The sequence below is a fragment of the Mchenga conophoros genome, linkage group LG15 (assembly GCF_057382185.1).
Source record: "Mchenga conophoros isolate Kocher_MC1m ecotype Shallow Benthic linkage group LG15, M_conophoros_male_GT1.1, whole genome shotgun sequence".
NCBI lineage: Eukaryota > Metazoa > Chordata > Actinopteri > Cichliformes > Cichlidae > Mchenga > Mchenga conophoros.
The window spans coordinates 35,323,773-35,458,132 of record NC_140540.1 but is presented as its reverse complement, the minus strand read 5'-3'; the positions used below and the strand labels follow the sequence as shown (position 1 = coordinate 35,458,132).

The 134,360-nt window shown below is 40.8% G+C and overlaps 9 protein-coding genes and 2 long non-coding RNA genes across 16 annotated transcripts; 8 read left to right on the top strand and 3 right to left on the bottom strand.

Annotated features, from left to right (window-relative positions):
• The first annotated feature begins 16,914 nt into the window (after nt 1-16,914).
• LOC146558780 (uncharacterized) lies at nt 16,915-35,355 on the top strand. Its single transcript, XM_085247186.1, has 10 exons — nt 16,915-16,954; nt 17,075-17,224; nt 21,581-21,720; nt 24,657-24,755; nt 25,048-25,179; nt 32,026-32,112; nt 32,205-32,246; nt 32,349-32,411; nt 33,119-33,197; nt 33,311-35,355. The coding sequence occupies exons 2-10, from the start codon at nt 17,155-17,157 to the stop codon at nt 33,715-33,717; spliced, it is 1,119 nt and encodes a 372-aa protein (XP_085103312.1). The 5' UTR covers nt 16,915-16,954; nt 17,075-17,154; the 3' UTR covers nt 33,718-35,355.
• Nucleotides 35,356-36,033: 678 nt separating this feature from the next.
• LOC146558779 (FYN-binding protein 1) lies at nt 36,034-52,760 on the top strand. Its single transcript, XM_085247185.1, has 16 exons — nt 36,034-36,171; nt 41,777-42,428; nt 43,235-43,349; nt 43,817-43,872; nt 44,022-44,059; nt 44,363-44,397; nt 44,888-44,987; nt 45,104-45,266; nt 46,966-47,113; nt 47,237-47,253; nt 47,608-47,668; nt 47,877-47,919; nt 48,057-48,219; nt 49,898-49,931; nt 51,792-51,829; nt 51,941-52,760. The coding sequence occupies exons 1-16, from the start codon at nt 36,169-36,171 to the stop codon at nt 51,964-51,966; spliced, it is 1,692 nt and encodes a 563-aa protein (XP_085103311.1). The 5' UTR covers nt 36,034-36,168; the 3' UTR covers nt 51,967-52,760.
• A 2,091-nt stretch (nt 52,761-54,851) lies between these two features.
• LOC146558778 (uncharacterized) lies at nt 54,852-59,414 on the top strand. Of its 2 annotated transcripts, XR_014888572.1 has the most exons (3): nt 54,852-54,985; nt 56,416-57,425; nt 58,101-59,414. It is a non-coding gene; the product is annotated as an uncharacterized LOC146558778 (long non-coding RNA). The 2 variants fall into 2 exon arrangements; XR_014888571.1 differs by having other exon boundaries at nt 56,416-59,414.
• A 134-nt stretch (nt 59,415-59,548) lies between these two features.
• LOC146558777 (uncharacterized) lies at nt 59,549-64,098 on the bottom strand. 3 transcript variants are annotated; one of them, XM_085247017.1, is made up of 3 exons: nt 63,965-64,087; nt 63,652-63,732; nt 59,549-62,534 (listed from the first exon to the last, which is right to left on the bottom strand). In XM_085247017.1, the coding sequence occupies exon 3, from the start codon at nt 62,508-62,510 to the stop codon at nt 60,759-60,761; it is 1,752 nt and encodes a 583-aa protein (XP_085103143.1). In that variant the 5' UTR covers nt 62,511-62,534; nt 63,652-63,732; nt 63,965-64,087; the 3' UTR covers nt 59,549-60,758. The 3 variants fall into 3 exon arrangements, with proteins under 3 accessions (XP_085103143.1, XP_085103142.1, XP_085103144.1); XM_085247016.1 differs by lacking the exon at nt 63,652-63,732 and having other exon boundaries at nt 63,965-64,098; XM_085247018.1 differs by lacking the exons at nt 63,652-63,732; nt 63,965-64,087 and adding an exon at nt 63,770-63,862.
• A 3,543-nt stretch (nt 64,099-67,641) lies between these two features.
• pex11g (peroxisomal biogenesis factor 11 gamma) lies at nt 67,642-72,410 on the top strand. Its single transcript, XM_085247487.1, has 6 exons — nt 67,642-67,847; nt 69,288-69,542; nt 69,893-70,090; nt 70,173-70,351; nt 70,907-70,969; nt 71,083-72,410. The coding sequence occupies exons 1-6, from the start codon at nt 67,662-67,664 to the stop codon at nt 71,309-71,311; spliced, it is 1,110 nt and encodes a 369-aa protein (XP_085103613.1). The 5' UTR covers nt 67,642-67,661; the 3' UTR covers nt 71,312-72,410.
• Nucleotides 72,411-73,180: 770 nt separating this feature from the next.
• LOC146558775 (amyloid-beta A4 precursor protein-binding family A member 3) lies at nt 73,181-83,291 on the top strand. The gene is made up of 11 exons (XM_085247433.1): nt 73,181-73,453; nt 75,380-76,385; nt 76,731-76,761; nt 76,854-76,999; nt 77,231-77,317; nt 78,907-79,083; nt 80,157-80,336; nt 81,206-81,418; nt 82,078-82,197; nt 82,407-82,547; nt 82,633-83,291. The coding sequence occupies exons 2-11, from the start codon at nt 75,393-75,395 to the stop codon at nt 82,702-82,704; spliced, it is 2,160 nt and encodes a 719-aa protein (XP_085103559.1). The 5' UTR covers nt 73,181-73,453; nt 75,380-75,392; the 3' UTR covers nt 82,705-83,291.
• Nucleotides 83,292-85,015: 1,724 nt separating this feature from the next.
• On the top strand, nt 85,016-116,992 carry abca7 (ATP-binding cassette, sub-family A (ABC1), member 7). 3 transcript variants are annotated; one of them, XM_085247788.1, is made up of 49 exons: nt 85,016-85,096; nt 86,850-86,941; nt 87,188-87,281; nt 88,504-88,645; nt 89,114-89,238; nt 90,435-90,553; nt 90,995-91,192; nt 91,281-91,373; nt 91,535-91,772; nt 91,960-92,099; nt 93,639-93,755; nt 93,855-94,052; nt 94,186-94,391; nt 94,627-94,803; nt 95,904-96,126; nt 96,321-96,542; nt 96,712-96,916; nt 97,182-97,295; nt 97,697-97,868; nt 98,101-98,232; nt 98,974-99,113; nt 99,222-99,359; nt 99,891-100,129; nt 100,294-100,351; nt 100,892-101,094; nt 103,470-103,596; nt 103,701-103,724; nt 103,933-104,081; nt 104,243-104,367; nt 104,476-104,577; nt 104,945-105,137; nt 105,351-105,445; nt 108,842-108,874; nt 109,006-109,102; nt 109,354-109,428; nt 109,556-109,725; nt 109,922-110,099; nt 110,796-111,056; nt 111,282-111,405; nt 111,481-111,610; nt 111,786-111,912; nt 112,088-112,150; nt 112,736-112,842; nt 112,937-113,078; nt 113,258-113,392; nt 113,516-113,619; nt 113,714-113,806; nt 114,145-114,394; nt 114,659-116,992. In XM_085247788.1, the coding sequence occupies exons 2-49, from the start codon at nt 86,876-86,878 to the stop codon at nt 115,115-115,117; spliced, it is 7,122 nt and encodes a 2,373-aa protein (XP_085103914.1). In that variant the 5' UTR covers nt 85,016-85,096; nt 86,850-86,875; the 3' UTR covers nt 115,118-116,992. The 3 variants fall into 3 exon arrangements, with proteins under 3 accessions (XP_085103914.1, XP_085103913.1, XP_085103915.1); XM_085247787.1 differs by lacking the exon at nt 85,016-85,096 and adding an exon at nt 85,726-85,783; XM_085247789.1 differs by lacking the exon at nt 85,016-85,096 and adding an exon at nt 85,860-85,900.
• LOC146558774 (uncharacterized) lies at nt 112,438-116,020 on the bottom strand. Its single transcript, XR_014888687.1, has 3 exons — nt 115,645-116,020; nt 113,884-113,998; nt 112,438-113,795 (listed from the first exon to the last, which is right to left on the bottom strand). It is a non-coding gene; the product is annotated as an uncharacterized LOC146558774 (long non-coding RNA).
• A 9-nt stretch (nt 116,993-117,001) lies between the features above and the next one.
• On the bottom strand, nt 117,002-120,670 carry LOC146558772 (uncharacterized). Its single transcript, XM_085247790.1, has 3 exons — nt 119,465-120,670; nt 118,881-119,077; nt 117,002-117,857 (listed from the first exon to the last, which is right to left on the bottom strand). Exons 1-3 carry the CDS (start codon nt 120,086-120,088, stop codon nt 117,713-117,715), a joined length of 966 nt encoding a protein of 321 aa, XP_085103916.1. The 5' UTR covers nt 120,089-120,670; the 3' UTR covers nt 117,002-117,712.
• Nucleotides 120,671-120,874: 204 nt separating this feature from the next.
• On the top strand, nt 120,875-130,407 carry r3hdm4 (R3H domain containing 4). Its single transcript, XM_085247093.1, has 8 exons — nt 120,875-121,092; nt 122,225-122,382; nt 122,681-122,802; nt 123,086-123,203; nt 123,270-123,355; nt 124,994-125,079; nt 125,577-125,632; nt 128,611-130,407. The coding sequence occupies exons 1-8, from the start codon at nt 121,052-121,054 to the stop codon at nt 128,712-128,714; spliced, it is 771 nt and encodes a 256-aa protein (XP_085103219.1). The 5' UTR covers nt 120,875-121,051; the 3' UTR covers nt 128,715-130,407.
• A 443-nt stretch (nt 130,408-130,850) lies between these two features.
• On the top strand, nt 130,851-131,756 carry LOC146558770 (homeodomain-interacting protein kinase 1-like). The gene has a single exon (XM_085245914.1). It carries the CDS (start codon nt 130,851-130,853, stop codon nt 131,754-131,756), a length of 906 nt encoding a protein of 301 aa, XP_085102040.1.
• Nucleotides 131,757-134,360: the final 2,604 nt, after the last annotated feature.

Genomic DNA, 134,360 nt, shown 5'->3' with positions numbered 1-134,360 from the left:
TGCATTTATTGTAAATGCACTTAAAATGTATTATCTCTGTCTGTGGTCTCAGCTGTGGTCTGGCGCTATAAAAGTGTCTGTGACTTCACCGTGTAAGGAAACAGCACAAAAAAATCCAGCCTTGTGCAAAAGTCTTGAGCCACCACACATTTGTTCATATTTTGCTTCCAACTTTCTTGTATTTAAGAAAAAATAAGACTTTCTGAAGGGTCTTCAAGCTTTTTCTTTGGACATTGGCTGCTTTTTCACTCATTTTCAGTCCAGTCGGTAAGCATGACCATTTCAGAGGAATCACTGTGTTTTTTTAAGCCACTTAATACTGACCTATGAATCATTCCAGCATAAAAAGTCACCTACACTACACACAACACTGGCATGAGGCAGTGTTGTGTCTACAATAACAGACAACTTAACAAAGAACTAGTTGAAATTATATCTTTAGGCACTTTGTTATTAGTAGTCCGTCACGTATGCCTGTTTCTTTTGTCGAATCTACAAAAACAAAGATAAGTGTGACAGGAATGAAAATGGTACTTTTATTTCTACAGTGTTGTTCAGGAATATTTCAGCAAGCTTTGGAGTGTGTCCATAAAAGAATGCCCAAAAGCTAGAACAGATGAACAGTATCTTAAAGTTATCTTCTGTTCACCGAAGCTTCATCAGATTTGACTTCATCAGGTATGCCAGATTAAAAACACACCCCAAACGCAATAAAACAGAACAAAAGGCAGCCAACATCCAAAGAACAGCTTTGAAAGTAAAGAACTATTCCTGAAGACTACATCACAAGAAACTGCGAGAAAGCTTGTCTGAGAGAGTTCAGGCTGTGCTGAAGAATAGAGGTGGTGCTGTAATTTCATGTGTGTTTGCACATTTCATTAAATCGCTGCATTGATTCTTGCTAGCAAAATATAAAGAAATGAGGGTTGGTTCAAGACTTGCACTGTACATAAAAGTCATTATGAAGACATTTTCATGAGATTTTTAGCAGTTTATCAAACACTGAACTTGTGTGGTGGTCATTTGTTGCCATGTTGGTGACATCTGCACATCTACAGCAATACAGGTGTTGATGCACCGAGGACAAACTTAAAGAATCCCAGTCACCTTCTAAGATTACCTATGACCGATGACCTACGCAGACACACAGGACAGGTGTTTTCTTTTTTAATAAATACTCCCTTGAATATGCAAAATAATCAGATTTTAGTATGAACATGTCTCCAAAGTCTGTATTAAAGTCTTGAAATTTTATTCAGTCCACTCAACGGACTAAAGAATAATCCAGAATTAGGCGTCTTTGAGTTCTTTGGATCTTCCTGTTACCGGAATCTGTGTGTTGGATTCAAAACTAGCTTCTAACTAACTTTTTTTTTTTTACATAAGAAAGGTTTTATCCCAAGGTTTTCTTTATTTAAAATTTTTTTTGTTTTTTTTTCTTTTTTTCTCACTTTAGGAGCAGACAGGAAGTGTGCATCTAGCTTCAAATTGTTGTTGTCTTATATCTGTTTAGTCTGACCCTTTCTAAATCTGGACCCTCCTCACTCCTACTCCTTTGTGGAGTTTAACAGGCATGAGAACACAGCACTCACCCCACTGTGCCACAGTTATAAATATGTAGATTTAAGGCAAAAGTTACAGCTGATTATTTGAGATGCCAGCGAGTCTAAACACGACACACGGGACATTGTGGCTGGTAAACTCACTAACAGCAACAAATGAATTCCAAGTGATAGTTTCATCAAGCCCCACAAAGTATTTGGTGTAAAAGGCGTTTGGGGATTTTATAGGGGAGGGAAACTGAGGAGAATTGGACTCTGCTGTTTCCTGGAAGTGAGTCAAGATTATCTCCTGGGTCCCCGAAAGCACAAAGGAATTCAGAGTTAAGGTCAAGCCTTGCATAAGCATGAGCATAACATAAGCATTAGATTAAGTTAGCCACGGTAACAAAAATAAAAAAAATAAAATAAATATCAGGGAATCAAGGAAAACAAAATCACAGCCCCCACGGACATATTACGTTAGCTGAAGTATTGTGTTCTAAATAAACGATGGAAGAATAACAGGAAAGCAAAGGCATTCATACTCCTAATATGAGCTCATGCAGTGGTGATGTTTAAGCGACCGCCGAGGTATGGCTGTCAGTCTCTACAGGATGTAGGATAAAAAGGAGAGCATTTATTAATATAATATAAAATTCTGTGACTGTAACTGGGGGAAAGCTGCCCATAACGTGGACAGAGTGGTTATCCAGATAGTTACAGTTAGTTTTTTCATTTTCATCTTCGTACACTGCTGCAGTGCATTTTCAGTGAATTAGAAAAAAATAATACAGATGTGACTGAAGTGCAGACTTTCAGCTTTAATTAGAGGGTTTAATAAAAGCATTGCAATACCTTTTTAGGAACATTACATCCAGTTTTTATACACGCTTTCCTGTTTTCAGAGGCTCAGTAAGTAAATTCGACTCTTGACCGGCTACATGAAACATGTTCCTTTGTTATTGCCTGACAAGTTAAGGAGTAAAAAGGAGGGTCTGGCATTGTGTTGAACCTGAATTTGATAGCATTTTACTGAAATTGCCCAAAATAAGGTCCACAGAGATTTTGAAGGATGGTGATAATATTAGGCTGGAAAAACAAAATAAACGTATCAGAGAAACAGAAAACACTTTAGGAGAGCCTCAGCAATCTGAGATGAGTGCACAATGGTGGAACATCCCCGAGCAGATTCGTCCGATCAGACAGCGCTTCACACCGTAAACTGATATTGACCCCAAGAGTACTGATAAGAGTTTCTCAGGGCAAAGAAATAGTCAGTCACCTGATCTGAATCCAATGGAGCAGATTTTCAGTTATTAAATACAAAGCTGGAGGCAGAGAGACCCACAAACAAGCGGCAACTGAAACCAGCTCCAGTGGAGGACTCGCAGAGCTTGTCAAGGGAGGAAACACAACATGTCCAGGGGTGATGTCATGTGCAGAGTCACTGACTGCAAAGGATTTTCATCAAAGTATTAAGAACAGTCATTATATTTTAAATGATCTTAGCTTATTACGTTTCATCCTCTGAAAACGTCAGACTTTGTATAAGAATGGCTGTAGCTGCTAAACTGTTAGTTAAACACCCTCTGGTGCAGAAAATACATTTTCCAAAAACGTATTAACCTAACCTTCTAGTCTGAGAGCTGAAATCAGAGCTGAAAGCTGAGCTGAAATCAGATCTCGCAATAGGATAACAATCCCAACAATACAAGTGCACCAGAGCGGAGAGGGGGGGAAACAAATCAAGATGTTGTAATAACCTATTCAAATGAAATGCTGTGCATAAATGAACGTCCCCAATTCTCATGAACTGGAGCGGCTTTATAAAGTCGGTGAAAATTCCTCCACATAGATGTAAGAGACTGCTCAAGTCATACAGAAAACAGTTACTTCAGGTTATTTCCTAGCTTTATAGTGTACACACTTTGTATTACTGCAGTTTGCACTGTTCTCTTACACAATGTCAGTTTTACCTTTACAGTTTGCTTGAAACTAACTTCACTTTTACTTTTTAGCTAAATCCCACAAAACCTGAAACTGCAGTTTTTTCTGTTTTTGTTTCTTTTTAATCAATTAATCAATTATACTATTATATTATTACTTGTTTGCTTGTTAGTGTGAAGTTTCAAAGAAAAAAAAGAAAACCTTTAAGAAATTATGAAAGAAAAAAATCTTCAGAAGAAGAATAGGGGGGTCGTGTTTCTGGGATATATAGTCTTTTGTTTCATTCTCTGTCAGGATGATTCCAGACTTCTTCAACAATGGGGAAGTTTGAGGTCTGGGGAGGCCAATCCACTGCACTGGAAGTGTGTTTGAGATCTTTGTCATGTTGAAAAATGAAGCTGTTGCCAATCACTTGTTTTCCAGATGGTATTGCATCGCGGATCAAAATCTGAAGGTACTTTTTCAGCATTTATAATTCCATAAATTTTGACAAGCTCTGAAACAGCAGTGCCTGAAATACAGCTCCAAACCTCCACCATGTTTTACAGATGGATGTAAACACTCGCTGTTGTACCTCTCTTGACGTCCTTACCTTGTAAGGACACCGTTGCACCTCTCTTGGCGACAGTGAACAGTGGATGGATCAACTGAGGGTCCAGATGAAGGTCTTAACTCCTGTGTCAGGTCTTTGCTGAATTTCTCCCTATTATTAAGAAACATTTAGTCCATCATTTCTTCTTCATACATGATGTGCTATTGTGACAAGGTGCTAGTAACAAAGTGCTTAAAAATATAACTTAAAATGGGCTCTTTGAATAGTAGTGTAGAAGTGTTACGTGGCTTGAATGGTCAGGTACAAGAACTGGACTGAAATGATTAAATAAGCAGAAACAGATCTTCAGAAATCCCGGAGAATGTACTTAATTATTAATTATTAATTAATTATTAATTAATTTAATTATTTATTTCCAAAGACCAATTTTTGAAAAATACTACAAAGTCTGACTCGTTGAAAGCAAAATACACAGAAATGAGGGCAAACTCAGAACTTTTGCACAATACTATAACATTGCAACCAAACGTGTACTTTATCCTGATATGTGCACACCAAATCTATTCAGCTTATCCCCTTAACGCTCATGATTGCTGCAGTGACAGGGGCTGGGTATGTGACCCAGCTTTTTGAGTTTATTTTAGATTTGTGATTTCTTATATTATATTGAAAATATGTTAAGTTCTTGTGTTGTTATTAGTAGTTAGGATTTAGTTGAGTTTTGTTTTAGTTTTCTTTCACCTGTGTCTCCTGGTTTATGAGTCTTTTCCCTGTCCTCTATGTAGTTTGTCTTGTCCTCAGTGTTTTTTCTTTTAGTTATGCCCGTGCCTTCCCTTATCTGTTCTCATGTGTCCCTCCTTGTGTTTCGTGTCTCCCCAGTCTGTCATGTGTTCCATCATTAGCCGTTTCCGGGTCCAAACTAGGCTTCGGGTCCCAAATTCAAACGAACACTGCAGCATCAATGAGAGTTACAAACTGTCTAAATTCCTTCCATCCATCCATCTTCTTCCGCTTATCTGGGGCCGGGTAGCTTCACACTCGGCTTCACACTCAGCTGCGAACCGTTCCAGTGCGAGCTTCATCATCTGATGAAACCAACAGAACCACTTCATCCTCAAAAAGCAGAGATGACATTCTGAGACCACCCAAGTGAAAGCCTTCTGCCACTTGGCCATGCCTAGAATAAATTCTTTCATTTTTAATAAAATGATCAGCGTTGCTGCTCTACCAGGTGTAACAATTAAGTCTAACATCCAGGCATACACGAAAAAGAGTTTATGAAGTTTAATTAGCAGGGAGTTAGCTCGCTAGTTTTTATTTAAATATAATATACCATGTTCTGACTGAGAGATTTCTAAAAAAAAATAAAATAAAAATTAACTACAGCTTTGCTATCACTTCTGACATAAATGAAGACATAAAACTAAACAGCAGTGACATTTGTCGGGTTACTGCAGTTGGGCTAGCTGGTATATAATGATGGCTACCTACACAGCTATGGTTACCATAATATAACCAAAGTGAAGCTAGAGGGTGAACGACAACTTTTTCCACTTGAAAAAAGTTAACGTGAGGGTTCCCGATGGTTAGGAGGTTAGGAACAAATGCAATTGCGTGGCAGGATGCTGTAAATGTACAATCAATCAATTAATCAATATGAGGTTAGTCATTAATATACTGCTGCATGGGCTGGGCTGTAGTTACAGCATAAGGTTTTAAAAACTAAGCTTTAAAACTTGCTGCAGATGAATAGTGGTAACAAAAACCAGGAGAGCTTGAGAGTGATCACTGACTTTTTTAGGGGCTTGTTCAGATGTGTATTTAAGTCCTGTGTCTCCTTGTGTTCCTTGTCGGGTCGTCTGTTTGTTTTCATGTCAAGTCCGAGTTTTTGATTCCCACTGTTCAAGTTTGAATTATTTCATTTTACGTTGTTGCACGTTCCTGTTCAGTTTCATGTTCTTGTCTCTTTTCATTGTCTTCATAGATAGTCATGGTTTTTCCCAGTGTAGATTTCAGTTTAGTTTCACCGCACCTTGTTTTTCTGGGTTTTTTGTATCAGACTCGCTTTTTGTTAAAAACACCAGTTCATTTCTCCTGTGTGTCCTTTTTGGGTCCGTTTCACAAACACACCGGCGTAACCTTGCCGTGACATGGAGTCTATCAAAGCAAGCCATTAAGTATACATACTTAATGACATATACATATAATTCTTTATTTATTCATTAAATAAAGACTTATGACACCAAACTGACCGCAAACATTACTCCTCTATTCATCAATTCCAATGAAAAACCACCTTGACCCACATGCGAAGCAATTTCAACTGAAAAAAAAAACAACTTTTGCAAAACCACATGTTGTTTCTGTAGCTTTACTCCATCTCGCTTACATTTATATAACAAAGAAAACTCCCTTTTAATCTCTCTGCAGCTCATATTTCTGTCAGCCTCTCTGTGACACATCATCCAGTTATAACCACTATGATGTATTTAATGAACATGATTAATTTCTTCCTTAATCTTTGCATGCTCCGATGAGAGCGACACCACATGAAGACATTCATGATGAACAATGTAGTTAGGAAACATCCACCATAGAGCAGCAGATGAGGATGAGAACATCCGCTGAATCCATAAATGTGGTTCTATTTAATTCTTGTTGGGCTGTTTGAAAGATATTTTTTGAGATGATAGCTTAATCAAAAAAGCAAATCCCTGTTGTCTTTCAATCTCCAGAAAACCCCAGCCAGTTTTCCAGCACATTTCTACTGATGTGATCAACTTTAAAGAATACCACAGAGGTTTTACTGTGTCACTTCCCAGCAATGAGCCAAACAAATGTTTTTTGTGTTTTATTTTTATATAAAGGTCAAGACACAATTCAGAGTATATAAGTCATACCGTGCTCAGTTGGGCATTGTAGCTATGTAATGCGTAACTGTGGCTTGTAATTTAGGCACCAACACACTTTTGTCAATGGAGGGCAGCTCCTACGTCTGTTGAAAAATTTAGACGTCTTCTTTTAATATATGAGATTAAAAACTGTGATCCAGTAGCGAACAAACATGAAGTGATGCAGTCTGCAAGACATAATTACTTAGAGAAACTTTTGTGCTGTCAGACTACTAAGTGTGTTGTTAAGCAGAGCACTGCTTGGTAAAGTCAACATGGCAACACTTTGGCTTTCAGCAGTTATGAATTTGTCTTGTTCTCCACATCGGCTTAGTGCGTTTGGTCAAGAAATAGACTGTAGATAAAAAGTGGCAGTAGCCACTGTATTAGTACCCATGGTATAGACTTGATTCTGAAGTTCATCCTCATGTCAATTTACTGGAACCAAAACAGCAAAACCAGAACTTAACTTCCCAAAAATGGAGTAAAAACCTCTGAGGTGTTACACTGTTATGTTGTGTATGTTTTATAGTGCACTGTCAAAAGTGTAAAGAACCTACAATAATACAGAGAAAACTCCCTATGAGCAAACACTTGGCGACAGTGGGAAGGAAAACCTCCTTTTTAACAGGAAACCTCCAGCAGAACCAGGCTCAGAGGAGGGTTAGCCATTTCCCTCAAACTATCATCATTTCTCGTATGCACAGTGTCACCGATGTTTAACGTGCTGTTGTATTTTTGGAGGACTACAATCACGACTGTATAATGTAAATTCTGCACAGCGTGCAGGTATCGGCATCCTGTGTTAGTAAACTGGTTCCCTGAAGCAGCCACTCCCCTGAAAACTTTATGCCTAAATATAATTTTGCATAAGTGCCTACAGAGACTAAAATTTCACCACACCAAACAGGTGTTAAACAGATGTTTTGATAAATCTCAGTCATATGGCATCATTTTGATTTTGTTATTTTATCAAAGACTCCATTATTAAAATACAGACCCAACTCATTGGATTTTTGCAAATCGGTTGGGAGAAAAAATGCTGGAACTGCTGTTTTTCCGTTCCCTGACAGAGTAACACTGTGCTGTGTCTGGAATTCATTATTCTGACTTTTGTGATAACAAGATTAAGTGTTGGGGAAATAACACTGACTTTAATAGGGCTGCGGTGGTGTGAATAGCAACACTCCTGCAGTATTATGACGTATTTCTGTGCATGCCTTAAGTAAACCAGGTAAGAATGGAGTAATAGAAGGTTTAAGGGAACTTAACCTATATTCATCAGTCCAGCCGCTGACCTTTAATCTGGGAGAGACCATGGCTGTGAGCCAGCAGGAGGTGTAAATCTTTTTGAATTGCACGCACTACCAATTTGGTCACACCTTCTCATTTAATGGATTGTCTTAATTTTTCTGCTGTCTATATTGTAGATACAAACTGAAGACATCAAATATATGAAGCAAGAGGTATGGAATTATGTAGCAAAGAAAAAAATGATGAATAAATCTAAATATGTTTTATATTTTAGATTCCTCAAAGTAGCCACCCTTTGCTTTGGTGACAGCGCTGCAAACCCCTGGCTTTCTCTCAGTGAGCTTCATAATGTAGTCAATTGAAAGTAGTTTTCCCTTCACAGGTGTGCCTCGTCAGGGTTCATTTGGGGAATTTCTTGCCTTCTCAATGGGGTTGGGACCATGAGTTGTGCTGTACAGAAGTCAGGTTGGCACACACCTGACAGCCCAATTAGACTGTTAGAATTCATGTTATAGCAAGAATCAACCAGCTAAGTAAAGAGAAATGACAGTCCATCATTACTTTAAGTACTGACGGTCCATCAGTCAAAAAAAGAAAAAGAAAAAAAAGAACTGAAGGTCAGTCAGTCTGGATAATTGCTTTCAATGTATTCCCAAGTTCAGGCACAAAAACCATCAACCACTGAGCTGGCTCACATGAGGACCACCCCAGGAAAAGAACACCAAGAGTCCCCTCTGCTGCTGAGGATAAATTCATCCGAGTCACCAGCCTCAGAAATTGCACCTCAGATTAGAGCCCAGACAAATGCCACACAGAGTTCCGGAGAAGATTTGTTTGGGCCAAGAAACACAAGGAATGGACATTACACCAGTGGAAATCTGTGCTTTGGTCTGATGAGTCCAAATTTGAGATCTTTGGTTCCACCCAATGTGTCTTTGTGCGATGCAGAAAAGGTGAACGGATGGTCTCTCAGTGCATGGTTCCCACCGTGAAGCATGGAAAAGGAGGTGTGATGGTGTGGGGGGCTTTACTGTTGACACTGTTGGGGATTTCTTCAGAATTGAAGGCACACGGAATCAGCATGGCTACCACAGCATCCTCCAGTAATATGTAATCCCATTCTGTTTGCGTTTAGTTGGAACATCATTTATTTTTCAACAGGACAATGACCCCAAACACACCACCAGGCTGTGTAAGGGCTCGTTGACCAAGAAGGAGACTGATGGACTGCTGTACCATGGCCTGGCCTCCACAGTCACCTGACCTAAACCCAATGGAGATGGTTTGAGATGAGATGGACCACAGAGTGAAGGCAAAAGGTCCAACAAGTGCTCAGGAACTCTGGGAACTCCTTCAAGACTGTTGGAAAACCATTTCAGGTGACAACCTCATGAAGCTCAGAGAGAGAATGCTAAGAGTGTGCAAAGCAGTAATCAAAGCAAAGGATGGCTATTTTGAAGAACCTAAAACATTAAACATGTTCACTTTTTGTTTACTACATAATTCCAAATGTGTTTATTAATGGTTTTGATGCATTCAGTGAGAATCTACAATGTAAATAGTTATGAAAATAAATAAATATACATGATTTACAAATTTCATAAACCCATATTTTGGTCACGATAGAAAACAGAAAACATATCAAATGTTTAAAATGAGAATATGCACCTTCTCATAAAAAAAATCAGCTAATTTTGAGATTGATGGCAGCAAAACACCTCAAAAAAGCTGCAATGGAGGCAACAAAAGGCTGCAAATCTCGTTTAGTTCAGTGATTAACACTAAAAAGAAACAGCTGGAGGAACATTTTTGTAACTTTTTAGGTTAATTGTCAACAGGGCAGTAACATGACTGGGTATAAAAGAGCATCTTTGAGAGGTAGTTTCTCTGAAATAAAGATTGGCAGAGGTTCAACGATCTGCAAAAACTGCAAATTGTGGAGCAATTTCAGAATAATGTTCCTTTTTTTTTTTTTGGCCTGTCCCATTTGGTTCTTTAGCCATCAGAATTGTTGTCTGAAGACCAACAAGGATACCCAATGGATTTATTTTGCCAAATGGATCATCGTGGCATTGCCGTATTGGTCCATTTGATCGATCTTTGTTTTTATTATTTATTATATTTTATTTTCAGATGTTACAGACGGGACAGACATGAGTGAGGGATAGGAAAGGGAGAGAGAAAGAGGAAGGAAAAGAAAAACAGAAGGGGAGAGGGAAAGTGAGAAAGGGGGGGAGAAAAACAAAATCTCCTGGATCACCTGTTGAGAGAAGAAGAATAGAAAACAAGCAAAAAAAACCCCAAAGCAACATACTAAACACAACACCATCGCATTAATCTAGCTAAGTGTAAACAGCAGTAAATACTAAATATTCAATGTTGTTGTGCAGCACGCAGGACAGACAGCGCACAATGTGCTTTGAAGTAGCAGCCAAGAAAGGTGTAATTTAAGTCTACGAGCAGTAAACACCCGTGTGCATACCTGTGTGGATCAGCGCGCTTGTATTCAAATGGTTTCCACATGTAATGGTCTGCAAGAGGATGTAGCGAGCCATAGCCCCGTCCCCCAGGGCATGAAGCAGGCATGGAGGAGATCCAGGCCCCAGACATCCAGAGGCCCCAGAGTGCGAGAGCCCAAGGAGGACCACCGGAGGGGCATCCGTGCCACCCTCATGGGAAGGGCTGAGGATCCCCAGACAAGGCGTCACCCAGTAGCCACCGAGCAGAAGCTAGAGGGGGCTGCACCGGCGTGCCCGCCGGCTCTGCCGGCAGCCAGCTGTGCCAGAGTGAACCGAGCCACAGGCCCAGAGGCCGGAGGCCCGAGGGCCCCCCGCACCCCGGAGGAGGCCTAACCGAGCAACAGCCCCGCCAGGTAGCCACCGGGAGTGAGCTGGTACATACCTGAGCGCCCAGCCCCGGACACCAAGAACCACCAATGCACCGACCCCTGAGGGCATCAGTCACCGGCAGGGAGTGTGGTGAGGGGAGATAGGCCTTGGAGGGCCTGGGAGTTCCCAGAGAGGTGGAGTCTAAGACCCGACCTGACATATAGACACAGACAAACAGGCACACACAGACACACACATGTATTCCCACCCTCATGCACACATATACAAACACTCAGCACTGACTCCAACGTAAGGATTGACATAAATGGACATGTACACACAATCACACTCCCCAAACATACTCTATACCCCGGGTCCAGGTACCCTCGCCCCCAGAGGGGGAAACAGAACCCAGAATAATGTTCCTAAATGTAAAATAGCAAAGACTCTGAATATCTCCTCATCTACAATAATACCTGATGATATTAAGAGAATCTGGAGAAATCTGTGCAATACTGGATGTCCGTGACCTTCAGGCCCTCTGGCAGCACTGCATTAAAAACACGCATGATTCTGTCATTCGTGGGCACAGAAACACTTCCAGAACTCCCTTTCTGTGAACAGATCACAGGTTAAAGCTCTATATTCCACCACTATAGTCTCTGGACCAAAGTTCATTTAAAATGGACTGAAGCAAAGAGGAAAAGTGTTCTGTGGTCAGACAATTTGAAATCTGAAATTCTTTGTGAAAAACATGAACACCCTGCCCTCTGGACTATAAAAGGATAGGGACAAACACAGGTTGTTAACTGAGATTTTGGAGAGTTCAAATTCCTGCATCTCTGATAGTATGGGTGAGCAGTAATACCCGTTACACATCTGGAAACACATAATCAGGTTTTAGAGCAACATATAGTCCCATCTAGATTAAATCTTTTTCATTGAAGACCTGACATATTTCAGCAAGACACTCCTAAACCACAGAATTTAGCTATCACAGCAGCATGGTTCCATAGTGGAAGAGTCCAGGTGCTGAAGTGAACTTCTTGCAGTCCAGACCTTTGACAAATTGAAACCCTTGGTGGATCATGACATGAAAAATACAACAAAGAAGACCTAGCACTGTCGAACAGCTGGAATCCTGTATAAGGCAACATTCCTCTCCTAGAAGTTCAGCAGCTGGTGTCCTCAGTTCCCAGACTGTTGCTACAAGAAGAGAGAATGTGCTTTCCCAACGTTTATGAGACATGTTGCTGACATCAAGTTCAAAGTGGGCTAATACTATTCTTAAAATGGTACATTTAAACATACAATCTGTTTGCAGAGTTATATTGCAAATAAAATATGAGTTTTCTAATCATTCCATTTTGATTTTATTTACGTTTTACACAGCGTCCCAGCTGTTTTTGTTTTTTTTCAGATTGAGGTTGTGATACTTGTTGTGCTTGTATGGGCTAAAACTTCACCAAACCTCTGATAATCCACTAAAAAAGCTCTAATCTAATTACTCGACTTTTTTTTTTTAGTTCATCCGGTGAGGTTTTGAATCCATTTCATCTGCTCAAAGGGTCACACTGTTTCCACAAGACACAGAAGAACATGTAATCCTTCAAAGTTTAAGCATGAAACGCACAACTACAGCTGATTTGTGGGATGTGGGAAACACTTGATCGCATTGATCGCAGTAATATGATGGAGACTTATTCAGATCCAGATATCAAAGCTGCTGATGTATTTGCACCATCATTGCTGGCTTATGACGTCACTCTCCATTAATCGGAATGTAATGTTCCTGAATTTGCACTGTACATATGACCATCACCTCAGAGGACAAGCTGAATAAAGAGGACGTAAGTCCCAGCTGACTTTCTTAACCCCTGTGACTCTTGTTGAGGTTTGATGCACTTTTAGCACAGCGATATCAACTGCAAGAAACTTTGGCCTATATATAAAGTTACAATCACATGTGGTCTCAGTTTGGATGAGAATCAGCTCCAGTTAGCAGCACTTAGCCTAAATTAATGACTCACAGGTCTGGCATGACATCAACACCTTGGCATTTTGGTAGCCACTGAAATCATGTCCTCTTTATTTTATTTTAGCTGTTTTATGTGACTTTTGGAAGCTAAAGTAATGATACATTTAATCAACTAATTTGCTAGGTTTTTTTCTTTTAGATTGGGTATGCTTAAATATTGCTACTTCTTCTTTAAAACAAGTTCCTCTGTTTAGGTGAGTATAAAGAGCAAAATAGGAAATTAACTTCAAATCAGGCCAAAAAAAACCAACACATTAATAAAACCGTCCCACCCCAAGGTTGAGAATTTGGCAGAGCCCAGCCCAGCATGTGTGTATGTGTGTGTGTACAAATGTTGGGAAATGTCAGCATATGTTATCCCACACTTGTTCTTATTAAAAGGAAACTTGAAACCCCCTCGGTGCTTTGATGACAGCAGTCCACGTGACCTTTTTCCTGCTTTTGGTGCTTTCTGCAGAAAGCCTAAATCCTATTAAATCGGGCACTGAATATCCTCCGGTTACTAAAGTCTCTAACATGATGCCAGATCTGCCAGTCCGATCTGAATATTCTGGCCTTTGTTTATGATTTCGGCTTTAAATAAACCCCTCTCATTTAGAAGAGATCTTGGGAAAGACATGTCTAATCTGATATAAAACTCATCCTGTTTTGGGTGGTTTTCAACAAATCAGTCTTGCTCCCTGAGAAAATGTCTGTAGTTGGATTAAAACCTCTTTGCTAACCTAAATATAATAATAAAAGTGCACTAGTTCATAAATATTTATTCAAGAAAGTGCATCACTTGCATTTTGAACCCTTGTAAGAGGCAGAGCTTTCGCTAGAAGAAAAAGCATCATGATTTTTAAAGAATGAAACTGACAGGATGACACAGACTTGTTAAAGCATTGAAGTAAAATCAAATTAATGTTTAATACTGAGGGAATGTTTTCATTTTGAGGAATGATCCCCGCCCTTCGCAGGTCAGCACCTGTTTCTTTTTAAAATGAAATGAAAACTAGAATACCCAGAACTGCTGACTCGCATTCCCGTAGTCTTTCAGACTATTTTCCTCTTTATAAATTTAATTTCAGAAGCATGTGTGAAAGTCGGTGTGTCATCTCCTGATAAACTCGCCCACGAGGGAGTCTGCAGTCAGAGGGGCTTTAACGTAGGACACCGGATATTCAGGTTACTCATCAGGAGCGGTACTCAGCTTTAACAACATTTGAGTAATGAGTGTGACTGAAGGGAGGTCCTCAGTCTGACAAAATAAATATGATGATGATGTCATTGTGATGTCATCACATTTCATACTGAATGCTTAATGAATGAGTTGAGGGGCCACAGTGTACGTTACATAGTACTGTCACCCCTCGCTGGGTTATATTTGGCTTCCAGGAAGCTAGACTTCCTCTTCTCTTTTAAAGCGGTCTTTAGGAACAGCTCTCTGTGCTTTCTGAAGGACATTGGCCACTTTTTCATACATTTTCTGTCTACTCCATCTATCTGACCTTTTTCAGAGGAATTTGTGGAAATCATCAATCATTCAAGCAAAAAGAAGAAGAAGAAGAAGAAGAAGAAGAAGAAGAAGAAGAAGAAGAAGAAAGTGCTCCTAGCTCAAGAGATGAATCTGTGCTGTCTACTTATAATAGACAACTTAGCAAATAATTACACAAGAACTGGACTGAAAATTAATGCTAACAGTTCACCGACTCCAAATTTGAAATTTTATGATTTGAATGGTTTTTAATATGTATGGCAAAGGTAAGGTGAGACATACAGCAGGTATCTGTAAAATACAGTCAAGAGCAGTGGGCGAAGAGGACTCAATGGCAGAGCTCGGAGAGGTCAACTTAAGTGCATTTATTTACAGTGAAACACCCAGGTGATGTTACAAGTTGTGATGGGGAAACAGGGGCTCCTGGGATGCAAGGATCAGGGGCATCCAAATAATCCAAACTCTCCTCACTCAGCTCAGGCACTCTCTCCAAGCAATCCATGGAGGGGGAATTCCAGGGAATGTCTGTATACAAAGGAAAGAACAGGGGGCAGGCAAAGAGCACACGCCACACTAAAGAGCTGAGGCTTTACTAACAGCATAGTTGAACAGTCTAGCAAAGAACAAAGCTCAGCCACTCGCCTCCTGATGAGCTCATCTGGAGCAGGTGATTGACTGTTGCAGGTGTGTTCAGCCAGAGGTGGGAACCCGTGATGAGTCCCACCCATGAACACAGACACACAACCACAGAGAGAGGAGAGGGAGACAGAGAGTAAACAAAGCCTGCAGCAGGCAGCTCAGGAGGACTGAGGGACGATGACACGGTGAGACTGTTTGGTTTAGGGCTACATTTCAGCCGGAGCTGTTGGGGATCTTGTCAAAATCCATCTTGAGCAAAAGGCAGCCAACATGGAAAGAAGAGCTTTGAATGTCCTCCAAGGAGTCTGGAGAAATATTTACTTCACCTGCTACCCTCCTGCTGATCGTCCCATAATCACCCCAGTGTGTATAAATAGTCCTGTCTGCCTCCTTGTCCTAGTCATACTGTTTCTATATTGTTGAAATCTAGTACACATTGTCATGCCTCCCTCAGTAAGGTTGTAATGATCATTGCAAATCTACCCGCATCCTCCCAAATAGCAAACACTAGCTTAATGTTGTGCATATGGTAAACATAGAAAAACTCAACAAATATCAGCATGTTAGTATTGCTCTTGTGAACGTGTGTGAGTAGTCTGTTCCCCCAAACTAATAAAAATGCTCAGAGTGCCCCTTTAAAATTAAAAAATGCACGCGAAGCTCTCAATTTACCGGTCGATCTACGTCCCTACCCTCACCTATGGCCACGAGCTGTGGGTAGTGACCGAAAGAACGAGATCGCGGATACAAGCGGCAGAAATGAGCTTCCTCCGAAGGGTGGCTGGCCTCTCCCTTAGAGATAGGGTGAGAAGTTCGGCCATCCGGGAGGGGCTCAGAGTAGAGCTGCTGCTGCTCCACATCGAAAGGAGCCAGCTGAGGTGGTTCGGGCATCTGACAAGGATGCCTCCTGGGTGAGGTGTTCAGGGCATGTCCCACCGGGAGGAGGCCCCGGGGCAGACCCAGGACACGCTGGAGAGATTATATCTCTCGGCTGGCCTGGGAACGCCTTGGTGTTCCCCTGGATAAGCTGGAGGAGGTGGCTGGGGAGAGGGAGGTCTGGGCCTCTCTGCTTAGGCTGCTGCCCCCGCGACCCGGCCTCGGATAAAGCGGATGAAGATGGATGGACGCTGAGATACCAGGTATCACATTAAAGCTACATTTAAACCACAAAGCTTTAATCTGCCAAGCCCAACATTGTAATTAAAGCATTTTAATGAGGGGTCCAGACACTTGGCATAACTGAATGTGTCCATCTTTTTGTTGACCGACTTTCATGAAGTTCATGTTGGTAGTTTTTGCATTGCGATGAGTACAAACAGAATAACAATTTTAAACGAAGGGAATCCTTTTGTGGTATTATGAGGGATTACATAACATCGCAATTAATATTTCATCTACTTATTTCTGAAAACATATCTGTCTGATATGTTTGTAAACTTTTATCCTTATCTTTCCTTTGTTTTCAGCATTTGCTCTTTTCTGGCTTCTCTCAACCACCCTTCCTGCAGAGTTTTTCAGAGAACCTCAGCTGTTATTTTAAGAAAATACCACCCAAATCTGTCCTTGAGGGAAAGGCATGACCTCACATTCATCCCCTGAGAGGGAAATTACCATGAACTGTCTGTCCTTCCTATTAGACCTTCTTCAGTCTACAAGGATTCCCATGTAATTGGGCCTCCCAGCGGATGTTAATATATCACCAGTGAATCTGCAGCCTGACCTTTGACTCTGAGATATTGCAGACAAGCCAAGCAGCAGGGAGAGAGCAGAAACACACTCTGAGCAGGTGAGGTGGATCAAAGGTTTTAGTCTTCTGCTTTTAGATTCAAAAAATCTACAATACTACCAGAAGTACTAGAGGGATTGTTTTACAAAATACCTTTGGTTTTCAAATTCTGTTTTGCAGCCAGCAATTGTGACGGGCTCACTGTTTTCACGGGATCCTCTGTCCTGCTTGCGTTGATTTTCTAAGCAGACGTCATCGTGATGGAGACACAGCAAACGGCTGGAAGTTTTCCTGCGCTGAGCCAAACCACTGTCACAGCAAGTATAACAGGTACAAGTGTTTGGTCTCAGCTGACCGTAAGGTTCAAAGTTAATAATGTCAGTAAAGAGTGCTCCCTCCAGAATGACGCAAAGCTGCATGAAAGGCTAACAGTGCAAAGCGTGGATGTGCTTAGACTGTAAGCAAAGGCATATTTTACTGCTGTTCAGTTGCAGTGTGTGCTAAACGCCTCTGACTGAGTCTGGCTCTGGATCTATTTTCATCCAGGCTCTTCAAACTGTTTCCTCTAATCGCTGCACATTTGAAGCAGATACATAAAGCCTCAGAAGTTATCTTCAGCTTTCACATCAGCTGCCCAGGTGAACTCCCTTCTGCTTGCTTATTTTTCCACTGGCATTGCATGTTGTGTGCCACAACATGTGCCACAGAGCTCATTTCCAGCTGGGCTATTTTGGGCTCAGCTGCCAAGATTCTGATCTTTATGGGATTTTAAAACTAAGCACCAGGAATAAACCTTTAAGTAAAATGAAAATCTTATGAGCTTTTAAAAACAGACTAGCAGTTCTGCCAAAGAGCCACTATTTACTTTAAGTTAGTGGGTCTAAATTGCAGTTTCCATGCATAATATAAACAGCGCTGACAATATCACAGTATGTTTGGCTGTTAGTCCTAGCACAGTGAGTTTGTTGAGATTTGATGGGAACTGAAAGCTTTTGCAGGTAACGCTTTGTTTTGTTCTTCTGTTATGTCCTGTTCCAGCTGTGGGAGAAACATATGAGCTTACACGGTGGCTGTAAATCATTTGGCACATTTCCAGCTGCAAGAAGCTTTCATGTGAAGCGGATAAATGTCTGTTTATGAGGTGTAAATTTCAACAGTTTAGGCGTTTCCATTTGCAAAGCAGCTGTGTGGTCAGCAAAATGACGGACCGTCAGAGGAACTTTAATCTCCAACAGTAGATATTACATAATCCTTTTTAGAGACGTCTTTGACACATTAACTGCCATCAAGAGCAATCATGATTTTATATGAGAATATGATCACTTTAGACTGTAGCTCTCAAATAAAACCCACAGCCACTTTATAAGGTACACCTCTTTAACTGTTCATTAACACATATCTATTCAGCCAATCACACGGCAGCAGCTCGGTGCATTTTGGCAAGTAGACATGATCAAAATGAACTGCTGAGACTCAAACCGAGCATTAGAATCAAGCAGAAAGGTGACCTATGCGACTTTGAATGTTGGCGCCAGATAGTCTGAATAATTCAGAAACTGCGTATCTACTGGGATTTTTCCCATATGTCTTTCTCTGGAAAGGAGAAAATATCCATAGAGCGGCAGTTCTGAGCAAAAGGGTCTTGCTGATGACAGAGGTCAGAGGAGACTGGTCAGATGCAAAGGGAGCCAAAAGCAGACTCCAAAGGCAGGCGGGAATAAAACACAAAGCACTTGAATGATGGCTAGTTTGCGATCCAAAATTAAAATCTGTGAAAGAAAAACAAATGTAATCCAATTTACTGCCAATAAATGGGAGAAGACAACAGAGACTCAAAGACAAAAAGCAAAAGGAAGGCAGCGCAATAAATACACAAAGGGTTCATTTGAGGAAATAGAAACGGGGGAAATGAGACAGCTGAAACCGACATGAATAATGACACAAAGGACGTGAAACTAAACGCAAGGACACAGGAGACAAATGCATACACACAATAACTTTACACTAAAGGAAACACAAGAAACTCTTTTTTTTTTAACTAAGAGCATGAAAATAACTAACAAATCTTCTAAATAATCACAACATTGGGAAAAAACTCAAATAAAGAAAGCTTGTTACATAGTTGCATACAGTAGCTTGTTACAACCAAGCTACTGTACGCAGAAGAGCTCTGAACTTACAGTAGCAGACCACACCTTGGAGCCAAGAGCAGGAAACTGAACCACAGTTCACACAGGTTCACCAAAAACAGACAACACAAGACTGGAAAAGCATTGCCTGGTTTGATGAGTGTCAGTTTCTGTTGTTCACATGATAGGGTCAACATTTTGCATAAACAACATGAAAACATGGGGCAAACCTGCCTTATATCAACAGTTCAGGCTGCTGAACAGCTCGTTGATGTGATGGTGTGGGGGGGTATTTTCTTGGCACACTTTGGGCCCCTTATTACCAACTGAGCATCGCTAAACAGCCACAGCTTACCTGAGTATTGCTGCTGACCATGTCCATCCCTTTATAACTACAGGGTACAATGATGGATTTATGATCTTAGACTGGTTTCTTGAACACGACAATGAGTTCTTGGTACTCAAATGGGCTCCACAGTCAGCACAACATTGCTACAACTGACCTAAAGCAGCTCTGCATCTTTTGTAGTTAATATTTTCTAGACAAAGTGCTTTACAGTTTCAAATAAAACACAAGGCACAGAAAATCACAAGTTTTAAAGCCATGTGAGTTGCAGCTGATCTGGAACAAAAGCAATTTCTGAATAAATTTGCAATTAAGATTTTCGAGAAATGCAGTCTCAGTGATTCTGACTTTAATCAGAAGAAAACTATGTCTTAAATTAAAGTATCTGCCAAGTTGCGAAATATTCCAAGACTTTCACTCATTCGAAGCATGATTCAAAGCTCTTGGGAAAAGATTCCGGTCTACGTTATCAAACACTGCTTAAGTCAGAAGCGGCTAAGAGCAGAAGAGCAAGTGTGATTAAAAAGATGTCGGACCCTGAAGTGAATATTGGATTTCATGGGCTGTAAAGTCCAAAGCATTCACAGATGTCTGTTATATGAGCCAACAGAAGCAATATATTTCTAAGTTCTGATCTTATCCAGTTCTCTTTTTTTTAACGATGCTATGACTGCTCAGCACTGGTATTTTCCTACGGTGTAAATCAAAGTACGACAGCCTGTGTTAGCTGGGAAATTGTTACCAAGCACCCCGATGAAGGCCACAAGTTGAAACGGGCTGGTCAAGCAGCAAAGTTTATACCACGAGTGTTGCAGGAGCTTCGACTTCTTTAGAGGACCAAAACTACCAAATTCTCACAAGAAAACTATAAATCAGAACTGATGAGTTCATGAAGTGTGACACAGATTGGTAGTTCAACTTTTATTTGCCAGTGTAGCTATAACATCTAAATGTCATCCACTGTAGCCGTTTATAGCTGGAATGTGTGTCTTCAAATGAACACATAGAAATAAAAAATTAATATAGAAGACTTGCACACAAGCTGGTGAAGTGAAAGCTCCTTATTGATTTGATATGTAAAGAAACCCAACGCACCTTTCCTAGAGGCCTGAGCATGTCAGTGCAGGGGTTGATCTGACCGTGTCAGCAGAAATAGTCCATTGACAACAACAGAGAGGTGAGGCATTTCTATACCAACGGCAGTGAAAGCTACCTGGACAATTCTGCTAACACGCTTCCTGTTTAGTTGTGATGCACTTTGTGATCTTTGTCTCAAAAGGTCATATAGAAATAAAATTTTACTTATTTATATTGCTTAATTTATGTCACCCATAGGGCATGAGTGGAGACTGAGTGGAGAGTCAGTCATGTGCTATGGGCTTCACGGTCACCAAATGTCAGCCCAGCTAGACACTGGGCTGATCTTTTGAGAAAAATATCCTGCAGTCCAGCATCAAATCAAGCCATCAGATAGCTGCGGCTCCCTAAGCCTGGTTCTGCCAGAGGTTAAAAGGGAGTTTTTCCTTCCCACTGTCGCCAAGGGCTTGTTAGAAGGGTCATCAACTGCTTTGGGTTTTCTCTGTATTATTGTCGATTGTTTACTTTAACATATAAAACACATTGAGGCAACTGTTGTTGTGATTTGGAACTATAGAAATAAAACTGAAATGAGCTGAATTGTGTTGATTTCCCTTTAATTTGTTGCCAGTCTGTAGCTTTATGTCGGTCTGTTTGTGTTCACCTTCGAACTAAACAGTGACTAAAATCCCGTAAAACTGTTACGTGACGCAAATGAAGCCGTTTAGGAGTCGACCTTTGCTACAGTCACACTTTTGCATTATTGCTAAATTACCTGTTTCATGTCGGGAAATGGATTGAAACACTGACTCGGCATCAGTTAGATGCTTGCTCTGCAGTTTGCTTACACACAAGGAACGCCCTGTGTACACATACGCATAGTTTTAGATACATACACACAAATATTTACTCATATAAACCACAAATACTGCAATCTTTGTAAACACATGATTTGAAGGCGTGCGGACATCAAATACACAAATACACATAGGTTTTAGTGAAATTGTGACACACAAACATTATCCTAAATCCGTTAATTAACCAAAATATACACATGTAAGAATTTCTGTGCTCTCACACAAAATCATCCTCATAATAATTTGACCCTTTATGTCCTCTCTTCGTGGTTCCCAGGGGCTACCATGGTATCCATGGATACTATGTCTCGCTTCCACGGGGAAGGAGTTCGCTACAAAGCCAAGCTGATTGGCATGGACCCAGTACCCGACGCCCTCGGAGAAAAGATGTGCAGAGACTCCATGATGAAACTAAAGGTAGTCCACCGCCAAAGTAAACTGACTTCTGTCTGCTCTTGATTAAACTGGTTGATTTCCTGTAAGATCAATCTTCATTTTTTCACTTTATCAGAGAAAAAAATCAAAGATAAACACCAGACGTTTAATATTTCATGACTGCTGAGATTAATGTTATCATTTGGAGGTACTTGTATTTCACAGACCAATATTTTTTTAAGCATCACAGCAAAAGTATTTAAAAGCTACGTCAAGATCTGGGAGGATATATTTTTTTCTGTCCTTCTGTCCATTTCGGTCAGCGCTCAGATGTCTCAATATCTAATGGAGGATTTGCATGAAAGTTATCACAGACATTTTTGGTTCCAAGATAAAAATGAAAAATAAGAAAGTCCTTGTTGTCTTGTGGTGACCCTTCCATCTAAAAAGAAAGGAATAAATCTTTAAAGTAAGTTAGGTGACAAGCAACAGAAAAGAAAATCATGTGCTATACTGTACTTAAAGATCCCAATCTTAAGTATTCAGATTCAGTAGTGTTGACAGTTAGAACTTACTTTCTGTCTTCTGTTTTAGTTTTTTAACCATAGACTGTATATAAAAGAAGGCCAAAGCCACTACACCGTTTGGTTTACTGACTCCGTTTTTGACTTGAGCTCTGCAGGTCATTATAAAGATCTGCCTTGCTTTTAAAGTGAAAACAAAACATCACATGTGTTAAGGTTAATTTACACCTCAGAGCCCTACTCTAAAAAACTGTCACAGCGAAAGAAAAGACACTAAACTGGCAGTTCAATTACAACTCAAACATTACATTACATTACATATAACATTACAGCTAACAAAGGCAGCTAGCCAACAAAGAAGAGCCACTCAGTGCTTCAGAGACAGAGAGTGAAAGTGGACAGTGTATCCATTTTTTTGTTTATTAATATAAAACCCATCTGTGAAGCCGGGGGCAGTACAGAAAGGACTCCCTTAGACTGCTTTTTAGTTTCAGTTTCCTTGTTTTCCACTGAGATATCAGTGTTATTAGTTAGCTAAATGTAAGTCTTTTAGCAGCAACACATCTGTACTGGCATGTGACGGTGCTGCACAGGCTCTAAAAACTAACTTTAACCACTTAAATCCAGCTCCATGCAGAGTGTTAAATCTATGGTTATTTTTAGAGGAAGCCTCTGTGATGTAAGTTAACACGTATTGTTTCATGCACATTTTTTATGCACTGTCTATGATATGAGTCATACGTAGGAAAAGCTCCTGATTGCTGTTTGTTTCAGTGGAAGAGCATGCATCAGTGAGTTCAGATCTTAAAGTTTTTCTTTGTGTTTGAGTTTATTTGCTAACTACAAGGTTTTAAATACTCACAGACTGCAGACTGAAAACTGTCAGAAACAGACTCGATGTGTAGTTTTTGGACCTTTGTAGACCTTTCTGATGGCATTTGAATTTGACAAAGCATTATTATTAAATATTTTTTAAAAAGAAACTCTTCCTTAACACAGTTTTAACTCTATGTTTGATGAATGAGCAGTGTCTTTGTTTTTTCAGAAAGAAAATGAGTTGTGGGAACATTCCTGCTGTGGAAAAATGGCTTGTAATGCCTCTGACATCCTGTTGACTCCTGACGTGTTCTTCTAATCTCAAAGGACTTTGCATGATGCAGTGAGAGTTTGTTTGGAGAAGCGCGCCACAGCTTTTGTAAAAAGTCAAAAAAGGGGGGAAACAATAATAAACGATAAAAAGACACGGTCCACAGGGAACGGACAGAGCGAGGTCACAATCACTCAAAATTGTAATCACACTTGTGCGATCTGTCAAGACCGTCAGTGTCAGCATGCATCTAATGTAGTGTGAATAACTTTAAACTGCAATCAGCGATCACACACACACTGCTTTGAATATAAATGTTTATACCATACACAATACATTACAACACAGTTAGAAGAAACACACTACAGCACTGGTGTGAGTCACCGATCGCAGTCACAGGAAGGACATCATAGTAACGAGTATAAAAATACAGACGGCAGGAGCCAAACCACAAATCACTCAGCAAATAGAATCAAAGAGTGAACTTTGTGCAGGTGACTGTGGAGTAGCTCAGGATGTGTTTGACACAGATCTGACTGCTGTGAAGGCCAATTCAGGGTCTCTGGGTGATTGTTTGATAGCAACTGCAGAATCGCAGCTTTGCATATGAATAATGTAAGCTGTGTACAGTACTGTGCAAAGGTCTCGAGCCATGCCTGATGTTTGTCAAGACCAGTTTTAAAAAACCGCGAGAACATCTGGCTGCTTGGAAGTGTGACTCAAGACTTTTGCACGGTATACTTGTTGCATGTTTTGAGACCTATATATTTTATACAATTTAAATATAATAATTTATCAATAAAATGTGTATAATGCTGAGAAGAGGACACCTTTATGAAATATAATATAAAAAGCAACCTGCGAAAACCACCCAAACCACACACTCAGCAATAGCAAAGACAGCTTCCAGTAGGAAAAAGTGCTTAGAAAACCTACCCAGATCGATTGGGACTGAAACAGATCCACTGCCAATGTTTTTGTGGCTGTAAATCATGGATTAAAACAATTTCACAAAGTAAACCATCAAAGAAAGCACTTGCTTTTTTGTTAGCAGCAATGATCTGTACATCCTGGTTTGTAAGAGGTCCTTTCAGCAGACCACTTCTGGCTGCAGATACAATGTTCCCTCCGGCTGTCCCGGCATGCTTACTGGTGGTGTTACATCAATCGTAGACACAATGACTGTGAAATATGTCAGAACTGTTCTGTCGGTTAATTCGTTTAGCTTTACTCCTTAATGTGAGATTCATCTCGCTTTTTATGTGTGCTCTGACTTATCTCATTGGAATATATGTCTGTCATTTCATGTTTACTTCTTATTCAGCTCACCTGTGCTGTGCTGTTGTGTGAATGTGTGTGTGCTAAAGGGCTTTGAGGTAGCAGGAAGGAAACAGGGAATCCACAAGAGGAGAATTTGGTTGAAAATTTCCTCCAGTGGCTTGAAAATTCTGGATGAAAGGACCGGGGTGAGTCAAGCAAGGGATTTCCCAACATGTGTTGTGTTGTCCTCAAATTGTAGCGCCCCCTTTAGGTTGATAGTTAGTCTTAAAATGACTGTGATTCTTCAGTGGACAGTTCATGCTTGGATTGCATAATAAAAGTATTTTATTACACTGCAGTTTATTTTCCAAAACTGGAAAATCTTAAGAGGTGGAGATGATATTTACACAAGTGCTGAGGATCAGTATCATAAAGCTGTTCTTATTTTGGTGGTTAGAGTTTCTTGTATAATAAATAAAAGATAAATCCTCATTTCAGGCTGTTCTTCACGACCATGAGAGGAGCAGGATCAGCTCTTTGACCAAAGATGAGTCTGACCCCAGAGCTCTGGCTTACATCTACCAGCATCAAGACAACTACATCCTCTTCTACATCAAGATGGCTAACCTGGTAACGAAACACAGTACTAAAGCAGAAACAGGTGGTGTTATTAAATACTGCTAATATTAATGCTAATACTGCTAATACTGCCACATAACATATAAACATTTAATAGATTATTATATAAAAATGATTTAATAAGTCATTTATTAGCAAAAATGTTTACTATAACTCCTCCAGTGGGCACATATAGCAAGTATAGTTGTTTAAGCACATAAAAAAATACTGAGCCACCGCAATGCAATTTAATGCTGACATGATTTATCAGCATTATTTAACTTCATTTAACCATCAAACCATCCATTCTCTTCAGCTTATCAGGGTCACAGGGGGGCTGGACCCTATCGCAGCTGTGAGAGGTGGGGTACAGAATGGACCAGTAACCTTCTGATATATTAAAAAAATTAGATGAAATTCAAATGAATTCAATTTTATTTATACAGCGCCAAATCACAACAACAGTCGCCTCAAGGTGCTTTATATTGTAAGGTAGACCCTACAATAATACATACAGAGAAAAACCCAAGAATCATATGACTCCTATGAGCAAGCGCTTTGGCGACAGTGGGAAGGAAAAATTGCCTTTAAACAGGAAGAAACCTCCAGCAGAGCCAGGCTCAATGAAAATATACATTTTCATGCAGGAGGCATTTTTTTGCAATTTACTGCTCACAGTAGCAGTGCATGTTTGACAGATTCAGTCTGGACGGAGGAGAGAAACCTCAATTTCTGTGCAGTGTATTTATCTGTGTAGCATTAAAGTTCATTCTAAATAAATACAGTTAGCTTGCTCGAGCAGCATTCTAAACAGCTGGTCCGAAACGGTTTTTATCATTTACGGAATATTTCAAAATTCAGACTAATGGTGTCAAAGCCTGAACTTGAGATGATTATTCATGCTTTTATTTCCTCCTGTTTAGACTACTATAGTTGTGTCTTTTTACTTGTTTTGTTTTTTTCTTTTTTCTTTTTTAGCTTCTCTTTTCTTTTCTCTTTTTTTTTCGCAATGGGGCATCACACGCTGAGAGGCGTTTTTTCCATGACATGCAAACAAATAGGGTTTGTTTTGGTAAGCCCTCTGAGACTACTGTTCTGCTGTCTGCAGTCAGTCAAAGTCTTTATTGTGTGCAGCAATTTAACCACTAGTTGTGTTTATGTTAATGTTGGGTATTGTATGAAAACATGTCAGTTGATGATGAAATGCTTTAATTTAAGGGAGTTCATTTTGGGGGGATTCAAATTTAAAAGACAAAATGTTAAGAAGCACTAAAGAAATTGTCATGCATATCTACTTGTGATTTCTTCAGTACAGAGAAACCTTTGTGTTCACATGTTGTGGTGCTCAAGGGCAGGGAAAAGAGATAATTTACTGATACATATACATATGTAATACTGTGAAAAACTCTTGAGCCACCCTTGATTTCTTCATATTTTGTTGAAGAAATCAAGGGTGGTTTGGGGCAATAGCTCCTCAGGCTGTAGAAAAGTCTTTTAAAGATTTTCTTTGGACATTGGCTGCTTTTCCACTTATTTGCAGTCCAGCCTGTGTGCCTGAACAATGTCAGATGATTTATTCTGTTTGTTTGTTTGATCATAAGTTATAGAACTTATGTCTACACACAGCAAACAATATAGAAAGTACCGATTTTAATTTTTTTTTTTTTTTTTTTTTTTTTTTTTTTTGCCTGTCCTGTTTGGCTCTTTTGCCATCAGAATTGTTGTCTAAAGGCAAAGAAAGATGCCCAACGGATTTACTTTACCAAACTGACCATCCCAGCCTTGCCGTAATGGTCCATTTGATTCACCTTTTATTGTTTCTTTTATTTTCACTTACTGAATACGGGACAGACTTGACTGGGGGAAAGAAGGGGAGAAAGAAAGAGGGAAAGAGAAACAGCTGAGAAGAGGGACGGGGGAGAAGGGCAAAAGACAAAAACCAACAGAACGGGCAGAGAAGAAAAAAATGCATATATCAATCACCTGGGTCACCTGCTGAGAAAGAAAAAAGAAAACAAGCAGAAGAGAACAAGAGCAACAGAACAAACAACATCACAATGATATATGGGAATATGACAGCAAATACCAAATATTAAACATCATTGTGCAGCACATAAGATCAACAGAACACAGTGTGCTTTGAGGTAGGAGCCAAAAAGGGTGTAGTTTGTGGGTGTGATCACCCGTGTGTACACCTGTGAGCATGGACGCGCTTGTTTTTTGTTTTTTAAAAGGTTCCTTCTTGTAATAATCTGCTAGAGGGTGTGGGGGGGCCACAGCCCCGTCCTCCAGGGCATGAAGCAGGTATGGAGGAGATCAAAACTCCAGACATCCAGAGGCCCCCAGAACACAAGAGACCAAGGAAGACCAACAGAGGGGCAGCCGCGCCACTGTCCCAGAAAGAGCTGAGGAGAGTCCCAGATGAGGGCTCACCCAGCAGCTGCAGAGCAGAAGCCAGGGGGAGTTGCAGTGACGCGCCCGTGAGCTCCGCCGGCAGCCAGCCGCGCCTGAGTGACCGAGCCCTAGGCCGAGAGGCCGGGGGCACCCCACCTCCGAAGTGGCCCGAGCGAGCCCCAGGCTCCAGGCCCCGATAAGCGGCCGCCAAGAAGTGAGCCGGTGTGTACCTGGACGCCCATCCCCGGACACAGAGAACCACCAACGCACCGATGTCTGAGGGGGTCCGCCACTGGCAGGGGAAGTGGTGGTAGGGGGAGATAGGCCTCCAAACCTTGGAGGGCCTGAGATGTCCCCAGAGAGGTGGCGCCTGACACCCAACCTGACATATAGACACAGACATACAGGCACACACATATACAAACATCCATTCCCACCCTCATGCTCTCATATGCACTTACTCCACACTCAACCAACGTGGAGACAGACATAAAGAGACGCTGTACACACGATCACACTCCCCAAGCGTACTCTACAAACCGGGTCTAGGTACCCTTGCCCCTGGAGGGGGGAACTGCACCCAGACCCAGGTGGTGTTACCCTTTTCCCTGCGGTGGGGGGAGGCAGACCGCCCCGACTCCGCAGCAGCAGGAAGGCCCCACACTCCAGACCGCAGTCGGACGGCCAACTCCTCCTCCTAGCCCCCCCGCTCCAGCAGGTCGCAGAGAATGGGGGTGAGAGAAGACTCCAAACCTCCCTCCACCCGCTCATTGTAGTGTTGATGCATGTGTGTTCTAAGGTGCATTTAAAACCCAGGAGGGCTTGGAGCTACCTGCCAGAGAGCAGCAGGTAAGCGCATAGTCCCTCCTGATAGCCCTCAATGTCTACGTGTATTTAAAATTGAGAGGTGGGCAACGATGCCAGGGGTGGGGTGTACACCCTGATGGTACTTTGGATTCCGTGTATCGTGCCCACCCCCAAGATCCTATATGTATGTGTAATGAGAGTGTGAGTAATGTGAATGTCTAAGTTGTGGGATAAAATTGAGGCGGAGGCAGCCAGAAGGGGACAGGGGGGGGGGGGGGGGTAGCCTCCTCTGCACCCTGGTGACATACCCCTACTCCAAGGTCCTGCATGTGTGGGTGGTTGTGGTGGAGCGGGAAGAGGGAGGCAGCTGGAGATGGGGAGGGAAGGAAGGGAGGGGCAAGTGACCCCTCCCTAGGGCCAGCTCCCCCGCTGACCCCAGTAGGCACCCCCATACTCCGCGACCCGCCAGGGAAAGGGGGCCCAGGCCCATCCAGACCGGGCCCAGTGCAGCAGCGCCTCCCGGCCCCACAGAGCCTGGGACAGTCCACCCAACCCCACCACAGAGAAAACTGCACCCACCCCACCATCCACTCATCTTCCAGACTACATAAGACAATAAACACCCAGGCTGAGATCTTCCTCCACCTCTCCTGTATCTCCCCCTCCTGCAGAGGGAGCTCCTGAGGAGAGGAAAGCTCCTGCAAGATGTGACAATCTCCCCCACCAGTTGAAGAGCCCCCCAGGTGGCTCGATGCACCGGCGGCACCCTGCTCCAGGGCTGGGCCCCCATGCACCCACCCGCCCACAACCCCGGCAACACACCAACCAGGACCCAAGCCCCCGAGGCCCGGTCCGGGTCCCAGCCCAGAGACGGAGCGCCCCCAGAACCTCACGCCCATCCCGGACCCACCCAGGGGCAGACAGGCTACCAGGTCAGTAACCCACGTCCGTCAGCACAGACCCTCCCCTAGCCCCGCTGCACGCAGCCGCGAGGAAACAGTCACCTGAGAGCCAACAGAGCCCCTAACCGGACATGACCGCTACCCCGGGTTGAGCCCCCCAAGGAAGATGCCTCCGGGGAACCCCCCGACGCCCTAAGCCTGTCCCTACCCCCACACCAATCACAACAGTGAAGGCGGGACCAAACTATGACCCCCCACCCCCACTAGGTGATGGAGCTGATCAAAGGAGCCCAGAGCAATTGATCTGATGTGGTGGCAGAGGCTGTATCAAGACTAATGTAATCTAATAGATAATTTCTATATTGGTTAGAATTAAGATTATTTTTATTTTTCCAGTTCATGAGGACTGTTTTCTTGGCTATGCATAGGGCAGTGAAAACCATATGGGCGATATTCTTTTCTGAAGTGACATTATCTAAGCTGCCCAACAAACACACTAAGGGGGAAGTTGGAATGTTACATTTCAGACACTTCGATAAGTCTTCACATATCTCGCGCCAAAACTTCTGAACTGGTGGACAGAACTAAAGAGCGTGGATATAATTGTCCGGTGAATTGGTTTGGCAGTGTGAGCAGTTGTTGGTAGACGTAAAGCCCATCTTGAACATCCGATGACCTGTATAGTGCACTCTATGTAATATTTTGTATTGAATTAATTGAAGACTGGGATTTCTAATTAGATGAAAGGTTTTTAAGCAAATCTGAGACCAGAAGTTTAGGTCTAAGTTAACTGATAAATCCGCTTCCCATTTTGCAATAGGAAGTGATATTGATTCATCTGTTTTAGAAAGCATTCTGTATATTTTGGATAGTAATTTGGGGGTTTTAAGAGTAAGAAATTGAACCACACTTGGTGGTGTTTGTAGTTCAACTTGACCCGGTTTAAATTTCTTTTTTACTATGGATTTAATTTGTTGATATTCTAAAAATCTTTTCTTGTTGATCCCATATTTTGTAACTAGTCCGTCAAATGAAATAAATTCTGTTCCTTCTAGTATATGTTCTAAATATTTGATTCCTTTACCACTCCAATCTGAAAAGTTTATCATATTATTGTTTTGTAATATGTCAGGGTTGTTCCAGATAGGTGTACGTTTGCATGGGATTAATGAAGACGCCGTCAATTTTAGAAACTCCCACCATGCTGTCAGAGAAGAGCTGATGTTGATGCTTTTAAAGCATTCATGTCGTTGGATGTTTGAGCTGATAAATGGTAGGTCTGAGATCTCTAGATTATTGCAGAGTGCTTGTTCTACATCTAGCCAAGGTTCATCTAAGAGGGTATGTTTTAGCCATCCTGAGATAAACTGAAGCCTGTTGGTTAAGAAGTAGTGCTGAAAGTTAGGCAGTTCTAGTCCTCCTTTATCCTTGGTCTTTTGTAGTGTTTTTAAGCTTATACGTGGGGGTTTATTTTTCCAAAGGAATTTGGACATACATGAATCTAGCGATCTGAACCAATCTTGTGGCGGTTTAGTTGGGATCATTGAGAATAAATAATTTATTTTTGGTAAGACCATCATTTTTATAGCGGCAACCCTTCCCATGAGTGATATGGGTAGACATTTCCATCTAGCCAGATCATCTTCTACCTTCTTTAAAAGTGGGATATGGTTTAATTTAGTTAGATCTGCAAGCTTGGGAGAAACATTAATACCTAAATATTTTATATTTCCCGATTGCAGTGGTGTAGAAGAGGAATTATGGAAGGAGCAATTAATCGGTAGGACTGTAGATTTTGACCAGTTAATTGAGTAATCTGATATTCTTGCAAAAGAGTTTATCAATTCAATCAATTCTTTTTACTTGTTTTAACAAATCAGCCTTAAATCGTCTTCAGACTGTGCAGAATGCTGCAGCCCGTCTCTTAACAGGCACCAAGAGAAGATCTCATATTACTCCAGTTTTAGCCTCCCTTCACTGGTTGCCTGTAAGTTTTAGGTTTCATTTTAAAATTTTAGTTCTAACCTTTAGGGCCCTACATGGTCAAGCTCCCCAATATTTATCTGACCTGCTGAAACCACATTCATCTTCTCGAGCTTTAAGCTCATTAGATGAGAGACTGCTGGTGGTACCGCGCACTCGTTTTAACCCTCTTGAGGCAGGCGTTGCCGATTTGCAACAGTTAAAAACTAACAACCTGATTACCCCACAAACATATTTTATGAGGTTTTTTTTACTCAGAAGTACCACTGCAGGACTTGGTTGTGCATTAGCAACAAAAAGTTTAATTTGAGCCTGAGAGGGTTAAAACTCGTGGTGATCGTGCCTTTCAGACTTTGGCACCACGGTTGTGGAATTCTCTTCCACTGTCTCTACGCTGCACGTACTCCATTGATTCTTTTAAAAAAAAAACAGCTTAAGACATTTTTATTTAGAAAAGCATTTGAATAATTTCCTCCTTTGTTTTTTTATTGTTTTATTGTATTACATTGCTGTTTTATTTACTGTTACATTGTTTTATATTTCCATTTCTTGTGTTGTAAAGCACTTTGTGATTTTTATCTGTGAAAAGCGCTATATAAATACATTTTACTTACTTACTTACATTCTCCTCAAAACAGGCATGCAAAGCAAACTTTAAAAAGCCAGCTCATCGTGAACGAGAATGATTGTCACTATAGTTTGTTTTGCATGTGGCTGCATTGGCCTGTTAAGAGTTTGCACAGCAGTAAGATGTTTTATCTGTGTCTCTCAGGCACATCCAGTGTTCCTCGACATCCAGGAAGTTTGTCAGCATGTGGACCGAGAGATCTCGCAGCAGCCTGCAGAGACACCAACACAAGTCAGAAAGAAGTTTTTTTTTTGTCCCTGTGCTTTTGGTTGGTTTATTTGTTAGCTTTCACTCACCACTGTTGGTTTTTTTTTCTGTTTCAGGGCGCTTCTTTACTGGTTCTACACAAGAGCTCAGCAGCAGAGGTTCATTATTTTTAATCATCTTCACTTTTTCTAAATGAAGGTGATCCCAAATTTAAACAAAATATTTCTGTGTTTTTATACATGGACTTGCTTACTTTACAGGAACCAGCTCTTGAAGATCTGTTCAGCCCACGGCCAGATGTTTCATCACAGCAGACAAAGCAGGTATAAAACAACAATACAAGTTTTTATGTGAGATAACAGCCATATTTCACATGAAATAGCTGACAAAAGCAAGTGTCCAAAGTTGGGTTGAAATGGTAGGAGGCTAAGCAGCAGTGTCTCCCAGTTTCTGATTTTTCCCAGGGGATCCTGAAGTTGTCCCAGATTAGATATGCGATCTCTCCAGTTGATTGTGGTTTTACCCTGGGGTCTCCAAACCTCCAAAGGGAGGCTTGTCCGAACTCCTCGTCCCCTCTCTCAGGCTGAGCGCAGCCTGCCTGAGGAGGAAAGTCATTTTAGACACTTGGGTTCATGACCTTACTCTTTTAGTTATTCGTGACTATTTTTAGTTTAGTTTATATTATTTTCACAGTTAGTTTCTTTAATAAATTGTGATTTTATAGTGCTATATGTATACATCTTTCTTGTATACTTGTATATGATATTATTTGTATATTATACTTTTACAGGTGCTCAGTGTGTTTAAGTTTAACTTTTTAACTAAAGTCTAGCTTTGATCCTAATTAATAATTTTTTTCACCCCCAGTGTCACTTATTAGTTTAGTTGTAGCTCATTATAATAGCTTTGGTGCAGCATTATGGAATCTCGCAAAATAAGACGATTGTAATACAACTACACTTCTGTCTCCTCACTTTTAGGTAACATGTAGGTGAGAATTTATATTTTATTCTCTCCTTGTTTCTGCCAGCAGCCCTCATCCACCAATGAGCTGATGGAAGTGTTTTCGACCCCACTGGGGGAGCCTCTGGCACAAACTCAGATCCCAGGTATCAGTAAACATAAGGACGCGTTCCTCTTAAAAACAGCAGATTTGTAATAACAGTACACCTCATAGTGTAGCGCTATTTGAAAAACAAAAACTATTTTTCTCCTCCGTCAGAGCCTCCACAGCAACAGCAAGTGCTCTCCAGCTCGCAGATTCTCTCTATGTTCCCCACACATCCTGTAGGTGGCTCTCCATACTCATCTCCCACATACCCTCCAGCCAGCATGCCTTGGGGCCAGCAGGCGCTTCCAGGAAACCAGTGGGCGGCCCCGTGGCCCACTGCGCCTGGCAACATTTCACCATGGGCACCACCAGGTGTCACAGTAGCCCCTACATTAAGCCAGGCTCCCAGCATGGCCAACCCTGTGCCCGGTTTCATGATGGGAGGAAACGCAGCCCCTACGCCCTCTGGTGTTAACAGCTACTCCACCCCTTTAAACTCCTTAAACTCCACCCCTATAGGAACAACAGCAGCGCCACTGTCAGTGTCCTCACCCTTGGAGAACCCCTCCCTCCTTTGAAATGAGTGTAGAAATATGAATTTATTGAGTTCATGTTTTGTTTTTAGAATTTTTAGTAAAAGAAAACACCACTACACACCTACAATGAAGCTCTAAATTATAGCACCAATATTCTTATATCATTCATTTTCTTATATATTTAACTACTTCAAGGGCTGCCATGAGATGAGAGGTGGAGAGGTTTCAAGTCCTTCACAGGGGCTAACAGAGATAGACAGACAACAGTTCGTGCTCATATCCACACCTACGGCTGATTTAGAGTCACCTGTAAACCTAAACCGACTCTAGAAGCCAGAGAGCCCATAGAGAACCACACAGGCACGACCATGAGCACGCAAACGCTACTCAGAAAGCCCCCAGACTGAGCCTGAATCCTCTTGCTGTGAGCCAACAGTGTTGACTCATTCGCCAATATTGTAAACTGAAGTACAGTTATGGTACAAAGTTTACATCCACTCAGCATGGGCATGAATATTGTGGTAATTTGGAGGTTTTAATCATTTATTTGAACAAGAATTGCGTGCACAAGTTTGAATTTATTTTGGGGGTGGGTTTCAAAAATATACATACACAACCATTAATATTTGGTGAAACGTTCCTTAGCAGGTTGCACCTCAATCAGACCCTTTTGGTAGCCATCATCAAGCATTTGGCATAATTCTGACTGGACATTTAACCATTCTTCTTGGCAGAATTCATAGACTTCAGAGTTCAGTTAATTTTGTTCGTTTCCTGGCATGGATCCACCTGTTGAGTGTAGTCCACATATTTTCAATAGGGTTGAGGTCAGGGCTTTGGGAAGGTCATTTAGCTAGCCTGCTTTATCCATTAGGATCATTGTCCTGTTGGAACATCCAGTTGTGTCCAAGTTTCAAGCATCTAACTGTTGATTAGAGATTAATTTGATGAGCTCAGAGGTAGTGCTTCTCCTTCATTATTCAATCCACTTTGTGTAATGTACCAGTACCATTTGCAGCAAAACAGCCCCAGAGCATGATGCTACCACCACCATGCTTGACAGCTGGTACAGTGTCATTAGGCAAAAAAGCTCAATCTTTGTCTCATTTGACCATAAAACTTTTCTCCAGAAACTGTTTGACTTGTCCATGTGGGCAACTGCAAATTTCAGTTGAGGTTGAAGTTGCCAGTTTTGCAGCAGGAGCTTCTTTCTTGATCAATACCCTCTCAGACAGCAATACTCACTTTACTGTGGGCAGTGATGCTGCTGTTCCAGACGTTTGCAGTTCATGGCAGGCTTGAGCCTTTTCCTTTCATCTGAGGGTGACAGTTTGGGTCTTCTTTAGACCTTCACAAAGGGATGATCCTGGGATCATCCCTTTGTGAAGGTCTAAAGAAGTTAGAAATGCCCCATTAAACGTCTGGAATAGCCTTCAGAAAGCCCCGACTTTAAACGTCTTGAAAAGTTATGGACTACTCTTAAAATCCAGATCTTTGAACTCTTGTAGCTCAACATGGCAACAGCAAATAAAGAAATAAATATTACAATACTATTACTAACATTAATAAAAGCTTAAACAGACTAACAGACAAACTGTACAATTTTTATTTCTAATGAATATGTAATAAAATGTTTGTGCTGAACAGTGAAATCTGTCAATAAATGCTCAGAACTTCCAACTTTATTTTTTCATACAAATCCTGTAGTCTGTAAATTTATGAGGACTTGATGTTGATCACTTACCATGTTCAGTTTTTTAAACAGGACTTTTTGAAATGGACTGTTTAACCATTTGATTTGTGAAATTTGCTGATATCAAATGAATTCCGACTTTCTGTCTTGTTGAAAGGGATTTTGGGGAAGTTTTTTCTCCTTCTAAATCAGAGTTTGAGGAAGTCTAATTTACACATTATAAAATCTTTTTAAGAAACTTGTGACTTCCTCAGATTTTGGCTATGAAAAGACGGCTGACTACATGACGTGTACAAGATGAATAAATGACATAACGTACGAGGAAACCCCGCTCTTACTTCACTAAAATTCTCGTCCTTTCATGTATTTTTCAACATCTCCTCGTCTTATCTAAATAAGGTTATTTTATTCTTTCCTGCCCTAATTAATTTGCTTTTCTTCACTTCATGCGCTCGCACATAATCAAACACAAAGAGTAGATCAACAAAAGCACACAGTGAGATTAATGCCACACTTAGTAAGGCCCGGTTGGATGTTGTTGTGCACATTATGATAAGGCTGACCTTTCAGGGCGAAATGAAACAAAGTGGTGCGCCTATTATTTTCTGCTCTTATTCTTATGTTGTGTCACTATCAGTCACCCTCTTGCCCACACTGAATTGCAGAGCATTTCCTCATTCGCAGTAAGCTCAGTGTGGTTGTGCGTGCAGCAGCACACACAGCTACATCGGCCTGGATACTGGTGTTACTACTAGACATGGAACGTTTTGACCACTAATAAACTATCACTGAAGGAAAAGATGGTAAGGCATTCTTATTTATTCTTTTTTTGAATGTACTAATGATGGACTAATTAGGAAGTCCTCCACTGAAGCTTACACAATCCTCTTCAGGCGCTGTGTGTTTAACTCTGACCATTTCCTCCTGACCACCAAGAGGTTTATGAATAACTAGACTTTTGTAGAAGGAACCTCAGCAGGTATTATTGTAACACTACAGGTCTAACCTCAGTTTCTATGTATCCTCCACTTAGAACAAATGTACTTTTATAACTGAACCATCTTTAAAACGTTCAAGTTTTGTAACACAATATCCACAAAACATGACAAGTACAGTTTGGCACAGTTTTTCTAAACAGCGTTTATTGGATCAGTTTCACAGGGGAAAAAAGGGGAAGTTGAAGAGAGGAAAAAAAGAAATGTTCATGGTCAAGCGGATGAAAGCAAGTTTTATTACAAGGCTGTTGCTGGTTAATGATTCACACTAAACTTTATGGCTACCTATTTTCTAATGTATCCGAATGTTAAGCACCCTAAGGCTTTTTGTTAGACAAAAAAAAAAGAGTCATAGTCATAGGTTATGAACTCTTTTAGGAAAGGATTTTATTCTTCCATCACTTTTCTTGTTTCTTTTTTACTCATCAGCAGGGAGTATTAACCCTGGCCACTCTGATTTTACACATTAGTATAATTCTTGGGCTTCATGGGTGACTGAAAAGCTGAACTGGGGATAAAATAAATCAAGACATTTTACTTGTGAATGGTGTGGCCTTTAAACTGGACGTCATTGCAGACAATTGGTAATTATTTTAAAAAAAAACAAAAAAAAAACTTGGTTTTACCCTGACCATAAGAATGAAATTTGCAGTAGCATATGTATTTTTAACTGTCTTGTTTGTTACAGTAGAGTTACAGTAGTACTGTTTTCTCATTAGGACCTGAGTGCAGCACACCTGCACAAGCAGTCTGTGGTTTTTAAAATAATCTAGTTAACTGTGTCAGCCTGTGTTTGCTCTGCAGCAGGCGCGCGCTGACTGAAAGTGTGCGAGCATGTGAGTGTTTCTTTTTTTTTTTTGTGGTTTGGAGGGAAAGTTTTTTGTCTGCTTCCTTTGTTCCCTGTAACAAAGGCGATGCTGCCGCCCCGAACTGCGAACGGAGCTTGCAGCTTATTGGTGCAGGAGTGACAGCAGCATGCGTTTCTATGGTAACCGGGTGCAGGATGCTAGCTGAGGTATGGAGGTGTGTGGTTGCGAGCACTTCCTGCTCTTCAGCTACTTTTTGACTTTGCACAGCTCACAGCCTGAACGAGTGACACTGAGTGATGGTGTGATTCGTTTATTGTTTTTATTTTGTCAACAGCTGAGATATTCATTCCTCATGTTTCACAGCTTCCGTTTCGATTGTATCTCCCTTACGGTTCTTTTGATGCTGTGAGCATTTTGAAAGGCCGGGTTACTGGGAAATAAGATTTAAATCTCAATGTGACTTTTCACCTGAATAAATAAAGGATGATAATAATAATAATGATCTCTAAAATGTTTCTCTCTCTATTTCCGCTTCTACCATCCAGCACTACGCAACCTCTCTTGATTTACTTCATAAGGATTCATTTAAAAACCCCAATGTCTACAAAATATTTTAAATATAAGCTTCACAGAGATGCTAATTATTATCCATTGTTTCATCCATATGAAACATTTTTTAAGAATAACATGACTAAACGTAAAATGCATAAAATGCATAAAAATCTTGAGGTTATAGGGGAAAAATAATATATTTATTTTAATTTTCTCATCTGTTTACTTGGAAATATTAATTAAATAATTAATATTAGTTTGCAGTTCTGTCCATTTTCATTTTCAGCCATTTGGAAATATTCAAATGCAGTGGATGTCTAGTTAAAACTGCCAGTATGATAGCAACCAGCTAGCAGCAGTGCGTTGTGGTTCACAGAGCGATCAGACGGGAAATGACCTCTGAAAAGCTGATTAAGCGTTGGGAGATCCGTGCTCAGTCACCAGCAAAGCAAAGCAAAACACCCTGTCATGCACAGATGAAGCGCATGCCAGTAACTTCTAGAAACTCGTGCACCAGGGTCACAGGTGCAAACCTCTCTGTCATCAAGGTGCTTTCCTGCAAGTCATATGATTGTTTTTGTGAGCTCTGGAAAACGTGCCAGTACCTTCCTCCTCTGTCCCTTGGCTTAAGCCTTTTTGCACCCCTACTTGGCTCATAAACATCTTACACAAAAGGTGAGCAACAACATGTCACATGTTGAAGACTGTCTGCCTTGGTGTGAGTGTTCTGTTCACGTAGAAAGAGACAACAGTAAGTACAACGTATTTATGTAGTATCCCAAAGTGCTTTACAGAGGTATCAATAAAAACGAACTTGTGCAAGGTTAACATGAACACACATGTAATGAATGTTTCAATGGCTCTTCAATGGCATGTGTGGCATAATGGTGCAAAGCATAAAAAAGCGGCTCCACCTTAAACAGTTCTGTAAAAAACGAGTAAATAAATAAATAACTTATTGGACAGTTGTAACCAAGATGAACTTGTACCAGAATGATGAGGAAAAGTATGAAGAAAGGGAGAAACAGATCATGATCCAAAGCATTATGTGTCAAACAGAACCATACTCTCTGCTCAGCTTAATCCAAATGCTGCAGAAGCAATCAGAAAGCACCTCACTGTGAAAATAGATAATGACCCAAACCAAGCAACAAGAGTTTCTTGAGGCCAATTAAAGAATATTCTTCAATGGCCAAGTAAGTCACATTGTCTCCACCGAATAGTGCATGCTTTTCTATTATTGAATACAAAACTGAAAGCAGAGAGACCCTCAAACAAGCAGCAGCTAAAGGCAGGTGCAGTAAAGGACTAGTAGAGCAACTCAATGGAAAAAACAGCATTTGGTGAGTTGTTCTTTCATGCAAGCATTCAAAGTATTTTTTATATATATGTTTAAATTGATGTTAGTTCACTAAAATGTGAAGGCTGTGCATAAAAGTGACTGTCAGTCTCAAACAGCTCATGCTAAATTTGTGATCAGTCATCAGTTCAGTGACATCTTTGTTCTTTGATTTATAATCCACTGCAGTGGTGTACAGAAGCTACAACTACAATAAAATGTGTCTTCGTCCCAAATGTCACGGAGAGCGCCGTCCTCCTAGTTCTCAGTCTGGTCCCTTCCTCACTCGCCATGCTGACTTTTAAAATACAAAGACAAAATGAAAGCCTCGGCTAACAGCTTCAAGATGGGGCATTAATCAGTGAGTGATGTTGCAGTGATCAGGCTATGAGTAATGTACTTTTTAATTTTTCTTTTCTTATTGTTGTCAGAGCGATTAACAACATTAGTTTAACGAATAGTTTACACAGCACACGTTTAACTTGCATAAGTTCCCTCAGATCTGCAGATCTTGAGGTACAGTTTCCAAGAAGAAGTAAGCAGCTCCCTTCGTGACTGCCTTTTTCAGTGCAGGTGTCACGCATGACATCACATCCCGTGTTTGTAACACTAAATGTCTGATTAATGCTTGATAGTACATCAGTGAGATCTACTCACACTCACAAGATCTACTAAAAATGATTGAAAAACAACTTTGGAGAAAGATATTCTGATGTTTACGGGGTTTTTTCTCACTCAGTGGAAGCCCTCACTGGAGTCAGCAGTGTCTTGATATGTCTTGGCTTTACTTTTAGGGAGCAGTGAGGTCATCCACCTTTATAAATAGTCTACTGCCAGCTTGCTAGAGAACATGTGAAATACTCTAAACTGAACTGAATAAAGTGATGCAGCAGAGTAATTTACGATTTCCAACTCATTCCTTTTAAAAATGGACATTCACCAGCACACATAAATAAACGTTTACATTGATACATATATTTGTACATATATTTATTATTATTTTCAGATGTAGCCATTCTTGTATTTTGCTTGTTTACATTATTGTATTTTGCACAACTCTGTTGCTTGTGAAGCTCGCACACAAGAATTTCACTCACATGTGCTGTACCAATGTACCTGCACATGTGATGTGACAATAAAAGTGATTTGATTTGATTTGATCCCCAGCAGGTTATATGAGGTCATGTGGCCCGCTGCATGTGGAGCAGACGAGGCTGAGAACTAAAGCTTTTGGAGTAACGGTGGACTCGCTCCCATTGAACTCCCACTAAAAACTTTGTTGTTGTGAAGCACTTTGCAATATTTATCTTCAGTCATCTTAAGTCATAATTTCATTTGTACTTACTTACTTAGAATAGCTGCAAGATGTGCAGTTTAGGTCTCAATACATCACCATTAAAATGACTTTAACCAGTAATGTGTTTGAGGAAGTGTTGATCCAAACAAATCTGCTCAGATTATGCTGCCATGATTGTCATAATAGGTTATTTTGCAGCATTGCAGGGAAACAAACAGATTACAAATATGGACAAAACAAAGCGCTGGTATCAGACTTGGTTTTGGCACTGATAACTTTATTTTAAAATGCACAATTGCAAATTGGTCCACAGTTTTGATGTGAACCAGTCCTATCCTATCTTCAGTCATCCGCAAAACCGCAACAACATTTTTCCAAAGTTTAAGCTTTGGAAAAATGGATTTCAAAAAACAAAAAGTCCTGATCAAAGACAACAGACCGAACGAGGTCTCAGCAGGATTTATACGTGATGAACGACATTTTAAAACGACCTCTAGTTCATGCAGGGAAGCAAGAATATGGGTGATGTGGCGTTTGGCTGCTGCATCTAAACCAACCAGAGGACTTAGAAACACGCATGAACAATGAGTTCAAATAATCGAGATGGGAGAAAATAAAAGTTCCAACTTGTTAAATGACAGCAGAGGTTTGATTTGTGCTTCTTAGATGAAATAAATGAGACTGGGTGAGCTCGGAGATCACGTTCAAAATTTAAATTCTTGTCAAAGATTTCAAGGAGGTGATTTGAGGTCGCCGGAGAAGCTAAACACAGCCAAACACAACAAGGTCAGCTGTGATGGTAAAACTGAGGATTATTAATGGTGAAGCACTGAGGCACTACTGTTTATCTTCAATATAGCTGAAGTACGAATTAATGAGCCTGTTAAGATGACCCAAGGGTAAGAAGTAAAACAGCTGGTCCCAGGGTTGAGCCCTCAGTGCATAACATTGTGTTTTATTAGAAGATGCTTTCATTTAGCATATTTCTCAAGAGTGACAAGATTTTTGTTTTCCCCCTGTGTTTACTTTCACCAAAAATCTCGGCAAACAGGACTTTAGCTCACATGCTTTTTAAAAATGCATTTGTGCTGATCTACTTTTTTTTTATTATTATTATTATTCTTGACTAACATCTAATAATAATTACTTCTCACATCATTTGGTTCTTTGGTGTTCAGAGTTCACCAAGAAGTTTCAAGTGCTGCAAAGAGAGCTATCAGTTCTGTGAACATCAAAACAAACCAGGAAACAGTGTTGTTGCACGCTGCATTCTCACTTTGTAAAGATAGCGTAGGGGTTTGATGTGTGTGTGTTTGTGTGCGTGGGGGGCATGCCTTGCTCTGTGCTGCGCTGCTAACTTCCTGCTTTACAAGCAGAGCTGCTGCAGTTGAGATTCTGCTCTTGTGTTGTTTTCAGGGGGACAGCGTTGATGTCAAGGCTCTGAGAGCCAAGTTCAACAGCAAATCCAGCACCTCGGATACCAGCAGCCGGGACAGCGGCTCGCCGAAATCTCCTCGACCTGGGTTTGGGAGAGCCATTCTTCCAGTGGCAGAGAGCGAGCTGACACAGAGACTTTCACCCACGATTCCTCCTCATCTGGCTGGCCCAGGCCCGGTGAGACTCCCGAGAATTGAGCCGATGGCGGCTTCGATCCCTCCCAGACCGGGTTCGTTCCCTCGACCGCCTGCCTATGCTGGACTCAGAACCCCCACTCAGCCAACAGATGCTACCAAAGTCAAGCAGACGGGGGAGATGCTACAGAACATGATGCTGAGGCATCAGAAGTCCCCGGTCCCCCCGGTCCCCCAGGTCCCCCAGGTACCCCAGGTACCCCGACTAGGAGCTGGAAGCTCAGCTCCTGTTCCACCTCCCACCTCTACCCCTCTTCCACTCAGACAGCAGCCTCGACAGAGGAGCGCGGGGGAAGTGACCCCACTGAGGAGGCCTCTGCCCCCTGAAGGACCGATGCCCGTGAAACCTAAAAGACCTCCGACTGTCAACTTGGAGCCGTTTCGGAGGAACAGGAGAGGGCTTCCTCCTGCTCTTCCTGCCCCGAGGACGAGTGATGGTAAGTCTGTCTGGTTCAGGTGTTCAAGTCCCTTAATAAGGTGCGCCATCATATTAAGTTAACACAGTAAGTGAGACCATCTTGACTTGTTTGTGTCTGCTGTACTGTGACTGTGGCTGGTGTATAGTTTATGGTAAAATGGTAAATGGCCTGCATTTGTATAGCGCTATACACTACATTCAGTCATTCACCCATTCACACACACATTCACACACTGGTGATGGCAAGCTACATTGTAGCCACAGCTGCCCTGGGGCGCTCCTAACTGAACTCCCAAAAATACAAATAATAAAATGAATGATGACTAACTTCCTTTGAGCTGCTCAGTTAAGTGGACCTGATGTTCTTCACGCTGTCATGTCCTGTCACGGAGATGGACAGAAACATAACCGTGTCTTTAATTTTCTTGCTACAATGGCTGAAAATGTCAGAATTGTCCAAATCAAATCTAAAAGGGACAACAGCAATCTGCGGTGAGGTAAAGCTCCGAACGTAAATCAAGCATCTTAAAAGGAGGAGAGACTTTTAAAAAGAATCTGTTTTCAAATCTTGTAATGAGACAGATTCTGACACTGACAGTCCTCAGTGTGCTTTGTCAGTGACAAAAATGTGCTAAAAACTTGATTTGTTCAACCACTTTAAAGGAAAAAGCAGAACACTCAAACAGAGCACCAAACATCGCGTGTGTAAAGCAGTAATTTCTGCTGTTTGTGTGATTGCTTTTTGTGGGATTACACTTCTTTCATCCATTTCATTTTGTCGTAACGTCATTGTGCAAAGATTTTTTTCTCTGCTACTCTTTGTAGGCTCAGGAAGCAGAAGGATGTCTTTACCTGTAGCACCACCGGCAGTGGTCAGTCCTCCAAAACCTCCACAACGCTCTGACAAACCCAACAGACTGCAGCGGCAGATTGCCTCTGCGTAAGTATTTGGGTTAACACAACGATGATGTGAAGCCCTGTTATGTCTGGTTTTGAGCCTCTTATGTAAGAGGCCCAGTGCTGCTGAACTGATGCAAAGGAAACTGTGTGAAACTCTTAGTGTTTTAAACCAAGTATTATAGGACACCTTAGTTTCAGCTTTCAAATGACTTCATTTACATCTAGTGCGGGCAAGAGATGCTGAAGAATTACGAAGCAGAGGGTTTACCGCTGCTGCAGTCGTGACCCGAGATTAGAAAATATGTGCAAGGATTCGCCTGTTGCACAGCAACACTGTTTCTCAAAATGCATTTTGAACACACCTAAGTATACTTTCAAAGAAAAACCTTATTGACCGGATGATGGTTTTAACAGTCAAATTAAGCTTTTTCCTACTGAGTCAATACAGATGTAACAAAGCACTTGCTGACCAGTAATCAGAGAAACCCGTCTGATTGTCGATTTCAGGGACCTGGACGAAGACGAACAGGATCCCTATGACGATATCGACATTGACAAAAATGGTGAAGACTTGTTTTGTTCTTGAAGCTTCTCTGACACATTGTCTGAGCTATAGTCACTGCTTGGTATTTTTAACATTGTGTTTTCTATTAGAGGACATGCCCTGTTTTCACATATCGGTTTATAATTTATATTTTGCGTTACTTTACAGAGAACTGCAGCGAACACAGTTCACAGTGTGTTGATGGGGTGAGTAAAGAAAAGCAAAAACGAAAAATTTACCACCGTGGAAGTCTCGCTTTGCAAGAACATAGTGCACATTTCCCTGAATCTGTTAATAGACTAGGTTTAAAACCAACATTGCACTCTTAGAAAATAATAAGGCACAAAAAATAAACAGCTCTGATCATTTTTTGATTTAAGCTTTGAAAATCTACAAAAAGGCACTCTTTTATCAGAAGTAATCAGAAGTGCCGCTTTTATCTAATAATCCCGTACAAGATGACTTGTCTTTGCTCTTTACGGGTACAAATAAAAGCTTTTCTCTTGCAGGATGATGACGACGAGGTGTATGAGATGATTGATGAGTAAGTATGAATGTTCTGTCTTCCCCATTAAACCACTGAGTCTCTATTTAATAGAAATGTGGCTGCAGCTGCATGAACAGAAAGCAGTCTACAGTTTCTATTGTTTCTGTTGCTGCTTCTGTTATTTTTGCAACTCATAAGTGATCTGTGGTGCAGTATTTAAGTTACAGTGCAACAAATGGTACCTTGGTACGATATCTACATCTTTATTTATCGTTTACTATAAAGAGTAAGTCACACTCATTTCCTGTGATTCAACATACAGAATTTCCTGTTAAAGCAAAAACATTGTGACAGAATTCAGGCAACGTCTGTCGAAATGTGGGAAGACTGGAGAACTTGAAAAACTTTTTGTGTAAAACGCTTATGTGTGAAACATTTATCTGCCCAGAAAACGAAAAATAAAGGCACCTAACTCAAAATCTGTGAAGGGGGAATTCTTTTAAAAGGTGGCCGGTCTTCGTTTGTTTATTTGATTCTTCTCTTATAGGGAGCAAGAGAAAGCCACCATGAAAGAAGTTAAGAAGAAACAGGAGAAGGACATGAAAGAGATTCAGAAAAAAATGAGTGAGCTCAAGAAGAAATTTCAGGTAAAGACACGGAGAGAGAAAAGATGACTTTTAAGTTAGCCTGAATGGTTAATGGTTAAGTTATCCTGCTCCGCCTCATCCCTTTGGTGTAAACATTATATCTTTCCCCCGTGCAGTTACAAGGAGAGATAGAGGTTATTCACACCGCCAAAGTCCGGTACGACTGGAATGGGGAAGGGAAACTGGACCTGAGCGTGCACCAGGGGGACAGCGTGGAGATCCTCCGTGTGACGGGTAACCCGGGAGGCAGATGGTTGGCACGCACTATGAATGGAAACTGTAAGTTTACATTTCAGTCAATCACATAAAGAAAGTCTTTGAATAAATTGACTTGTACCAAAATATCAAAAGAAAAAAGAAAGCAAACAAAGTAGAGACTTCTGCATCAAAGTTTTCCATCTGAAACACTGGTTATTGTCGTCGGTGGTGATATTATCGTAGCTGTGGTTCAGGAGATGAAGCAGGGCGTCTACCAATCGGAAGTCTTGATGGTTTGATCTCCGGCTCCTCCAGTCTGCATATCAAAGTATCCTGGTGCAGAGTGTGTGTGTGTGTGAGAATTAGGCAATAATTAGGCTTAGAGTGAAGGACTGTATGAAGGTGTGTGTGACTGGGTAAGTGAGTTGCTTGGTGAGGACCTCTTGGCGTCGTATTTTAGCACAAGGTCCCTCTTTCATGTCAGATTTATTCAGTTTCTTCCTACTGATTTTATTTTTTTTCATTTGTTCATCAAAAAAGCAAAGTAATGCCAGTAACTGACAAATGAAAACTCAAATAATGCAGCTTTCGCACTTTTTCCCCCGAAAGTCGTTAATTACGGTACTTCCTTCTGTAAGATATTTTTTCTGTTCCTTACTTCCTCAAAGGGCTCTGGCAACAACTTTTCACTTTATTTATTTATTTTACTATGTCCTCAAAAATATAAAGTATCTGCAACTGAGCATTTGAGACCATAACGTCTAAAGTATCACAAAGTTACAATGTAAACAAAATGCAGTTAGTGTGACAGAACTTTAGCACATTATGGTGTAAGCGTGCTTATGTAGCAGGAGAGTGATGCTGTTGCTCCCTCTGCACGGATTCATTTAACAATAGTTGAACTCTATGGAACTGAGAAACAACTGCTTCCTGTGTTAATGTTAGAAATGCAGACTCTGGATATAAATATACATTCACTGCTCACTTTGTTAGCTACCCCTTTGGATGTGCCTGTGATCTTAGAATATCTTTAATTCTTTGTGAAATTGAGTAGAAATTCAACACGACTCCTTGGAGATTTTGGTGCAGCTGATCCAGATTTGTAGCTGTGCATCTGTAATGTCTCCCATTCAATTACATCCCAAAGGTGCTCTACTGGATTGACATCTACTGACTGTGGAGTCTATCTGAATACAATGAATACAGGACTCATCATCAGACTAGACTTTTATCCAATCTTCTGTTGTTCAGTTTTGGTGAGCTCGTGTTAATTGTGGCCACAGTTTCCTGTTCTTAGCTGACAGGATTGCCAACCAGTGTGGTCTTCTGCTACTGTACCCCATGTGCTTCAAGGTTTAACATGTTGTGTTGAAAGATGCTCTTCTGCATCCTCTGATTGTCATAAGTGGTTATTTCCATGACTGTTGTGTTTTTATCAGCAGTCTGGCTATTCCCCTCTGACCTCAATAAGGCATTCTCACCCAGAGGACTGCCATTCACTGGATATTTTCTCTTTTTTGGACCACTATCTGGGAAAATCCTGGCACCAACAACCATGCCATGTTCAAAGACACTTGATTCATCTTTCTTCTAGGATTCTGTGCTGTGGCTATTTAGCATAAATCTAGTTTTATTAAGTAATAAAATAAGTAATAATCATCTAATATACAGATCAGATTCTGGGTATTAGATGATTATGTGTGGCTAATACGTATCGTATAATCATGAAATGTCACAATCAAGCCACAGTGCTTCATTTTGTTGTTGCACTTCTCTGCAGATGGATACATCAACAACTCGTGTGTGGATATTGACTATGAAGCAGTGAAGATCAAACACGGGTACAAAAAATCAAACTCACAAGCGTTACCTCCACCACCCCCGGACCCACCACAGATCTTTAATATGGACTCCGACAACAGAGACAGGTGCAGGATAAGAGATTGCTAATTCTGCTGCAGCTTCACATCTGTTCAGTTGAATTTCATTTTCAGTTTTACTCACGTCTCTTCCAACTAAACCCTTGTTTGTATGTTTCCTCTAACTTGCAGCCTGATTCAAGATGAGGGTAAGTGACTGCAGACCACAGTGAAGTGCAAATAACAATCTATGCCAAGTTAAGATGATATAAAAATACAAAAGGATTTTTCTCTTGTATTTTTCTCTAGTGGAAAAATGTATAGGGATATATTTGGTGCCTAATTTGTCTTTTCTAGAACATTTCTATGAGCTACTTGGCAATCTTGCAGTATGCAAGTGATAGCTATGTACTTTTAAAAATTTTTAGTTTTAATGACAAATATTTGAAACAGTTTCTTTCATCAGATAATATTTATTATTATTTCTTATTATGTAGCATTTATTATTTACTATTATTTATTCCTTTTAGCATCTGTTTTATGGACTTTTTTTTGGTTCTCAGATGACTATGATGATGTCCAACCACTACCTGAAGATTTCCCACCTCCACCACCTGAAATCAGGTATCAGTTAACCCCCAATTAATTTGAAGAAGGCTGAGATATTGATGACTAAGTATTAGTGAATTTTCATCATAAAAATAACTTTTATGTGTGCAGATCTAGTCACTGGTGACATCAGATGGTGTTAAAGAAAAACTAAATTTAACAATGAGAAAATTGATAATGAATTCATTTGTGATTAACTGTTATACCATATTATATTTTTCAGCATAGACCCCAAAGTGGAGAAGGATTTGAAAAAAAAATTTAAGGTAAACCTTTTTAAAAACTTTGCAGAGTGCCATCTGCATTGCAATCAATTCAGATGTTTGTTTGTTTTTTACTCATGCAATGGGAATCGCCCTTTTCATTATTTTTTTTTAATTCGACCACTGTGACTGTTTCCCAGTATGATGGACCACTCAGGGTGCTGCACACCATGTTAGTGGATCCTAACTCCATCATAAAGAAACCAGGAGCAAAAGATCTGCCTGTAACACAGGGAGAGATTGTGGATGTCATCCAGCTCACCAACAGCAAGAAAGCTCTGTGTCGCAACAGGTTTGGGAAATGTATGTAAAACCATCAGCATCTCATTCACTTTTGTAATTGTAATTTGTAGAATTTGCAGTTCATTGGTTTAAGAAAACATGAAGTACTCTGGGATTTTGTTTGTTTGTCCTTTTTCAAATATATGATGTCATGAGCTTTTCTTACTGTTCTTTTCATATGTCGTTCATTACGGCCTCTGGAAAAAGAAATAAAATTCCTGTAAAAGATGTACGCATCTTCTAAACCTTTCGCAGAAGAGGCTTTATAATTAAAACATTTCAGCCATTTGTATGTTTATGTGTTTGAACATGGCCCAGATGGAGTCAATGGTGACTTAAAGACAATATTAAAAACAAAGATTAGACAAGAAACTGCTGTGAAGATTATAATAATAATAATAATAATAATAATAATAATAAGAGCATGCTGGAAAAACAAAACAAAACAGTGCAATCATATTCCCAAAAATATTAATTAACTAAATAAAAAATTACCTCAAATGAAAGCCAAATAAAACATTATTTCTAGTAATAATAAAAGGGGATGTCACACAGTTTTAGTTTATTTCTTTATTATTTATAATTATTATAAAATGACATCTTCTCTCTCTACAGCACAGTATTTGCTGAATATGTTGATCTGCTGCTGCTTGATGAAAGATCAGGCCATTGACATTTCTTCCTATATCCTTTCTTGTTGGTTAAACCTGACCCAAATATTACCATAAAACTTAAGATATTTCAATTAAACACAAATTTGTGCCACAGAAAGATAAAGCCAAGAGAACAACAAAGTTACAAGAATTTACTCCTTTATAATCACTGATGTTCAATGAAAGTCTTTAAAACATAGTGTCACAGTCACAGCAAAGAGGGATCCAAATGCAGGATATGCAGACAAAGTATAAAAAAAAATAACTGTTAATTAGACTGACGGTAGAAGTCTATGGACAAAAGAAGCAAAATTCACAGTAACACATAAAAACAGCAAACTCTTAAAGAAACACATGAAGCACACAATTATAACAACAACAACAACAAAAGAAAAGACACTGACAATGACTGTAGGGAGACTAGTGATATATATGCACTAATGAGGTAATCAGGGAGAATGGAAACACTAGAGTAACAAAACACAGCTGAAGCTAATCAAGGTAATGACAAAGAAAGAAAAATGAAATATAAGACACGGGAGACAAACGCCTACCAAAATAAAAGAGGAAGCGTTATTACACAGCGACAAGGACTTGACAACATGACACAAGAAGATTAAGATTTGACAGGATACAAGAAGATACAGTACTAGTGAGGATGAACTAACATATGCCAATACATGAATGAACTCCACAGAGAACAATCCCTCTAACCTAAGTAAAGATGTACTGGTGGACTTCACCTTGATTTTGAGGTCACGTCACTGGGATTCGAACTCGTTTGAGATTTTTAGTAGCTACACCTACGCTATATAAATTTGAAACTCCTACGTCGGCTCGGTCTCAAGCTATCACATTCACATCGCCTGCCAGCCCAGCAGGGCAACAACAATACCCATCGGCCTTTTAAGTCTTTATGGAGTAATAAAAACACAACACAGATCATTTTTGTGTAGTAATATCAGACAATAATTCAAAAAGTATTTCAATATTTCAAATGATGATAATAAATAGTGATAATTTCTGTGCTGTCTCCTGTTTCACAGATGGTTATGTGTCCAGATCTCTTCTTCTTCCAATGTAAGTGAATCCTCCTGACTTCATATGTGACTGACTATGTCAATGTACTTCCTTAAAGTGTAAAGAAGTAATAAATCACACTAAATGTGTGTTTTTTTGAAGATTGTCAAAGATAAAAGCTTAGTGTATGAAATGTATAATATAAGGGTCATTGATGTGCACATCTGTGTGTCCGAGTGCATGATACTGTTTAAAAAGATCTGTTGAAACTAATTTAATCCGATCATTGCATCTAGGAATTTATTATATAAATTCCCATCTTTGAAATTAAAACTAACACTAATGTAGTAGACAGTGTTAGAGGTTTAAATAACATTAATTTAATTGCATTTTTTTTTTGCACTTTTTTCGTGCCTCCTGAGTTTTGCAAATATTTTCATTTTATACAGGCTGTTACTTGAACACCTGTATTGAAGGACAAAAGAATTTGAAATTTTATAACTAAACATATTCCTAGTTTTACATTGGTTGCCCCCCGACCTGGCAAGTATATTTGCATGTATACTAGATGTGTGAGGACACACGTTGTCTGTGTGCATGCGAAGCAATGTGCAAGCTAGGACTGTGTCGTTTTTTCATTACAACATGCAGAACAGGAAGTAGAAACCTTTTAAGTGGAATTCAGGTACACACAAATGTGCATAACCACCTAAAAGTTTGATTTCTTCAACTATTTACTGATTTATATAATTATTAATGTATTGCTAAAAGTGCATTAAACTGCACCTCTCCTTTCTTTAGCTTTATATTATTCTGGGTCCTATTAATAGGTTGAGACAGATTCTTCAACATTAGGCAGTCGATCACAGTAACAAATAAGATTGATAACAGGGGAAAGAATAATATCCTCTGGAAGGGGAAACCTCACTTAAAGTGTAGAGTGCCCGTCTAGATGAGCTGATGTTTCCCTTCCCACAGCTTCAGCAGCTTCCACAATGCTTATTATCCACAGCAGATTTCAGGCATTGTCTTTTTCCCCCGATTCCGGCTCCTCTGAGCTTTCACTTTTCTTCTATTCTTCTTGTTTCTGTGTTTATGAAATAGGAGTACATACGAATGAGGATCATTTTATCACATTAAATCGTTTTGTTATCAAGCAAGAGCCAAGATGAAAAATCATAAATAACCATTAAAAAAAATGTAACAAAAGTTATTACAGTTTTGTATTTTCTAATTTGTTTTTAGCTTTATTTATTTATTTATTTTTTAATTTTAACTTAAAAAAAATTTCAGTCTAGCTTCAGTTCATTTCAGGAGCCAGTTTGCTTGTTTCAGTTTAGTTTCAATTGCTTAAAATGTTTAGTTTTGCTTCAGTTTTTATTAGTTTCAGTGTTCGTTTTAATCCTTTATTTAGTGTTTCTGGAGAACAGAAGCAAGAGACAGGAAACCCAGTAAAACACAAAAATCCAATACACACAAACTGCCCATCAAATCCTCATCAGCCAAATGCTAATAATACGTTTTACAAAATGTACAAGTGCTAAAACTAAAGATACTCGCTTCATGTTTTTGTTTTATTTTAGCTTTGTCTTTTTTCTGAAAGTCTAGTTTTTGTTTTTATTTTAGTTGAATAAAATGTTTTTTTCACATGTAGTCTTTGTGAAACTGTCTTTTACAAATCTTATCTAAATATCCAAACCTTGTTTTTGTCTGGGCCTCAGAAGCATATATTATTATTGGAAATCTATTCATGTATTCATAAACTAACATTAAAACTGAAATTATCCACTCAGTTACAAAAAATATGCACGTCACAGCAATGGCTTGTATATAACCATCTTTTCTGCTTTTAACTAGTTTAGTTTAAACCTTGTTGATGAAGCTTATGGAATATCACAAGTTCCAAATATTCTTTTGCAGGGAACAAGACATTTATGATGACGTCGACTATGCAGATGGTAAGTTTCCGTTTTTATACTCTGCAATAAAATCCAGTCAGACTGAGCTTTTGTCATTTGTAATTGAAGTGCAAGTATAAAGGCGCATTTTCTTTCTCTGTTTTGTTTCAGATGTCTACGACAACGATTCTCTGTAACATGATTATTAAAGTGTATCAAACTAAACATACAAGAGAGAAAAGGAAACAAACAAACCAAACATTTTTTAGCTTTATCGAACTATAACCAAAAACTGGATGCTAGAAAATCAAGTAAAGACAGAATCTGTCTGGATACAGATGCTTTATTTGATTGCACAAACTTCAGAAATGTGTTGAAAAGTCACAGGTTTGTAGAGTTTCTGTAGATTTGTTTGTGCTAAGCTGTATAAAAGTTCAAACTTAATCCAACTGTGTAATTATTCAAACTGACAAAATCAAACGATATATCAAACTTAAATATAAATATAATAATTTATAAGGACTTGGGGTTTTTTTGTCCACAAAAGGTCACTCATAATAAGACTGTGTAAACAAACTTACTGTAAACCTTCACTCACCTGCCACTATATTACCTGCTCAACGTATCAACACGTGATGTCACAGAGCTCACTCTACTCAAATGGCCTCCACAGTCACCAGATCTCGGTCCTGTTCATGGACTCACAAACTCACAACATGGATGTGCAGCCAACAAAATCTGCAGTGACACTTGAATCTCTGCCATAAAGAATTAAAAATGGTTTTAAAAACAAAATGTGGGCTGGAACCTTATATTAGTAATGTATAGCTAATAAAGTGGCTGGTGAGTGTAAGTGCACACAGATTGTCGAAGGTCAACAAACTCATCAGTGTTTGTCAAAGTGCTTGTATAGAAAATAAATACACTATTACTGTTGATGTGTGTATTTTTCACCCTCTGAGATAATTTAAATAAAATAGTTTTTATCTGATGATTGATTGTTTTGTTTTGTTTGTTCCTTAATAAAAAATAAAAACAGAGCTCAACTAGTGAAAATGTTTGATTATGTTTAGTCAAATGGGAGTTAAAGTCCTTTCCTGCTGTGGTAAAGTTTATTTTCTAGAAAGACTGAGAGGTTTGCCATCACTAAGGTGAGGACAGCTACACATTATCTGTCTGGGTAGGTTTACATCAAAGCTGAAATAACTCAGCAGTTCTATTCAATTCAATTTCATTTATACAGCTCCAAATCACAACAACAGTCTCAAGGTGCTTTATATTGTAAGGTAGACCCTACAATAATACATACAGAGAAAAACCGCAAAATCAAATGACCCTCTATAAGCAAGCACTTTGGCAACAGTGGGAAGGAAAAACTCCCTTTTAACAGGAAGAAACCTCCAGCAGAACCAGGCTCAGGGAGGGGCGGCCATCTCCCGGGACCGGTTGGGGTGAGAGAAGGAAGACAGGATAAAAAACATGCTGTGAAAGAGAGACAGAGATTAGTAACAAGTATGATTCAATGCAGAGAGGTCTATTAACACAAAGTGAGTGAGGAAAAAGCGCCCAGTGCATCATGGGAATCCCCCAGCAGCCTACACCTATTGCAGCATAACTAAGGGAGGATTCAGGGTCACCAGATCCAGCCCTAACTATATAACTTAGCAAAAAGGAAAGTTTTAAGCCTAATCTTAAAAGTAGAGATAGTGTCTGTCTCCTGAATCCAAACTGGAAGCTGGTTCCACAGAGGAGGGGCCTGAACACTGAAGGCTCTGCCTCCCATTCTACTTTTAAATACTCCAGGAACAACACACAGGCCTTTGTTTCTGTTTCCATCTTGTGGTGAAACCTCTCACCTGCATCCTGCAGAACACTCGAGAAGCGCTTTGCAGACAGAATGAGGTTTATGTCCATCTCGTCTAAAATTATTTTCCTTTCATCCACAGTCATAAACCATAAATATTTATAGATGTTTGCTTTTTATTAAGAAATGCTTAGTTTGTACTGATACTTATTTATTCTTTAAATTAAACCCTCCTAATGCAACAATATTCATAATGCTGAAAAAAAAACTAACAAATATTAAACTGTATTTGAAGTCGTTCAAGTTCTTCCAAAACTGATTTAAAGCTCATCATTTATGTCAACAATGCATGTGTTTAAGCAGAGACACTGAAGAACAACAAAAATATTCAAAATGTCCAAATACTTACAGTCTGGGCTGAATATTTGTTGTTTAGTTTTTAGTTTCTGTCCAAATGCTTCTACCAGTGGCTCTTATTTATTCTTATTTTTATTATCATTTTGTTGGTGCTGGTTGAGACAGAGAAATGTGGAAAGCCCAGTCACAACAAACATACAAACAAATCCCTCCTCATGCTAATAAAATAAAAATACAGCCATATTTTGGAAATCTTTAGAAAACTTAAAGTAAAAATGATAGCACTATTTATGAAGTTAATAACAAACTGAATTTACGTTTTCATCCCCTAAGCCAGCCCGCTGGACTTTAAGACAACCATGATATCAGACTACTAATTTCATGTTTGTTATGTGACGGATGTGTGAAGGCAGGAGAAGGACCCAAAGTGCAGACTCCGGAGAGTAACTCAAAACACAGCTTTAATGCTGAACTCAAAAGGGTAGCAAAACTAGAAATACACTTACACAGACAGAACACACAGCTAGATAAGGGTAGATCACAACACAGAGAAACACAGGGCTTAAATACACAGAGGGAGCAATCAGGGAATAGGTACGGAAGAGGATTAGGGCCACAGGAAAAAAAAAAAAAAGAATTCTGACTTTAATCTCAGAATTCTGACTTTATTCTCAGAATTCTGACTTTAATCTCAGAATTCTGAGAATAAAGTCAGAATTCTGACTTTTTTCTCAGAATTCTGACTTTAATCTCAGAATTCTGAGAATAAAGTCAGAATTCTGACTTTAATCTCAGAATTCTGACTTTTTTCTCAGAATTCTGACTTTTTTCTCAGACTTCTGACTTTATTCTCAGAATTCTGAGATTAAAGTCAGAATTCTGACTTTAATCTCAGAATTTTGAGGTGGGCACCTGCAGGCTTCCAGCTTCGGTGACAGCGATGTGTCCAGTTTGGCAGGTGGAGAACTAATTCACTAAATATGGTGGATATAAGTGACTTTTTGCGTGGCCGAGGGGTCCCCGAAGATGCTATTTTATTAATGGAAGAGCAGAAGGTGAGTAACAAAAAAGAGAAATAGTTTGGTGTCTCCTATTTTTACAGGAAAACAGTTACGGTACAGTTACGGTTAGCTGTTAGCATGCTTGTTAGCTTATAATGTTATATAGGAATGAACGTGTTTCACGATGTTACAGTATACTAGGTGAATTGACGTTTTAACTGTTGTTGATCGCAGGATCATCCCAGATGGGTTCGTTGCATTTTATTTTATTGTTCTACTATTTCAGAGTTTTTCAAGGCAGTTAAGCGGAGCTGTGTTACAGATGCTAGCCGCCTGCCAATATCACTGATATATTTGATGTGTACAAGTAAGTTACACTTAGTACAGCGGAGGAGAGAAGCTGTAATGAATGTTTATGCGGATATTTCACTCAGAAAAATGGGTGGCGTTCATACACAGCCACCGACACAGCCCCGGTTGTTGTTCTGACGGTGGCCGACTGACGATCCCCTCACAACATGTTAGCTAACACAAACTAATGTAGTGCATGTAACTGTGTATACGTTAGTGGTACAGTGTCGGAAGAAATGAGCAAACTGTTTATAATGTCAGAATGACATCATCTTTCTCCTATATATAAAAGTGCTGGCTGAGGAGCGCTGCCGGGTTGAACTTTGACCTCGGAGTGACGTGACGTTTGTTCGCACAACCAATAGAAGTGCAGAAAGTCGCAAATCAGGCATATTGTTCGCATAAACACAAAAATAAATAACGAAATAATCCCGATATTGTGCCAAAGACTGATTTACAATGTTACTTTGTGTTCTATGTGTAATACCTTTGCTTAAATGACTAAATGGACTGTGTATTTATGACTCTGCGTTATAGTCTTACATACATAAGTAACATTCATATGTACAGATAAAAATGTACAGAGCTATGTACACAAGCGTGTACACAAAAGTCTACTGCTGATCGAGCTGCTCAGTGGTCGTACAGTCTCATGCAGAGAGCGTGGAGGTGTTGTCCATGGTGGATGTTAGCTTAGACAACATCCTCTCCTCCCCAGTCTGCTCAGTGGACTTTAGCAGACCGCTAAAGCTGGCCCTCCCGACCAGTTTGTTAAGTTTCCCCCTGTCCCTCTCTGCCATTCCACCACTCCAGCAGACCACAACATAAAAGACAGCAGACGCCACCACAGTGTCGTAGAACATCCTTAGAAGACGTACTACCTACATCATAACCAATCAAGTCCCGCTTTTTTTTAAATACAGAAGAGGATTTATTATTTACTGAAAGGCTATGCCTTAGTTTGCTTCTTTCATTATTGTGTTTCGCCCTGCATAAAATAGATAGCTTTTCTGATAACTACAGTCAATACTCTCCTACTGGCATTAACGAGGCCTAAGAGGCTTAACTGTAATATTGCTTTGCAGCGTAAATGTTGCAGAAAATGACTGTCTTTTCTTTCTTCCTGTGTGCAGATTGACTGTGACGTCATAGCGCTGATGGATGACGCAACTTTGGCAAACTACATTCCCTCGTACGGAGACCGAATTGCCGTCTTCAATTTCTGCAAAAGCAAGCAACCACTGTCAAAAAGAAAACTAGGACTTCTGCAAAAAGTTCACCTCTCAAAGTGAGAGAAACAGTGGCTGACATGTCAGATTTGGATGACTTAATAAGACTGTATTTCAGACTTTCTTTCAGTAACAAAGAAATACTTTCAATTTTAGCACATAGTCATCAGACAATTATAAGTGTTCGAACTCTAAAGAGAATTTGTAAAAGACTTGGGCTTTTTAGAAGGAAGAATCAATCAAACTTGGAGGAAGTGCTAGCCTTTGTCCAACAAGAGATCATGACAAATGGACAGATGCAAGGTTATCGTTGGCTACATCTACGTGCAATTCAACATGGATTTGTGGTGTCACAAGATACTGTAAGATGCATAATCAAATTGCTTGACCCTCAAGGTGTGGAACTGAGACGAGCTCGACGGTTGAGAAGACGACAGTACAGCTGCAGAGGGCCAAATGCTCTCTGGCACATGGATGGCTATGACAAGTTGAAACCATATGGTATTGCTATCAGTGGCTGCATAGATGGTTTTAGCCGCTATGTTTTATGGATGGAGGCTTATACTACAAACAGTGACCCTAAATTGATTGCAAGTTATTTTCTGAAAACAGTTTCATGCATCAGCGGATGTCCAGAAAGGTTACGTGCTGACCGAGGTACCGAAAATGGTTGTGTTGAACAAATGCAGATGTTTTTACGGAGAAACCACACAGACAGTTTTGCAGGTGAGAAAAGTTTCCTTTACGGAAGAAGTACGGCCAACCAACGTATAGAAGGATGGTGGGCTACCCTACGCAAACAGAGTGCACAATTTTGGATGAACTTATTTCAAACTTTTCAGGATGATGGCCACTTCACAGGGGATTTTTTGGACAAAAGTCTTATCCAATTCTGCTTTCTCAATCTTATTCAGGTAAAAGCATGTGCTCATGCTATGTAATGTCTTAGCTGCATAAATAGAAAATATAAATATGGTTAGAACATTTTTTTTCTTTAAATTAAATATGAATTTTATTTCCATTTTAATATGTCTTGATGCATGCTCAATCAGCCAGGTAAGGAATGTTTTTTGACAGAACATTTCTCACACTGAAAACGCTACATCCAGATGAACAGAATCAACTTTTTGGGATTCCATTTTAATACTTTGATGGAATTGTATTCATGTTATCAGTGGAAGTAACTGCACCTTTCTCAGCACAGGTGCATGGAGCATTTTTTTTTATTTATTGCCACATGGTTTAAATTACTATGGAGTCTGTTACCTAGTGGTCCTTTGGGCACGGTTTCAGAAAGCAATCCTATCATTTGGTTAATTCTCTATTGAAAATTTATTGTAGAATCATTGCACACTGAGTATAAAGTGTTGGGCTATCTATTCAACAGCAGAATCATGCAGCACCATTCTGTGTCCATGTGCTGTTTAGTGAAAGTGCTCTTTTGTTGTTGCTGCTTGGTTTTACATTAATTAGAGGTCAGTTTCTATGTCTGTTGATTAATGAGTTAATAAGCCTCAACTTTGGCTAAATCTACTGGTACATGGTCTGTTTCATATACCGGTACTTATATTGTGTTGTTTTTCATGTAGGATGAACTTGATGAAGTTGTGAACACATGGAACTCGCACAAAATCCGGCCAAGTGGTAGTGCAGCATCGGGTCGACCAGTAGTAATGTACTCATTTCCAGAGCTGCACAGTGCTGAGGATAGACTGAAGCCTATTTCTATGGAGGATATCACTTTGTGTATGGAAGAGTGTAGCCCAAAAGGTCAACACCCCTGTGATGAAACAGTCTTTGAACTGTGTTGTCTGCTTATGGTAGAAAATGAATGGGATGCCCCAGGAGATCCACTTGGTGCTGCGGATCTGTACATTAGGTTAAGAGAAGAAATACTGCAAAGTATTTAAGGAACTTCAGTGTGTAAATGTACAAATAAATACAAAATATTTCTCTTTATCTTGATAACGTGATTTGATAGTAGGTGCCATGTCTTACAGGTACCTTTTATGCAGGTATTTCTGCACTGCATTAAATGAAAAATGTTTTTCTACATTCACACTACCATTAAACAGAAATGTTTATATATTACTTGAAAAAGCTGAATATTGTGATATTATCAATCAGTTATGAAACACATGTCAATCCTTTTAAAAGGCCATACATTAAACTGCATTTACAAATGTTATATTTTTGATTGAATCATAAGTGGTGTAAACCTGCCTACCAGTAAATTGCAATATAAATTTCTGTGTTTTGTTGCCAGACATGTGCATAGTATATAAAATATAAACTGACCAGCTCCCTGCTCATTGTTTTCTGTATCAAACTTTACTCTTAATATTCATGGCTGGAAACCCAGGCACCAGCATATGATATGCTAAGTGCCCGGGTTATCTGTGGTATGTTTCAGCAAACCATAGTAGCATTAACAATTCTAGGTCTTGACAACAGCATGTTTCTATAAATGTATCATTGTTAATATTTAAAGTCGTTATGCCTTTTGGGGAGCTTTTAGTGCAATTATATTAAAGCAAAGCTATTATAATCATTTACCCATGTGAAGATCCATCACTTAATTATTAATGTATTTCACTTCTGTTAGTTGTAAGATATTTTAGCTGGTTTTTCATGTAAAATGACCACGAATCATTGCTATACTGATTCAGTGTTAGCTGTTGTATACAAGGCTCCTTCATGATATGAATCCTAAAATTATAAGAAACATACCAAAAATATTTTGACTTTTATTTGTAGTATCCCAGCAACAATGCAACAAAACAGTTCCTGCAAGTGGAACCAAGTTATTGTCCCATTAAGTGCAACATGTTTTACATTTATATTTGTGTATCTTTATGAAATATTTGAAATTAAAAATAAATGGTATTCTTCCATGTTACTGAGCTCATGTGTGGCAGTCTCTTGAATTCTGGCATGTTCAAATAGATATGGAGTTTGATGAACATATTCAAAACAACAATACAAATGTACTGTGTACAGTAACATTTTATTGGAAAAAGTTTACAAGAAACCTGTTCTTTCCAATGCCAATAACATGGCTAAAACTCATAACCGTATAAGCTGCCCTGTAACAAGAATGACTCAACTTTTAAAACAAACTTATAGATCTCATATAGTCTTGTTATGCATCAGTATACATCAGTGACTTACTGTAAAGACCATGAACACTGGCTATTGTGGTATCACATATTCCTTCAGTGTCATCTATGGTATAGAAATAAAAACAAGTGTGAATGACTGAGAACATACATGCATACAAATAAAAATGCATAATTTCTGGCAGTAACAAGACATTTTTTCAGGTGTTAAGATTAATACTATATCTGAGAACATGACAATTTGGCATTACAAAAGGATGCCTGAATAATCACAGTACTTGACCACTGCACTGAAGTGTACAGTGTTTATTTATGATCTCAGTAATCAATAACCATCTTCAAAACAGACTGAATCCTTTAAGCAGCTTGAATCAATTTGATGGATGAATAACAGGTATGCTTAGAAACAATATGACATTAAGAAAATACTGGAATTTAAAAAAATATTTTCACCAACTTTATATGGAACCTTTGTAATCAACAACAAATGCCAAACTTTGATACCTTAACCTACCTTAACTAAAAATTGCATATACTGTAAAGCAAAATGTTTTCAGACATGACAAATGCTAAAGTATAAAATTGTACTTATTCCTTTTACAATACAGTGTTGCATAACAGCATTACTTTTACGTTATAACTATGTTCAGTTTTAGCCCTGACCTAATAAGAAAATACCATCTGAATGAATTAGTCTTTCTACTAATTACTTACAAAAGTATTTGACTGTGCTGAGCTCTCACACCACACATGGTGCATTAAAGAACGTTTAAGAGCAGTTTAATTATAGTTTATAGATCTTAAGTAATCTTTCTTCATGCTTTTGCTGAAGGTTTCTGTCTTACAGCTGGAAAGCTTGGATTTGGTGAAGACAGCTCTGGATATGGTAGTAAACAGTGTACCTGTTCGTTTTGTTTTGTGACTGTATTATGTAAAACTCAAAATGATAAAAGAAAATGAAATATTAGCCAAAACTAGACTTCTAACAGAGATGAGAAACTTCTCTCTAATTAAAAAAAGTATACTGTATAAGTTCAAAATACATAAAAATACATATTCCTAACATCTCTTTACAGTTATGCTCTAGTGTGCATGAGCAGTTCAAATGTAGCGCATTGCTGTGAGAGTCTAAACAATGTCCATCACCCAGACATTACTTTCAAGAACTGCATTAAATTCAGAACGAAAATCTGGGAAGTTTTCATAGCTGTTAGCTAGCTGCAGAACATTCCCACACGTGCGTCCGACTGGTCTTCTTGTAAACTCTGTCATATCTTGAAATTCCACATAAATACTGTTTGTTACTATAAGGTCAGATCCGGTGCAGAAACGCATAAATTTCTGAAGTTTAATGTTATCCAGCTCTCTGATGAATCTTTTGAGATGATTTTTCACTTCTTTTTGTTGTGGAGTCAAATCCACAGCAAATTTCAGCAGCTGGCACACTTTTTTTGAAGTTGGTTGCAGTTCAGAGAATAACTTGGTCAGTCCCTCCGGACTGAGGGAGATATGTGGGTCGATGATCTCCCGCCAGCAGTCAATAACAAACATTGGTTTTTGGACAAGCTCTTTGTGTGCTATTTCATCAAGGATTGTAGGAAGAGTCTCAGCAGTGATTCTTTTTCTACAGCCATAACTGTCAAGAATTTCCACAAGATCATCCAAGTCAACTGCAGAGAAATCTTTTACTGCTTCCATCAAAACATCACATTCTTGGCTGCTGACAAACTGTAGAAAGTGTGCTTTAAGATCACTGTAAACACCACTGAAAAGCACTTGTTCCATAAAAGGGATTGCAAGTTTATTTGGAAAATACTGACATTCTTGGTAACCTTTCAGGAGTATTCGCCCAACTGCCTTCCATTTTTCAGCAGGAAAATCATGGCGAATGAATGGCACTTTAATGGTTGCACCTAGGGTGCATCGCTCATAAAATTCATGCCAGAAGCATGTGAGTACATCTCTTAGTATTCCTGATCCAGTGCCTGGTTCTTCTGTGTTGTCTGGAAGTATGCGCTTCACATTCAGTGTTTTGGTCAAAATCTCCTCATCAGAGAAAGCAGTAATCATGTCATGTAAAGTGTCAGTATGACGTATGGTGATTGTTATTATGTTCTCTGAATTAGGTGGACTGAGGGGTACAAGAAAACCCTCATAGACTAATGTGTCTTCTGTATCTTCTTCAGCATCAAAAATTGGACCAAAAGTAATTTCTGGATCATCTAAAATTTCTGAACCAGCGATGACTTCATCAAAATTACCCCTGACTTCCCCCACTTGCAATGGATTAATATCACTGCCACTGCTTTCTGAGACAAACACCACTTCAGATGTCTCGCTGGCATCTTCTTCAGGATCTTTTGGTTTTGTTGCAATGTAGAAGCGTAACATTGTCAGTCTCGCTGCCTCATACATATTGCCAATAGACTGGCAGGTATCATCAGTAAGGTGGTTCTGTTTAAAGTCCCAAACCTCAAACTCAAAATCTGTTTCACATCCCTTAGGAGATATGCCATTAGGAAAAAAAAGTTTCTTTCCTTCCTGAAGAATATCTTTTAATCCAGCATCAGTGGCCATTTGAATTTTTCTAGTGCCACCTCCCTGCTTCGCTCTCACCTGTTTGGCTATTTTTCCATCACAATGTATCCATCCTATCTCAACATTGCGTGTTGCTTTTTGCTTCTTTGTCTGTCTTATTCCTGCATCTGTATGTGAAGTGTTCTCCTTTGGACTTTCTTTTCTGGTTTTCATTTTCTCACGAAGTTTTTGCAGAAGTCCTAGTTTTCTTTTTGACAGTGGTTGCTTGCTTTTGCAGAAATTGAAGACGGCAATTCGGTCTCCGTACGAGGGAATGTAGTTTGCCAAAGTTGCGTCATCCATCAGCGCTATGACGTCACAGTCAATCTGCACACAGGAAGAAAGAAAAGACAGTCATTTTCTGCAACATTTACGCTGCAAAGCAATATTACAGTTAAGCCTCTTAGGCCTCGTTAATGCCAGTAGGAGAGTATTGACTGTAGTTATCAGAAAAGCTATCTATTTTATGCAGGGCGAAACACAATAATGAAAGAAGCAAACTAAGGCATAGCCTTTCAGTAAATAATAAATCCTCTTCTGTATTTAAAAAAAAGCGGGACTTGATTGGTTATGATGTAGGTAGTACGTCTTCTAAGGATGTTCTACGACACTGTGGTGGCGTCTGCTGTCTTTTATGTTGTGGTCTGCTGGAGTGGTGGAATGGCAGAGAGGGACAGGGGGAAACTTAACAAACTGGTCGGGAGGGCCAGCTTTAGCGGTCTGCTAAAGTCCACTGAGCAGACTGGGGAGGAGAGGATGTTGTCTAAGCTAACATCCACCATGGACAACACCTCCACGCTCTCTGCATGAGACTGTACGACCACTGAGCAGCTCGATCAGCAGTAGACTTTTGTGTACACGCTTGTGTACATAGCTCTGTACATTTTTATCTGTACATATGAATGTTACTTATGTATGTAAGACTATAACGCAGAGTCATAAATACACAGTCCATTTAGTCATTTAAGCAAAGGTATTACACATAGAACACAAAGTAACATTGTAAATCAGTCTTTGGCACAATATCGGGATTATTTCGTTATTTATTTTTGTGTTTATGCGAACAATATGCCTGATTTGCGACTTTCTGCACTTCTATTGGTTGTGCGAACAAACGTCACGTCACTCCGAGGTCAAAGTTCAACCCGGCAGCGCTCCTCAGCCAGCACTTTTATATATAGGAGAAAGATGATGTCATTCTGACATTATAAACAGTTTGCTCATTTCTTCCGACACTGTACCACTAACGTATACACAGTTACATGCACTACATTAGTTTGTGTTAGCTAACATGTTGTGAGGGGATCGTCAGTCGGCCACCGTCAGAACAACAACCGGGGCTGTGTCGGTGGCTGTGTATGAACGCCACCCATTTTTCTGAGTGAAATATCCGCATAAACATTCATTACAGCTTCTCTCCTCCGCTGTACTAAGTGTAACTTACTTGTACACATCAAATATATCAGTGATATTGGCAGGCGGCTAGCATCTGTAACACAGCTCCGCTTAACTGCCTTGAAAAACTCTGAAATAGTAGAACAATAAAATAAAATGCAACGAACCCATCTGGGATGATCCTGCGATCAACAACAGTTAAAACGTCAATTCACCTAGTATACTGTAACATCGTGAAACACGTTCATTCCTATATAACATTATAAGCTAACAAGCATGCTAACAGCTAACCGTAACTGTACCGTAACTGTTTTCCTGTAAAAATAGGAGACACCAAACTATTTCTCTTTTTTGTTACTCACCTTCTGCTCTTCCATTAATAAAATAGCATCTTCGGGGACCCCTCGGCCACGCAAAAAGTCACTTATATCCACCATATTTAGTGAATTAGTTCTCCACCTGCCAAACTGGACACATCGCTGTCACCGAAGCTGGAAGCCTGCAGGTGCCCACCTCAAAATTCTGAGATTAAAGTCAGAATTCTGACTTTAATCTCAGAATTCTGAGAATAAAGTCAGAAGTCTGAGAAAAAAGTCAGAATTCTGAGATTAAAGTCAGAATTCTGAGAAAAAAGTCAGAATTCTGAGAAAAAAGTCAGAATTCTGAGATTAAAGTCAGAATTCTGAGAAAAAAGTCAGAATTCTGAGATTAAAGTCAGAATTCTGAGAAAAAAGTCAGAATTCTGACTTTATTCTCAGAATTCTGACTTTAATCTCAGAATTCTGAGAAAAAAGTCAGAATTCTGAGAATAAAGTCAGAATTCTGAGATTAAAGTCAGAATTCTTTTTTTTTTTTTTCCAGTGGCCCTAATCCTCTTCCGTAAATAGGTAACAGGAGGGAAACACAGCTGGGGCAAATCAGGCCTAACGAGACAAAGGAAGCAAAACCAGATACATTAACATCAGACATGGACCTTCAAAATAAAACAGGAAACATAACACAGACTGAACTAAAGACACAGACTCACATGCAGGCACTGCAACAAAGGGAACAAAGACATGGTACCAGGGCAGACAGACACTGACTGGACACGGGGATATAGCAACTAAGGATTACACAGAGACATAAACCATAAGACATAACTCTAACGAAGAAACCAAAGAATAGAAATGATACAGTTTTTCTCAGTCGCTTTGGTGCGTTTCTCAGATCAGAATTGAAATTCTCATAACTATTAGTTCAACCTCCACAACACTCAGTCATTTGTGCACATCATAGTAGCAATTTCTCCTCTCTCTGAACAAACTGCAAATGATTTTGGACATGAATCAGTTGCTTCCATACATTTCCCTGCTGCTTTCTGACATTTCCATTTGCTTATGTCATGTCAGTCAAAAGTAATCATACCTATGGATGCTGAATAGTCGTTCCCAATAAAACTAATAGTCATACATCCATTGCTTGAGTCATCACACACAAAATTGTTGAACTAGTTATCACATGCCAAATATTGGCCATCTGTCAAGCAAATCCTATACCTTTCTGTATCATTGTTCCTGGAAATGTCTCCGAAATTGAACAATTGATCTCAGGTGAATTACAGCTGTCACTCATGAGGAGGCGTGTGAAAGTTTAGTTGTAACCAATGACAAACAACTTGTTCACTGTCAATAATGGATGAATCCTGTGAATCCCCAATTGGCAAGCATATATAAACTGCGCAGGAGCTAGTGTGTACCATTTCTACACTTCTGTGACACAAAATGGAAGGTCAGCACCGTGGAAGAGGGGTGAGGATGGGGGGAGGAAGGGGAAGGGGAAGAGGGAGAAGAGGCAGATATAGGCGGATTCCTAATGAAATAAGGGCTACAATTGTGGACCATGTTGTCAATCACGGCCTCACCATGGAGGAGGCTGGTCGAAGAGTGCAACCCAATATTGGAAGAACTACTGTCAGTTCAATCATTCAAACATTCTGTAGGGAAAACAGGTATGCAAACAGTAATACACTGTACTGTACTGTGCCATCTCAGACACATCACATGTTACTGTACTGTATTTGCAATTTCACAAAAAGTTCACTCTGCACCACATAGGATTGTAAGACAACCTCACGGAGGCGGAAGAGGGCCCCTTTTTACCCCACAGCAAGAAGAAGCCATTTGTGCAATGGTCATTGCAAACAATGCAATAAAGCTGAGAGACATACAAAGCGCTGTCATAGAGAATTACACGGTATTTGGCAATATTGAATCTGTTTCAATTTCAACAATTGACAGAGTACTCAAGAAAAATGAAATCCACATGAGCAAATGGCCCTGCTAGCAGCCATGGATGCAGCATGTGACGACATCACAGCAGGGTCCTGCAGAGGATGGGTTCGCCACTCCAGGAGATACTTTCCTCGCTGCATTGTGAGGGATAACATCTGTTGTGATGTAGATGAAAATATGTGGCCAGACAGACAGGAACGTCTGGATGTGCAAGAATGATTTACTGTACTGTTACATGTGCTGTTTATTGTTCACATTAGTGCACAGCTCTACCAAATGGGTGATTTTATGTTTACATGTATTCTACAGTGAACAAGTGACTGTAGCATATTTTTCTTTTGCACAATTCTGTAGGATTACAAACACTTCTACACAATGGAAATGTGAAACGTACGTATTCAGTGTCTCAGTTACTCCCAAGACTCCCATAACATCTACAGTAACTTTACTGCACATTTCAGATGGCTGTACAGGTAGGCCATAGTGCTGTCGTCAGCATTTTCAGGTGTCACCAATTGTTTTTGCAATGGGAAACACTGAAATTATAAACTGTCATAGTGGAAACATGACAATGCCATTTGACTATCTTGTTCATAAAGATGGTGTCAAGACTTTTCATTTTGATGGCACTGACAGTTTCATTGACATGGATACTTGCTTTTGAGGTATGGATAATCAATTCTGTGCATGTGACGTGCTTTTGCAGGCTATCCACTAGGTTTTGCGGTTTGCACTAATTGTTTTGGGAAATGCACTAACTGCTGTGCAAATGTTAATGGTGTTCTAAGAAACGCACCAAAGCGACTGAGAAAAACACAATAAACTCAAAACCCTGGGTCAACGACCCAGGCATCCTAACAATGTTCAGCAATGAAAGTAAGTAACTTTAATTTCTTCATCAAAACAGCAATAATGTTGTGCTTTACTTTATTTCACGCTTCTTCGTTTTGTTTTGGGTTTTTTTTGGTTTGGTTGGTTTTTGTAAAACTGTAAATTTGAAAATTCATGGATAATAACTATAATAATATTTTATCGTTAAAAATAAAATTTCAATTAGAGCTTGCACGTGCAAGTGGATTAACCATTGCAGAAACAAAAATATAATTACAGTACTGTAATATATCACATATAGATAGATAGATAGATAGATAGATAGATAGATAGATAGATAGATAGATAGATAGATAGATAGATAGATAGATAGATAGATAGATAGATAGATAGATAGATAGATAGATAGATAGATAGATAGATAGATAGATATGTTTAAATGTTTCGTGGTGGTTGTACTTGCTTTTACTTAAGTGTGCTACTTTAAAGAAAATGATTTTAATTTGATTTGCATATTTGCAGACATTTAGTATATTTACATTTGACATTAATCCACAGCATAACATTGTGTCAGCCCCACAGTGTTGGGGAGTAACGGAATACATGTACCGCCGTTACGTATTTAGAATACAAAATATGAGTAACTGTATTCCGTTACAGTTACCGTTTAAAAAGGTGGTATTCAGAATACAGTTACTTTGTTGAAATAAATGGAATACACTGGGGTACTTTCCTGTTTCATTTTGTCGCGGGTCAGGACTGTTTGGGTTTTGTTTGACAGCTACGTTCTTTTGTTCCAGGCGGCAGCGTTACGGTTGCCATGGTTACAGGGCGACGCTCTCTCTCTCTGCGACTGTGTGTTTCCTGGGTGAGAGAGCGCCTTTTCGTTGTTGTTGTTGTTGTGCTAAGCTAACAGGCAGAATGCTACAAGCATAGCTCTAAAGAATGTAGCATCATGTTCAGTGTAGTCCGTGCTGCAGGGAGAATGGACTGCCATACACGTTATGTGTCTGTGAGCGCGAGGAGGGAGAAAAAGGGGAGTGGAAAGGTACGAGCAGTCATCGAGCAAAAACGGGAGCTGGAAGCATGTAAATATAATAATAACCACTGCAGCCAAGAAGAGTGCCTGACGAGCCCAGTTGTAAGTAAGCTATTAAGACTCGACTGTACACCGTGTTCGTGTTTTCCTCCGAAAACAACAAGTTCCGTTGGAGCAGTCTTTCAACGCCTCTCTCTGTCTGTCGCAAGAAAAGTTGACCCACACAACAAAGTAGAGCTATTTTTCGGCTACCAGCCGACAGGGACCCCGCCGTATTATGCTGGGCTTACACTGTGCGATTTTTTCAGTCGCGCGATTCAGCTCCTGCTCAAACTGTACGATTGACTCGCAGGGGTTAGAAGTTCATAGGTCACGATGCAGGGTCTCACAATATACGGCCCGATGCTCTGATGCGACCTGAGTGCTCACACTGTGCGTCCATAAAAATGAAGGTTATAACAGAAATTCTGTCGCTCGCTCTCCCTCTCCGTCTTTCACTCACACAGACACACCACCACCATCAACTTTGCTAAATTGCTAATGAAAAACATTGGTCAGGCAGCTGTGATTGAGCAGCAGTGTCGATCCAACTATTTTCACGGTTGTTGTGGTCGTGATAATTTTGTGAGGCCACATCGAAAGGGCTCGGATGGTTCTACAGGTTGTGCCTCCATCGCTTGTGTCCAGATCACACGCTGCACTGCCGTGCTACGCCGTCTTTTTCGCTGACATTTGTGTTTGCGCGTGCGCAGTGTGGCAAACTGCGGTGACACCCTCACGACCAAGCGATTGATGATCGGGAGCTGGTCGTGAGGTGTCAATCGCTTCTCGTTACCCCACGTATACTACACGATGCACGACGCACGATGAAGGCCAAAATCGGGCCGATCGCCAAAATGGGCCAAAAATCGCACAGTGTGAGCCCAGCATTAGTCAGAGGTCCCTTTACTACAGTTCGGAGTCGCGGACCTTCAGTAATAGTAATAAATCACACAGCAATAGTACATTCACGTTGTTGTAAAAAGCATGATAATATTGTAGCGGGTCAGGGCTGTTCGGGGTTCTGCTTGTACAGTTATGTTTTGTGTATGTTGCCATGGTGACGGGTGACGCCCTCTCGCTGCGACGGTGTGTCCTTCCGGGGTCAGAGGGCGCCCTATGTGTGTTGTGGTTGCCGCGCTGAGCAGTTAGCTAGTGGCAGTGTGTTCTTCTGCAAATGTAATAAACGGCTGTGCTCCCTGGCTAGCTCACGGGAAGCAAGACCAAACGATACCTCCGTCTCCTCCTTGTCTGAACTCGCCACAATATATTAAGTAATCCAAAGTATTCAGAATACGTTACTGTCATTGAATAACGTAACGGAATAGGTTACAGAATACATTTTGGGGCATGTATTCTGTATTCTGTAATGGAATACATTTTAAAAGTAACCTTCCCAACACTGCAGCCCCACCCCCCCACACACACCATTTATTTATTTATTTATTTATTTATTTATTTATTTATTTATTTATTTATTTATTTATTTATAATCAATTCCAGCTCCTGGCCGGACGAAGGAGACGCTCGATTGAATCGACGATCTTCTACTTGAGTCTGCTTTGGGTGCTTCCTGTTTCAAAGTCCAGCTGGGGGAACAGATCACGAGCAAAAACAGCAAATCTAACTGGAGATGGTGTTGGCCTAATAGACTTTCTTATAAATCTAGCAGCGCTTCGACAGAGCGGAGCAGACATGCAGCGGTCTCTGGAGTCTCTGGTGCAGCTGCTGGAGTCCTACAGAGGCAGAGATAAAGTCGTGAGTATTCACTCGGTCACATTGTATCTGTTTAAAGTGTTTCACTCGGTATAAACCATTAATAAAAACAGTGGTTACACGCTTACGAAGTGGATGCCAAGTGGAGACTGATATGTAAGTACTAGACTGTGGTTCTATAGAAACTGCTCATATTTGGTGTTGTTACATTACTTAAGAGCAATGAGCAAACATGCTCTGTGTTAGTTAAAATTAAAGCATCAGCCTAGTAAAGTATGTCTGCCTGAAGTCCACACATTCACTAAATCTCTGACAATAAAATGTCCTTTCTGATTTTAAATAATAATAATAATAAAAAGCTACCCACAAGTCTCTGTTTGTCTTCTTTGCAGATCAGGACAGTGTGTTATGGATCCCAGCTGGTTGGAGGAGTTCTTTCCCGGAGAGCAGAGGCAGATGTCCGGTCCCAGCGGCTCGGGAAAAGCCTGCTGCTGTTTTCTGCTCAGCTCAGTCACTGCAGGACGGTGCTCAGGTTGTTCGATGACCTCTCCATGCTGGCCTACTCCCACAGCTACGGGTTTGGAAATGGGGTGATTCACACAGCGTATGCACTGCATCACTCTGTGCTAGCCTGTAAATCCCACTGTAACGCTTGTTGCACGTCTTTCCAAGGAGGAGGACGCGGCCGTGCGCTGGATATCCGTGCTGAACAACGTAGCGGACCAGCTGTACTACCCCTGTGAACACATCGCCTGGGCCGCCGACGCTGAGCTCATCAGAGTGAAGTCCGATAAGTGGTGGCTGTTCAGCACAGTGCTGTGGGGAACCTCACTGCTGCTGGGAATCCTCAGGTGAGATCACCTGTTCACATCCATACATTACTTTTCTAATGCTGCCTTTATGGCATGCTTTTCTTATTTTTGTTTTTTAAAGGCCAGAAAGAAGGAGTCTTATGTAGTTTTTCTGCACCTGTAAATGTAACATATGCAGGACATCTGCTGGCCAGAGCTCCTTTAAAGAACATGCATAGACAAGCAGCCCGTATCTGTCTCTCTGTGTTAGCCCTTTTTCTGGTGAATTTGTGCCTTTTTCAAATCCATAAATCTTCAGTGGGAACTGAAAGGGGAGGGGGATGTGAGAGGAAAGTCAGAGAGAGATTAAGTCAAGCACTTCTACGTCCTACTTACATAATGACCAGAAACTCCTTAATTTCATTATCCCATCTCTTTTTTTCCTCAGCTTAGAGCTTTGTTTATTTTCCAGACCCTCTTTCTTTTTTATCTCATCTGTTATTTCATGCAGTTTTTAGAGAAACCTGTGAAGCATGTTTTAAGTCTGAGCACTGAAGCAGACATCAAACCCTTGCAGTGTGAGTTGATGTACGATGTGAATCATTTGTCCTCTAGATCGCTCCGAGTTCTTCTGCTGCTGAGGAAGAAGCTGAAGAAGAGGCACGAAGGCAGAAACAGGTATTTGATTCAGTTTTCTTTCTGTTGTCTCGTGTGTTTCTAAGCACAGTTACAGTAACATAGAGAGGGACTGACCGGTTATGAAAGGTTAAACCACACGTTTTCTCCTGCAGTCGCTCTCAGCTCCGCCGGCAGATGCGAGGGGAGCTGCTGTCCATCCTCAGCAGCATGGCTGACCTCAGTAACGCCATTCACTGGATGCCGCCCGGCTTCCTGTGGGCAGGACGTTTCCCTAACTGGCTGGTGGGGCTGATGGGCACCACGTCCTCTCTGATTGGTTTGATCCAGATGAATGCCGGTAGCGGTGATCAGTCAGACACTACACAGTCTTCACCAGAGTGAGGAAGAGATGGCAACACTAAACGACTGACGGATTTATGGATAATAGTGGAAAATGATTAGACTCCAGTCAGACTGTCTGTGGAGATTAACTGCAGTCCTGTAGCTTGTAGCAACAGGAACATAAATTAAATTGTGGCCTATTACTGCTTTAAAAGCAAAAAAAAGTCACTGCACTTGTGCTTAATTAGGAGTAATTAAAGATCTCTTGATGAATTTGCCAACCCGTATTCAATTTAGTAGCTTTTGATTTACACTTGGACATTTTAGTCATGAGAAATATCATTAAGCTCTACTGTTCATTTCACTACACTAAACATGTTCAGCAGTAAATTCAAGCCCTAACGACCCTGAGGTCAACAAGAGGGAACTTCTGCTGTAAAACTTTTTTCTTTGCCTTTTGTTTTTAATGATTTTGTCTAAAGAATCATCAAAACAGAAGAAAGGTCAGGCAGGTCACAGTTTGATTCTTGAGGAAACACCAGTGGTAACATAGCCTTAAAGTTCCTGTTTAATGGTCAGCTTCACTCTGGAATACGTCCACCCAGCTTCTTAACTGCTTATCCAGCTCAGTTTCACCAGGAGGCTGGAGCCTCTCCCAGTCTGCACTCTGGAATGGGATTGTAAATGATTGCCTTTAAGACACACTCCACGAACCTGGCTTTGAATATAGCATAGAATCATACAAACTGTGAATATAGTATTGCGTGTTATGAATGTGGTGACTGAGCTGTTTCAACTTCAGTCCCGCATTCAGTCATTTTTTAAATCTGTTTTTTTCCAACGCGTTACGTCCTCGAGTTCACACTGTATCAACCAGGTTGGTTAATGAGTTTCCCAGGCATTGAAGAGCTGTCACAGAACTGGAGAAATATCTCAGTTTCATTAAAAAAAACAAAAAACAAAAACATTACCACACAGTTACCACTGAAAGTCCAAATGTTTGAATGTGGTTTTGTCCGCTAACGATGATGTTTGTATGACTGGTGAAATGAAATAGAATGTGTCTGAAATGTGTTGCTAATTTAAATGTAATATAATTTTATATCATGGGAACAAAATTATCTGTTTTTCAAGAAATAAAATAAAATGTTAAATTGTTTGTCTTCTCAGATCATTTAATAAAGTACACAAGTTCTCGTGGGGGTAGATTTTGGGCGAAGTTTCCATCCCTTTATTTTGTGCCACTTAACCAGGATCTGAGAAGTGGCAGCAGTCTAACCCCAAAAGGCCAGGCACTCCTGTAAATACATTTGTATAGAATTTCATTCATTTATGGGCCAAATTGTGTGTGTGTGGGGGGGGGGGGGGGGGGTAAGCACTTGAATTCAATAGCTTTTCATGATGTCTCTTATGTGACCGGTTTAAGTAAAATCCGTTTGAAATATAAACTCAAATGCACGTAAAATAATTGTAAGTTTCCTTTTTTCGCGATCAAAAATTCGACGTTTGATTGAGCGGGACTTGAACGTAAATCCCGTTGACGTCAGCGTAGGTGAGCGTTGCTTTCAAGTGCTAAAGAACAATAAAATAAATGAGTTTGTAACTACTACACTCCTACATATAAGATTAATATTTTATTCTGCCACATTAGACCCCAATACTGCATAAACTGTATTTATAAACACATTCATATAATATTCCAATTACTTCTACGTCGTTAGGTTTTTGTAAGTGTCGTGTGTTTAATTTGGTTAAAGTACACGGTTTGTTTGTGATCAGTTGTTTAGAAATTTGACTGTAGCCCTTCGTGGTCCAGTCATTTGTGTAGACTTGCACAATTTGCAAAAGAGGAAGAAGAAACTAAAAGAAGAACAAACTATCTCGTGGCGATGTGAGACGCTGCGGTAGCACGTGAACGCAGCACGACTACAGAGTCAGCCGATAAATAAAAGCTGTCAGTCGGCAACTGACGGAGCAGCAACAATGAGTAGCAAACTCTGCTTTAAACACTAAAAGTGTCTCATCTTCGGAGTATGTGACATTGCTGAATTTAACAGTGTCGGTATTATTAGTATGAAGAATAAAACGAAGCCAGAGTTTTGGAAAACGTTCAAATTCCAAACCACGTCAACTCATCTGTCGTGGCACCTACGGGAGTCTGAGTGTGGACACAAAGAGAGCGACAGAGATTTAAAATATCAGGTGAAAACTTCTCTTTTAGCCGCTTGTACTCTCATATTTTGATTGAAGTGTTGAAATATTAGTACTGCTGCTGTTAAGCAAATGCTAGCTTTGCTGTTAGCCTGAGGCTGCTTCAACTGCTAACTTCGGTTAGCCAAACTCATGTCTTTCTCGCACCCTGAAAATAATTTTCGCTTGTTTGTGTGTTTTACCCTGCTGTCAGTTGTTTGCACTACCGCGCCAGTGTTTTTAATAACATGCCATGATTATCTGATCTAACGGTGGATTATTCACGCCATGAAAGATGCGTCGTCGAAAAGATCTGATCTGTGTGCTTATCTGTACAAGAAGGAGGGATCATAAACTTTTCTTTAATGCACGGCACTGCCAGATGGATCACGTACATGTTAAATATAGTAAAAGACTTAAATATAGTAGCTGACGAGTCCCGAGTCTTGTTTATTAAAAACATTTTACCAGTAAGGACCATAATTAATAAATATGGCATTTATTAAATTAGGTTTGGTGTGTTTTGATATTACCATGGTGCTAATCTTTATGGTGTAATAAATTACATGGTTGTTATTTATAGTTGTTTGATAGTTTTTATTTCTAAGATACATGGATGTGAAGGACTGTGCTCCCTGAGCCTGTTGGATGTTGCACTATAGGCCTGCATGCTCTTCGAGTGCATGATGTTTTCTATAAGCCTGAGACGGATTTTTCTATTTCGGTGTTTGTGGGTAAATGAGGACAAGAGGGTGCATAGATGGTGCATACTTTTTCGCTAAGGCATTCATGCTGATGCAGCCTGGAAACTATAAACACACTGTGTAGATCTGATATTTAATAACGGTGTTTTGGAGGTAGCTCATGTGAATTGTGAGTCTGGTTGAGGCTCGGCATAATTTAATTGTATTGTTAGGCAGAGCTGCTCTGCAGTCATGAGGTATTTTAATGGAGAGAAGCAACAGATAAGCAAGGTACAAAATACAGAAAGCAAGAGCTAATAATAATTTTGAGCACCATGTACCCCACAAAGTAACAACGCTATGATTTGTTCTTCTGAGTGATGGCTTCTGGAACAAAGCTATTTTTAAACATTGTCGTTTTACACAAAACTATCATCAAGAAGGAAGAACGGAAACTTACAATGGAAAGGGTACGATTCGTCAAGAAAAATTAAATCGGCGAACCACTGTAAGTGTCTGGTGTTCAGGGATGCTGTGGTTCACCAGTCAGCATGTTGGACCACTTCTGTCCTTTACAAACCTCGAGCCAAGACAAGGATAAAGCAGATTGCAATAAGAGCACATTAAAAATAAAGGCATAATGATTCTATCAGTGTAGAAATGATAAAGCTTTCTTAATTTGCTTTGAAATTCAGCTACTGTTCCAAGATATTTATAACACTGAACATGTTCCACCATCTGACCCTTAATGGATGTGACCTCTTGTACAGGAGTGCATTTCTTAGAGTCAGTGACATATCTTAGATATGTTTAATTAAAGGTGCGACTTGTCGTCATCCTGGAGCGGACTGACAATAACTGAGTCGTCTGCACTCTCTAAAATGACCCTCATCTCAGATCTGCTTTGATCAATATTTGTGTACTGGATAAAAAGATAAATATGGAGCCAGCCAAACTCTTTAAGTAAAAAAAAAAAAATCAATAATTCAGATTTTTATTGTAATCAAACTGTTCTAAAAGCTTTCTGATTCAAATATGAGGCTCAATTGTATTGAAGGCTGAAGAAAAATCAACAAGCAGTAATCATGCATGAGCATCTTTTCCCTCCAGCTTTTTAATAACCAGGTTCAACAACGTGCCATTATCCACTCCTGTGTGTGGAAAACTGCATGGGGATAGGCGCTTGCTCAGTTTGGCTTAAAATCTCTGACTTCACCAGTTGTTCAGCTCAGTAATGCCAGTTTTTCTCTGACAGGCTTTCTTACAGAATGGACTCAGACTGCCTCCCTGCATCTACAGACTCCCTGCTGTGTGATCCGGTTCCTGTTCATGGAGCCTCGGGGGTTGAGGTCAGCAGTCTGGCTGCAGTAGCTCTGCCAGGTTCAGAGGCAGAGGATCTGGATTCGTACAACCTGATCGAGCCTCCACCTTTAGACTGGAGGTCAGACACCTCTAGCGAAGCTGGTTCAGCAGACGATCTGGATGATGCCAGCCTTCCCACCTCAGCTGACTGTCTCGACAAGGCAGATCTGGGTGAGTCAGTATCGCTTCCTTTGGTTGAGAAAAACATTTTGACTCCAGTCGACGTGAACCAGCTGGATCTTGTCGGAAACGTTAAACAGCCTGCTGAGGATGTCGAGGCGAAATCGATAGACGAGGCTGAAGCAGGTGCGGGAGTATTGAGGGCTGAGGGCTTTAAGGACGCAGAGGAAGATCAAGCAGTGGTGACATTGGGGGATGTTGATCTCCACAAGAACAAGAGAGGTGAAGAGGAGGCTGCTGAAAGGAGATCAAATGATGAAGACCATATGCATATCCACACCCTGCTCAGTCAGCTCCAACTAATGGAGGAAGAGCCGCATCCCAGTCATCGGATGCCATCAAATCATCATTACTCTAGGCGGTCTGAGCTGGAAGCATGTGCTCCTTCTTCAATAAAAGAGGACAGCGCTGAAACCAAAGGGCTGCTCTTCTCTGAAAGCCACCAGAGAGACCTGCTGGGGATGCTACAGTGCACAGAGATAGGCGCAACACCCCGCCCTACCTCTCTGCCGCACAGAGGGGACGTGGACGCCGTGGTGTCAGTTTCCTACAGCCAGGAGGATGCACAGAGGTTCTGGAGGCATCACGGGAATGGTCAGCAACAACGGCACAGGGATGACTCCCTCACTTCACTGCCTGATGATGAGTATCCCGAGCCAGTGTGGATGAAGCTGGGAGAGCAGCCTCCAGAGGAAGAAGCTACTGCAGAGAGCGAGCAGGTTGGTGCTGTTACTAAAACTAATAATAAGGGTGGAGACGTTTGGTCATCCATCGTTTTTGTTATGATGAGTTAACTAATCCAATATTTGCTTTTTATTTATTTTTTTTCAGCTGATTAATGAAGCTATATAATGTCAAAAATAACACAGTCATCACTGGTTTCCAGAGCTACCACACATCTGTCCTGACTTCAGCTGTCTTTGGTCTCTTAGCAACACTAAAACGATAATCAGAATACTTTTTTTTTCCTACCACCAGCTAACCCATCACTGAACTTATCTGAAGCACGTTCAGTTTTTCATGGACTTAAATTCACTAATTTGCTGTGCGTGCCTTCTTTGCAGAGTGCTGATGACCAGCCTTCATATAAAGATGGTGAGTCACTTATTATTATTATTATTATTATTATTATTCACTGAAATTTGACATTTGTCAAATATCTAATGTAATATGTGCTAATGTTTTAGTGCCTGGTCCTTGTGATCCTGAAGACCTTTTGGATGGAGTGATTTTTGGTGCCAAGTATCTTGGCTCCACTCAGATCAAATCAGAGAGGAACCCGTCTACAAACGCTCGTATGGCCCAGGCTCAGGAGGCTGTGGACCGAATAAAGGTTCTTTAAAAACAAAATAACCAAATATGCACCTTTTATCATGATCTGGCTGTGCAATGCATTGGTTGATGATGTTAAATCTGGTTTTATAGTTGTAGTGAAGGATTTTTTTTTCTTATTAAACATACCTGTTTTAAAGTAGGTGGGATGTCATTATTAAGTTAAGGATAGACATGTGGTGTACCTGTCCTCTAAGGTTAAATATGAGAGTGTTTTCTGTGGTTCTTTTAGGCTCCAGAAGGAGAGTCCCAACCAATGACAGAAGTGGATCTGTTCATTTCTACTCAAAGAATCAAAGTGCTCACTACTGACACGCAGGTACTGCACTCATCTGACCACATACATTCATTTTCCTCTCTTGTATCTCCTCATATCATAAGACCTCACTTCTCTCTAAGACTGTAGACCCACCTGGGGCCTACCAGGCTCCTGTCCTGTGGAATTAGCACCCAGTTTGGATTCGAGAGACAGAAACAGGCTTTAAACTGTTAAAGCTCATAGTTTGATGATGGATCAGGTGACCCCGAACCATCCCTTAGTTAACGCTGCTGATGCACTGAGCATTTTCCTCTCGCCTCCTGTCACTCCTTTTTATACATCACTACTGCATGCCATTAGTTTTGTCTTCTGTCTCTCTGTTTCGTTCTGGTTTGGCCGCCCCTTCTTGAGCATTGTTCTGTCGGAGGAGGTCTCTTCCTGGTAAAAGGGATTTTTTCATTCCCAGTGTCGCCAAGGGGGTCATCAGATTGTTGGGGTTCCACCCTAAATCTGCACAGTCTTTAACTTATAGCATAAAGCATTTGGGGAAATGTCTCTGGTAGCACTAAAATCCAATGATGGATTTCAGCAAAAGCTCAGTTGATTCTTGGCTTCATGGAACATGAAGACAAAAACCTAAATGTACTCTGAGAGAATGAACTTTAGCTAAATGTGTTAAAAAGTTGTCAGACTTGAGGTTGTAAACATCTGAAAACATACCCAACACAGCTGGTGACTTTTTATTACACAAAGCAGCATTGCACTCCTTGATGTTCATATTCAAGCTGAGCTCTCGCTGCAGGAATCCTTAATATAGAATTGGGTGGTGATTTAATATGAGGCCTCTAGTAGAAGCTATTTTTTTTTTTCTACTGAATTGTTAGGAGAGTAGAAGTAGGTCATCTACTGTCATTGCTCCATTTGCATTTGCTCCATTCTGCAGTGATGGATGTGAAGATGAATGGTTTTCTTATTCAGTGTTTTTACTTCCAAGCGATATATGTTTATTATCCAAAGTTGTCATTTAGGACACAGATGAGGCATAAAAAGTAAAATGAAAATTGCATTTATAAATTACTTTGATGTAAAACAAAGACAAATATTTGTGGAAATTGCACTTCTGATTCACGTAAAGAACGCTCCACTAGCTTCCATGTTAACAAACAACAGTCTTTACTTTCATTTTTTCAGAATTCTCATCCAAGTTAGTTTCGGTCCTGAATTAATCTTAGGCGCCTGGTTTGTGGTTTGCCTTCGGTCTGTATGTTTGTCTGCTAGGTCAGTGGTTTGGTACATTAACTTGATAACATATTTGGCCTGGAGAAATGGTTTTGATGAGGTGAGGGTGCACAGACAATCCTGCTTTGCTTGAAGACACAGAATGAGGAACTTCCTTAATTTCAAATTTACTTTGATAAAGGCCTGGGCTTCCCTTTGGGATGTGCTCTCTCAAACACACCAATCTTTATCATATAATTCCTGTAGTTCTGTAAAAATGTCTTTAACAAGAGAGGCTTCTAAGAGGAAAAATGTTAAGTAATACCTATCTGCAGGAGGTTTAAACTCTATGCTGGTTCCAAACCAGACCTTCGTGCTCGCTCTCCCTGTCTTTGTTTCTTATCTTAACCACTGTCATATCCTGTTTGCAGGAAGCCATGATGGATCACGCTCTGCAGATGATCTCTTACATCGCTGACATCGACAACATCGTGGTCTTGATGGCACGAAGGAAACGTAAGGGGCAAGATGGTGACACCGACTCAAACTCTTCGTCATCATCTGCAAAGAAGTGCTTGATGATCTGCCATGTGTTCTCCTCTGAGGATGTGAGTCAGTCAACTGGAGGGTTTTATATGGTGTTCATATACTAGAAGTGTGCAATCAGCATGATGCTTTCCTTCTTAGCACTCATATTTTGATTTCTGGATTCCAAGCAGAGCTTTTCAGGAAGCTTGGTTGCTGGCCAAACAGCTCATTTACAAGTCCAGCCAGGCCTCATTGTTATATTGGTCTTTCATTTCTAATTACACAGTTTTGCTGCATGGTTACTGCATGTTTAAACACATTAACCATGCAGTAAATAAGGTACATGGTGAAATATATGGCATTAAAATGTGTCTAAGATCGCTAAAATTGACATTGGACTCTCCCAGAGCCCCTTTGAACTCTTCCAGATTTCCTAGTCACATACTTTTGCCCACAGACTGGTTACCGCATGTCCTTGCGGAACACCCTCACTCAAACGGCAGCGCAGTATAATGTAAATAGATGTAGCGTTCAGTATCTTGGCATCTCCCGCCCTGCACACTCTTGCATCTCTTATTAAATTGCCAAGTCGGTTGCTGACAGCAGTTTCAGCTTCAGCTTGGCTGGCCTGGTTTCCTTCCTCAGACAACCACTGAGTTCTCCTCAATGTCAAAACCGTCTGGCTCTCGTCCCAGTTTCCCAGTTGGCGACACTGAATGGGAGGAAGAGCTTCCTTTAGAAGCTAATTAGCTCTGGGATGCTGAAGGCTGTGACCGCGTCTGCTCAGAGCTTTTTCAAACTGAGCTTATTTAACGTGTTTAAGATCATTTCAAAATACTTTCATTAACTCATGTTTACAGCAGATGCTATATGTGTGTGTAGCAAGAACTTCTCAGAGAAATTCAGATAAAATGCATTAAAGATAGTGTTTTGTGTTGATGCTCTGGTATCAAGTTGTATGACCCTTTGGCTGCTTGTCTTTACAAACGAACACATTTGCTTTGATTTGTTAGTATTTAAATGGAGGATTAAGGAAAAGTCTAGGGAAAAATTAGTTTAACAAATGCCCCTAGCATTTAAATGTAGAGTAGACATGACTGTAACAACAGTGCTGAACCCTGATTCAGTTTTGTCTGTCTCCTCCTGTTTGCAGGCTCAGATCATAGCCCAGGCTATCGGGCAGGCGTTTGGAGTGGCTTACCAGCAGTTCCTCCAGGCCAACGGTATCAAGGCCAGCGATCTGAGGCCCGGCGAGTACAGCGACTACCTGGAAAGTCAGGAACTCTACAACGGAGACTTGGCCCACTTCTCTGACTCTCAAAACCTCAGAGAAGTAAGCAGGAGGGATTGTGGTTGCAAGGCCACCCACACAAAATACAGCTGACTTATAATTTTGGCTTGTGTAGTTAAAGGACTAACCAAGGCAGCACACAGAGCCAATTAAAGGTCCAGGAGAGAGTGCAGGCAGGGTGGAGCAGGTGGAGACGAGTGTCAGGGCTGATTTTTGACAGGAGGATAGCAGCAAGAGTGAAAGGGAACGTTTACAAGGAGACCTGCTATGATGTATGGTTTTGAGATGGTGGCACTGACTAAAAGGTGGAGCTGAAGGTGCTCAAAGTTTCACTGAGATAGACCAGTGACTAATTAGCCAACGTGTTCAATTTATTCCAAAGCAGGCCCCCCTTTTACTGCAAATCATGTATCAAAATGCCCAAATGTGTCATCATGTTGTCCTAAAGTAGCACAAAGGTAGATTTGGCAAATTTGCAAATACCTGTTTGAACAGGTATTTTCAACACAAGAGTCAGAACCGTGCAAGATGCATTCACAAATCTTTAAAGGTGTGCAGCAGAGTTTTAAAGCAAAGACTGGGTTTGTGGGTGATTATGGTCTGACAGCTTGTGATGGGATCAGCAGGTGTGATCCCATCACAAGCTGGTCTGCAGTTTGCTTCAGACTTCACACTTCAAAGTGTGTGTTTTATATATGCACAGCTGTTTGTTATTTATATTATCTGCACCTCATCTATTATTTCCTTATCTCGTCATGTTGTTTAGAAGTGTGCAGGGGTTTTCCTTTAGTGGTTCTAAGTATTAATAGAAGGTGTTGCAGGAGAGAAAAAAAAACAAGCCAAAAAAAAAAAAGAGCTCTGATTAAAACAACCACTGATATATTACAAGTCTCTCTGTGTCTGTGGATCAGGTAATCATGACCAAGGCTCCGGGGGAGATCTTGGGACTGGCGGTGGTTGAGTCGGGCTGGGGCTCTATCCTCCCCACAGTGGTGGTGGCCAACCTCCTCCACGGAGGCCCGGCTGAACGCTGTGGTGAGCTCAGCATCGGGGACCGCATCATGTCCATCAATGGGACAAGCCTCGTGGGTCTGCCCATCACCACCTGCCAGAACATCATCCGCGTAAGTAGGACACACAATGACACAAACTTCAAATTTCAGTGGTCATAATAAAGATGAGAAGAAAGGCATCAACAACAACAAAAGAAACATATTGTGCTGCAGATTAAATGCCTTTATTGTGCTGTATATGCAAGTTAGGATCACCAGGTGGCACTGTAGGTCCACACAGGACCAACATTAGCATCTGTCAACTTAAACTGTTAAAGCAAAACTTGCTGCTGATATTCAGTGTTTCAAACATTTTCGTTGTTTCGAGTTGACAGAAGTTTATACCTTTGAAACACTTAATCAAAGACACAATACGATAGTTACTTAATGCTGTGCAGTTTATCAACTTTAGTTTCCTTTATAATTTTGGCCTCCACTGATCATTAAACTAAAGTAATGAAGATAAAACCCTTATTGTGCTGCAATCCCTGGTTTCACCTTTCTGCACATACTTTTCCTTCAATTTGACCCCAATAAAATGTCCAATGTTAGGCTTGTAATGATGAAAACATGTCGTAAACGTTCACAAAAGTTATTACAAAAAGAAATAACTTTTGGTGAAAAGGTACACTTGGGTGAATAGTTTGCATATTTTCCTCAGTAAAGTTTTACTGCTCTAACTCTGGATTGCGCCTCCCTTTTTGTTGTTTCACCTTTTTTTCCCCACTTAGGATCAGAAAAGCAAGAAGTATGTGAGGCTCAGCATCGTCCACTGTCCTCCCGTCACCATGGCAATTATCAGGAGACCAGATCCGAAATTTCAGCTGGGCTTCAGCGTGGAAGATGGCATTGTACGTCCGCATCCATATTTCACATCTGTCATTATGTGACGTACCCCTTCAGCTTGGCGCTGAGCCTGCAGCAACCAGCAATAGAACAACAGTGTTTTTACCAGATAGCTTTAAGAGATTAACGTGTTTGGATTAAAAGGTTGGTAGCACTCGGTACAAGTAAATTATTCTGAACTATAAACATGCAGTTTTCTGTCCTTGGGTTGCAGATTTGCAGTCTGATGCGGGGTGGTATAGCAGAGAGAGGAGGAATCCGCGTCGGGCACCGCATCATTGAAATCAACGGGCAGAGCGTCGTTGCAACGCCCCATGATAAGATCATCCAGATTCTGACAAACGCTGTAGGGGAGGTGAGACGTAATCTAATGCTTACATTCACAATAACATAATCAAGTTCATTACACTTTAAAATGAGACTTCTCTCTGTCTGTGCAGATCCACCTGAAGACGATGCCAGCTTCAACGTATCGACTGTTAACAGGACAAGAGCAGCCAGTGTTTCTCTGAGCACTTCCTGTTTCACCTGGACAAAAATTCTTCAGTATTCAAACTTCATGAGCTTTTGCCAAACTGAAAATATTATGCAAGTGTGTTACATGCTGTTGTGACACCACTGAAAGCTGCAAACCGGATCAGTTTTGCATGTTTTTAGGACAATAAGAACATCTGAATATGAAAGTGCGATTTTAAAATGACAGGGATAGATAATAGCTCTTCATTTGTATTTATCACATATTTACATTTCAGGCAGTAGCTGAGATGCAGTAATGCTTTTTTTACTTTGCTTACGTACTTAGTGGTGAGCAGCGTCAGAAACACTGTACTTCATTAGTCTTCCAGCCTGTCGTGTGGCACCAGTGTGCCTGAGGTAAATTTGCTTGAAGAGGGGGACCTCGCTGAATCAGGACAAAGGGTCTGTGGCTGTCATTGTGATGTACTTCCAGCCCCTCACATGCACATACATTAGCTTCTCTGACTGTGTCGAACATGAAGCAGATATGCAACATTAAGAGACTGCCTTATTTGATAGAGAGATGCATATATTTTTAAGATTTTACTGTTCTCAACATTCATTAAAATGATCTATAAGAAAATATCTTGATATGCTTTATTGAATCATTGATGGTCAGACGTTTACATAAACTCATCACAGGTATAAATGTTGTGGTAATTTTGGGCTTTGAATTAATTCTTTGCAGTGTTCTTTTTCCAGAGTAGAATGATTGTACTGCTTATATCTCTAATGACTTATTGAATTTTAATTTTCTCTGATCCACAAGGGTCAAATATAAACATACCCACTTAAATCTTTTAAGAAGTGCAGTGTAGGGTTCTACAATGTCTAACAAATTGAGAAGGTCAATACCTATTCTTGTTAGAATTGTGATTAAATACAATTTGGAGTTTCTCTTTGCTAGCCTAAGGATTTGTTTGACAATACTCTGGTTTGATCATCAGTTTAAACAACTCTAAGTACAGGTTGTTTGGCTGTGTCATGGCTTTGCAGAGGTCTGGAAGAAGACCCAAATTGCCACTTTAAGATGAAAGGACACAAAGCCTGCTATGAATTAGAAATGGTTGGAACGCCAGTGTCCACAGTGGCATAAGTTTTATATCACCATGGACAGTTCAAGCTCAACTTAAATTTGAAGTTGCCCACATGGACGAGCCAAATGCCTTCTGGAGAAAATCTTTAAGGTGAGATGAGACAAAGATTGAGCTGTTTGGAGGAGCAAAGGTGAGGCTTTCAAACCTAAGACTACTACCAGTTGTCAAGCGTAGTGGTGGTAACATCATGTTTTGTTGCCAGTGGTACTGGTACATTGCAGAAAGTGGATGGAATAAATTCATCAACTTCAACTCAAATCACCAGCTAGACTGTTGAAACTTGGACACAGCTTGGCGTTCCAGGAGGATAATTATGCTTATTTCCAGAAAACCAACCGTTTTAAACGACCTCTACCAATTCTGCTAGGAGGAGTGATAAGTATCCCACAAGTTGTTTTTATGGCTACCAGAACCGTCTGGTCAAGGTGCAACTCTTTCAAGAAGTCGGCACATACAGACATATGCAGTGGCACAGCCCTCCGAACTAAAGAACTCATAATGGACTGCAGGAGGCACAAACAGGGTCACTCCCCACTAAACATAAGTGGAGATATTTCTCCATCTTCCGATTTTTGGGCATCCAGCCGTCCGCCAATCGCATCTGGACCCATAACACCAACGCCCTGGTAAAGAAGGCCCAGCAGTAGCTTCACTTCCTCCATGTGAGAAAGAATAACCTGGACCGGAAGCTGCTGCTGCTGGTCTTCTGCCGCTCATCAGTAGAGAGCATGCTCTCCTACTGGGTGTTTCACCTGTTGAACTCTGGTCGGCATGTCAGGTCAATCAGGTCTCACACCTACAGACTCACAAACAGCTACTGATTCCATAAAAATCAATTGGATGCTTATACACTGGTATGCCACTTTAAAAATGTCAGCAGTGCAATGTCTAGTGAAAATGAACTGGTGCCGTTTATGAATTATTAATTGTGATTGTAATGTTTTTAATAATGTCAGGCTAAAGTTATAATGCTTTGTTGCTTGTATTGATAAAATATCCTTCTTTATGAATTACTTCTTGAACACAAGGGAACGGTTCATATTACTTAAAGCCCTGTGAACCTGTCAGTTCTCTTTTTTCCATGTTTCTTCAGTTACGAAATTATAACAGTAACCAATCGGATTCTTAACCGGCTTTTACGGCCACGCCCCTTTGAATGTGTTTGACCAATCCGCTTCATGTGTGGGCGGAACTTTACGCTGCTTACAGCTGCTATCGCAAACACTGGGAAGTCAATGTCAAGCTGTCGGCCGCTGGAGAGGAGCTTTAAAATCAGCTTTATTACACAGAGGTAATCATTAACATCTGTTTTACACTGAGATAATCAAATTGGTTTCTTTTCACTGTTTTCGTAAATGAGCTGATGTACACAATAGCAACATCACTGTATAGGATGCTAAGACAAGGAAGCTAATGTTTCTTCAAGCTTTTGTAAGCTATTGCCCTTATATTATAAGTTTACGCTTAACCGCTAAATATTGTTGTTGATAAACTTGTAGTTACAGTGTACTTTTGATTTGATTTTATTTCTCTAACATGTCTACTTTAAGAAAAGAATACCTGATTGAATAACCTAATTTCATTCAAGCAGTGCAAAGTTGTAACTTATGTGGATGCGTAGTTTCTGTGTTATGGGAGCATGAAACGTTACTGTACCTTGTTACATCAACACTGCATTAGCTACCTGCTAATGTTTTCCTGTTCTCAAACAGGAAATAACAACCCCGTGAGAAACCTGGCGGTCAAAATAAAGAAAAATATATTTTTTTAAAAAGCCGGCTTTAATGGTTATAAAAACTACATCCTACACCTGCACTGACATGCGCAGAGATGCAGACTGTTTTGTAAGGTTTGCAAAGGGAATTAGTCAGAGCAGTTCTAGCTTTACTTAAACAGCTTTATGTTGTTTTCTAAATCTAGAAGAGACCATATTCTGGACGAATGGTTGAGCAAAAGTGAATGCCTTACAGTGAGACAGGTAAGCTGTTTGGATCAGGAGGATTTCAGGATCAAGCATGGGATTGTCTGACTTGAGCAGATCAGAGTGAGCAGAGAAGAAAACCTTTACTCTAAACACACATAGTAAGGCTGGCAGGTCTGTAACTTTTTTCTACATAATTTAAGTCCCCACTAGCCTAGACCTATTGCAGCAGAACTAAGGGAGGGTTTATTGTCGACTGATCCTGTACAAACTTTAAGATTTATCAGAAATTACATATTTAAACCTTTTAATCTTAAAAGGCTTAGGCTCTGTCTCACGTTCTACTTTTAAATGTCCTAGGAACCACAAGTAAGACATCAGAGTGAAGTGCACCATTTAGGTGATACGGTACTATGAGGTCTTTAAGATAAGATCTGGGCTGATTATTCAATACCTTGTATGGTCTGTCTTCACTAATAACATTTATCATAGTTATAATTTTTTATCATGATAACTATCAATTTATCATCACCTCGATTTATCGATTTATCATCGCCTCTGTCAGTGCGCCCCAGGGCAGCTGTGGCTACAATGTAGCTTGCCATCACCAGTGTGTGAATGTGTGAATGACTGAATGTAGTGTAAAGCGCTTTGGGGTCCTTAGGGACTAAGTAAAGCGCTATACAAATACAGAGAATATACCATAGTTAACATTAATAATGACACTTCTTTTTCCTTTTAAGAATTTTCTATATCACCCAAAAGGGAAAATACAAAAAGGCATGGAAAGTCCTGACACCAGCTGAAATCAGTCATTAGTAATTTGCCACTTAGTGATAATTAATATCAGGGGCCATAATTTGGAAGTGGAAGGTACATAATTTCACCAGAAACAGGGCATGACCAGGTGCTCCTGCAAAGTTTAGACAAGCCTGTGAAAGAAAAGGAGAATACGGTCTGTTCAGGTTACTTAGAACTTTAGTGAAGTATTCAGGACTTATTTTACCTGCTGTGTTTTTGATTGTCAATGATTGCAGTATTGGCTCTGTCTGTCTTTTCTCCTTTGCGTACATTTCATAGTTGCCCTGATGAACTTGTCCTCTTCTCCCCACCGTTTTTCCAGGATCACGTCATGGTCAGGTAGGAGCGATGGGTTTTTTCAGACAACTGTTCCTCCTGCTCTGGAAGAACATCACGTACCGCAGAAGGAACAAGGTGATCACATCTTCACTACTTAGGATAAAAAGCAAGAGATTGTTTGATTCTATAAGGAAGCATAATGAACGAGACACAGACTGCACAGTACATGAGATCATTCTTCAGTTTTCCGGTGTATACATCACCATCTGAAGTATCACAGCACTTATTTGTCAGTTTCATTGCTGGCTATAGTCCTGGCCCGTAAAGGTCACTGATCGTTTGACCTACTGTTAACACCTCTTATGCTCTCCTCTTGTGCAGATCCAGCTCATTATCGAGCTCCTCTGGCCTCTCTTCCTCTTCGTCATCCTTATCTCTGTCCGTCATTCGCACCCTCCTTACAAACAGAGCCAATGTGAGTGATGCTGGGATATTTGTGTCTCTTCACAAACACGCTTATACGTCTTAAAAATGGCCTTTTGCCAACTGGTTAAAGAGGATTAACTCACTCAGAGTGAGTCTTGTGCCACACACGCACATTTGTGTTCTTGACCTGCTTTGATTAGTTCTCTATAAACATGTAGTGACATAACTGGTAACCTAAGAAAACACAGCATGCCAGCTCAGAGTGTAATGGGCAGTTAGTCTGTGCATGATAAAGTTACATCTCACTAACTTTGAGTTTAAGAAGATGTAAACTAGACCAAACTAGACTAGATCTGTATCAAATATGAAACCTACACGAAATGTTTCCAAGTGCCTCCACTGGACCACAATCAGTAAGGCTGAACAAAGTTAAAGTTTTACATATATATACAGCCATGTGAGAAAGGTCGTCACAGGACTTTATGCAGTTCGGTAAAAAACTAAGCCCACCCATGACTCCTTAGCTTGTAGGTCCACATTTAGCAGCAATAACTTGAAGTAATCATTTCTCTTAGGGTTGTGGAGAGATTTTGTCACACTCTTCACAGCATTGCTGTTCATCACCTTTAGCGTCAATAAAGGTGGAGAACTGAACAAATCACCACCTATGAAGTTGAAGTTTGTTCAGATGAAACTTTACAAACCTGAGTTGTTTCACCATCTTCTTTTTATGGAAAAGAGGCTTTCTCGTGGCAACCCTTCCAAAACAAGACAAACTGTTTCAGTCTTTTTTAAATTGCACTAGCATGAACGTTAGCATTTAACACGCTAACTGAGACCTGTACAGTATGAGATGTAGCTCTTGGCTGTTTTGCAGTTTCTCTGAACATTGCATAGTCAGACCTTCCATTCAATTTTATTTATATAGCACTAAATCACAGCAACAGTCACGTCAATGCTCTTTATATTGTAAGGTAGACCCTACAATAATACATACAGAGAAAAACCCAACAATCACATGACCCCCTATGAGAAAGCACTTTGGCGACAGTGGCAAGGAAAAACTCACTTTTAACAGGAAGAAACAGGTGGATTTGCTGGGATGTCCACTAATGGGAAGATTGTGGCACTGTTTTAACACACAGCTGAATCCTAGGATAGGATGTTAGGATTATTGCTCAGTCTAGTACCTGGTGGATGTATTTTAGGTCACTTCTACAGTATTTTCATTGTTTTGTGGCTCAGGCTGATCTCCTTTTCTTTCCTTGTAGGTCACTTTCCAAACAAAGCCCTGCCGTCAGCAGGGACCTTGCCCTGGATTCAGGGCATTATCTGCAACATCAACAACCCTTGCTTCCACAGCCAGACACCAGGAGAGACACCCGGCCAAGTTGGCAACTTTAACAACTCCATGTAGGTAGATCGGAGATTAAAAACATGGCCAACCACCTAGAGTGGTGCAGTTTAGAGTAGGATCATTGCTTTAACGGTACAGTACTAGTATTCTGATTACAAGTGTTCTGAAACAAGAAAAACTGTAAGTAAAAGTATATTTTAGAAATAAAGCAACCTCACCTGCATCTTTCAGCTCATTTGCAAAAATGTGCATACATTGCACGACTTTATATAAACACATCCTATAGGAATAGTTTTAAAATATTTCTGAAGGAAATCAGAACACTTGTCTTCAGGCAATATGACGTAAAAGCTCACAGTTTTGCATTCTTTTACTGTACACAACAGTGTACAGTAAAGTAAGGCAAATTTAGGACTAGCAGGCAATATGATTGAATAGACTCGGTCTGTATACAAACATGAAGTCAGTGTTTGCTGTCATTAAGTATCACACACACTCTCAATCTCACTGTTGTTTTCCTCCAGACTGTCTCGGCTTCTAGTGGATGTCCAGGCCGTTCTGGCCTACAGTGGTAATCAGAGCTTCGCCGGCTTTCAGAAGCTAATGGAGAGCGTCCGGAAGCTGGGACAAAGAAGTGGAGCCCTGCCAAGTACTGCAGCTTGTTTCAATCTGTTGAAGCATTGATCCAAGGAATACATATTAAACTGAGGGCAAACTTTGAAGAGGGGCAGTTTAGAATTTCTTTCTTAAATGGGCACCATTAGCCAGAAAGAGTCATGAATAAGTACAGTCATTGTGGCAGAACATGAAGCTTTACATAAAGTCAATGTTTAGCTGGGGGTTTTTCTTTAGGTTTAGTTGCCATGTAGCTGCGCTTTATTCCCGCTTTTCACACAAATGCAAAAACCTTCTTTGTTTTTAAAAGAAATAGGGGGGAAAAACAAGAATTTATACAAAGAAAGGAATGTTGGATTAACTTTGATGTATCTGAGCAGGCCTTACTCAGTATGTGTACGTGTGGTTTAAGCACAGCTGAATGATTGTGTCTTATTGCTGTTGTGAAAGCAGGACATAGTGATTGCTTAGCTTGCCCTGCCTCGGTCATATTGAGTTACTTCCCCTGTTGAACAAGAGACTGAATGAAAGCAGGTTGTCAGTGTTTTGTTTTTCTACAGCAAGGCAAACATTAACATGTGCTCAGGTCTTAGTTTAAAGAACCTGCTGCACTGTTTCATTTGGGTAACTGTTTGGAAGGATGAAATTAATATTTAGTTAAACCTCACAGGAGACAAGTAGAAGAGAAAAGGAAGGTTATTCTTGGTGAACCAGTTTTAAATTTCTAGATAAGAAAAACAAAAATATAAGGAAGGAAGTTCAAATGATGAAGCCTGTATCGATGAGTTTATGTGAGCAGAAATCATACAAGCAAACAATGGAGAAAGCTGCTGCACTGTTCTGTGACCTGCAAGTCATTAATAATGAACCAGTGACTGGAACCGGGCTTATTCTATTCTGCCTCCCTGTAGCTGGTCGCATTTTAACTTTATGAGTTTGTAATTGTGTTTTTTTACTCTCAGCAGCAGGAAAAATCGTTTTTTTAAAATAGAAAATAAGGCTAAAATCTATCAAACACGTCAGTATGAAAAGGAAGAAACTATCGGACGTCATGTGCTACCTGAAAAAACTACAAATTAACTGTGCTAACTTTAAGTTTAAAGTGTTGATACTGCAAACTCAGCTGCAAGCTCTATTCTAGATGTTAAGTGTTGATTCTAGCTTGGACTTTGATTTGTGGGGCTTTGTGGGGTTTTGGCTGTAATCTTAATCTGTGTATTTCCACTGCAGATCTCCCAGTAAAACAATACCTGAGACCAAATGAGACATTTTCCACCTTCCTCCTGACCAATGCCAGTATGTCACCTGTGAATGTGGACACACTGCTGAATGCTAGACTTAATTTTCAGGTTGGTTACCGGCTTAAATCACAAATAAACCCATTATCTGCTCTGTAGAACTAAAACTCTTTTGGCCTAAGTGGTTAATCCCTTTTAGGATTAAAGATATAAACCAATCTAATGTAAAATTTTACACAGAATAAATAACATTTATTACAGAGAGAAGAAGAAGAAGAAAGATATAATCCAAAATGAAAATAAGATTTCTGTCACTAACAAGTCTTTGAGGTGTTTGCTGCCACCAAAGTTACATTATGTGCTGAAAAGCAGTTACTGTAACTTGTTACAGGAAAGTCATGTAATTTGTGATGATATTTTAATGTAAACTGTTAGTTTTCCCTTTAAGGCATCACTGAATTTTTTTGTTGGGTCAGTAGCAAGCATATTACCTTTGTATTGTTTTTGTCTGATGGCCAAACATCCTTAAAAGAACGTTTTTGTCCACCCCAGACTACACTGGCTGTAGCGGAGATGCAGCTAAAGGACATGGTGTGTAATAGAAGTGTCCTAGAACAGCTGCTGACGGTGGATGGAGGAGAAACCGCCATGACTGATCTTCAGACCCAGATGTGTTACTTACCAGCTGATGTGCTGCAGGAGACCGAGCGCCTTTTCCTGTCTCAGCTCGACTTGACCAAGTTCTTGACGGTAAGCATCGGCTGATGGAGAAACCAGCGCGAAATTTAGTGAATTCAAAGCAGCACGAGTAACATGGGCCACCTCTTGTCCCTGTCAGAGAGACCGTCTAATGGCCAACGCTGGAGAACTCAGGGCCATCAGTCAGGCTGTCACCTCAGTTTCCCAGGAGCTCACTGCCCTCCTGGATGATGTAAGAGCACATTAGATTCAGTCTATATCTCTATCACACTGGACATGATCAGTTCAAGACCATCAGACCTTCATCATTTTTTGTCGTATTTCTCTCTCACCTGTTTTCGCCCTTCATTTCTGCCTCTTCTATGCTTCTTGTTCCTTCTTCACTTCTTTTAGATCTCCTCCCTCTCCAGTTTTGCAGACATGAGCGCAGCTCTTCGTGTCCTGTCTCCAGAAAATCGCACAGCAATGCCCAGAGAAAGTTTCAGAGCTTTTTCAAAGATCGTGTGCGGTCACCATGAACTTGACGGTGAACGCATCCCGTCCCTTAACTGGTATGAAGACAATGACATCAAGTCCTTTTTGGGCAAAAATGGCACAGAGGACGTGAATGTGGAACACAACAACAATACAAGTAAGACGCTGTGCAGTTTCTGTGGCAGGATGTTAATGGCAATATGTGCAGACAAGACCTGGCTTGAGGCCTTGATCCTTCTGTACTTCAGGGTGCACTTGCACCACTTAAATCAACACAACCCCACTGAGAAACACCTGTGTTGTTTAACGATTGTCCTGCTTGGTGGGTTTTTTGCTTCCTGCAGCTCCCTTCTGTAAAAATCTGATCCAGGCGCTGGAGTCCAACCCTTTGTCTCGCATTGTGTGGAGAGGAATCAAACCTTTGTTCATAGGAAAACTCCTCTACACACCCAACACTCCTGCAATCCAGCAAGTTATGAAAGAGGTACAGCAATCTTATACTCACTGTTTTATAGGGCTGCTCGATTATGGCAAAAATGATAATCACGATTATTTTCACTGAAATTGAGATCACGATTATTTGACGATATTTATTTAACCCTTTAAGACCTACTATAGAACCAAGTCCACCAGAGCTCATATTATTTTTTTTACATGCTGTAGTGCCATTTGTGGGAGCATTTCAAGTTGCTATACATCAATACAACTGTTATAGCCCATATTTTAATAATATGTATGCATTAAGTGCATAGTAATTACATAAATTGCAAAAAAGTGCAATAAACTACAAAAAAAAATTGAAAATCGCTTTTGTTTTGTTTACATATATTTCTACTTGGAGAAATTTAAGAGGCTTATCCCTCAAAACTTTAAATACCACAAAGTTGCAAAAAATAGTTTCCCACCACAGGAAATTTATTTTGAGTGTCTTCATAGTTTTATTTTGGAGATACAGCAATTTTTATATACTGCAGGAAAAACAAAAAACAATCCTATGATGCAAATTTGCAAAGAAAACAGCATGTGCATCATTTCACTGTGGGAAGTGTTACGAACAGCTGATAGGAACGGCAAAGCGTGTTTCTGGAATATTATGTTTTTGTTCCTGCAAGCGCTTTTTATGCAATTTTTGCAAAGCTATATGTGGAACGAAACCGTGACCGAGGACAAGCTGATGGCATAAGATGTAAGTACAACTCCTCCGGTTTCATATGCAAAACAAATTATTGCGCTAGCTTACACGGTTCAGGTTCTACAGGGATTTAAAAATAGTTACGCAAAACGGAGCGTGCTGCTCTGACCGGCTTTAAAGGGTTAACAATGACTTTAAAAAAATAATATAAAATAGTGTGCAACACCACTGAAGTTTGTTTTTTTTAAACTCTCTTTTCAACCAACGGCAGTCACTCTCCAAATAACTTCTGCTTAGCTTTCCGAGCTTCCCTCGGGTCCTCTTAATCAGCGGTCTCCAACCTTTTTTGCGCCACGGACCAGTTTATGCCCGACAATATTTTCACGGACCGGCCTTTAAGGTGTCGCGGATAAATTAGGGAGGGGCTAATAATCGGCTCAGTCATTTTTAATGATCGTTGAAAGCCCAGATCGTAATCGTGATTAAAATTCGATTAATTGAGCAGCCCTACTGTTTTATAAACAGAAGGTGTCTTCAGACCAGGATGTTTTAGGTTTTCATCCACAAAATTCAAACAATTTCCACAGTGTTTTTTTTTGTTCCTGTCTTCCTCCCCCCAACACCAACTACTCAGGGCACGTGGTTGCCCCTCCCTGGAGGTCTCTTCCTGTTAAAAAGGAGTTTTTCCTCTCCACGCTTGCCAAGTGTTTGCTCATAGAGGATTGTCTGATAGTTGGGGTTTTCCTTGTGTTATTTTAAGGTCTTTATCTTACAATATGACATTATATGAAAAAAAATTAAATTAAAAAGGAAACCTTGACTAATATTACCTTCTGTAAGATGTGTCAGACGTGACTTCTTAAGCTAACTTTAAGTTCGGTTCCGCTGAAGGTGAACAAAACATTTGAAGACCTGCAGATTATCCAGGAGCTAAATGAAGCCTGGCTTGAGGTGGGACCACAAATCAAGAGCTACATGGAGACCAGTGTGGAGGTTAAGATGCTACAGGTCAGACTTTCTCTCACTACAAGAGGAAAGAGTGAAATATATAGCATTTTTCAGCATTTTTCAGTCATAATAATGTGTCTGTGTATGTGTTTGCGATAGGATTTGTTAAGGCAGCCAGAGATTGCAGTACTGGTTAACCTGCGTTTGGAAGACACACCCTGGACAGCTTCACGCATCGCACGCTTCCTATCGACACCCTCTCCAGATATCCCACGGAGGCCCGGAGCGCCGCTGACCTGGCTGGACATCTACAATGACATAAACCAAACTATCTCCACTCTTGCACAAGTCACAGAGGTTCTCCTCCTTTGCTGTTATTTATTTTTAAATATTAATAAAATAGAAAAGTGAAGTTTGCTTAAAGCCTAATTCCACCTTCCTTGTGATTGTCTGTTTATATCTTCTGCATGTTTTCCTTCGTCTCCTGCAGTGCTTCTCTCAAAACAAACTGGAGGGGCTGGAAACTGAGGGTCAGCTGATTGAAAGAGCGCTGGAACTACTAGAGGACAGGCAGTTCTGGGCAGGTGTTGTTTTCCTGCTGCCCAACACTTCCTCGTCTGAGCTGCCCCCACATGTCACATACAAGATCCGTATGGACATTGATGATGTGACCCGCACCAGCAAGCTCAAAGACCGGTACTGAGAAGTACTGTTCCTGTTATAGTTCATTACTATCAGCAGTAGCTTATTCCTTTTAACCAACACTTTACAGCAGTTAAACACAGGGCTGCTCCTGCTGTTATTGTTTGTTCTGGATAATGCTGTAATTAAACTAACCATACTGAGACAGCCTCATCATGAAACAAGGAAGACCTTAGGACGGTTTCTCTAGCACTTTAATTCTTGATTTCATGATTTCTTTTAACTTCAGGTTTTGGGATCCGGGTCCAGCTGCTGACCCCTTCAGTGACATGCGTTATATTTGGGGTGGTTTCGTGTATGTTCAAGACCTGGTGGAGAGAGCGGTGAGCCGAGTGCTTACCGGGATTCGACAGACTACCGGCATCTACGTCCAGCAGATGCCCTACCCCTGCTATGTGGACGATGTGTGAGTGGCGTGCAGTTGTAAATGGATGTTGTGAACTTTCTTGATCTATAGTCGAGTTTTTCGTCTAGAGCAGCTGTAGGTGAGGAGAGAGAGTTATGCTGGATCCGAACAGAACTGAGAGGTCTCTGTTTAACCTGTCAGCCCCTGTCTCTGTGTTTCTGAGATAGCTGAATCTGCTGTCCTTGAGGGGAAACATTAAGCCATGACAACGAGGAAAATCTCTTTCATATCTCAAATTTATTCTCTTCCTTTTCAGTCATTCTGTAGATTTTTGCTTGGGATCATAAACTCGTAACTCAATTTGGGCCGAGCTTTAGCTGTAAGCAAATGGCTTCACATCTGACTCTAGAATACTTTGGTGGAGAGATGAGTTCATGGTCAACTCGGTGATTGCAAGGTGGACAGGCACCGTGGCTACCAAAAAAGTGTAAACCACTACTCCACCATCACCATGACCAGTTGGTTTAAGGTGTTAGTGCTGATGTGCTGTGTTTGGTTTTTGCCAGATGTGGTCCTGTGCATCGTGGCCAAACATCTCCGATTTGGTCTTTCCAAAGGACATTGTTCCAGAAGTCTTGTAACTTTGCAAACCAGCTTTGTGCTATCATCCCTTCCAAACAAGCCACACTTGTTCCATCCTTTTCTAATTCTGCTTTTATAAACTAACTTAAGCTAACTTATAAACTAATACTAAATGTATTAGAAAAATCATTAGAAGTAGTAGAACTAGTAGTACCTTTACTAAAGAAACCTGCTGAAGAGAGAAGCTGGAGAATAAACATGGACGAAAAGATAATTATAGGCACGATCCAAACAGAGTTAAAAAAAATGTATAGAAAAAACCCAACTTAATATTTTACAGTGAGCTTGGTTTTTGGAAGCTGAGTATAATATCAGAGTGCAACAAGATCAGCTTCTTGTAATAACAAGTTGAGTGTCTGGGAGTTTCTGAGTTCATTTGATAGGGCTGTTGGAGTGCAGCTCAGGAAAGCCTTCATAATTGTCACATTTTTGTGTTTAACACTTGCTGCTGTAGCCTTCCGTGTATCACTGGTTTAACATCAGCACACACATTTCGTCTTTGGTTATTTTCCCCACAGTTTTCTTCGAGTGCTAAACCGCTCTCTGCCGCTTTTCATGACACTGGCGTGGATCTACTCTGTGGCCATGATCATCAAAGGTGTGGTGTACGAGAAGGAGGCGAGGCTGAAGGAAACCATGAGGATCATGGGTCTAGGAACTGGGACACTTTGGTTCAGCTGGTTCATCAGCAGCATAGTGCCATTCCTGGTTTCTGCGGCACTGCTCATCGCTCTGCTCAAGGCAAGATGATGATCCGTCATCACACGCACACTACATTGCAACCCTGTAGGCTGAACAGGAAAATGTGAACATCACAAAGTCTGCAGTCATATTTTTTTTAAGTAATGAGAGAATTTTTCTAGTGGAAATGATTTGTGTATTAAAGTGTTTTATAGTTTCTCGTGATGACTAACATGTTTTGGTTTTTTTTGCAGTGGGGCGACATCTTGCCGTACAGCAACCCAGCCGTTATTTTTTTCTTCCTCACAGCTTTTGCCACCGCCACCATCATGCAGTGTTTCCTCATCAGCACCTTCTTTTCAAAGGCCAACCTGTCAGCTGCCTGCGGGGGACTCATCTACTTCGGACTCTACCTGCCTTACGTCCTGTGTGTCGCCTGGAGAGACCACCTCAACAGCACACACCGAATCTTAGCTGTAAGTAAAAAAAATGATAGGGTGCAGTCATCAGGGAACATTTTATAGGGAAAAGGAATCCCTTAATTGTTAAATATGAGCATGGGCCTTATGTGAGAGTGCTTAGTTTTATTTATGAATGTCAGTCAATGATTTAACAGGGTGTAATGTGACTGTCTGTTTCTCTCAGAGTTTCCTTTCTCCTGTGGCCTTTGGCTTTGGTTGTGAGTATTTCTCTCAGTATGAAGAGCAAGGTGTGGGCATTCAGTGGTACAACCTGCACTCCAGCCCTGTGGAGGGAGACCGATACAGCTTCACTGTCTCCATAGTTATGTTGTATGTGGATGCCTTCATCTATGCCATCGCTGCCTGGTACATCGAAGCAGTGTTTCCTGGTATGGATGTTTCCTGCTTTATCTTAGCTATGCTGTAGATATTTTACATCTGTTTATCTGTTAAAAAGTGCGAGACGACCACGGTCTTCTGTCCTGTGTCTCAAACTGGAAGCTTTTGTTTGTGTTTCACTTTATGTGTTTAGTTCAGAGACAAACTAAAGTTGTTCAGTGGCATAACATTGTAGCCACCACTGGCTATCTTTTTAAACACTGTAATGTTATCCTTTGGATGAATGTGTGCATAAGTTTGTGTTTTATACACCAGGTGAGTATGGGATCCCCAGGCCATGGTACTTCATCTTTCAGCTCAACTACTGGGGAGGTGTTCCCCTTGAAGCAGGCATGCCGATCCCCCCTGCACCTACAGAACAGAATGAAGGTACTGTTTCATTTTGCACTGCAGGTTCCCAAAGGAAGGCTCATTACTGTCACTTATTGTTTATATAAGGTGCTTTTTTATTGGACAGAGTTTTAGTAACCTGTCATCCTGCACCGTGATGACTTTTGAGCTCAGCTCTTTATGCCAGTTTAAAGACATTCCTGGCAAATGAAGTTTTAAGACCATTAAGTACAAATCAAGGTAATGAGATGAGACTATAAGCCAATTAATTAAAACGATTTTAGAAAACAAGGAGACTGAAGTTGAGCCTAGACCCATAATCCTTTTCAATTTGTTTTTTGTGTTCTTGCATTTGTTTTGTTGTTTTAAGGCATAATAATGTGCTGTTTTCCCTTCGCATATTCACAGATTTAATATTGCCTCTTTATACCTGTAATTAGATCACATTGAACCAGAACCCAGTAACATGATTCTGGGCGTAAGCGTCAGAAATCTGGTGAAAATCTACAAGAAGGGGGGGAAACTGGCCGTAAACCACCTGAACCTGAAGTTCTATGAGGGGCAGATCACTTCTTTCCTGGGCCACAATGGAGCCGGCAAAACCACCACCATGTAAGAGCAGCTAGCTGAAAGTTAGACTGTGGATCACAAACATAATTTACATGCAGAATTTTTGGAGCTTCATTAACTGAAATGTGGTTTTACAAACAAAGCTGTGGCTGTGCGGCTTCAAATTTTAAAATCACATTAGAATAAATGGTTAATGAGAGATGTGATTGTAGTTTCATGTAGATGGCACGTTGGGTCAGTATGGTTTTTTTTTAATGTGTCTGATGTTTGATAGATCTGTCCTGACCGGTCTGTTCCCACCCACCTCTGGGACCGTGTACATCAAAGGGATGGACATCCGCCATGACATGGACCTCATCAGGAGGACGCTGGGAGTTTGTCCCCAGCACAACGTCCTGTTTGACATGTAAGGCCTGCTCACAAGCTCTGATTGCAACTGATTTTATGTAGCTTGCATGTAGCTTCTTAAGTGGTTATTGTAATTTATTAAATTTATTTTCCTGATTGTTTAATGAAATGAAACACTTTAATTAGGAAAGAAAACTACCAAATTAGCTGTTTTGGCTATTCTTTAGCTTATAAATCGTTTCATGTTAGCTGAAAGTCAAAAAATTGAAATTTAATGAAACTTGTTTTACATCATTTGCACTCAGGTGCCTTTTAGAACTTGTTTTTTCACTTGTGGTTGAACATAATTTAAAAAGAGACAACAATGTACACTTCACTTGGGAAGGAATTGAGCTGTGAAAATTCTCACAGCTCTCTGTAGATGCAGATAAACTGTCAAACTGCATTTACAAGACTCCAAGGGCTATGTTTGTGACACGCGTCGCCTTTCATCACGTCACAATTGTAAACCAAAGTAAACGGCTAACATCATGCTGAAGTGGCCTCTGATTATCTTCGGGTGGCCCAGCCAAAGACTTAATCCCTATACACATTGATGGCAAGACCAGACGATGGCACTTAACAGATGCTTGAAGACATCTGCCAGGAAGAAGAATAAACAGCCTTTATTGAGACATACAAGGCCCGAGCTGCAACGTGTTGAAACAACGTTCAGAATACCTTTTTTTTTTTTATAGTGTAGACTGTTTTGATCAGATTTCTATTAAAGAGATATTTTCATATTTTCTCCTTCTTTCAGGCTGACGGTAGAGGAGCATGTGTGGTTTTATGGCTGTATGAAGGGTTTGTCTGAAGCAGAGGTGAAGGCGGAGCTGGACACTTTGCTGGAGGATGTCGGCCTCCTGCACAAGCGACACGAACAGACCAAAAACCTTTCAGGTAAAGTTACTAGTTTAACTCCAGTGTGTTGAGACTTTATGAATGAAAAACAACAGGTTTGTTTTTCAGTCAGTTTTCTTTTCAAGCTTGAAATTTTCCATTTGTCAGGCGGCATGCAGAGGAAGCTGTCTGTGGCGATAGCGTTTGTCGGAGGCTCAAAGGTGGTCGTCCTGGATGAACCTACAGCTGGGGTTGACCCGTACTCCCGCAGAGGGATCTGGGACCTGCTGCTCAAATACCGCAAAGGTGCTGTGAACAGTGTTTTCTGATCAGGGTTTGAGGGTGAGAAGAAAGCACATTTTAGCCAGGAGACTAAACGGTCATTTGTTGGTTCTTTGTTTAAAGATAACATTCTTGTTTAGTGGGAAACATGAAACCAAAAAGCAGACTAGCAGGCAAACTTAAACAGTAAAACTAGCCTTTATTTAGGCGAGACATAAAAATCCAACAAGCAGCAGAAACACAAAGGCTATTGATTCAAGTGGGGTGGAAAACACAGGCAGGCAAAGATGTGATTTAAGTGCACACTAGGGTAGTTGATGGCAATGGAAGACACCAGGGAACACATCTGAAACTAATCAGGGGAAAACAAGACAAAAGAACTAAAACTAAGTACAATGCACACAGGACAGGACAAATAAAACGGGAAGTAATTGAGCAAAGGAACCTTGATCCACATCTCTGTAAAGCCTGGATATGCTTGTCTTTCTTTCGAGATCTTTATTCTGAGACTTATAAGAAAATAAATCCCACTAACGTGCTCTCTTTCCCCCTCAGACCGGACCATCATCCTGTCCACCCACTACATGGACGAGGCAGAGTTGTTAGGTGACCGGATCGCCATCATCTCTCAGGGGAAGCTGTGCTGCTGTGGCTCACCGCTCTTCCTTAAATCCCAGCTGGGGTCTGGCTACTACCTCACTGTGGTGAAGAGGGAAGGACTGGACACCAGCACTCCCAGTAATTTCAGTATTTCCACCAGTACCAGCTCCAACAAGCTCCCTCCTCTCATCAAGGTTTGTTTTCATTTATATTCATCATAAAAATGAAAGCAAATTTAAAGTTTTAATTCTTTATCTATTACCTTGCTGTTATATAGTTTTTATAATTTGCACATAAGTTTAAAGAAAGCACAGAAATGTGGAGTACTGAAAGAACCGTTCTCTGCTCTATGTTTCAGGACAGCGACTCGTCACTGAGTGAAGACACCGGGCTGGGAAGTGAGGATAGCAGCTCATGTGAGTGTAAACTACATTAATTGATCATTAGCAAGGTTGAGCACCAATGTAAAAGCAGACGTTTTGGTGGTTTGTTGGTCTGGAGCAAAGAAACTGCAATTATCATTTGCAGATGAGACCGAAACAAAAATATTAGCGCCACATTTGCGAAAACAAAGCACAACATTTCAGTACAAACACCTCATATCAACTGTCAGCACAGTGGTGGAGGGGTGATGATTTGAGCTTATTTTGAAGCCACGGGATGTGGCCATCACACCAAAAGCCAACACCAACAATTTGAGAGACTGATAAAGTCTTATAGGAAATGGTTATTTCCATTTCTTGCTGTTAAGCTGGTTCTACAAACTATTTAGTCGTGGGCTGTGTCCGTGGACTTCCTCCTGTTTTGCATTAAACCTCTGAAGTTGCATTTTGTCGGGTTTATGTGTAGCTTTAAATATGTAGCTTACAATAGGAGAGACTGAAAATGTTGAGTACATGTTTGAAAACATCTTTAGAAGCAATTTAAAATCACATTCATCATCATCTTCATGGCAGATTTGGCAGCTTTGCTGTCGCTGGTTCAACACCACATCCCTGGCGCCAGACTGGTGCAGGAGTCTAGACGTGAGGCGGTGATCAACCTGCCACAGACGGCCGCCAAAGACAGCAGCCTGGCCATCCTACTGATCGCACTGGACCAGAGACTGACTGAACTGGGAATCAGCAGCTACGGGCTGTCAGACAGCACGCTGGAGGAGGTGAGACAATGTTACAGTTACATTTCCCAGTTACATCACTGGAAAATATGAAACTAGGTCAGTGAGTGCTTGGTTGTGATAAAACTAGTATAAAAATCTCCTATTACACAGTAATCGATATAGTGAATGCACGGTCCACAAGGGTGACGTAAAAGTAAACTGATTGAATGGCGTATTATCCGTCTCTTCAGGAAGGCTGGATATTTGTGGAGCTGCCAGTAACAGGCTTAATATTAGCCTTCGATTAGCACTGATAGCAGATTTGTGGAGCCTGATAAGTAGAGATGGCACGATACCACTTTTTTATGTCCGATACCGATACCGATATCATAAATTTGGATATCTGCCGATACCGATATGAATCCGATATAGTGTTTTTTAATCAACAAAACTGTTTTTTAAAATATCTTGCTGCATTTTGCAAGTCTGCAAGTTCATACTCAAGTTTAAAACAACAACTACACTAAAGCTATTCTGTTATACCTGTATACAAAAAAAATATTTCATAGTTCAGCAATACTGATCAATCTAATAAACTTAGACCTACACCATCCTCCCTATTCTGGTATTTTAAAGAGTACTTAGCGTAAATATTAAGCAACCTAACTAATAGGGTTCCAACTCCCAGCAACAACAAAAATAAATAAATAAAAAATAGGGAACCACCCCTCACGCTCCACCTCATGATGCTTAATCAACGTAATCAACCTTAATTTGATGCAGTGTGAAAAAAAAATGCACAGAAATCAATTATTTTTCAAGAAATATTAAATAGATTCAACATCTTTCTTCAACAAAATTGCAGACTGCACAGATGGTACCTTCCCAAAGGAAAATGTACTATAGCTTACTAGGGTATATATATTAGACTTAATAGTCACTATATACAGTAATTGACTTCTATTCATTTTACATCAAATTAAAACTTTGGGTGTCAGATAATTATTTATTAAAAGCTAGACATTTTAAATGAGAATAAGAAAGAAAAGTATGTCTTTGTGCCCCCTTTTCCCAGTTAATGCCCTATCGGCCCCCCTGGCTAAACTTTGCTAGATCCGCCCCTGCACAGTTACCAGCCGTCAGCTACGTAGAAAAAGATCCTGGTGTAGAAAGTAATATTAAATAAATTGTAACAACAGCTTATCAAGCTTAAACGTGCTGCTGTTGTTCAGCCGCTGGTTTGCTCTTTCTGGCGCAAAGTGGACCAAAAACAAACAAGAGAGACTCACGACAGAAAAGCCGATCAGCTGATCATTAGCAGTTTCACGATTGAAGTAGCAGCCGGAGAGCGAGAGGCAGTCGCTCGTTAAGCTTAACGTGGGAATGCTTTACAAACATTCAGAGATGGACTTACACACTTGCTTTATTTCTCTCGGGGATAACTTTGTCGGAGATGAAATACCAGGTTGCTAGCGAAGCTCCACATGCTATCCAGACCACCGACAGGTCCGGCATGCCACAGCTGCTCTATCACGTGATGCATACTGCTCCGACGTTCTGAGGCGAGTTACGGCGTGTTGCAAGTTTTGTGAGGTGCTTTCGTGATATTTAATGGATCGGATTACATTTTTTATTTTTCTCCGATATCCGATCCAGTAATTTAGGTCAGTATCGGACCGATACCGATACGTAATATCGGATCGGTCCATCTCTACTGATAAGTCACATTTGCATGATTTACCTTCTCACTCTCTGCTCCTTTGCAAGGTTTCTGGATGCTCCCTTCACTGCCACCTGCTGTCTGCAGCTTACACCGTTAAGGAAATGCCTCAGTTTGAACTTAAAATTGCTTTGGCTGAGTTTTTATAAGAAACTCCTGCAACAGAGTGGAGTATCAAATGTCCTTTAACCCTTGTATGGTGTTCGGGTCTGTGAGACCCGTGTTCAGTTTTTTTCAAAAGAAAAATTAAACAATTAATTATTTTTTCACGTGTAAATGTGTTGTGTCTTTCCACTCACTCCACTTGATTATAACTGATTTATTTATAACATTTTATATAAAAGAAAAACGAGAAGCACATTAATTCATAAATGTGATCTAACAAAGGTAAAGGGAAAAAATTAACCATGTTTGCTGTTCATATGTCTTGTAATTGGGATGAAGTAAACATCTGTTGAGTAATTTAACATAAAATTGTTTGATAGTGTTAATTTGGAAAGCCAAAACTCTAGCGGGTCCACCAGACCCATGAACACTGGCTGAGTAACAAAAATACGAACACCACACAAGGGTTAAGACATTGTAGATTTCCACTGTTTCCACAAATAAAACGTTGTGGGGTTTATTTATTGTTTCTTTGTTTTCGTTTTCACACTCTTTGAAAGAGTGCCTTATTGTGCATGTACGGAGGATTTAAATTTAAAGTATTTTCCAGATCTTTCTGCGGGTGGCCGAGGAGACAGGTGTGGACACTGAAGCAGAGGTGCAGCCTGAATCACCCCACAGCCAGCAGCCGTCAGGACAGGGAACTGATGGCCATCCTCTAGATGAAGCAGAAACAGGTGTGTGTGTGTGTATACGCACACAATCACACACATATCACATATCATGCACATGTAAGTGTTCTGTTTCCCCTTGTGACTGTTTGTTTCCAAAATGCTGCCAGGAAGGAAAAAGCCTCATAGAAAAGGTACTCTCAGCTCGCAATTGGCTGAAAATAATTATTAGATGAGATTCATTTTTTTCAGTAGAATTTAAGTGAAATGCAAAAAAAGTAGACGTAAATTATGACATTTCAGTTTTTTTCTCTGGTTTATTTGGATGTGTCTAGGTCCAAGTATTTATCAGTTAAATGTACATTAACAGTCCAGGTTCTCACATTGTGTTTTTCTTGTCAGCAGAACCTCAGGAGACAGACCTGCTGAATGGCGATGGCCACGGTGGGGTGCCTGCAACTGGCTGGTGGCTGACATGGCAGCAGCTGAGAGCGCTCTTCATCAAACGCTGGCTTTACGCTCGGAGGAGCCGTCGGGGAATCTTTGCCCAGGTTAGACTATCTGTCAGCAGCTGACTAAAATATCCACCCACTTCTACCGCTATGCCTTTTTCTTTGAAATTAGCTGCTTGTCATTAGCTACATGTTGCAGAATGATAGTTATTCTGAAACATAGACGGATATCTTTAAGGACGTCTCGATTTGTGCCTCAGATCGTTCTCCCTGCTGTATTTGTGCTGATCGCCCTGCTCTTCAGCCTTATTGTTCCTCCTTTTGGGAAGTACCCTGCCCTGCAGTTGCATCCCTGGATGTACGGCGAGCAGTACACCTTCTTCAGGTACCCCACATTGAGTCGTAACTGCCTACAAAAGCTCCCTCGGCATTTTGTTTCTGTTATTGAGCATATTATTGAGGAATTCTTTCATCTGTGTTTTTATATTCACAGCAACGATGATCCTGGAAACCCAGCCATGGAGAATCTGCTTGAAGCTCTCCTTGACCAGCCTGGATTTGGTACCAAGTGCATGGAAAAGGAGGACAACATGACGTAAGATCATCCCATTGAACTGGTTTCAGTGGTATTTATGGAGGCAGTAGTAAAGATAGAAGGACTTGTGGTGCTGAGACATCATGATGTTAAATACAGTGTATTAGGCACCAGAAAATATTTATTTTCCTTACACAGATATTACTGCTGTGGCTAAAATGTATGCACGTTTTCCTCAGGTTTTCAGAAAGTGTCGGTTTTAGTTTGGTTACAGAGTGGTTAGACAATATAAAACCTCCAGTGGCATTCAGCTGAAACTGCATCTCTCTATAAGTAAACATATAGATTTGAGTAAATCTGCGTACTTTTTTTAATATTTTCACTGCACATCGATGACTATGACACCAAAACTGTCTTCTCCCTACAGGGATCCTCAGTGTGAAGCTGGGCAGGGTGGTTTATTCATGAGGCCACAGTTATCTTACTCTACCTGGGACATGTTCAGCAGAGGCAACTGGAGCAGAGACAGACCCTCACCTGAATGTCAGTGCAGCACAGAAGACGTCTACCGAATGCTCCCCGAGTGTCCTGAGGGTGCTGGAGGGCTTCCGCCTCCACAGGTCAGCGCGGGCTCAATCAGGACTGATTTACTGTAACACAGTGATCAGATCTCTGCACCATCAGAAAATATCACCAGTTAACTCATAACAGAACCAACATTATCTGAATTTTTGTCATGAAATGTTTGTTTTCGTTAAATACTGTAGACTATGTCTGTACTGTACTGGACCCCAGTGCTTTCAACTGACCCATTGCAGTTTTTTATTTTTCAGATTAAAAGGCCGACTGGAGACATCCTGCAAAATCTGACAAGTTATAACATCTCAGATTACCTGGTGAAGACCTACTCTCAAATCCTTAAGAAAAGGTACTTCATTAACTCAACACAATAAAAATATACATATAGCTATTAGGGGTGCAACGATACACAAAATTCACAGTTCGGTTCGGTTCGATACTTTGGTGTCACGGTTCGATATTTTTTACAAAAAAAAAAAAAGTTCATGCCTTTTTAATTTGTCATTTATTAAAATTATAAATATATATTTTAACTCAAAAGTACAGTTTTTAAATTTAATGTTGCTGAAACAAAAGTAATTAAAAAATCTGATTGAGGAATCACTCATCTTTGGAAAAGAGTTTATTACAGAGAAATGGCTCTTTCCAAAATAAAAGTTATACTATACGCTTCTTCTGGGCTATATTCTCAGCAGCATATTGTAGCGGGTCAGGGCTGTTCGGGGTTCTGTTTGTACAGTTATGTTTTGTTTATGTTGCCATAGTGACGGGTGACGCCCTTTCGCTGCGACGGTGTGTCCTTCCGGGGTCAGAGGGCGCCCTGTGTGTTGTTGCTGTGCGGTTGCCGCGCTGAGCAGTTAGCTAGCGGTAGTGTTCTTCTGCAGATGTCAATAAACGGCTGTGCTCCCTGGCTAGCTCACGGGAAGCAAGACCAAACGACACCTCCGTCTCCTCCTTGTCTAAGCTCGCCACATTGGTGTCAGAAGCGGGATGATGGTGGCACCCCATGTTCTGACCCGAGTGACTTTTCCCCCGCGGGTCGTGACCGGCCGGTGCCAAAAGAAGGCACCTGGACATTTGCAAAGTGAAAGCAAAAAACAAGCGCAAAGTCAAACCCGATTTCAATATGTCACATATTGACAGTGGCTCACCGATGCCAATGACATAACTACCCAGCTACATTTCCGAAAGAATGCAAAAGCATTGACATATATTTTTTCTTCCTACAATAGCCCGACGGGCAGGGCAGAGATAGATTTTGGTAGACCGACTGGAAAAATCGCTAGCCCCGGGACGTCGGGCTAGCGATTTTGCAAGCCCTGTGTTACAGGCATGGCCCTTTAAGGATGAAGCCTGATGGGAAATGTATTCGGGATGTGTGTTAGCGGGACTGCCTGGTGTGTGTGTGTGTGTGTGAAGAGAGAGAGCGGAGAAGGGGAAAAAGTAACGGTTAGCTACAGAAGGAAAGAAAATAAATAAAAGGAATATAATAACTCCCTCGACAGCCAGAGTTGTGTCGGCGATGCTCGCTGTGAGTAAACTGTTTCAGCCCACTGTACGCGGTGTTCGTGCCTTAGAGAAGAAATAAAGTTCGGTGAAGCAGTTTCCTACGCCTCCTTCGATCTTTTTGCTAGCGGAGTTGACCTGTATAGTAAGCTGTTGCCGGCTACGAGTCAGTTACGGAACCTTCAAGTAACTGCCAGAGGTTTCCTTACTACGGTTCGGGGCCGCGGATCTGGCGCGGTAACACCTGTATCTGATTGAGGAATCACTCATCTTTGGAAAAGAGTTTATTACAGAGAAATGGCTCTTTCCAAAATAAAAGTTATACTATACGCTTCTTCTGGGCTATATTCTCAGCAGCATATTGTAGCGGGTCAGGGCTGTTTGGGGTTCTGTTTGTACAGTTATGTTTTGTTTATGTTGCCATAGTGACGGGTGACGCCCTCTCGCTGCGACGGTGTGTCCTTCCGGGGTCAGAGGGCGCCCTGTGTGTTGTTGTTGCTGTGCGGTTGCCACGCTGAGCAGTTAGCTAGCGGCAGTGTTCTTCTGCAGATGTCAATAAACGGCTGTGCTCCCTGGCTAGCTCACGGGAAGCAAGACCAAACGACACCTCCGTCTCCTCTTGTCTGAGCTCGCCACATTGGTGTCAGAAGTGGGATGATGGTGGCAGCCCATGTTCTGACCCGAGTGGCTTTTCCCCCGCCGGTCGTGACCGGCCGGTGCGCCAAAAGAATTCACCTGGACATTTGCAGGACTTTGTGTGGGGCAATGGGGTCGTCGGGGACGACTGACCCCTTAGGTGGGGGCTATGTAGCGGGTCAGGGCTGTTCGGGGTTCTGTTTGTATAGTTATGTTTTGCTTATGTTGCCATAGTGACGGGTGACGCCTTCTCGCTGCGACGGTGTGTCCTTCCGGGGTCAGAGGGCGCTCTGTGTGTTGTTGTTGCTGTGCGGTGCAGTGTTCTTCTGCAAATGTCAATAAACGGCTGTGTTCCCTGGCTAGGGAAGCAAGACCAAACGACACCTCCGTCTCCTCCTTGTCTGAGCTCGCCACAATATTAAACATATCAGGTCCCCATAAGGAGAATCATGTGCTAACGGCTGTCTAAATGACCCGGGTAAAGTTTGTAGCATGCATGCTTGTTGTTTTTGTCTGCTAACACTTGTCTTTGCACTAGGATGATGTCAGCGTAAATGTGCAGTCATATTCGTTGTGTTCCCACTAGTGCTGTCAGCGTTAATCTCGTTGAAATGACGATAACGCCACAACACGGCAAATCTCCGTTAACGAGCTACCCCTGCGTGGGGCTAGACGGCTAACACGTTAACGAGCTAACTGCGTGCTAACACACTAGTTCCCACCCATGTAATTGAGCATTGCGTGGCACATCCAACATACTGTTTTACTTTAGTCCATGACGCGCTTACCTACAGGGTCATACCTCACATGAAAACCAAAATAATTCCAAACGCCAGATCTGAATGAGGGTGGGGGAGGTTCAATTTGCCATGTTGCAAGGAGAGCTTAACTTCTGTCTCGCTAGCTTGCCCTGCGCTCTTCCTTCTGATGATGCTGTCTGTGTTGAGCGCTCAGTGGATCTGCGCTCGACAGTGCAGCCTAGGCGGAGTAGTCGAACGCAGATTCACTGAGCGCTCAACACAGACAGCATCATCAGAAGGAAAGTTGATAAAATAAATTGCAAATTTTGTATTGTTCATGTAACAGAGTCATAAATAACATTGTTATAATTACACAAAATGTGTTCTAAACCCCCAAACTTCTCCTTTTATGCCTGACTTTTAGGACCTCCAAGCCTGTAGTTGTGTTCATTATCAGTTAGAGCCCCTCCTCATTCTTTTCTTCTTCTTTGGTGCAATACTATAAATACAGTGTACCCCTTTTGCCTCTCCCCTTTTTCTACAATTCCCCTGTGGGAGAGGAGCTGGAGTGGGCAAATTATTTACTTGGAGGTCTTTCTTTCTTTTACCTTTTTTATCAGACACAACGCAGAATCACACCGGTTACATTCATACATATGCGTACCGAACCGAAAGCACTGTATCGAACGGTTCAATATCAATACGAGTATCGTTGCACCCCTAATAGCTATCATTAATTTTGATCCCAATTGACCGAACACTTCACAGTATTCATAAATGTCTTTATAAACTTTGACTGATTTGCATTTTTCCATCATGAATATAACTCTGTGATCGCTTCTCTCTCTCTCTGCCTTTAATAGCCTAAAAACCAAGAAGTGGGTGAATGAATTCAGGTAAGCTGTTAAATTACACTAATATACAAAATATCTGCTCTATTTAACTGTGATATTTCTTTAAATGCTTTGAACTGTTTTAAATGAACTCGGTTGAACCACCTTTGTATTATTTCTAAAATGTATCACAGATACGGAGGCTTCTCCCTCGGAGGCAGAGCTGTATCTCAAACCCAATATCTCCAAGACTCGGTCATGGCCATCAGGACTCGTTTCCGAGTCCCACAGGTACAGAGAGCCTTAAGATGAGTGCTTTAATAAGACTAATTTTTTTTTCTACCTTTACAGAGAGAAAAGCAGGGAAAATGGAAGTAAAATATTTAAAAGGGCTGGAAGTTCTACTGCTGGTGCCAGGAAAAGCTAGTCCTGACCAGAGCACCGGCTAATAACAATAAAAAGCTTCACCCACCATCCCCCACACCACATGATTCCCCATTAAAGCCGTCAACACTGAGAGTCTGCTTTTTGCTTCATCACAGAACAGTTCACTGGGAAACCTGCTGCACAGACTCCCAGAGGTCTTAGGAGGGCTGAACAGTGAAAACAATGTGAAGGTAAATGAGCGTCTTTTTATCTGTCTTTGTGTCTTCTGTTTGTTTTTCCCCAGACTTTAAAGAAAGCGATGTAGGTGATGCGTCCAGATATTTGTGTCTGCTCAAACGCTCTCTTTTCTGTGCTCAGGTGTGGTACAACAACAAAGGCTGGCACGCCATGGTGTCATTTGTCAATGTGATGAACAACGGCCTGCTGAGAGCGAGTCTGCCGCCAGGTCCTGAGAGGAGGAAGCACGGCATCACTGCCTACAATCACCCACTCAACCTCACCAAGGAGCAGCTCACTGAAGTAGCCATGTTAGTTCACTGCTGTGGAGAGTTCAAGTTCACCAGTTTGGCTCTTGTGCTCGTTGTATTAGTTCTGTTTATGTGAGGGGGAAGATTAGAGTGGATTTAAACTCTGCACTGTTGTAAAAAAATATTTTATTTTTTTTCTTTTAAAATAAAGAGGTCCACAGTCCTCTGATGTGTTTTTCTCTGCTTTCTCCTTCAGGATGACTACATCGGTGGATGTCCTGGTTTCCATCTGTGTGATCTTTGCCATGTCCTTCGTGCCGGCCAGTTTCGTCCTTTTTCTGATCGAGGAGCGAGTCAGCAAAGCTAAACACCTGCAGTTTGTCAGCGGGGTCAAACCGATTCTCTACTGGCTGGCCAACTTTACCTGGGACATGGTCAGTACAGCTCGAGATAGAAGAAGTTAACTGTCCTCACTCAGACAGATTTGTATGCATCAGTGTAAGTCAGGAAGTTTCATCAATCCATTTACTACTGTAAAGGGTACTGTCACTGTAAAGACCATTACACACAGCATTGAGCAATAATGAGCTGGTCCTGATGTTTCTGAACAAGACAAGGAAGAAACTGAGATTTCACGGTTTGATCCAGGAGTTGCAGCTGTATCACGGTGCTTTCGCACACATTTCAGGATGTCGGTGGGACAGTTTGAGCTCTCGTTGGCTTCCACATCTGAGGAAGCAGAGACATAAGTTCAGAGACCTGATTGACCTGGAGAAGCGTCTAGCTGTGTGTCTGAAGTAAAATAGTATTATTTTACTGTTTGTGGATCCAATACATGTTTTGAGCTACGAGCGCTCTTGTTGCCAAATGCAGTGGTCAGATTGATCAATGCTGTTTATTCAGACCCAAAGAAATCAGAAAATTCAAGCTCAGTATGAAAAAATTAATGTCCAGGGAAATTACTGAGCATGAATAGTTGCATTGAGAATCGTCCCAAAAACATTTTTAACACGAAATATTTGTACAGATTTTACATGTCAGGTGTGTAAAGGCCTTTAGACTATCATCACATACTTGACTAGATAAAAATCCAGGCTCAGGATAGTTTTCCCTTTTTTCTTTGTTTCCAGTTAAACTACACCATTCCTGCTATCATGGTGGTGCTGATTTTCATCAGTTTCCAGCAGCAGTCATACGTTTCTGAGACCAACCTGCCCGCTCTTATCCTGCTCCTCCTGTTCTACGGGTGGTCCATAACCCCTCTTATGTACCCAGCATCCTTTGTGTTCACTGTCCCAAGCACAGCTTATGTATTTTTGACCTCCATCAACCTCTTCATTGGAATCAACGGCAGCATCGCCACCTTCGTCCTGGAGCTGTTTGTAGATGAGGTAAATTTTACGCAGGCGTGAAGTTCAATTACTTCTTCACCTGTGTTCTAGGAATAAGTAAGGCATAAATATATGTAAATAACAGTAACTATGCTTTAACCCTCTTGTTTTACATTTTCTTAACTAAGGAAATGTTCCTTAAAATATTTCTCTGCAGTAGAAACATAATTTTGTTTAATGCACCTTTAACTAATACATCATATGTGAATGATTTTGTCTTTCCAGTATCTGAACGAGGTGAACAGAATCCTGAAGAAGGTGTTTTTAATCTTCCCTCATTTTTGTTTGGGACGAGGACTTATCGACATGGCCAAAAACCAGGCCATGGTGGATGCGTTCAAAAGACTGGGTACATACTAGTCAGCCTCAAAAGAGTTATTTGCTCTTACAAAGACTAAATATAGATGTAATGTCTCTCCTCCAGGTACCAAACCAAGCCTGGACCCCCTTCAGTGGGACTTTGTAGGAAAGAACCTTTTTGCAATGGCAGTAGAAGGTGTCGTCTTCTTCATCTTTACCATACTCCTTCAGTACAAATTCTTCATCCGCTACAGGTAAAAAAAATAAATAAATAAATCTATTTTTAACGTTCTCTGCACTCGTTTCTCAGGTTGTTTCCCTTTTCCTTCCTCTTATTGCTGCCGTGCAAGTGTGTCAGTTTAATGGATAGAAATTCTAAAATCAAATAAAAGTGGGATCTGTGAGTTGGTTGCTTGTGTGTTTGTTCAGGCCTTGGTGGACTAAGCCTGAGTTGCCTCCTCTTGGTCCAGAGGATGAGGATGTTGCGAGAGAGCGAGAGAGGGTCAAAAGTGGGAAAGCACACTCAGACATCCTCACCATGATCGACCTGAGCAAGGTACAACGTGCAGGAAATGTAAACGCTGAACTTGTTTAGGTCACTAATTAACTCTACTGCAGCTAAATGTTTCTCATTCGAGAGACTCTCACTGATGAGCTGTCCTCCTCCTACACTGACACAGAGTGGTGAATTTCAGCTTAAAAGTGTAACAAATAAGCTTCTTGTTGTTCAGGTTTATAAAGCCGGCAGAAAGCCAGCCGTAGACCGTCTTTGCCTCGGGATTCCTCGCAGCGAGGTGAGGGATCTGCGCACCAGTGATTGTGAAGACACACACACACACACACACACACACCCCCTTTGGCTGTCAGCTCTGTGTTCTTTATCCATGTAGTTACAGCCACATTATCACAGGGACTGTTTTATGATATTGTAAATGCAACTTGAGGTACTGCTTTTCACCACTGTAACTGCTATTTATACTTTCACATGTAGTCAGAATCAGAAAGGGTTTTATTGCCAAATGTTGAGCAGATTTACAACATTAGGAAATTGCTGCGGTGCTTCAGTGCAAACAAACTGTCATAAATTACGCTTAAATAGACATGAAAATAAAAATAAGAATTAAAAGTGCTAAGTAGATAGATATATACATGATATATACATGAGTGCAGGTGGTGATCAGTGCCAAACATGGAATGATGCAGTGAACAGTGTAGTGCTGCAGTATCTAAAAATACCATCGTTACTAGCAATGGACCTACTTTTTCTATAGTTGCTTCTGCTAGTAAAAGCTTCTGTTATCTTATGACTTAATAACTGAGCTGTGTGTATATAAATAGAGATGTTTGTAGCATACTGCTCTTATGTCTCTGCCGTCCAGTGTTTTGGGCTGCTTGGGGTCAACGGAGCTGGGAAGACGTCAACATTTCGGATGCTAACTGGAGATACACCTGTCACTCATGGAGAGGCTTTCCTCAGCCAGCACAGGTACAAAGCGTGTCTGCTGCAGTGACTTCAGCCCCTACAGAACTACTATTGTACCAAACCACAGATATTGCATCAGCTATTTCTCTGCTCTCAGTGTGCTGACAGAAATGGAGCGGGTCCACCAGCTGATGGGTTACTGCCCACAGTTCGATGCCATCAGCGACCTGCTCACAGGTCGGGAACATCTGGAGCTGTACGCCCGCCTGCGGGGGGTGCCAGAGGAGTTCGTCTCTAAGGTGGTGTAAAATTCCCAAGCTAAAGTTTTATGAAGGAAGATATGCTGAAGAGTTGGTGTTTTTATTTAGCCAAATATGTGGCCATTGTAAAAATCTAGGTTTTGTCATTTTTAAATGTTATTTCAAGAGGTGAAGTATCAAGTTTGGCTACAGTCAGCAGTTTCTCTGCTGTTCTCTAGGTGGCACAGTGGGGTGTGAAGAAGCTGGGGCTTACTCAGTATGCCGATCAGGAGGCTGGAGGCTACAGCGGGGGCAACAAGAGGAAGCTCTCCACAGCCATCTCCCTCATTGGGTCTCCACCTGTCATATTCCTGGTGATGATTCAGCTTAATAGAAAAGATGATGCAGTTATTATTGAATGACCTTCATCCTTAAAATATTCCTAACTTATATCTCACTCCGTATCTCCTCTATGCTCCCCCACCACCTTTTGTCAGGATGAGCCTACCACTGGCATGGACCCAAAAGCCAAAAGATTTTTGTGGAACTGCATTCTCAGTGTCACCAAAGAGGGAAGAGCTGTAGTGCTAACCTCACACAGGTACCAGTCAGTTCAGCTTTATTTCATTCCCGATGGAGTTTTGTATTGTAAAGGCAAAATATTTACTGCCGTCTCTAAATGTTTGTATTGTCAGCATGGAGGAGTGCGAGGCACTTTGCACCAGGATGGCCATCATGGTCAACGGCAGGTTTCGGTGTCTTGGGTCTGTGCAGCACCTGAAGAACAGGTAAGCAAACGCTAGTGCTGTGCGATACAGCAAATATAGGCATACGATCCGATACCAGCTAAACAATATCCACTTACCTCTACGAGCCGCTGCACTTCTCCCCGATTTAATGTCTGGTGTGTTGTCTACATTAGACAGGCTGAAAGTGCATCCTGTAGTGTTTTGCATTTCACCCCCAGTTCTGACTTAATACTGAAAAAAAAAAAAAAGTACTGAAAATAGCCTTGACCCTTTCAAAACAGAATGTGAACAAATTCGTGAAGAGGTCAGGATCAGAGAAGTTTATCTTCTCATGTAACAGTCGTGAATCACGTGCTTCGTTCCTTCCCGTCTTTCAGGTTTGGTGATGGATACACCATCATCCTTCGTTTGGCAGACACCAAATCGGACCCCGACTCGTGTCCCGTCAGCACCTACATGAAGGAGTGTTTTCCTAGTATTGAGCTGAAGGAGCGGCACCAGAATGTGCTGCAGTACCAGCTACCTTCGCACGCCTGCTGCCTCGCTCGAGTCTTCGACGTGCTGGCAAACAACTACGAGGAGCTGGGCATCGTTGATTTCTCCATTTCACAGACCACGCTGGACCAGGTGAGGGCTGTGATGAAGGTTTAAAAACCTCTTTAGTGTTTTGGAAAATGACTATTTCTGCAAAATGGGTGGTGTAAGTCTCATGGCCTATGATCCCATGTAAGTGGAGCCAAGTGATTCTTTCTTAGTGATTTTCTCCACATGTGGCGCTGCGATACCCGATCTGCCAAATCCCACTTTAAAGCTTGGTCATAATTAAACAAGACTTGGGTCAGTAAAGAAAGAATAAGTCTCAGTGATACTAAAGCCCCTTACCTTTTGTAGGTGTTTGTCAACTTTGCCAAGGATCAGACTGATGACGACTGCCTCACAGATGTGGTCGTCAGTAACGGGACAGCACAGCCAAACGCACCTGAGCACAGAGTTAATCCTCCCGTCAATAAACCACAACCACCAATCGTTCCTCCTCAACCAAGCAAAAGTCCACACCTGCCTGGGAAATCATCTGACAGCAAGTCAAAGGCGGGTAAGCCGAAAAAAGAAAAATCTAGCAAAGGCAAATCTGGCTCTGTGGCAATGCGCGCACTACCACATCCAGAGGAAATGGCCCGGGAGGTGGCTACGGTGAGCCGCAGGGCCAGCACTGAATCAGACGGCAGTAACAGCGGTCTTCAGGGAGAATCAGGCAAATCTCGTGGGTCGAAACGCAGAGCAGAGAGTTCCAGCAAAGATCCCTCGGTTCTCTTTATAGTCGGCGGCAACTCAGAGGAGAGCACGCTATGAAGCGGACTGGCACTAAACGAGCGGACCAAAGACAAACAAAAGCTTCATCTTCCCCTCTGTATGTCATTTGAATGCTGCAAAGTCTTCACAGGGACATGAAAAAATGAGCACTTTAAAGTCCATCAGTAAGAAAACGCCAGTGGACAAGTGGACTGAAATGTTACTGTCTGAGAAAAACAGAGTAGAAGCTTTAAAAGAAACAACCGAAGGTCCTTTGTGGTAATGACTTCGGTGCCTTGCTCAGCTCTTTCATCTGTAACTCTTTACCCTCCACAGCGAGTAAAATAAGTACAGAAAGCATCAGTTTTCTGAGTAAATATATTTCTAAAGGTGCTGCTGAAATCCTCACCAGATGACAGTAAAACTATACCATATCAAACAATAGATGTCCACAAATTATGTTTTGTGTTATAATGAGAAATTACACGGAAAAAGTGCTGAACACAGTTACTGAAATTGATTTAATACTTTGTTTAAAAAAAAAGGATGCATATAGGCCATCATGGATGAGTGCATCCACATTGTACCTGCTGATTTCAGGTCTTCTTGCAGATCTTGGAGAACTCTTCTGATCATCCTTTTCGCTCCTCTGTCTGGAGTCTTGCAAAGAGCCACTGGTTGTGACTGGTTTGTGGTGAAATTATGTCCTTTCCACTTCACGATTATGGCCCCAACAGTGCTCACTGGAACCGTCAGTAGTTTAAAAATTCTTCTGTAACAATCCCATCAGTATGTTTAGCAACAACAAGCATGTGAAGGTCTTGACAGATCTCATTGGTTTTACCCATCATGAGATGTTTCTTGTATGACAGCTTGGTAATGAGACACATTTTATAGGCCATCAGTTAGAACTGAACCAGCTGATATTCATTTGCACTAAGTGGCAAATTACTAATGACTGATTTCAGCTGATGTCATGACTTTTGCCTTTTGCATCTACTTTTTCCCTGTGTCATTTCTCATTATTACACTTAATTTATTATTAACTTGATTTATTATCATCTGTGGTTTGATTTATTTGCATGTGTGGATTGGATGGGTTGTTACTGACATCTGGTGACGATTTCATGCCGATAGCACCTTTAGAAATAGATTTACTTCAAAAATTGGCGACACGTTCAGAACTTATTTTACCAGCTGTATATGGGTTGATTAGTCTTACACTGTGTTTTCTCTTTCTGTGTCAGTGTCATCACTCCTCATTGGTTTATTTGTCCTGAATGAATGTTATGCAGGGGTCGCTGCTAAACCAGTGAGCAGTGTAGCTCAGGATTCAGTCATTAGACCTATTACAACCTCATCTTTGTTTTACAAAAAGCATTCTTTCAGTCTGAATACTGAAATATTCAGACTGTATGTTTTATGTTAATTCTCAAGGTGGTTTTATAGGTTAGAGGGCATTTGAGTGGCGGGTTGTTTCAGGACTATACAGTATCTCTTTTGAGGAGAGAATTTACCTCTTATTGTTTTGTAAAAAACAACTTTATTATATCTTTTATCTGAATGTTTTTTATTTATCCAAATTTTTATTATGCAGACTAATCTTATTATTTATGAATTGGGGGGGGGGGGGGTTCTTAACTTTGCTTGCTTTTCCTTAAAAGAGCTGGAAACCTCGTGATAAATGAGATACACGGGTGTCACTGTAGACGTTAAATTCATGTCAAACATGCCAAAAATTCCACGTTCAATCAAAGAAGTAATATTTAACAAAACAGAGCAATCAGTGAGACAAAAACATTGCCTTCAGTCAACAACTGTTTTTATTCTGAACTATGTGTTTGTTTCTTTCTAACAAACGACACACTGGCTGCTGAATGTTACCGTACTGTAATGGCATTTTAGATATATATATATATATATATATATATATATATATATATATATATATATATATATATGCATGAGACAAACCTGACGTATCAGAAGGATTTCATTCCAAAATGCAACCTGTTTTTAACAATGTGGGGCAGCTGGATGGGTGAGTGATTAGCACACATGCACTACATGGATAAAAGTAGTGGAGCAGCCAAGGAAACCAAAGCCATGTTTGGAGTTTGACCATCTGTCATTCTCAAACACTTCCTCCACTTACAGCTGATTGTGGGATATCTATGAGAGAAGAAATGTCACAAACTGCGGCTGTGGCGTCCTGTTACTGCACCAAGCTCAATTTCAGTGAGCTCTCTCCAACAGCATATTCTTTTGGGAATCTTTGTAAAGACAGACGGCATGCTAGCTGCTTTAATTCAACAGTACAGACTTACTCCCAATACTTTTGTCCATGTAGTGTAACCTTAAAGGCTTCTACAGCTGCGTGCTGTAATTTCCCAGCTCCCTCTCTTATATTTCCTGTCTAACTCTGGAAAAAAGGCAGAAAATGTTTAATAAAAGATCAACAATTATACTAAAATGCCCTGAAATACTGCAGAACTGAAACTGTAAGCTGGATGTCTCATTTTGGAATGAATATGCTGTTCTACTTGAATATCAGCTGTAAGATGTACGTTATTTCCTTGAAGTATGGTAGCTTAAAAGAATGTCTGGTGTTCTGAAAAAATTAAAAATATCTGCAAGTTATGTGTGGTTGTTGAGTCACTGCGGCGTCTGAGCAGTCAGGTGGTTTGGCTGCACCATCCTGAGGAAGATGAGAGGCGCTTTGGGTGCAGGATGAAGTGGAGGAAGGCTCATCTGTCTGTTTACCCTGCAGGCACCAGGTGATTTGTCTTTTCCAGCTCGTCTGTTTTAAAGGAGAAAAAAATGTAGAATCAAATTTTACCGTTTATTTGGTGTAGATATTTATGTGTACACACACGAAACCTGCATAAAACTTGCTCTTGTGATAATATTTGTTCAGTTCAGCTTGGAGTATTAACACTAAATTTAACTAACTGACAAGATTTTATGTGTCACTGACTGTCAACAGCTCCTGTGGATTACGTACTACTGAAGTCAATAAAAAAAATAATTTTCTTAAAGAAATAATCGACACAAATAAATATCAGCATTTAGAAGACATCATACTTCTTGGGGTAAATAAAGTATATTTAAAAAAAATTAAGGGAATGCTCGATCATCACAGTGTGACACAGAATCAGTTAAACTTCAGGGATACCAGTGTGTCCAGTTAGGAAGCAGAAACCACTGTGAATCCTCCTGGTTTGGTACAAATGAAAGCAACTCCATGAGGATGCCGTGACCTCCTGATGTCCTTCAGCGGGACCTGAAGGAACATCATCCAGCAGTCCCGGGTTTACAGTGGGTCAGTAATGGCCTGAGCAGGCATATCGTTGATGAAGGCCAGTCAAGCTGCAGGGTGCTAGACTGTGAGAACAGGACATCAGGGCCCCGTGGACTGCATTTCTGGCAGTTTGATGAAAAATCTGCCCGTGAACAGCCCACTGGAGGTCATTCTGTGGGGCTGTGGCAGTGCTGTCCCACTTCAGACAATAGTCTGCCCTTCTACTGCCCTGTCCAGCTCTCCTTGTGCGAAGGCCCATCTCCTGGTATTTCCTTCAGTCTTGAAACTGTATTGAGAGAGACAGCAAAACCTCTGACCACATCTTGAAGGAGTTTGACTACATGTGTAGGTACTGTCTCATGCTACCACTAGTGACAAGGACATGAAATTATAAAGTAGAGGAAAAACTAGAGAAAATCCCCTACAAACACATCCCCTTATTGTCTTATTGTTTCTGCTATCTAACTGGACAGACTGCTGTCCCTGAAGATTAATGGAAACTGTAACATCCATCAAACGTACACGCTGCCCCGCTTCCCATCCTGCTGCCCGACACTGCTCTGATCTGTAAAGGCCACGAGGAGCTGATCAGTCCGGTCTTGTCTCCATAGTCCTTCCTCGGCCCCTCTCCTCTTCTTCCTCAGTCTGTATGTGACAGTTTGCAGCAGTGCATTCAGGCTGGACAAGGTGATGTCAGGAAGCTGAACCTCAGCCAATCTCTGCACAGAAAAGAACAAACTCAAAATATGGGACAATCTCTGAAGCTGTGGGGCGGGAGGGACAAAGGATAAAAATGCTGTGCAGTCCCATATAAAGACAGGCATATGCTCATGCTAAATAAGCCCTGACTGGAAGCCTACATTTCCCACAATCCAATCTTTAAGCTGCCAACTTCTTTTAGACATTGTCCCAGCTTGCTACATGCTGCGTTTCTTTTCTGATGCTCAACATCTACTATTTCTACAGGCTCTGAGGTGCTCCCCCTCAACCCTTCACCTGTGCTAAATCAGTAGACTGCCTCTTTAATGTTTAATACACTTCCATCAAGGACAGGAACCACTATGTTCAGAAAATGTCCCAGTGAATGGATCTGAAAACTAACTCACACTCTTGGAGAACAGGGGATTGTCTATCCAGGGCCTGATGTCTGAAGCCTGCGCTGTAACTGCTCCACTGCCTCCAAAGCCTTCTGCTCCAAGCTTTGCAGAGCTGGTTGTTGCTTGTTGATGCACAGTGATGGCAGGCAGAGGAGTGAGACAGCCTGAGCTCTGATCAAATGGTTTTGGTTCGCTTATAGGCGGCGGCAGAAATGGAGAAGTCAGTGAGAGTCTTGCTTTGGTTGTTCTCTCTGAGGTTAATCCTGACTGGAGGTCAATTGCGTTTTGTTTCTGTTCCACTAGTTTGCTGACAGATGGGTCTCTGCTGCTGGTTTCTGTTTCCTGTCGACTCATGGAGGTGTTGCTTTCTTCTTTCTCGTCTTCCTCCTCCTGCTCAGTCTCCTTAGCCAAGGTTAAAACCGGCATTAAGTTGACACAAAGCCTCATTATGTTCCCTGATATCTCACATGTAGTCCCGTCCTTATCTGTGGTGGACCTGCTGTCCGATGTGATCTTCTTTATCCTCTTCTTTGACTTCACTGTGCTCATCCTGGGAAATTGCTTCTTTGCTTCTATATTTAGTGGGAAACCTGGTTCTAGTTTTACTATCACTGTGTTGTTCTCTTTCCCCATCTCACTTAATAAATATACATAAAAACACCTTTGACCACTTCCTATGAAATTATTCAGACATATCCCACAAAACTTTATTGCATAAAAAACTTCCCTCTCTGATCTGTCAGGCTGAACTCCTCTCTCTCCAGCAGCAGTGGGAAATACTGAGAACAATTGGAGGTCTCTGTGGCTGGCCCATTAAATCTGCTGTTATGGTAACGAGCACACAAACTGCTGTCATCTGAACTTTAAGAAGAAAGAAACCAAAGTCAAAGCAGGAATAATGCCTGAGCTCAAAGCTCTCCAACATGGAGGGTTTTACAGATGATGGAGGCGCTTACAGAAATTATGACAGGAATTCTTGTTTGCTGAGGTGGAGCAAAGATCGTCTATGAGAAAGATGCAAAACGACCCACTAAGGAGACGTTTAAAAACAACAACAACATCAAACCATTTTCTTAGAAATAAATCTGAAAGCTTTTTTTCAGCTGCTTTCAAATGTCTTTGTTAAGAATCATATGCACTTAAAATTATAACCTTTAGGTTAAAGTGAATGCTTCAGTTTTAAACAGATACTCACTGGACAATGATAAATTTTGCTTATTTCTACACTCTATTGCATCAACGAATGTTTTAGTAATAGTCAAAAATAAAATGTTTCCAAACAAATTCATGGTCCATGTTTTATCATTCATCCTGAAGTCTTGTGTTATGAAGGATTTGTCCTCCAAATGTATTGTATTCATTTATAGTCATGTGAGACTACAAACTATGGACGGAGTGAGTGCTCTCTGTGTTTTCCTCTCTTTGTTTGTGGAAAAGACAACAGCCTACTGTCAAGCTAGCAGTCAGCAGCTAGCTGCTCACCTGATAATCTGTCCGGTTTTTATATTTCTTGTGTCAACTGTATTGATTTACTTTGTTCTCGATCTGTAAAGATACAGACAGTGGGATCTTTCCGCCTATTTTTTCTGGAATAAGATGGTCGTTTTGACAAATAGCAATGAAGAACAGGATTATATGTGAGTAAAAAAAACAAAAATACGAGTCTGTTTCGTTAGCTGGCTGGCTAGTTATTAGCCGGTAAAATAAGTCATATTAACATAAATAGCTAGGTTTATTTTCAGGAGTCGTTGCTTGTATTAGTTGTATTGCAACGTTTCCTGCACATAAAAATTTCAATACACTCTGTAGTTGGTTTTGGTTATTTAAGAGTTAAAGGGCAATTTTAACACTTGTCCTTGTGAGCCTTTTAGCACCTAACTAGCCTTCCTGTAGCGGAGTCTAAAGGTGAGAGGCGGTTCTAATGTTCAAAATCCCGTTTTAAGCCAGAAATCGCAACACCGACCATAATAACTAATACGCGTTTTTAAGGTTGCATTGAAACATGTTTCGTTAGGTCTTACTTATTAAACTAAGGTTTGGATGCCAGAGGGAGAGAATGGGCGAACCTAAATAGTCCAGGCACAGATTACATCATATTATGTTGCTAATAACCTGCAGAGCTCAGGCTAAAAATGGCATCAGCATGTTGACAACTGAGCTCACAGGAAGAAGCTCCAGCAGAGGCGGTCCACACAGACACCCACTGACCTACATCTGAAGCTGCTGTGGGATGCTCTGCTCTGTTCTGACCCAGTTACACAGAGAAACCAGAGGAGGGAAAAATCTGCAGCTTTCATGGGTGTATTTTCAGTTTTAGTAGGATAAATGTCATCTATATGCTTTCATCTTAGTTATTCCTCAGATAAGGTGATTACATGGCCATCCATGTAAATATGCGTATTTCAATAGATTTTTACTACAGCTGTTATTACATGTCGTTTCAGGGTGAAATTATTATTGTGCACCTGTACCAGGTGTTGTGCAGGAAAGGCTGTAACACAATAAATAAGTAAATAGTCAGTTATATGTGTTTATCCTGCTAAGGGCTTCTGTGAACCGGGCCTGTTACAGGGTACACCTTGCTTTTACTTTCACATCTGAGCATTTGAATAGGTTTAAATAAAGCAGCTTGAGGAACAAGTAAGCTGACTTGATTCCCTTGAAATTCCAACAACTCAATCAGATTTTGAGATTGGAAGCTGGAAATTCTTCTGAAAGATATATCAACTCAAACTCACTAAACTGATCCACTGTGCTCTGTTTTTCCAGCCTGGTAGAGGAGCGTAAATGCACCTCATTGCCTAGCTCTCCTGCCAAGCGAGTGTCACCCACCAAAAAGAAACAGTTCTATATCAACCAAGCCATCCGCAACTCTGACCTCACACCCAGGGCCAAAGGCAAGAAGAGCCTCCGCCGACAGGAGAACAGTAAGCTCTCATTTTACGTAAATTAAAAGAACGGCGTCAGAGACTGCAGGCTGAGCAATGCTGGGAAAGCATTGAAAGGATTACTTTGGGGAAGAGTCTCTGTGTGCAAGTTCAAAATGTTTTATAGGATGTATTTGAGGCTCCCGAGGCTGCTGGGCAACATTTTTACAAAGAATTCTGACGTTAGTGGCTTCAATACCTTAGAGGATGAGAAAAACGTTTACATTAGTTATAAAGTCATAAACCTGTCATTGCTTTGCTCATTTATCTCTCTCTAATCTTCTCCTTTGAAAATTAGCACGCTACCTTGCTAATCTCCTTGAGAAAGATGAGTGCTCCAAAGATGATCTGGAGGTTTGCAGCAACCCAGCCATCCCATCCATCTTCTATGAAGTCTGCACCAATGGAAACTATGTAGAGGTACACAAATTAGTGGCATTTGTTGCAAAAGTGCGAACGGCTTAAGAAAAGATTTATAATTTCACCGTGTCATGTTCTCAAATTTTATGTACTGTGTGCGCAAATATTTACCTGAGAGGTCCCACAGGAAACTGCCGCTCAAAAACCGTGTTTGTGTGTCCAAAGAAATGTAAACTGTGTGGTTTGGCTTGTGCGAGGTCTCACAGGGCACAGGGTTTTGAAGACCACCTAGAAAGATCAGGAACGCTGACTAATGTCATTTCTTGTCTTGTTGTTGTTTTAGCCGTGGAACGACTTCATGAATTGCTCTGGTGAGGAGCAGGAGAGGCTGCTCTCTCTGTTGGAGCTGGAGGAGGCCAAGAAGAAAAACACCAACCAGCTCCTCAAAGACCAGAGGAATGGTAAGTCTCACCCTTTGAGCCTTTAAAGTGAAGCTGTTTGTCTGACTTTGTCGTCTCTCTCTGCAGTAAATCCTGCCTTCACTGCTCAGGACTGCTTCCAGAGAATTGATCGCAGGTTGCGAGCAACTCTGAGGCGGAAACAAATCCCCATGGTGAGTGTCTTCTCTGCTTCAAATCTCTCACTGTTTGGTCAGTGATTGCATCACTCATGTATTTGAAGTCGTTGTCTTTATAGTAAGTAGGGGTGGGCGGTATAAACGGTATATTAATTTGGCCAACGGTAGAGATTTTGACTATACCGCTCTACCGCGATAGCACATTTTGTTGGTGTCAACAAGCTGCGCCTGTTTTGGTCAGTAAGCACAACCAGAATTCATACATATGGCACACTGTCGATTTTTGAGAAAATTAAAGGATTTTAAGTGTGCCCTATAGTGTGTAAAATACGTTATACAGAAGAAAATAATATATCGTGATATATATCATTACCGCACATGCTTCAAATTATACTGTGATATGGATTTTTAGGCCATATCGCCCAGCCCCAATCCGGTTGTTCAGTGATGACGCAACGAATCCTACTTCCGGGCCTAAAGTAGTCTGTGTTTAATATGGCTTTTGTGTTGTTAACATGTTTAATGTTATGTATTTTCTTCTATTTAATCTCAAAAAGCTCCTAAAACAGTCAGTGATCACTGTTGACCTCCCTCGGCTTTTATTACCGCTAATTATTTATTTAAGCTCAGTTTTTAAAACCTTAGGATGTAACTACAGCCCAGCCCGTGCAGCAGTATATGAATGACTAACCTCGTATTGTGGATGGATTATCTCAGTTGTTCTCCTGGCTGAAGTTTGGTCCTTTTACAGCATCCTGCCATGCGATTACATTTGTTCCTGACCACCGAGAAAACTCACGTTAACTTTTATCGAGTGGAAAAAAAGTTAGCTTGTTTATATTATGCTAACATAGCTGTGTCGCTAGCGGTCACGTAGCACATCATTATATACCAGCTAGCCAAACTTCAGTAACCCTACAAACTTCACTGCTGTTTAGTTTTCTGTCTTCATTTATGCTGGAAGTGATAGCAGAGCTGTACGTTTTAATTTGTTTCCAAAACCCCGCAGTCAGGACATGCTATATTGTATTTAGATAGAAGCTAGCGAGCTAACTCCCTGCTAACTTCTACCTCCGTTAAATGTCATAAATTCCGTTTTCATGGATGCCTGGATGTTAAACTCAATTGTTACACCTGGTAGAGCAGAACGCTGATCATTTTATTAAAGATGAAAGACTTTAGACAGTTTTTCAACTCTCAGTAATGCCACAGTGATCGTTTGATATATGGACCTGCAGCGGAGTTTAGACCCAGACACGGCTAGTGACGTCAGACTGAACAACCGGATAGTAAGTTCAACTCATGTTAGTTTTATGTAGAGCCAGTTATCTCTTAACCACCACTGGCAGGTCCTCTTAATAGACCCATCTGCTTGTGGCTTCGTGCTGCAAGAGTTATTTCCTCATTGATTAATCTTCCTATTTTTTTATGTTTTATATAATGTTTGAAATTTGTGAAAAAGAAGATGTTCATTAGCCTTCTGTTGTATGAATGTGCCCAATGAAACACTGAAGAAAATCAGAAATTATAAGATACTCCTAATCATTATCAGGGACAAAGATGATGCGCAGGGACATGAGAGCAGGACTCCCTGAGATCGCCTGCTGAAGTTTAGTATTTTTCCCAAACACAAACTATGAATTTTGTGAGATCTGTGGTTTCTGCTTCTCTCAGGGAACGCTGGAAGTTCTGGAGGAAAACCTTCTGAGCTTCTTCAACGCTCAACCTCACTCAGTTTACACAATCAACCTCAGCAGCAGGTAGAAATCCTCTTCTTTCAGTTGGTGTGTCTGTGCTTCTTCAAAAGCTTTTCATTCACTTTAGTCTTTAATTGGTTAGACTTTGATAATGGACAGTGGAATTACACCTGTGGGAAGTGGTCTGGAGAGCTCAGTGGAATGTCATTTGTCAAGTAAAATCTGAGCAAATTACAACCTAGTGATCCTCAGTGCATTGCTTTGGCACCTCATTAATGTGTTAATTAATCTCATCTCAACAATGCTGCTGTTTGGATTGTTCTGACAAACATGCAGGTTGAAAACATGCAGGTAAACCTGCTGTATTAGATTGCATCAAGTCTTTATCGTCTGTCACCATAGCGACAGGAACAGGAGAAAATAGCTTACAGCCGGTGGTGAATACACAGTCTCTCTTTGTCGAGATGTGCGGGGAAATTTGTACACTACACAAACGTAGTCAGTTTGAATCAAGTGGGTTAATAACTGTCACATTTCTGTTGTTTGTGTTCGTCAATCAGCTTTGAGAGGCTGCTGCTTCACGCCATCTGCCAGTATATGGACCTCGTCTCTGCAAGTGAGTGGCAATAATGCATAATGGCTCAGTCACACTAGGGTAAAGTTAGGATGGTAGATTGCCAACATGTTGCAGTCTGAGTCTGTCTGTGTCGATGAGCACAACTCTTCTGTGGCGTGTCTCTTTGCAGTAAAGGTTCGACTCAGCCGATTAGTTATTTCAGCTCGTTATATTACTGTGTAAGGTCGCTGAGCGCCTGTGTCAACCTATGAGCTTCTCATTCACTCATTTTATTTCTGTATGATTGCAACAAAGCAAACAGTATTTATATATATATTTATTAGGGGTGCAACGATACTCGTATCGATATTGAACCGTTCGATACAGTGCTTTCGGTTCGGTACGCATATGTATCGAACAATACAAAATTTGTAATTTATTTTATCAACTTTCCTTCTGACGATGCTGTCTGTGTTGAGCGCTCAGTGAATCTGCGCTCGACTGCTCCGCCTAGGCTGCACTGTCGAGCGCAGATCCACTGAATGCTCAACACAGACAGCATCGTCAGAAGGAAGAGCGCAGGGCAAGCTAGCGAGACAGAAGTTAAGCTCTCCTTGCAACATGGCAAATTGAACCTCCCCCACCCTCATTCAGATCTGGCGTTTGGAATTATTTTGGTTTTCATGTGAGGTATGACCCTGAAGGTAAGCGCGTCATGGACTAAAGTAAAACAGTATGTTGGATGTGCCACGCAATGCTCAATTACATGGGTGGGAGCTAGTGTGTTAGCGCAGTTAGCTCGTTAACGTGTTGGCCGTCTAGCCCCAGGCACGGGGCGATCAGGGGTAGCTCGTTAACGGAGATTTGCCGTGTTGTGGCGTTAAGGTCATTTCAACGAGATTAACGCTGACAGCACTAGTGGGAACACAACGAATATGACTGCGCGTTTACGCCGACATCATCCTAGTGCAAAGACAAGTGGAAGCAGACAAAAACAACAAGCATGCATGCTACAAACTTTACTCGAGTCATTTAGACAGCCGTTAGCACATGATTCTCCTTATGGGGACCTGATATGTTTAATATTGTGGCGAGCTCAGACAAGGTGGAGACGGAGGTGTCGTTTAGTCTTGCTTCCCGTGAGCTAGCCAGGGAGCACAGCCGTTTATTGACATCTGCAGAAGAACACTGCCGCTAGCTAACTGCTCAGCGCGGCAACCGCACAGCAACAACAACACACAGGGCGCCCTCTGACCCCGGAAGGACACACCGTCGCAGCGAGAGGGCATCATCCGTCACTATGGCAACATAAACAAAACATAACTGTACAAACAGAACCCCGAACAGCCCTGACCCGCTACAATATGCTGCTGAGAATATAGCCCAGAAAAAGCGGATAGTATAACTTTTATTTTGGAAAGAGCCATTTCTCTGTAATAAACTCTCTTTTCCAAAGATGAGTGATTCCTCAATCAGATACAGGGCTCGCAAAATCGCTAGCCCGACGTGCCGGGGCTAGCGATTTTTCCAGTCAGGCTACCAAAATCTATCTCTGCCCTGCCCATCGGGCTATTGTAGGAAGGAAAAATATATGTCAATGCTTTTGCATTCTTTCGGAAATGTAGCTGGGTAATTATGTAATTGGCATCGGTGAGCCACTGTCAATATGTGACATATTGAAGTCGCGTTTGAATTTGCGCTTGTTTTTTGCTTTCACTTTGCAATCGCGCGAACTGTGTATAGAGAGCGACAGCACTGATTGGTGAGTGATGATAATTTGTGCACCAATTCCTCTGACATCGTCTTATCAATCGTTAGCTTACTATGCAAACATGACAAGTGAAATCTCCCGCAGCTTAAACATGTGAGAGGTTGATCGCGCAGAGAATCGCTGACCGTTGTGTGTGTGTGTGTGTGTGTGTGTGTGTGTGTGTGTGTGTGTGTGTGTGTGTGTGTGTGTGTGTGTGTGTGTGTGTGTAAAAGCAGGATGATATATATTTTAGTTCTGCTGAGCCAAATAAGACAGGTCAGGGTGAAGAAGTGACAGCCAAAGAAAAGCTTACCACAAAATGGAAAAGTTATGACAAATCAGACTATAAGGCGAAAAGAAAGTGCAGCTTTATGGTTTCATGGACAAAATAATTTCTGTGGCTGCAATATGACGAGCTATATAACCGGGGCTGCACATAAGTGGTCCGCTGGTGCGCATTCGCTGTCAAAATAAAAAAAAAAAAACGCGCACAAGATATGAAGTTGCAACGCGTGTTTGCATACATAAGATTTTCTGGAGGAGGACAGACATTTGTTTAGAACTCTTACAGATGTCGAAGAAGCTCCTTTAAGCAATTACTTTGATGTGTTTAAATATATGTGTATATATATATATATATATACACAAAAGAAATAAATGAAAAATGTAAACATCTATGTTTAGTGAACTTTGCAGTGTTGCTCTGTGGTGCAGCTACGACACCGTAGCAAAGTTTACACACTATGTCTACTTGATCCACGTCTGACTCCACGAACTCATAATGTTTCCACACCACTGAAGTTTTTTTTTTTTTACCTCTCTTTTCAACCAACAGCAGTCACTCTCCTCTCCAAATAACTTCTGCTTAGCTTTCCGAGCTTCCCTCGGGTCCTCTTAATTGTTGTGACGCGTGTTCGAAATGCAGAGAGGTGCGCTCGATTTGCCACACGGAGCAGCGCGAGAGTAAAGCACGAGGGAGGTGCTAATAATCGGCTCAGTCATTTTTAATGATCATTGAAAGCCCAGATCGTAATCGAGATTAAAATTCGATTAATTGAGCAGCCCTAATGCAATGTATTTTTTACAAAAAAACCCCCCAAAACTTACTGGCATGTATCATCTTTTCATCTCATTAAAATTGGAAGATTTTGAGTTGTTATCATTATAAATGCTTCTGTCTTTACATAATCGTACTTATCCAATCCTGGCTGCGCCTGCTAAGCCAGTTTAGTTTGTTTCAATCACATCACAGTGATCAAAATCTATTTCTCGCTTGTTGGGCCTCCAGGCAGCGACTACAATGGCTTACGTCAGACTGAAGTGGTGAACAAGCAAGAAGAGTTCCTGCCTCCTGGACTCCTGCTGTCTGCCTACCTGGAGCAGATGAGTTGAGGACAGGACCACGCCCGTTTCTGGTTCTTCCTGCTGCAGACAGGAGCTCTGAAATGTAGATATGATGTGCAGTCTTCACACGTTGTTTGTAATAACCACCCAGCTCAAATGTCTGCTTCTCTTTCTCTCTGTCAATTTTCCATAAACTAGATCCAAAAACGCAACAGAATCGATCACTGGAGCGTTAGCTAGGTTAGTTCGTGCTTAAAGTTGAATGTTAAACTGTTGGTTGGGTAATATGTAGTGAGTATACAGCTCAGCAAAGCAGGGTCTGAACACAAAGTCGCATCTGAGGCTTACAAACTGATACCTGTTTGAGGTTGGTAACTTGACCTCTCCTGTCACACCGTTACATTTTCTACCCCACGGTGTGTGTACAAGCAGCACAGGAAATCCAGCTGCTGAATTTTACTAACAGTGGACTTAACACTTGACAAAACAGGCACAGTAAATTACAGCAGTAAGTCCTGAAATAGAAAGCATACTGTGTAAGGTCTGTGAGTAGTCTGCAGCGCTGTGTGTGTGAAGGTTTTAGGACCGTTCTTAAATGAAATGCATCACCGCCTGAAACAGTAGCCTGCATGAAGCATGAATTTTAATCTCTTTATTACTCACAAGAAAGAACACCTCTTTCATTGCTACTTGCAAATTATAGTTACTCTCTTTCTATTGTGTGTATTATTTAGAGGCAGATTGAGGCTTTGAGGTGGGTCTGAGAAACCCTTACAGTTCAATCAGAGGCATCTTTTGTGACAGCTGAGTAGCGGCTTTATGAGTTCTGCTTCCAGTGCATGTGTGTGCCATGTGGGCATTAGGTTCAGTTTTCTGCATGTGCAGCAGATCGAGCATAGATGCTGACAGACTGCTGCTGTCACTGCACACTGTCAGTGTTATGTCAGTAATAGCCAACATTTAGGATAAGAAACTATATTATTCTATGTTTTGGTGCATCAACGTACAGAGTGCTCTCTCGGTTTACATGAACACACAGCTTTTAACTGCTAACACAGATTCAATGTATACTGTACCTACAGTAAATGGGGGATAAAACCTGCTGAGCTTTGACTCTCAGGTATGTTAAATCTCAGTATTTGCATCCCTGGAAAATACTTCTGCCTTATGAACACAGTTTCTATGTTTTCTCTGTACAATTTTCTACTTTGTACTGTACTTGGGTTTTGGAAACGTGTATCCAGGTTATTTAAGGAAAAAGAGACTTTATTTCTGTTTTCTTTTTATAATGACGGCAGCAGAGTAACAAAACTTGACCTGTTGGTGCATTTTGTCAACAACCAAAGTGTGCGTGTGAAAATCCAACTTCTCAGGCTTTTGACTTGTCACTCTGAATGTCATGTAGTGCTCATTTCTGTGTACTGTGTAGAGCCCAGCCTGTTTTTGAATAATGTTCACCTCGGGGCCATGTCAAATTTTCCATTACATGTACACATAATTGTGCCAATCATGTTACATTTAATTGACTTGTGCCAACATTTGAATTGAAAATGCCCAAAAAGTTTGAGAGCTTTATACAATAAACTGAAAAATCTTTGTGTATGTGTGCATATTTATAAGTATCGCTGCAACTATTAAATGATTTAAGTTTTTTTTTTCCATTTTCTCATTTTATTATCGTCAGAATGCTGAAAACAAAATCTGTGTGAGTGCTTTAAATAAATGGAAGTTAAAGTGTTCATTCACATTTGTAATATTGACTTAAAATCAGACCTAGTTTTATTCTTGAGATTGTTCTCCTTCTGCTGACCTAACAGCACAGGTATACGCGAAGGCTAACAGCTCTTCTCCAGCATCATTGCTCCAGTTCAACAACCAAATCTGTGTGAGATCAATATCCTTTTTTATCCATGTTTAAACTGAAATATCATCGTGCAACATTATGCCTTTGGACCACTTTTCTAAGGGTAATCATCATAGTATAAAAGTTTTATGTATGTGTTCCTTAATTCCTTCTGGATGAGAAGAGCAATCTTGATGAAACTTTGTATAAAGAAAATTAAATATGTAAATCACATATTAAAAGATTTTATACAAATATATATTTGTACATTTAACAGGTCAGCTGTTCTCCACCACCCCTTTTTCAATCCTGGCCTCTCTAAGAGTTCTCCCTGCACTGACATGAGTAGCACAGGGGGACAAAACCTTGTGGTCTCTCAGCAGCCTTCAAGTTACAAAAGAGAAAGAACGCAGAAAATCAGTTGCAGTTCCCAAAACTCGGAAGAATTTTCTCAACAAGAATACGTCAACGCATCAGCCAACCCATCCTCCTCTAAAGATGATCTTGAAATATCTAAAGAGACCCTTTTGGGAGATCACTACGAGGTTGAGGGTTTCCTTGGAGAAGGGCGCTTTGGTATTGTAACCAAATGTCGCAATACAAAAACCAACGAAGTTGTTGCTATTAAAGTCAACAAGAGAAACAATGAAATTCTGCAACAGGCAAAAATGGAAATTTTCATCCTGGCGCAGCTACGAGGCTTGGATGCTGATAGATGCAACATTGTTCAATGGAACGACTTTTTTGTTGAAGGTCACCGCATCTGCTTAAATTTTGAACTCCTCGATCAAAGCCTGTGGCAGTACATGCGGGACCGGGGGAACCGGGTTCTCCCAATAGGAGAAATCAGGACAATGTTATTTTGGCTCGCAAATGCTCTGTTCCACCTGGGTTCTTTGGGAATAGTGCACGCTGACCTCAAACCTGGAAACATAATGGTTGTGGACTGCTATGAGTGTCCCATCAAAGTCAAACTTATAGACTTTGGCTTTGCATGTCCCGCATCTACAGTGATTCCTGGTGACTGTGTGGGGATGGTTGGTTATAGAGCACCCGAGGTTATGATTGGTAGTCTATTTAATGAAGCAATAGACATGTGGTCCCTGGGGCTGGTAGCTGTGGAGCTTGCTACAGGGCTTCCTTTCTACCCTGCGAGAAACAATTATGATGTTTTGAAATTCATCATACAGACCCAGGGACAGCCACCAGATCATGTTTTAGACTCTGGCTCATACACTGATAACTAAAGGGAGTGCAGAATTATTAGGCAAGTTGTATTTTTGAGGAATAATTTTATTATTGAACAACAACCATGTTCTCAATGAACCCAAAAAACTCATTAATATCAAAGCTGAATGTTTTTGGAAGTATTTTGTTATTTTCTGTATCACTGTGTTCAGCTTGGACAGGAATTTTATTTTAAGATGGCCAGCTTACAGGTTTCAGTGGGGTATGGAGGTGGAGGTGGATCACTATTTTTATAGGCTGAAACGTGTTAGAGCAGAAGTCAGAACACTATGTACAGTCAGCCTTCATTTCCTTATAGAGCAAGGCTGGAAGACTGAGGCATCGTCCAACTTAATAAGCACAATACTGCTACAAAACACAATACCCTGCATTGCATTTGATCAGCACTAACACCTTTACGGTAATGTTAATATTCACTGACGCTGGTTAAAAAACACAAAACAAAAGAAAGGAACTCCGTTTTTACTGTGTGACATTTGAAAGAAAAGGAATCAGATTCCATTCGTGTTCTTGTTTACGATGACACATCCAGCATTCATCTGCTAATCAAACAATGTCAGCACAACTGAAATTATAGTTTCCGTGTGCAGAGTTCACAGACGTGGGCCGTCAGTGCTTATCATGATATAATACTTTTGAAGAGGGAGGATTAAAAAAAAAAAAAAACTTAAGTGCATTCACACTATTGCTTTAAACCTTGACTCCAAATATTAAAAAAAGCAATGTATGTGCTCTGCATTTAGCAAATCTAATATATTTTGACATAAAGCACCCAGACCTAGTCTAGGATAGAGGGAGCCACCCCTTGTGTCTTCATAATTTGACTTTGACTTCATATTTCATGCCATCTTGGAATTTTTGTACTTAAATTATATTATTATTATTAAATTATATTATTATTAAAGTACAGGGAGTGCAGAATTATTAGGCAAGTTGTATTTTTGAGGAATAATTTTATTATTGAACAACAACCATGTTCTCAATGAACCCAAAAAACTCATTAATATCAAAGCTGAATGTTTTTGGAAGTAGTTTTCAGTTTGTTTTCAGTTTTAGCTATTTTAGGGGGATATCTGTGTGTGCAGGTGACTATTACTGTGCATAATTATTAGGCAACTTAACAAAAAACAAATATATACCCATTTCAATCATTTATTTTTACCAGTGAAACCAATATAACATCTCCACATTCACAAATATACATTTCTGACATTCAAAAACAAAACAAAAACAAATCAGCGACCAATATAGCCACCTTTCTTTGCAAGGACACTCAAAAGCCTGCCATCCATGGATTCTGTCAGTGTTTTGATCTGTTCACCATCAACATTGCGTGCAGCAGCAACCACAGCCTCCCAGACACTGTTCAGAGAGGTGTACTGTTTTTCCTCCTTGTAAATCTCACATTTGATGATGGACCACAGGTTCTCAATGGGGTTCAGATCAGGTGAACAAGGTGGCCATGTCATTAGTTTTTCTTCTTTTATACCCTTTCTTGCCAGCCACGCTGTGGAGTACTTGGACGCGTGTGATGGAGCATTGTCCTGCATGAAAATCATGTTTTTCTTGAAGGATGCAGACTTCTTCCTGTACCACTGCTTGAAGAAGGTGTCTTCCAGAAACTGGCAGTAGGACTGGGAGTTGAGCTTGACTCCATCCTCAACCCGAAAAGGCCCCACAAGCTCATCTTTGATGATACCAGCCCAAACCAGTACTCCACCTCCACCTTGCTGGCGTCTGAGTGGGACTGGAGCTCTCTGCCCTTTACCAATCCAGCCACGGGCCCATCCATCTGGCCCATCAAGACTCACTCTCATTTCATCAGTCCATAAAACCTTAGAAAAACCAGTCTTGAGATATTTCTTGGCCCAGTCTTGACGTTTCAGCTTGTGTGTCTTGTTCAGTGGTGGTCATCTTTCAGCCTTTCTTACCTTGGCCATGTCTCTGAGTATTGCACACCTTGTGCTTTTGGGCACTCCAGTGATGTTGCAGCTCTGAAATATGGCCAAACTGGTGGCAAGTGGCATCTTGGCAGCTGCACGCTTGACTTTTGCGCCTTGGTTTTTCCACACGCTTCTTGCGACCCTGTTGACTATTTTGAATGAAACGCTTGATTGTTTGATGATCACGCTTCAGAAGCTTTGCAATTTTGAGACTCCTGCATCCCTCTGCAAGATATCTCACTATTTTTGACTTTTCTGAGCCTGTCAAGTCCTTCTTTTGACCCATTTTGCCAAAGGAAAGGAAGTTGCCTAATAATTATGCACATCTGATATAGGGTGTTGATGTCATTAGACCACACCCCTCATTACAGAGATGCACATCACCTAATATGCTTAATTGGTAGTAGGCTTTCGAGCCTATACAGCTTGGAGTAAGACAACATGCATGAAGAGGATGATGTGGACAAAATACTCATTTGCCTAATAATTCTGCACTCCCTGTATTTCATAAAAGAAAACTACAACGGACAGCGCTGGACATTTAAGACCGAAAGACAATTTCAAGATGAGACAAATTATCAGTCCAAGGACACTCGATACATAAGACTTAACTGTCTCGGTGAACTCAAACGACTACTGAACGTTAGCTGTCGGGGAAAT

What these genes read in the sequence shown, in the direction of transcription:
- LOC146558780 (XM_085247186.1), top strand. Translation starts at nt 17,155, where the DNA reads ATGGAGACACAGCAAACGGCTGGAAGTTTTCCTGCGCTGAGCCAAACC. An exon ending in ACTCCATGATGAAACTAAAG is followed by an intron (nt 21,721 to 24,656) that starts GTAGTCCACCGC and finishes TGTGTGCTAAAG; the next exon opens with GGCTTTGAGGTAGCAGGAAG. An exon ending in CATCACAGCAGACAAAGCAG is followed by an intron (nt 32,412 to 33,118) that starts GTATAAAACAAC and finishes TGTTTCTGCCAG; the next exon opens with CAGCCCTCATCCACCAATGA.
- LOC146558779 (XM_085247185.1), top strand. An exon ending in GTTCACAGTGTGTTGATGGG is followed by an intron (nt 44,060 to 44,362) that starts GTGAGTAAAGAA and finishes TTTCTCTTGCAG; the next exon opens with GATGATGACGACGAGGTGTA. An exon ending in CCTCCACCACCTGAAATCAG is followed by an intron (nt 47,669 to 47,876) that starts GTATCAGTTAAC and finishes TATATTTTTCAG; the next exon opens with CATAGACCCCAAAGTGGAGA.
- LOC146558777 (XM_085247016.1), bottom strand. Translation starts at nt 64,039, where the DNA reads ATGGTGGATATAAGTGACTTTTTGCGTGGCCGAGGGGTCCCCGAAGAT. An exon ending in TATTAATGGAAGAGCAGAAG is followed by an intron (nt 62,535 to 63,964) that starts GTGAGTAACAAA and finishes TCCTGTGTGCAG; the next exon opens with ATTGACTGTGACGTCATAGC.
- pex11g (XM_085247487.1), top strand. Translation starts at nt 67,662, where the DNA reads ATGTTCAGTGTAGTCCGTGCTGCAGGGAGAATGGACTGCCATACACGT. An exon ending in GCTACGGGTTTGGAAATGGG is followed by an intron (nt 70,091 to 70,172) that starts GTGATTCACACA and finishes CGTCTTTCCAAG; the next exon opens with GAGGAGGACGCGGCCGTGCG. An exon ending in CTGCTGCTGGGAATCCTCAG is followed by an intron (nt 70,352 to 70,906) that starts GTGAGATCACCT and finishes TTTGTCCTCTAG; the next exon opens with ATCGCTCCGAGTTCTTCTGC.
- LOC146558775 (XM_085247433.1), top strand. Translation starts at nt 75,393, where the DNA reads ATGGACTCAGACTGCCTCCCTGCATCTACAGACTCCCTGCTGTGTGAT. An exon ending in CCAGCCTTCATATAAAGATG is followed by an intron (nt 76,762 to 76,853) that starts GTGAGTCACTTA and finishes CTAATGTTTTAG; the next exon opens with TGCCTGGTCCTTGTGATCCT. An exon ending in TGACAAACGCTGTAGGGGAG is followed by an intron (nt 82,548 to 82,632) that starts GTGAGACGTAAT and finishes CTGTCTGTGCAG; the next exon opens with ATCCACCTGAAGACGATGCC.
- abca7 (XM_085247787.1), top strand. An exon ending in ACCAGCAAGCTCAAAGACCG is followed by an intron (nt 94,392 to 94,626) that starts GTACTGAGAAGT and finishes TTTTAACTTCAG; the next exon opens with GTTTTGGGATCCGGGTCCAG. An exon ending in AAGTGAGGATAGCAGCTCAT is followed by an intron (nt 100,352 to 100,891) that starts GTGAGTGTAAAC and finishes TCTTCATGGCAG; the next exon opens with ATTTGGCAGCTTTGCTGTCG.
- LOC146558772 (XM_085247790.1), bottom strand. Translation starts at nt 120,088, where the DNA reads ATGGGGAAAGAGAACAACACAGTGATAGTAAAACTAGAACCAGGTTTC. An exon ending in ATCCCCTGTTCTCCAAGAGT is followed by an intron (nt 119,078 to 119,464) that starts GTGAGTTAGTTT and finishes TTTTCTGTGCAG; the next exon opens with AGATTGGCTGAGGTTCAGCT. An exon ending in GATGGGAAGCGGGGCAGCGT is followed by an intron (nt 117,858 to 118,880) that starts GTACGTTTGATG and finishes CCTTTAAAACAG; the next exon opens with ACGAGCTGGAAAAGACAAAT.
- r3hdm4 (XM_085247093.1), top strand. Translation starts at nt 121,052, where the DNA reads ATGGTCGTTTTGACAAATAGCAATGAAGAACAGGATTATAT. An exon ending in CCTCAAAGACCAGAGGAATG is followed by an intron (nt 123,204 to 123,269) that starts GTAAGTCTCACC and finishes CTCTCTCTGCAG; the next exon opens with TAAATCCTGCCTTCACTGCT. An exon ending in TATGGACCTCGTCTCTGCAA is followed by an intron (nt 125,633 to 128,610) that starts GTGAGTGGCAAT and finishes TTGGGCCTCCAG; the next exon opens with GCAGCGACTACAATGGCTTA.
- LOC146558770 (XM_085245914.1), top strand. Translation starts at nt 130,851, where the DNA reads ATGAGTAGCACAGGGGGACAAAACCTTGTGGTCTCTCAGCAGCCTTCA.